The following is a 144179-nucleotide window of genomic DNA, read 5'->3' as shown; positions in this document are numbered from 1 at the left end:
AGGTTCTGCGATGTTGCAGGGACTGCACAGCCTTTCCGCTACAGGAAGCGAAGTCAATGGCAAGGCTTTTCTAAGGTTTTGATCAGTAACCATGGCTAAATAGTTGGTGTACAATTTAGGGCCAGATAGCATTGCATTTTGTTTTGTGCTTGTTTCCCAATAGCTGATGTATCTTTTTTGACTGTGCTTTAATTTGGTTTATTCTGATTGATTGGATGTTCTGGTCCTGAGGCTTCAGTGTTTTAGTAGAACAGGTTTGTGAACTCTGCATTGGGACCAGCTGGATGAGGGGACTCTTTTCTTTGCTCAGCTCTTGGCATTGCAGGGCTTGGTAATGATATGCATGTATTTTTTTAATATGAATGGATATTGGCCTAATTCTGCCTTGCACGCATTGTTTGTAGTTTTCCTCTGGGCATGTAGGACAATCTTACAGAACTCTGCATGCAGGGTTTCGATAGGGTGTTTGTCCCATTGGCTGAAATGTCATCTCCATCCACTCTCTCACACACAAATTACTTCACCACCTCTCATCTTCCTTTCATCCCAACCCCTCCAAGCCACTGGTTTAGTGGCAATCAATGCAGTGTACATTGACCTTTCAAAAAGTAAACAGTCTGCATAATTTCTGAGCCAAATACCCTGAGCCAAAATGTCTGAGGCAGAGATGGCACATCTATCACTCGTGTTTAATTGCTAAATTGTAATTATTTCGCCACTATGGCCTATTTTTTGCCTTACCTCCCTAATCTTTATTTATACTACATTTGCACACACTGTATATAGACTTTTCTATTGTGTAATTGACGGTATGTTTGTTTATCCCATGTGTAACTCTGTGTTGTTTGTGTCGCACTGCATTGCTCTATCTTGGCCAGGTCGCAGTTGTAAATGAGAACGTGTTCTCAACTGGCTTACCTGGTCAAATAACAGTGAAAAAAAAAGGGATTGAGATGGCGAGAGGGAGTGGGAGAGAGGCAGCTGTGGGTGGTGTATAATGAGGTCTTTTGTAGAGCGCAACAGACAGTACAGTATGTTTAATCTAAACTAAGCACAAGTTCAGTACTGGTCTAGCATTCTAACACTCAGGTGGAGATAAATAGATCCTACAAGAGATAAGACGACCCCACAATCATTACAGACACCATAGTTCCATAAACTAGCTGTAAATTGGAGGGCTGTGGAAAATAGTAGCCATGCAGATTATATGAATTGATAATTTTGTATCTCCGGTATGGTGTGGCTCTACAATGCACTTAAGCCCAAGCACCTGATACGAGTGGCTCTTATCACAGTTCTCTGTGCTGCTTCAACAGAACACTTCAGAGTTCCATACCAATTGGCCCATCTAGAGATAACAGCTGGAGTATGCAAACAGCTGACACAGGTATTTAACACATCATAATGGCCTCAGAGGGAGACCGAAAATGAGAGAGAGAAACACAACATTGGACACTTTATGGAACACAAAGCCTTCACTATTTCATCCTGGAATATGCAAGGCCTGAGGTCATCTGCCTTTGGCCTAAAGAGCAGGAACCTGGACTTCAAAGAAATCAGAAATACAGGCAATGTCATCCTACAAGAAACCTGGTATAGAGGAGACGGACCCACTGGTTGCACTCCAGGTTACAGAGAGCTGGTACTCCCATCCACCAAACTACCAGGTGTGAAACAGGGAAGGGACACAGGGGTATGATAATGTAGTATAGAGCAGACCTAACTCACTCTATTAAATTAGTCAAAACAGGAACAATTGGCTGGAAATTAAAAAGGAAATAATCTCAACAGAGAACAATGTACTGCTTTTAACTACCTATATCCCCCCCACTAAACAGAGAGTACACAGTGGCCCTAAATACCTGACCACTGTGACTGACCCAAACTTAAGGAAAGCTTTGACTATGTACAGACTCAGTGAGAATAGACTTGCAATTGAGAAAGGCCGCTGTAGGCAGACCTGGCTCTCAAGAGAAGACTGCCATCTGCACACTGCCCACAAAATGAGGTGGAAACTGAGCTGCACTTCCTAACCTCCTGCCAAATGTATGGCCATTTTAGAGACACATATTTCCCTCAGATTACACAGATCCACAAACAATTTGAAAACAGAAGAGGAAGTTAGAGGAGACCACCTGCTCCTTTGTATGCCCCGGTTTTCTTGTGTTGAAGGAGAGGCGGACCAAAACGCAGCATGGTTATTACTCATGGTTCTTTAATAAAGAAACTACACATGAATAGACTAACAAAACCAAGAATTGTGAAAAACCAAAACAGCCCTATCTAGTGCAAACACAGAGACAGGAACAATCATCCACAAACCCCAACACCAAATCGGCTACCTATATATGGTTCCCAATCAGAGACAATGACTAACACCTGCCTCTGATTGAGAACCATATCAGGCCAAACACAGAAACAGACAAACTAGACACACAACATAGAATGCCCACTCAGATCACACCCTGACCAAACAAAACAGAAACATACAAAGCAAATTATGGTCAGGGTGTGACACAGTGACTCTGAGTTGCATTAGCAGCGCACATGCCCCGCCCACCTGAGGATCTGTCTTTTTCACTTTTTCAGCCATCTATTTCCTTTGTTTGAGGGGTGAAAAATCCACTTGTCACTTAAATCTTGCTGAATTGATTGCTTTAATTTTACTCCGGCGAGTCTTCAATACTCTTGCTTATACCTAAAAAACACCAATTTTTACCGTTAATTAACTTTACCGTTAATGTTTGTAATGACCTGCCAAACACACGGCGGTAATGTCTGAAATAGACTCAATGGAATACATTATATTTTCATTGTATCTATAAGAACACAAAAAAAATCTGGGATTTAGTACACTGTCGACACTTACATCACAAGAAAGAGTTTTGGAATTGAAAAAAACCTTCATGAACAATCGGATTATAGTGACATTATCTCACAAGCAACGTAAAGTATGTTTAGACAGGTTTAAACTTGAGCCAAGCGTGATGATTTTTTTATCTGAGGGTATCCTGCTATTGACACAACAGAAAGAGAAAACTAGTAATTAATGAGGCAGTCTAGACAGCGCAGGTGAGTGCAGGTAGGGTAGACTGTGCATGTGTTTGTTGGTTGCAGCCCTGTTAAGTTAATTTATTCATATACACAAATACACCCAGTGTATTATGCAAATTAGCCACATCTCATTTTCTTTTTTTAAGACAAAATAAATATAATGACCTTATACAATAAGAAAATGTATATATGAGTGTATTCTAAGGGGGAAAAAATGTGGAAATTTACCAAAAAAATGAATTTCTGAATTCCCACAAAAATCTCTGAATTGCATTCATTATTTGTCCGTGCCAGTAAAATGTTTTTTGTACTATATTTCAGTCAATATTTGATGGACTATTTTTTTTTAAATAATAAAAGTTAGGAGTATATTTATCCATTGTCCAACTGTTGCATTTTTTAGAATTGTTTTTATAACCTTGTAACAACTTCAATAAGCGTTGCAAGGTTTCAGCGGGCTCACACACACACACACACACACACACACACACACACACACACACACACACACACACACACACACACACACACACACACACACACACACACACGCACACACAGAGGTGCAAGCCAGGTGGCTCATACAGGGCTGGGTTCTCTACTTCAGGGGACACCTCACATACCACAAAATATGTTGACTAAAAGGCAAAATATCTACTAATATCTACTAGGCTACCCAAGTGGCAAAGCTCTTTTGTTTGTCCTGTGTTGTTAGATGATAATGACTCCAACATTCATGACTTAAACAGAATATAAGGGTTCCACTGATCATAATAAAAGCTGAGAAAAGCTATGGAATAACACCTGTCCAAATCCAATTAAACAGTTAAGGATATACACTAAGTGTAAAAAACATTAGGAACACCTGCTCTTTCCATGACATAGACTGACCAGGTGAATTCAGGTGAAAGCTATGATCCCTTATTGACATCACATGTGTATATAAAGGTGAGGAGGCAGGTTAAAGAAGGATTTTTAAGCCTTGAGACAATTGAGACATGGATTGTGTACGTGTGCCATTCAGAGCAGTGGATTTAGGTATAGGCGACATGGGCAGCCGCCCAGGGTGGCATCTTGCTGGGAGAGGCATGGGGCGCCCTCACCCCAAAAAATTGGAATGGTGACATTTGCGCGATTGGTTTTCTATCGCTCATTTGCACTCATTTGCATGACACCCTGTGGGACTAGTTTGTAAGCTAGGCAGGCTACTACCTGGGAAGGTCTCCCACTCAGAAGTACGAGATGGGGAGGGGTGCGGGGGTAGGTTGACCTCAGGTTTCCACACAAAGCCCGAGTTAGGGGGAGTGGTGCATTCAAATAGCGCACCTCTAACTTTGTACAGTACTAATGCAATTAGTCAAATCAATCACACTACGAAACGCTACCATATAACCACAAATCATTCAGAATAGGATATCCAGCCAACTTCAAATGTAAAAACATTGGTCACATACACATATGGTTAGCAGATGTTATTATGAGTTCTAGCGTAATGCTTGTGCTTCTAGTTCCGACAGTCCAGCAATATCTGGCAAGTAATCTAACAATTCCACAACAACTACCTAATACACACAATCCTAGTAAAGGAATGGAATAAGAATATATACATATAAACATATGTATGAGTAATAACCGAGCGGCATAAGCAAGATGCAATAGATGGTATAAAATACAGTATTTAGTATTCAATACAGTATTTATCCCCCTTGGTGTTTTTCCTATTTTGTTGCATTACAACCTTATATTTATATGGACTTTAATTTGGATTTCATGTAATGGACATATACAAAATAGTCAAAATAAGTGAAATACAAAAATAAGTGAAATAAAAAAATTACTTGTTTCAAAAAATTTAAAAAATGTCAAACAGAAAAGTTATTAGTACATATGTATTCACCCCATTTGCTATGAAGCCCCTAAATAAGATCTGGTGCAACCAATTACCTTCAGAAGTCACATAATTAGTTAAATAATATCCACCTGTGTGTAATCTACTTGTCACGTGAATTCAGTATATCTCAGTATACACCTGTTCTGAAAGGCCCCAGAGTCTGTAACACCACGAAGCAAGGGGCACCACCAAGCAAGCGGCAAACAGGTCAGGGACAAACAGGTCAGGGACAAAGTTGTGGAGAAGTACACATCAGGGTTGGGTTATAAAAAAATATCAGAAACTTTGAAAATACCACAGAGTACCATTAAATCCATTATTAAAAAATGGAAAGAATATGGCACCACAACAAACCTGCCAAGAGAGGGCTGCCCACCAAAACTCACGGACCAGGCGAGGAGGGCATTAATCAGAGAGGCAACAAAGTGACCAAAGATAACACTGAAGGAACTGCAAAGCTCCAAAGAGCTGCAAAAGCTCCAAAGCGGAGATTGGAGTATCTGTCCATTGGACCACTTTAAGCCGTACACTCCACTTAGCTGGGTTTTACGGAAGAGTGGCAGAAAAAGCAATTGCATGAAGAAAGAAATTAGCAAACACGATTGTTGTTTGCCAAAAGCCATGTGGGAAACTCCCCAAAGAAATGGAAGAAGGTACTCTGGTCAGGTGAGACTAAAATTGAGCTATTTGGCCATCAAGGAAAACACTATGTCTGGCGCGTACCCAACACCGGGACTGGGAAACTGGTCAGAATTGAAGGAATGATCGATGGCGCTAAATACAGGGAAATTCTTGAGGGAAATATTTTGTCTTCCAGAGATTTGAGACTGGGACCAAGGTTCACCTTCCAGGAGGACAATGGCCCTAAGCATACTGCTAAAGCAACACTCGAGTAGTTTAAGGGGAAACATTTACATGTATTGGAATGGCCTACTCAAATCCCAGACCTCAATCCAATTGAGAATCTCTGGTATGACAAAGATTACTGTACACCAGCAGAACCTATCCAACTTGAAGGAGCTAGAGCAATTTTGCCTTGAAGAACGGGCAAAAAAAAAAGCTTTTAGAGACATACCCCAAGAGAGTTGCAGCTGTAATTGATGCAAAAGCTGTATCTACAAAGTATTGATTTTGGGGGGTTGAATAGTTATGCATGCTCAAGTTTTCAGTTTTGTTGTCTTCTTTTTTTGTTTGTTTTACAATAAAACAATATTTCAATCGTTAATGTGGTAGGCATGTTGTGTAAATCAAATAATACAACCCCCCCCGCCCAATACTTTCACAAGCAACTGTATGGGATGAGTAATGCAAGATATGTAGACATTGCGCAACTTGAGAAAGCTGTGGGAAGCATTGGAGTCAACATGGGCCAGCATCCCTGTAGTACGCTTTCAACGCCTTGTAGTCCACGCCCCAACGAATTGAGGCTGTTCTGAGGGCAAAAGGGGGTGCAAATCAATATTAGGAAGGTGTTCCTAATGTTTTTTACACTCAATGTATAATACTACTTGTTCTTTGGACCACTTTACAGCCATGTTACGTCCCAATAATCTCTCTTTTCTCCCAAAGTGTGCTCTTTTTTACTTCCCTTAATTGTTTGAAAGGAAATGACTAGTATATGTACCCTCCCCCCAGCACAAGCCTACAACAATCCAATGTTTTTAGATGGTGAAATAGAGTAGCGAACTAATTCACACTAAAGAAGGAAGGGGATACTGCATTATTGGGACACAACACAATGATTCAGTAACGGGAGCTAGACCAACCTGTAAAAACATGATGAGTATGCATTTGGTGTCCTCCTTACATTCTCCACAGACAGGCCTTTTAAGAGGTGGGCTATGTTTCAAAGACCACAGTCCAGATATTCACTTCTAATTGAGCCTGACACGTGGCTCATATATCCTCCACATCTCCCTTCCTTCCCTCCTGAGTGGTACAAGCATTTGTTAACTCTGTGGCCACCCAGTGGTGCATAGCACAGTGTGGACATGAGACACACAGAGGTTCAGGACCTATGATGGAACATCTTATATTGGTGCTTTTCTATTTATACATTTCTGTGTTCTCTGTTTGTGCTTTTCTATAAACAAATTTCTGTGTTCATGCAAGTGAATGATTGAACAAATCCTCACTATCAGTGTCTGCAATTTGACATTACACCCAGAACCTTGTTCAGAGAAAGGGATATCTCAGTTTCAAGGTCTCGGCTTAGAGACCCATTATTGGTTGGTCACAAGAACGAAGCATACATTAATGATTCATTAATTATGAATAAGCTAAATCATGCAAACATAACTTGTCTGCAGTATATATGAGAACTAAACAGGACTGCCCCATTAGAGCTCCTGACAGACATTCACTATGGTGCATCAAATTTGTTTGAACCTCTTCAGCACGCTGACAATAAACAATTATTCATTTAAGATTGAGTGTCCTCTGTATGAATTTCCACAATAATTTGGCTCCATTCAACCCCTCCCATCTATCTCTTAACACCATCCATTTTTTTCAACTGTGCTGTGATGCTTCACAAAACTACTGAACCTTTATATTCTCATAGTTTCTACAGATTGTAAATTAAAGAAAAACATTTTTACTAAAATAATTATTATATTATTTATCGATTGACTATGACTTTTCAAATCACACAGGATTGCTATCTGCACCATTAGTTCTAGGTAAATGTTGCAATTCTTCAGCCATTCCTGGACCTGTGACCAAAAATGAGCTACTTACGGACAGTACCAAAATAAATTATATAATGACTCTACCTCCTTGCAGCAGAGCTGGGAAGATTGTATCCACATATATTTAAATATATATAAATGTATATATATATAAAACATTCTATTGGTTGCAAGAATTTTGTATAATAATTGAAATGGAAAACTTTGAAGTTTTGAATCTGGCGTGTAAATTCATACACCATGTGCCATGGAATCTGTACATAGAAAATCTCTTCCCAACTCTTTTGCAATTTATATGGCATAGCTGTCAATTCTTTGGTCCTTAAATTAAACTGGTATATATTTTTTTATCACAATTTTCTTTAACCATTTTTGGTCTTTTATGCAGGATAGACAGACAAGTTCCTTACTTTTTCCCTCTTCCACTTCCCTCTTCCATTTTGGTGGTAATCCTGCAATTAGTTGGGTGTAATTTTCGGTAGAGCAGACATTTCCATATGTCTGTGTTAGCTGCATATGTGATATAACTCCACTAGTCTTATTTATGATACCATTTTCATAGATTATACCTTTCTTTCAAAAATGTTACCTAATTTTTTTTTTTTATCAGTATATTAGTATATTTGAGTTTAACCACAATATTATTGTATTATATGTTCTGTCATTTCAGGTGGATTAAACTGAAATTGCAACGCAACCTTCTAAGGCTTGTTTAAAAAAAAATACGATATTTTGGAGATTATTTTGTTTTCAAAAACCCAAAAGTGAGCAATTGTAATCTAAATAAAGGGAGAAAAGCCATTTGTGAACATGGGGTGAGACATTCTCACTAATTTACTAGAGAACCATTTCAGATTTAAGTATAACTTTTGTATGACTGATGCCTTTAGTGAGAGGTCTAATGCTTTAATCTTTAATATTTTCTGCCCTCCGAAATCATATTCATTCTGTGTCTGTGTCTGCGGGTATGCAGAGGAGGAGGCGTCAATTGGTATTGGTATGTTATGCGGATCACATTTACCATCCTCCTCCCTTATCTCTTCAATTAATATCCCATAGGCCTCTACTTTATAGACAAGGTATGTGAATGAAAAACATTATCAAAACAGTTTTTTTCATTCACATTCATCACAAAAACCAAGGTATGAATACTGTTGTATGCGTGTTTTGTTAATCATCTGGATAATTCAAATGTTTTGGATTCACAGACTTCACCCTCCCTACACTTCTGATGAATATAACAGGAAACCTGTTTGATCACCATGCACTGCAAAATCATTCTGCCTATGGATACGGAGAACATCAACAGGCCAGAGGATATATACATTGGACTTGGGGCTCTGCTGGGAGTTTAAAATCATAATAAACACTGACAACTAAAATATTGGGTTATTGTTATTATTGTTATTGAAAACAAACACTCACTTAATAGGGCTGACTGACCTCTGACCTCTGTTCTGACTTCCTGGTGAGGCCTGATCACCCTCACTAGCAAGACTGGAGATATTGGGAGAAATTTAAAGGGGCTATGTAGACTCTAATAATTAGAAGAAGTTTATAATTTATCAATAATGCCATGTGTGATCCGGACCATGAGAAGGACAGAGAGAAAGCACTGCCCCTGAATGAAGGATACAATTCTTTCCTTATGGTGTTATCAAGCATCGTAATTCTAATTTGATTTGTTATTCTAATTTATTTATTTTTGATTTAAAAGGCAGTGTTGTTTTTTGGATGCATGAATCACAATTTTATTTTAATTTAACCTTTTTTTAACTAGGCAAGTCAGTTAACCTTTCGGAACCCCTCGACAACATTCCACTGAAAAGGCAGCGAGCGAAATTCCCAAATATTTTTTTGAAATATGTAACCTTCACACATTAACAAGTCCAAAACAGAAAATGAAAGATAAACATCTTGTTAATCTACCCATCATGTCCAATTTAAAAAATGCTTTACAGCGAAAGCACAACATATGATTATGTTAGGTCATAGCCAAGTCAAAAAAACACACAGCCATTTTTCCAGACAAAGATAGAAGTCACAAAAAGCAGAAATATAGATAATATTAATCACTAAGCTTTGATGATCTTCATCAGATGACACTCATAGGACATAATGTTACACAATCCATGTATGTTTTGTTCCATAATGTGCATATTTATTTCCAAGAATCTCAGTTTACATTGGCACGTTACGTGCAGTAATGTTGTGATTCCAAAACATCCGGTGATTTTGCAGAAATACTCATAATAAACATTGATAAAAGATACAACTGTTATTCACAGAATTAAAGATAGACTTCTCCTTAATGCAACCGCTGTGTCAGATTTCAATTTTTTTTAAGGAAATAGCATAATCTGAGAACGGCACTCAGAGCCAAATCCAGCCAGAGAAATATCCGTCATTTTGGAGTCAACATAAGTTAGAAATAACACCATAAATATTCACTTACCTTTGATTATCTTCATCAGAAGGCACTCCCAGGAATCCCAGTTCGACAATAAATGACTGATTTGTTCCATAAAGTTCCATAAAGTCCATCATTTATGTCCAAATAGCCACTTGTTGTTTGCGTGTTCAGCCCAGTAATCCATCTTCATGAGGCGCAGGCACTTCGTCCAGACAAAAACTCGAAAAGTTCCGTTACAGTCCTTTAGAAACATGTCAAACGATGTATGGAATCAATCTTTAGGATGTTTTTAACATAAACATCAATAATGTTCCAACCGGAGAATTCCTATGTCTGAAGAAAAGCACTGGAACAAGAGGCAACTCTGTCGGGAACGCACGTCACAAGCCTGAGACACTCTGCCAGACCACTGACTCAAACAGGTCTCATGAGCCCCTCCTTTATAGTAGCATTCTCATTCAAGTTTCTAAAGACGGTTGACATCTAGTGGAAGCCGTAGGAAGTGCAACTTCATACATATCCCACTATGTATTCGGTAGGCCAAGCTTTGAAAACCTACAAACCTCAGTTAACCCACTTCCTGGTTGGATATTTCTCAGGTTTTCGCCTGCCATATGAGTTCTGTTATACTCACAGACATCATTCAGAAACAGTTTTAGAAACTTCAGAGTGTTTTCTATCCAATATTAATAATAATATGTATTATTAGCATCTGGGACAGAGTAGGAGGCAGTTCATATGCTATTCATCCAAAAGTGAAAATGTTGCCCCCTATCCCATTTTTTATTTTCATTGATGGCCAAGGAACAGGGGTTTAACTGCCTTGTTCAGGGGCAGAATGACAGATTTTTACCTTGTCAGCTCGGGGATTCGATCCAATCCAAGTCAAATGCCCTGACCACTAGGCTACCTGCTGCACGATGTGAGTCATGTGTCCTAAGGGGGAATTACCAGTCCCCTGGGGCCCTTTGGTAAATACAAAAATGTATTTTCTTCATATGCCCGCCTGTAAAAGGAAAAAATATATATTGATAATGGTTGACAGTTACTCCAAATGGATTGATGTTTTCCCCACATCAATTAATATACAGTATGTGTATTGCTGTTGTTTTTTACCCTCTTCATTTTTATCTTGCTTCAATAACAAATTTCACCACATTGGGTATGCTGGATGGTCAGGATTTCTCCCTAAGAATTAGCCCTCTAACTTCCTGACCTGTAACTCTGCAGTGAGATCGCCAAGATGATAGGGAAGTATAAGCCAATTTGCAGAAAAAATGGTTTCAACTGTGTGTTGTTATTCTCTTTGACATTTGCTTTAGAAATCTGTATTAAGAATGTGGGTAGTCGTAATAATTTGTTAGGATTTCCTGAATCAGAAATGCCCTAAACTAAACTGCTGTTCTGGTCTGTCCTCGCTCGACGTTATGGCGAAGGTGACCACAGATGGTGTCTAGATGCATGGAAGGGATTAATTAACCAAGAACAGTGTGAACCTCAACATCCCTGTCACGCCCTGGTCAAAGTATTTTGTGTTTATTTTTATGTATTTGGTCAGGCCAGGGTGTGGCATGGGGTTTTTGTAATTGTGGTGTGTTTGTCTTGGGGTTTTGGTGGTGGTATTGGGATTGTAGCTTAATGGGTTGTCTAGCAAGGTCTATGGCTGTCTGGAGTGGTTCTCAATCAGAGGCAGGTGCTTATCGTTGTCTCTGATTGGGAACCATATTTAGGCAGCCATATTCTTTGAGTTTGTCGTGGGTGATTGTCCTTAGTGTCCTATGTGTACTCGTTGTTAGTTTGCACCAGATAGGCTGTTTCGGTTTCGTTTATTGTTTTTTTTGTAAGTTCGTGTTTCTTTGGTATATTAAACATGGATCGCAATCGACACGCTGCAGTTTGGTCCGACTCTCTTTCATCACCACTAGAAAACCGTTACAGAATCACCCACCACCAACGGACCAAGCGGCGTGTCAACAGGCAGGAGCAGCCGAAAAAGGAGATGCTCACCAAGGATTTCTGGTCATGGGAGGAGATCTTCGACGGGAGAGGACCCTGGGCTAAACCAGGGGAGTGTAGCCGCCCAAAGGAGCAACAGGAGAAGAGGCAACAGAGGCAGCAGCAGCAGGAGCAGCAGCAGCTACAGTGGGAGAGGTTGCACCACCTGGAGTTATGGACATGGGAGGAGGAATTGGACGGTAAAGGACCCTGGAATGAGCCTGGAGATTATTGTCGCCCCAAAGCCGAGCTGGAGGCAGCAAAAGCAGAGAGGCGGCATTATGAGGAGCTAGCACGGCAGAGCGGATGGAAGCCCGAGAGTCAGCCCCAAAAATTTCTTGGGGGGCTTACAGGGAGTATGGCTATGCCAGGTAGGAGACCTGCGCAAACTCCCTGTGCTTACCGGGGGCTGGAGAGACCGGGCAGGCACCGTGTTATGCTGTGGAGCGCACGGTGTCTCCAGTGCGGGTGCACAGCCCGGTTCGGTATATTCCAGCTCCGCGTATCGGCCGGGCTAGATTGAGCGTCGAGCCAAATGCCATGAAGCCGGCTCTACGCATCTGGTCCCCAGTGCGTCTCCTTGGGCCGGCTTACATGGTACCAGCCTTGCGCTCGGTGTCTCCGGTTCGCCTGCATAGCCCAGTGCAGGCTATTCCACCTCGCCGCACTGGCAGGGCAACCGGGAGCATTCAACCAGGTAAGGTTGGGCAGGCTCGGTGCTCAAGAGCCCCAGTGCGCCTGCACGGTCCGGTCTATCCAGTACCACCTCCACACCCCAGCCCTCCGGTAGCAGCTCCCCGCACCAGGCTTCCTGTGCGTGTCCTCGATCCAGTACCACCAGTTCCAGCACCACGCACCAGGCCTTCAGTGTGCCTCGCCTGTTCAGCGCAGCCAGCGCTTTTCTCCTCTCCTGCGCTGCTGGAGTCTCCCGCCTGTTTAGCGCAGCCAGAGCCTTCCTCCTCTACAGCGCTGCCTGAGCCTCCCGCCTGTTTAGCGCAGCCAGAGCCTTTCTCCTCTCCTGCGCTGCCGGAGTCTCCCGCCTGTTTAGCGCAGCCAGAGCCTTCCTCCGACACAGCGCTGCAGGAGTCTCCCGCCTGTTCAGCGCAGCCAGAGCTGCCAGTCTGCATGAAGCAGCCAGAGCTGTCAGTCTGCATGGAGCAGTCAGAGCTGTCAGTCTGCATGGAGCAGCCAGAGCTGTCAGTCTGCATGAAGCAGCCAGTCTACATGGAGCAGCCAGAGCTGTCAGTCTACATGAAGCAGCCCGAGCTGCCAGTCTGCATGAAGCAGCCAGTCTACATGGAGCAGCCAGAGCTGTCAGTCCGCATGGAGCAGCCAGAGCTGTCAGTCCGCATGGAGCAGCCAGAGCTGTCAGTCTGCATGGAGCAGCCAGAGCTGTCAGTCCGCATGGAGCAGCCAGAGCTGTCAGTCTACATGAAGCAGCCCGAGCTGCCAGTCTGCATGAAGCAGCCAGTCTACATAGAGCAGCCAGAGCTGCCAGTCTGCATGAAGCAGCCAGAGCTGTCAGTCTGCATGGAGCAGTCAGAGCTGTCAGTCTGCATGGAGGAGCCAGAGCTGTCAGTCTACAGGAAGCAGCCCGAGCTGCCAGTCTGCATGAAGCAGTCAGTCTACATGGAGCAGCCAGAGCTGTCAGTCCGCATGGAGCAGCCAGAGCTGTCAGTCTACATGAAGCAGCCCGAGCTGCCAGTCTGCATGAAGCAGCCAGTCTACATGGAGCAGCCAGAGCTGTCAGTCTGCATGAAGCAGCCAGAGCTGTCAGTCTGCATGGAGCAGCCAGTCTGCATGGAGCAGCCAGTCTGCACGGAGCTGTCAGTCTGCACGGAGCTGTCAGTCTGCACGGAGCTGTCAGTCTGTAAGGAGCTGCCAGTCTGCAAGGAGCTGCCAGTCAGCACGGAGCCGCCAGAGCGGTCAGTCTGTAAGAAGCCGCCAGAGCTGTCAGCCTATATGGAGCAGCTAGTGCCGCCAGTCTGCCCAGCGCCGCCAGTGCCCCCAGTCTGCCCAGCATCGCCAGTCTGCCCAGCATCGCCATCAGTCTGCCCAGCATCGCCAGTCTGCCCAGCATCGCCAGTCTGCCCAGCATCGCCAGTCTGCCCAGCATCGCCAGTCTGCCCAGCACCGCCAGTCTGCCCAGCGTCGTCAGTCTGCCCAGCGTCGTCAGTCTGCCCAGCACCGCCAGTCTGCCCAGCACCGCCAGTCTGCCCAGCGTCGCCAGTCTGCCCGGCGCCGCCAGTCTGCCCGGGCGCCGCCAGTCTGCCCGGCGCCGCCGGTCTGCCCAGCATCGCCAGTCTGCCAGACTCTTCCAGATCTGCCAGTCAGCCAGACTCTTCCAGATCTGCCAGTCAGCCAGACTCTTCCAGATCTGCCAGTCAACCAGACTCTTCCAGATCTGCCAGTCAACCAGACTCTTCCAGATCTGCCAGTCAACCAGACTCTTCCAGATCTGCCAGTCAACCAGACTCTTCCAGATCTGCCAGTCAACCAGACTCTTCCAGATCTGCCAGTCAACCAGACTCTTCCAGATCTGCCAGTCAGCCAGGATCTGCCAGTCAGCCAGGATCTGCTGAAACCACCAGCCAGCCAGGAGCTGGTAGAGATATCTACCTGCCTGAGCTTCCTCTCACTCCTGAGCTTCCTCTCACTCCTGAGCTTCCTCTCACTCCTGAGCTTCCTCTCACTCCTGAGCTTCCTCTCACTCCTGAGCTTCCTCTCACTCCTGAGCTTCCTCTCACTCCTGAGCTTTCTCTCACTCCTGAGCTTTCTCTCACTCCTGAGCTTTCTCTCACTCCCGAGCTTCCCCTCAGTCCCGAGCTGCCTCGGTCCCGAGCTGTCCTTCAGTCCCGATCTGTTCCTCAGTCCAGTGGGGTTCTGGGTGAGGACTACTAGGCCATGGTCGGCGGCGAGGGTGGACTATCCAGGGACGAAGGGAGAGGGGACTAAGACATTAAAGGAGTGGGGTCCACGTCCCCGCGCCGGAGCCGCCACCATGGACAGACGCCCACCCGGACCCTCCCTATTGTTTTGAGGTGCGTTCGGGAGTCCGCACCTTAGGGGGGGGGTTCTGTCACGCCCTGGTCAAAGTATTTTGTGTTTATTTTTATGTATTTGGTCAGGCCAGGGTGTGGCATGGGGTTTTTGTAATTGTGGTGTGTTTGTCTTGGGGTTTTGGTGGTGGTATTGGGATTGTAGCTTAATGGGTTGTCTAGCAAGGTCTATGGCTGTCTGGAGTGGTTCTCAATCAGAGGCAGGTGCTTATCGTTGTCTCTGATTGGGAACCATATTTAGGCAGCCATATTCTTTGAGTTTGTCGTGGGTGATTGTCCTTAGTGTCCTATGTGTACTCGTTGTTAGTTTGCACCAGATAGGCTGTTTCGGTTTCGTTTATTGTTTTTTTTGTAAGTTCGTGTTTCTTTGGTATATTAAACATGGATCGCAATCGACACGCTGCAGTTTGGTCCGACTCTCTTTCATCACCACTAGAAAACCGTTACAATCCCCTCTAACTCCCCTAAGTAATGGTGACAATGGCATTCAGCATAGTTCTTCACCACTTTTAACGTGAGACCTGAGTCCGAGCCAGCAACCTGTACACAGCATCCAGTCGAAGCTATCAACTGCCTTTTCTCTCATGCCTTTTCTCTCAGGAGTGCGACATGATTCCACATGGAGTGAGCATGGAGAGAGATCCAATCCAAGCTTCTCTCATGCTGCTGGTGTACTGGTAGGACATAATGGACTGTAAAGGACACTGGAGGCTCAGGTGAGAGACAATGTCAAGAGCGATCCACTTTGAACATGTGCCATTGGGAGGACCAACTGAAACCCTATCTGAAGAAGAACAGGGAGGGAGTGGTCAACCGTGCGTGTAATTGATTTAGGCTTATCCAAAATTGTTTATTTGGGGTATCAGGTTGATTGTGGAGGTCTGCACACTCCACAATTTATAGTAATTTAGATTAAGTATGCATTGAGATATCAATCTGTCATTACCACAAGTGATGAAAATAGTTAACGCTAGATATATAAAATGAAAATACTGTATGTCAATTTAAATGTACATTCTGCCAGTGTCGGTGTGTGCTAAGTTGAGGGTCTTAAATTAAAGTGGTAGAAACCAACGTGAAGCACTAAGGACTGTCATTCATTCGTCGCCCCAGACCCCCGGACTGTTGCCATGCCAAGCGACACCTGGTTAGGTCCCCGGCACAATGGCATCATGGTAGTCTAATTTAAGGTGGGAGCTTTGACAGGGGTCAGAGCACCCCACGGAACACAGAACACTAGATGTGTATGTGTGTGTGTGTCTGGATAGAGATTAAATGAGACTGAACTTCAGGATGTAATTCAAGAACTCAGCAGTCTAACTAATGAGAATGAAAGAACATTTTATTAATATTTATTTTATTTTATGACATGTAATAAAGTTATTAGTCACTAGAATAACAAGGAGAAAAAGTATTCCCAGAACTGAACATGTTACTGTATCAGGTGTCCCGGGCCTTTATATTTCCATAAGTGGGCCGCGAGGAGAGCTTGAAATAACCAAGTTGATGTATGATTGTATTTTCATTGGAACAAAAGCTATCTCCTGGAAGACGCACATGTGCACACACACACACACACACACACACACACACACACACTGAAGCGTAAGTATGCTATGATTAATTTAATTGTCATCATCCACCCATATAGCAAAATTTAGGAGTGATCTGCTCGCTCTGGGACTTTTCCTGTGGTCCTATTAGCACAGACAACGTAATCCCCACTGCAATCATACAATGCTGTAAGTATGCATTAAAAACAACACCCCCGGAGTCTGAAAAGACACACTGGCTGATCGAGCTTTAGCCTAAAAGAAAAACACACCAACACACTCTAGTATTGTATTGTATAATGTCGTTACGCACACAAACAAACACACTTGCACACACACACTAGTAATGTATAATGTCATATGCACTAATGTGACATTTCCCTCTCTATTCTAGCTCTCTAAATATACCTGTAAATAGCTAAGGCACAATAACTGACTGCAGAGAGCCGGTTAATGAATTAAATTAGTCAAGGCTTGGCGATTAAGAGAGGTGAAAATAACCATTGTCACATAAGAGATAGCAGGGCTGTCTATCTACAGGCTAGAATCAACTAACTCTATCAGTCAGCCAGTCAGGGTAGAGCAGGGCAGAGCTGTGTGTGGCTCTCTCTACCCATCACCCCAGCCAGGCCCAGCACAGTCAGTCAGACAGAGAGAGAGAGAGGAAGGAGCATGAGGTGCGTGTGAGGATAAAGGTTTGAGAATATCTATGTGTGTGGTAGTTATTGTGTTGGCTGTGAATGTGGATCTGGACAAAGCATCTTCACCATGTCTTCTCAACATGAACAATGAAAAGTGGGGAAACAAAAAGGCATGGATTCCTAATTGTCTTTATAGCACTTAAAACCTGTTAGAGATAGGGGGCAGTATTTCCCCTTTGGATGAATTGCGTGCCCATAGTGAACAGCATCAAAATCTGTCCTAAATTGCTAATATATGCATATTATTATTAATATTGGATAGAAAACACTCTGAAGTTTCTAAAACCGTTTAAATTATGTCTGTGAGTATAACAGAACTCACAGGGCAGGCAATCTTCCAAACTAGTTTTGAAATCCTGAAAGTTGGGGCAACTTTGACGTCATCACCCCCTCCCTTCCCAACAAGTTATGGATCTGGAAACACTTCCTATGTCTTCCACTAGATGTCCTCATTCAGTAGAAAGTGTAATGGAGCATTTGCTGTGAACTTTGACCTAATGGGAAGGAAAGTAGTAAGTGTCGCAAAAGATTTCCATGTGCTTGAAGGTGCTTCGGCTGTTTCCATCTGCCCTAGATGAACATGAATGGCCCGGTTGGAATGCTATTCGATCTGTATGATCATAACATCCTGAAGATTGATTCTGCACTTAGTTTGACCAGTTTCGTCGACCTGTAATATGTAATTTGGAAGTTTTGATGCAAAGGTATCCTGGACCAGAAGTCATTTTTTGGGCATTTGAGCTGAAAGTGGTAGCAAATGCTGCTACTTGGACACTAGAATTGAACATTATGAAACAAAACGATTTATTGTTGAACTAGGACTCCTTGCACTACATTCTGATGGAAGATCATCAAAGGTAAGGGAATATGTATGTTGTAATTTTGTATTTCTTTTGACTCCAACATAGCGGAGAAATATTGTTACGTCTGAGCGCCGTCTCAGATTATTGCAATGTGCGGCTATTTCCGTAACGTTAAAAAAAATGTGACACAGTGGTTGCATTAAGAACCAGTGTATATTTTTAATTATATGTAGAACATGTATCTTTAGTCAAAGTTTATGATGAGTATTTCTGTTATCTGGCGTAGCTTTCTATAATTCCTCCGGACATTTTGGAGAATTTTCTGAACATGGCGTCAATGTAAACCGAGATTTATGGATATAAAATGCATATTATCGAACAAAACATAAATGTACTGTGTAACATGCCATATGACTGTCATCTGATTAAGATTTTCAAGAGGTTAGTGAATGATTTTTTTTTTATCCTGCCTTTGTCAATTTATATTTTGCTGGACAAAATGGCTACGTTTTTTCTTTGTTTTGGTGGTGGTCTAACATAAATATATGCTGTGTTTTCACTGTAAAACATTTTAAAAATCTGACACGCTGGGTAGATGAACAAGGTGTTAATCTTTCAATTGAGGTATTGGACTTGTTAATGTGTGGAGGTTAAATATTTCTATGAATATTTTTGCATTCCCTGCACCACCGTTTCAGCTGAACGGGGGGGGGGTGGAGTTCCCGTAGGGGAACCCCTCGCCTCAACAGGTTCACTTAACCTATTTTAGTTTGTTAAAGCTAAACTTAAGAGCACTATGTTCAAATGATGACAGCAGGATCACAGTGTTCAATTAGTAATCCCAGACCTAGGGCAGCAACATGGATTATTTTGGTAATTATTTTGGTAATTTCTGGGGATGGTTCTCTTCAGACAGACAACTCTCCAAACAAATTACAACTGCCTGTAGCCCAGGCCCAGAGGCAAGGATATGCATATTCTTGGTATCATTTGAAAGGACACACTCTGAATTTTGTGGAAATGCGAATTGAATGAAGGAGAATATAACACAATAGATCTGGTAGAAGAAAATATAAGGAAATAAACATAAGTTTTCTGTTTTTTATTGTTGCTGCATCATCTTTCAAATGACCAAGAACAGCCAAACATACAGATAGGATGCTGGGGATGATTTGAATGAAGAACACAAGATGGCAACAATAGCTGAGCAAGTTTTGGACAGATAACTTCAAAAATGAGTGAGCTACATGACATTGAGCAAGAAGTCACCCAGGTGTCCCACACAAATGTACCCAAGTGGCCGAATTGGTACAGTGATACATTTGGAAGGAAAGAACTATAAACAAAATACATAAATGCTATTCTAACACCCCCCCCCGCCAAAAAAATATATATATACAAAAATATATATTAAAAATTAAATAATAATAATAAAACAAACAATTAACAAGGGTAACTATTTACATATTTTCTATTTACAATATTGTGAAGACCCTCAGTCCTCTACACAATATTGTGCTGCTGGTGCCATGGCCCATAGCAGTCTCTTTCTGCTGTAAAGCAAAGGCTTACTGAACAGGTGGTGCAGGTGATGGGGCATTTCCTGTGACAAAGGGCACAACAACGTCACCCTACTGTGCACTTTTTGCCCTGAGGCACATTCATGCCTGCAGAGATGAATCTGGGCAGGTGAACACCACTGGTTGGAGCAGAAGGGACAGAAGGTGCTGCAGTGGACTTGCTGTAGCTAGCAAGCTCCTGGATGAGCAGCTCCCTGAAGGCTAGCTGTGAGATGGGGGGCTGTCCACAGCTCTTGGCCATTTCCTTCTGGAGGATGAAGGAATTCACCACAGCAATGTCAATGAAATGCTAGAAAAATGTATTGTACCATTTCATGGTCTTGTGGAGAACATTGTTGTATCCTATCAGCGCATCTGACAGGTCCACACCTCCCATGCTCTTGTTGTAGTCCTTCACAGCAGCTGGAATGGGGAAATTTGTGGTCCATGCCCCGGCACCGTCCTTCACACGCCTGATGACATGATCTCCACTGAAGGACTTGTGGATACTGGAGCACATGACCACCTCTCTGGTATCCATCCGCATCACAAAGAGCAGGCCATCTTCACGGATCCATCGCATGGTACCCCGCTCAGCCCGCTTAGGCATGTCGTTCACCGTTGTCTTTGCCCACACATCCCGCTTCCTCAGCTCTGTTACCAGGGTAGGGCTTGTGTAGAAGTTGTCCACAAACAGTTTGTAGCCCTTCCCCAGCAGTTGAAAATCCAATAACTCCATAACGGAATCATAACTCAGTCCATTACCGGTAGCAAAACTGTTTTTCCCCTCATAAACAAAAAAATGGCAAGTGTAGGCACAAACAGAATCAGCCAAAACAAACAGTTTGTGTCCCCATTTAGTTGGTTTATTGCGCATGTATTGTTTGAGGCTGATTCTGGACTTTGAGGCTACCATCCTCTCATCGATGGACAGGTTCTGGGCGGGCTGAAAATAGGTCTTGCAGGCCTCAACGATGTTGGAGTAGAGAGGTTTGATTTTGCACAGCCTATCAAACCTTGGTGTGCCTCTCTTCTTGTCATTCTCCCCATCAACGTCTGGGTCACTGATGTGAAGCGCCCGTGAGATAGTCAGAAACCTTTTACAAGACATGGCAGTCATGGGGACAGGCAGTTGATAGAGAGCTGACGTTTTCCAGTAGTCCCTTAGAGTTTTCAACTTCACCAGCCCCATGTAAATGACCATTGAAAAGTAGCAGAAAAGGTCTGACATGGAAATGGTCTTCCATGCCTCTATCTTTCCTGCCTGCTTCTTAGCCACGTACTTATTGGTGTTCAACACCAGGGAATCAACAATTGACGAGGTGAAAAACAGTTGAAAAAGTTGAAGGGGGCTGTACTTTGCAGTCATGTCTAGTTGAGGTCCTGGCTGCCTTTTGGGTCTAAAAACTGGTGGATTTGGTTGCACATCATCTTCTAACACAGAGTGCCAACGACCCTCTGGCCCTCTGTCTGCAGGTTGCTCTCTTCCCCACCTCCGCCTCTTTGTCACTGACTTCACATCTCTAGATGGCCAGGTAGGTGTGGAGCCGGAGACAGCCGGGGTCCGGCTGGATGAACCAGCTTCAGAGGGAGATGGACACCTAGACATTGGCGGCTCATAATCAGAATCACTGCCACTGACTTCACATCTCTAGATGGCCAGGTAGGTGTGGAGCCGGAGACAGCGGGGGTCCGGCTGGATGAACCAGCTTCAGAGGGAGATGGACACCTAGACATTGGCGGCTCATAATCAGAATCACTGCCACTGTGAAAGATTTTAAAAAATCAGTAACAATACTTTCACGTATGAGCCCTGTATCAACACGTAAAATAAACAGATAAATATAGAGTACAGGGAACATAATCACTATGGTGAAGTGGTCAAGGGCTGTTCCATTCCATGTTTATGTAAAATAAATGTTAAAAATATATCACACACACACAGTATAGCCAATGTGCACTTTACACGTTTCATTACAGATTATATTTTTATATTATTGCAAATAAAATAAGAAAATCTTTTTAAAAATCTCAAATTAATAATATTTGATATTATTAATTTCAAACAATGACATTAGCATTTGGGTTAAATCTGTATACCTAGACTTTGTTTTAGCTTTTCCTGATTTAGTCGCCATATTTTAAATATATAAACTTGTTGAAAATGCTATTGAATATTTACTGCTATGCGTAACACACGTGGCTCCGTCAAGTAAGATTTGCAATGGCGAATGAACCTCTTTTACGCAAGAGTTTATGACAAAGGCTGGTCTTCAAACGTATAACCATTACATATTGCCGTTTACCTCAGCACATTGGCGATCTTCCAAGCTAGATTTCAAGATGATCAGTGGTCATTGGTCCAAAATACAGTCAATCAACGATAGACCAGTCCTACCATTGGTGCGCAATGATATCATTGATTGGTGTCTTCAAATCGGTTTGTTTCGGTCACTACGTCCCGGGAAAAGAACCATCAAATATGGTTGTGTTAGTAACAACCAGAGGATTGCAATGAAACCAACCATGACTGGATAAACTTTTGTTTAGTGTGTGTAATTACCACGAATCATCCAAAGTTGAATGAGACGGAAATCACGACGCAAGCGGTTTACAAATGTTTTGTGTTAGGCTATAAAAATGGATTTTATCAAACAAAACGAACATTCACTGTGTAGTTAGGATACTTGGTATTGCCACCAGACGAAGATCTTCAATGGTAAGCAATTTATTTTATTGTTATTTCTGACTTTCATGACGCTAATGCTTGGTTGGAAAATGCTAGTAATACTTGTGTGTGCGTGGCGCCGTCCTCAGAAAATAGCATGTTTGCTTTCGCAGTAATGGCTTTTTGAAATCTGACACAGCGGCAGGATTAATAAGACGTTCATCTTTTAAATTATTTAAGATACATGTATTTACAAGAATGTTTACTATAACAAATGGTGTATTTAGAATGTTAGCTCTCTGCAGTTTCACCGGATGTTGGCCTGGTGGGACGTTAGCGTCTCACCTACCCTAGAGAGGTTAAGGATTAGCCCCTTTTTTTCAATTTTCGCCTAAAATGACATACCCAAATCTAACTGCCTGTAGCTCTGGCCCTGATGCAAGGATATAAATATTATTGGTACCATTTCAAAGGAAACACTTTGAAGTTTATGGAAATGTGAAAGGAATATAGTAGAATATAACACAATAGATCTGGTAAAAGATAAAACAAAGGACCTTTCATTTGTAATTTTTTTGTACCATCATCTTTGAAATGCAAGAGAAAGGCCATAATGTATTATTCCAGCCCAGTTGCAATTTAGATTATGGTCACTAGATGGCATCACTGTATGTGCAAAGTTTTAGACTGATCCAGTGAACCATTGTATTTCTATTCAAAATGTTGTATCAAGACTGCCCAAATGTGCCTAAATTGTTTATTAATAACTTTTCATGTTCAAAATTGTGCACTCTTCTCAAACAATAGCATTGTATTAGTTCACTGTAATAGCTACTGTAAATTGGACAGTACAGTTAAGATTAACAAGAATTTAAGCTTTCTGCTACCAGATATGTCTATGTCCTGGGAAATGTTCTTGTTACTTACAACATCATGTTAATCGCATTAGCCTACGTTAGCTCAACCGTCTCGTGGAAGGGACACCGATCCCAAATAAGTTTTAAGAAGCAGGATGTCCCAACTCTGCCCTTTCCTCTATGCCAAACTGACATTGTATACGTACAGACGTGTTAAACTGGAACATTGGTACATTGTGGGGGGGAAACCTGTCTGTTCAATAGACTGTTCAATCTGATATGATCCAGTTGAAAAACTATAGGGACCAGACGATGGATGTTTCAGTTACATATCCAATGGGAGCGACCTTTTCAATGAGACGTCTGAGTAAACAATAAGAATAGAACAAAACAAACAATTGACTGAGAGTAGGCCTACTGTAAGTGTCGGGAGAGAGTTAGGCCAAGATAATAAATGACTGCCTCTGAACATGAGCCACAGTTCAAAAACCTTTGGGTTGGACAGTAATAACTCATGTGGTTTGGGCTCCCCTAACACACACAGTATCTCTCTCGCTCTCCACCTCTCTTTTACTCTCTCACTCCCTCAGGTTACAGATGACCCTTCAAATGTGTTACTGACAGACTGCAACATGGGAGTTCAGATGTTAAAACAGCCCATGAATCAGCTACATTACCAGGTAATGTATTGCTTCAGGTTTAAGTTACAGTGGTTAACCTTTACCATAGGCCCCTTTTACAGGGTGAGAAAAGTCCTTTCCACACACACATACACACCTGTTTAACATCTCTGCCATGTGTGTTCAAAGGCTCCTAATACTGCACAGGGACCATATACCTCTGGAGAGTGGATCAAGTACATTTCTGTGGTTAAGCTAACTTTCCCTTAACTGTAAACACACTTCAAGGTCCTATTTGTTCACAGTTAGTCTTTAGAGTCCAATACGTTTTACTTTTTTGTCCTAGGGTCAAATGTTATTGAATATTTTGAAGCCAATCACGTGTCACTCTACTGATAAAAATCCTCAACCTAGTAATAACCAGTCTCCATCCTCTATCCTTTGTCTCTATCCCGTTCCCTCCTTTCTCTCTGTATTGAGCTGTTGATGGGCCAGAACCATAGACAGACAAAGATTACTTGTATTGATAGTCCCATCAGCTGACCACTCCTGAGCCCTGCTCCTTACTCAAAAGTCCTCAGTGCTGATGAGGAGATTAATCAATCAATACAACCCCATACTAGTCATACATTGGCCAATCAGCACCACAGGCAGGAAAGAGGAAATGTAGCATAGTGCACTATGGGGCCAGCGGAGGCCAGGAGGGCCCATCCCCCAGTCTGTCTCCTCTCTACAGAAGGCCTCTCAGCGTCTCCACTCCTGTAGGCCTGGCCTCTCATGGCTGATTGCATCAGGGTTGTTATCAGTGGACTACTCATCTCCTCACCACCCACCCGCTGAGAGGGAGATGGCCACTGCCTCTCCTCTTATCTACTCTCCTCTCTCTTCGCCCCTTCTCTCCTTGCCTCCTCTAATCTCATCTCTGCCTAGTCCAAACAAATGTAATTTGGAGTTGCAGTTGGGACTGATAAAAACTGGACAAAGGGGTCATTTGATATTGTCCTCCTGCCCACCCCATGTCCCTCCCCCCTCCTCCGGAGAAGAAGGCTGATGTTTTACGTGTCTCCAACCGATTGTGTTTTTTGTTTGTTAATTTGCAACTTATTTTTTTTAACTCATTTTGTACATAAGGTTAGTGCTACCATGTCTTATGACCAAAAATAACTTGTGCACATCAGGACTGCGATTACTCACCACGGACTGGCAGAATCCTGTTTTTGCTTTAACCTGTTTGGGCTAGGGGGCAGCATTTTTACTTTTGGATGAAAAGCATGCCCAGAGTAAACTACCTCCTACTCAGTCCCAGATGCTAATATATGCATATTATTAGTAGTGTTGAATAGAAAACAATTTGAAGTTTCTAAAACTGTTTAAATTATGTCTGTGAGTATAACAGAACCCATATGGCAGGCAAAAACCTGAGAAAAAATCCAAACAGGAAGTGGGAAATCTGAGGTTTGTAGTTTTTCAACTCAGCTCCTATTGAAGACACAGTGGGATATTGGTTATGTTGCACTTCCTAAGGCTTCCATTAGATGTCTTTAGAACGTTGTTTGATGCTTCTACTATGAAGGAGGGCTGAATGAGAGGGGAATGAGTCAGAGGTATGCCAGCAGTCACCAGCTCAGTCAAGCGCATTCACATGAGAGGTAGCTCCCGTTCCATTGCTTTTCTACAGACAATGGAATTCTCCGGTTGGAACATTATTGAACATTTATGATAAAAACATTCTAAAGATTGATTCTATACATCCTTTGATAGCTTTCTACAACCAGTAATACAACTTTTTGGAATTTTCGTCTGACCTTTCCGCTGGAAGTTGTACGCACGTTTCGATTTGTTTACCAAACGCCCTAACAAAAGGAGGTATATGGACATAAATTATGAACTTTATCAAACAAATCAAACATGTATTGTGGAACTGGGATTCCTGGGAGTGCATTCTGATGAAGATCATCAAAGGTAAGTGACTATTTGTAATTCTATTTCTGACTAATGTTGACTGCGCATGGCGGATATTTCTTTTGGCGGGTTTGGGCTCTGAGCTCCGTTCTCAGATTATTGCATGGTATGCTTTTTCCGTAAAGTTGTTTTTTAAATCTGACAGAGCGGTTGCATTAAGGAGAAGTTTATCTAAAGTTCCATGCATAACAGTTGTATTTTCATCAACATTTATAATGAGTATTTCTGTAAATTGATGTGGCTCTCTGCAAAATCGCCGCATGTTTTGGAACTACTGAACATAACATGCCAATGTAAAATGAGATGTTTGGATATAAATATGCACTTTATCGAACAAAACATACCTGTATTGTGTAACATGAAGTCCTATGAGTGTCATCTGATGAAGATCATCAAAGGTTAGTGATTAATTTTATCTCTATTTGTGCTTTTTGTTACTCCTCTCTTTGGCTGGAAAAAAGCTGGGGTTTTCTGTGACTTGGTGGTGACCTAACATAATCGTTTGTGAAGCTTTCGCTGTAAAGCATTTTTGAAATCAGACACTGTGGCAGGATTAATGAGAATTTTATCTTTAAAATGGTGCCTAATACTTGTATGTTTGAGAAATTTGATTCATGAGATTTCTGTTGATTTGTATTTGGCGCTCTGCAATTTCATTGGCTGTTGGCGAGGGGTTCCCAGACAGGTTAAGTAGTGTGACGAGCCCGACGCGAATGATATACTGTTTTCTCGGGAACATGCCCAGATCCTCGTGATTTGCGTGAAGAGGAGGCGGAGACAAAGGGGCCAGAGGGCGGCTGCCTTCTGACAATTGGTAGGCGATCAAATAAACCTACACTTCCTTCCATTCTGCTAGCAAACGTGCAATCTTTGAGGAATAAAATAGATAACCTACACGGAAGATTAAACTACCAACGGGAAATTCAAAACTGTAATATCTTATGCTTCATGGAGTCGTGGCTGATCGGCGACACTATCAACATACTGGTTGTGGCTGGTTATACGCTGTACCGGCAAGATAGAACAGCGGCGTCTGGTAAGACAAGGGGCGGCGGACTATGTATTTTTGTAAAAAACAGCTGGTGCACGAAATCTAAGGAAGTTTTGAGCTATTGCTCGCCTGAGGTAGAGTATCTCATGATAAGCTGCAGACCACACTATCTACCTAGCGAATTTTCATCTGTAGGCTGGCACTAAGACAGCATTGAATGAGCTGTATTCTGCCTAAAGCAAACAAGAAAACGCTCACCCAAAGGTGGCGCTCCTAGTAGCCAGGGACTTTAATGCAGGGAAACTTTTTCCCCTCTGTGCAACCAGAGGGGAAAAAAACTCTGAACCACCTTTACTCCACACACAGAGACGCATACAAAGCTCTCCTTCGCCCTCCATTTGGCGAAGCTGACAATAATTCTGTCCTCCTGTTTCCTGCTTACAAGCAAAAACTAAAGCAGGAAGCACCAGTGACTAGATCAATAAAAAAGTGTTCAGATGAAGCAGATGCTAAGCTACTGGAATATGTTCCGAGATTCCTAAGATGGCATTGAGGAGTACACCACATCAGTCATTGGCTTCATCAATAAGTGCATCAATGGCGTGATCCCAACAGTGATCGTACGTAAATACCCCACCAGAAGCCATGGATTACAGTCAACATCCGCACTGAGCAAAAGGCTAGAGCTGACGCTTTTAAGAAGTGGGACTCTAACCCATAACTTTTAAGAAATCCTGCTATGCCCACTGACGAACCATCAAACAGGCAAAGCATAAATATAGGACTAAGGTCGAATCGTACGGCACCGGCTCTTCCGCTCGTCGGATGTGGCAAGGCTTGCAAACCATTACAGACTACAAAGGGAAGCACAGCCTAGAGCTGACCTGTGACACAAGCTTACCAGACGAGCTAAACTACTTCTATGCTTGCTTCGAGGCAAATTACACTGAAACATGCATGAGAGCACCAGCTGTTCTGGAAGGCTGTGTGATCACGCTCTCAACAGCCGATGTGAGTAAGACCTTTAAACAGGTCAACATTCACAAGGCCGCAGGGCCAGACGGATTACCAGGACGTGTACTGCGAGCATGTGCTGACCAACTGGCAAGAGTCTTCACTGACATTTTCAACCTCTCCCTGTCCTAGTCAGTAATACCAACAGGTTTAATGCAGACCACCATAGGGTCTGTGTCCAAGAACACTAAGGTAACCTGCCTAAATTATTACCTACTCTTAGCACTCACGTCTTTAGCCATGAAGTGCTTTGAAAGGCTGGTCATGGCTCACATCAACATCATTATCCCAGAAACATTAGACACACTCCAATTTGCATACCGCCCCAGCAGATCCACAGATGATGCAATCTATATTGCACTCCACACTGCCCTTTCCCACCGGGACAAAAGGAACACCCACGTGAGAATGCTATTCATTGACTACAGCTCGGCGTTCAACACCATTGTGCCCTCAAAGCTCATTACTAAGCTAAGGACCCTGGGACAAAACACCTCCCTCTTCAACTGGACTTCCTGACGGGCCTCCCCCAGGTGGTAAGGGTAGGAAACAACACAACCGCCACGCTGATCCTCAACATAAGGGCCCCTCAGGACAATGACATCTTCCTCTATGTGATCAAGACAAAGGAGATGATTGTGGACTACAGGAAAAAGAGGACCGAGAACGCCCCATTCTCATCGACGGGGCTGCAGTGGAGCAGGTTGACAGCTTCAAGTTCCTTGGTGTCCACATCACCAACAAACTAATATGGTTCAAGCACACCAAGACAGTCATGAAGGGTGCATAACAAAACCTATTCCCATAAGGCCCTCAGATCCTCAAAATGTTCTACAGCTGCACCATCAAGAGCTTCCTGGCCGGTTGCATCACTGCCTGGTATGGCAACTGCTCGGCCTCCGACTGCAAGGCACTACAGAGGGTAGTGAGAACGGCCCAGTACATCACTGGGGCCAGGCTTCCTGCGATCCAAGACCTCTATACCAGGCAGTAATTAGAGGAAGGCCCTAAAAATTGTCAACGACTCCAGCCACCCTAGTCATAGACTGTTCTCTCTGCTACCGCATGGCAAGCTGTACTGGAGCGCCAAGTCTAGGTCCAAGAGGCTTCTAAACAGCTTCTACCCCCAAGACAAAAGACTCCGGAATATCTAATCAAATGGCTACCCAGACTATTTGCATTGCTTCCCTCTCCCCGTCTTTTACACCGCTGCTACTCTCTGTTGTTACCTAAAAACACACATGCTGAGTCTGGAAAGACACACACACACACTCCAGCTGAGCGAGTCTTAGAAGACACACACACACAGTGCTAACAGGTGTTGGTGTCTGCGGGAGGAGGGGACAAGTAAAAGGAGCAGTGATTCACATGATAGTCAGTCTGCTGTCTGACCCAAAACAAATCCACGGTTAAGTTTAAGCATGAATTCCGAATGTTAAAGGTAAGTGTTAAGGTTTGGTATGGTAAAAACAAAATAATAAAAAACGACTGCATAGCACTGGTATTGAACACACAACCCTCGGAACTTGAGCTCACGACATCCCCATTCACAACACTGTAGCAATATCCAAGCTTACTTGATGGTAATAGTGCTCACCGTTCATCTCCCGAAGTTCTGCTTACCTGGACGGACGTAAAATTTCACAGTGGATCTTGAGCTCCCTGGCTAGTGTGTGTGTGTGTGTGTGTGTGTGTGTGTGTGTGTGTGTGTGTGTGTGTGTGTGTGTGTGTGTGTGTGTGTGTGTGTGTGTGTGTGTGTGTGTGTGTGTGTGTGTACCCGCCCGCATGTGTGAGAAAGAGAGAGATTGGAGAGTGGGAGAGGAGGCTTAATTCAATAAAACCAGCTCCAAAATTAAAGGTGTTGAATTATTCAGTGAGAGGTGCCCCTCTCTGGGCCGTCTCTTAATGATAAGATCATGGGTCCTGTGCCACAAGAGGGCCTGTCCGTATGGAGCGCTGCCAGCACAGAGCAGTCCAGGAGACACATGCCTGGCTTTAATAAAAAGACTCAGTCAGCACTACAACAATAAACACACAAAGACTTAACAGACACTCATAAACGCACACACCTTCCAGTACTGCATGATTAATGAAAGGAGTTAGAGATGGCGACTGGGGGGGTCTCACCTCTGTCTACTCCCCTGGCGCTCGAGCTCATAATAAGCAGAGTGAGTGAGTGAGTGAGTGAGTGAGTGAGTGAGTGAGTGAGTGAGTGAGTGAGTGAGTGAGTGAGTGAGTGAGTGAGTGAGTGAGTGAGTGAGTGAGTCCCGTGTGTGTGTATAAAGGGGATGACTCTTTCTCATCGGTCTTCAAGTAAACTTGAGGTATCAGCATATCCACTGATTACAGGTTAGGAGCATGGCAAGCATGATGGATGGTGTCTCATTGTTTAGATAATGTACTAGCTGTAACCAATGTATTACAGTATCTCATACCAACACATAATAGATCATTTAAATATTTACTATATTTACTAAATTACTTTTCCACTTATGAAATGTCAACAAATCTTAGCAACCTATTGAACCTAACAAATTGTGTATTAAAAAAGAGAGACCACAATGCATACCTGTCACACAGTCATGAATAATGTTGTTTAAAAATCACATCAGAGCAAAAAAAATGGATCTGATCGTCCAGAAAGAAGGCACATATGGAGGATCGGGTTTGTATCAGGATTAAGATCCACATATGGACGTGGTATAGATTGGAAGTTAAAAGAGCAGATTCCAGGTGTTTTTTGTTGTTGCTGTTTACACATTAGAGAAAATATCAGATATTAGATATGCCAATAATTGGCAAAATATCTGAATTGAGCTACCTGTGTAAACTAGGTTTGGACGATGTCAACCTTTTCTGGAGTGGCCAGTGAAGAGTGAAGATCTGAATCACATCCAAATCTTATGGCGTGAGTTGAAAACAGCAGTTGTTGGCGGTCACCCCTCAAACATTTAAGAATAAATAGATAATTTTGCTGCTGAAAAGTGTGCCAAATAGTTAGTACAAAGGTGCAGCAAACTCATTGATGGTTACAAGAAGCATTTGTCTGTAGTTATCTTTGCCAAAGGCTGTGCAACCAAATACTAGCTCTGGGGTGCCAAAGATTTTGTCCATGCCATTTGTCTTAGTTTTATGAATGAAAATTGTAAACTCCACAAGGTGTGGAGATCAAACGTATTTTTTAATTTCAACTTATTTTAGAAGAAATAGGAAATTATTTTAGAAAAGAGCAAGGGTGCCAAAATATTTGGCCGCAACTGTATAACATAGGCTAGTTATTGAAATAGGCTATAGCAAATCGGAATAGGCAGATTACTTGGAATGCCACTCGTGTGCTGCACTGTCGTGCGCTGCCCGACTCCGTTTACTGCGCAGCACCAGGCAAGTTCAAATAGGCTGATCCATCGTCACATCACAATGTCGTCACCATCGACGATGGCTGTCAATCAACGTCAATAGATGATACTATCGTAATATAGCCCAACCCTAGCGTAAACACAGACTTTGTGTGACTTATAACACCAGCTGACTGGCTGACTGCTGAGACCTGATAGAGAACATGGAGAGTCTGGGTCAGTCTGAACACGAGACAATCTACCATTCATCTTTACTCATCTACGAAGCCATAGCTTACACACGCACACGCACACGCACACACACACACACACACACACACACACACACAAAAACACTTCAAAACTAGAAGTATATAGTGATACTGCCCACAACATTCCACCAACATCCTCCCCACATAGGCCTAACTGCACCCTAGCCAAATAACCCAGATCTGATATCCATCCTACACTAGATAAATTACATGACAGTACTATAAGGCAGGAAGAACCCTTTCCCTCCCAGTAACCCAAAGTGAATTTCATTAGATTGCTCAATCTGCTATGTGTACAGAGGAAAACATTGGACCATGCAGAACTGTGGCTCAGTCTGCCTGGGGTGGGATGGTAATTACTGTTAATTGGTTTAACATGGGAGGAAGAGGTTGAGGAGGGAGGGAGCACATACAGCAGCACAGATACTCTCTCTCTCTCTTCTCTCTTCTCCCTCTTATTCTTCTCTTCCCTCTCTTCCACGGTTTGATCTGATAGAGGATTATCACAGCTCTCTATCTGTGTTCTCACTGCGGAGTGGGAGAGGCATGCAGATTGGCTGTGTGTCCTAGTAAACACACACACACACACACTCCAGCGACGGGGGGGAGTTACTCATCCAGATAACAATGCAGGACTGAGAGGACCCAGGCCATTTATGCACATTTGATGCGTAATGAGCTTCTTATCAGTGCGTGGGCAGAGAAATGAGGTGTAATGTATACCCCATTCAGCACTGTGCTGCTAATGCCCGGACCCTGAACTCATCTACCGGACTCATCTAATCTCATACCCAATACAACATACACTGCCCATAGACAGAGAGCGAGAGAGAAAGAGACAAAGAGAGAAAATAAGAGAGAGAGTTAAAAGGGAGAGAGGAGAAAGAAAACATAAAGTGGCATTTCACACCCCGATGGAGAGGAGGATAGATTCAGGAAGTTATCAACACAGAGGTCAGAGAAGACCTGACATTATTACCACTGTTTGGCTGGTGCACACACACACACAAACACATAGACATACACACAAACACACGCACACACACTTTTCTGATGCCTGTGAGAATAGCAATGCTGAGTAGAAGCACTTACGGGGCAGATCATAAAGACGTGTCCTATTTGACTTTATGACTACAGTCCTTCACTATGAGCAACCTCCTGTAAAATCTACCCTCACTAAAGCACCCTCCAATAAACCCTCCATTCTGTAGCAAGACAAAGACTGAGTACCACAATATAGCACACTACGTTTAACCAAGGCCCATAGAGCTCTGGTGAAAAGTAGTAGTGCACTATAGGTAATATAGGGTGACATTTGGAACGAAGCCAAAGGGGCAAAGCTCAACCACTCTGGGTATAAAATGTCTGCTTTCTCCTCTGTTGATTAGGATTTGGCCATTCATGTTACACGCAAGAGAAAAAAGCGTAAAAAGCCAATCCTTTCATTTAGGCGTTGAGGGGCGGTGAAGAGTGTTTGACGCTGCAGCCTGGAAGATGAAATCACAGCCATAAACCAACGCAGTAAATATCCTCACTTGTCAGTGGCCACTGCAGCCAGCCGGGTAGTATTATCATAGTGGGAACAGTGATGAATACTAGAGAGAGAAATGTTTTGCTACACTGGCTGAGTAACTGGAGACTACCAGAACACAGACACACAAATGCTCTCACACACACACACATACTGTACACACACGCACACCCCTTCCACTTCCACAAGAGCCAGAGATGGTGACATAGAGGGTTATGAACCCCTCTGGGTTGTGGTCAGTTAGAGAGCAGCTAGAATAAAGACAGGGACTGAGACTACAGTACAGTATACTTGTTATAGTAGGATGTTATTATTGTAAAAGAGAAAGTTCAATATTATGTTAGAGACATTGCATCACCATCAGACCTGCAGGGTTCACAGGCATTAATGGGTGTTTAAGAGAGAGAGGGGAGAGGGAGAAAGAGAGGTGGAGGTGGAGAAAAAGAGTGGTAGAGAGAAGGAGAAGGAGAGAGAGAGAGGAGAGAGAGAGAGAGAGAGAGAGAGAGAGAGAGAGAGAGAGAGAGAGAGGGGAAATAGAAAATATGGAGACACAGACAAACTAAGGTTACCAAAACATTTCTGCAGCATTAATGGTCCCCAAGAACACACTGGCCTCAATCATTCTTAAATGGAAGAAGTTTGGAAACACCAAGACTCTTCCTAGAGCTGGCTGCCTGACCAAACTGAGCAATCGGGGGACAAGGGCCTCACTCAAGGAGGTGACCAAGAACCAGATTGTCACTCTGAAAGAGCTCCAGGGTTCCTCTGTGGAGATGGGAGAACCTTCCAGAAGGACAACCATCTCTGCAGCACTCCACTAATCAGGCCTTTATTGTACAGTGGCCAGACGGAAGCCACTCCTCAGTAAAAGGCACATGAAAGCCCGCTTGGAGTTTGTCAAAAGACAATGAAACAAGATTATTTGGCCTGAATGCCAAGCATCACGTCTGGAGGAAACCTGGCCACATCTCTACGGTGAAGCATGGTGGTGACAGCATCATGTTGTGGGGATTTTTTTAGCTGCAGGGACTGGGAGACTAGTCAGGATCAAGGGAAAGATAAACGGAGCAAAGTACAGAGAGATCTTGATGAAAACCTGCTCCAGAGGGCACAGGACCTCAGACTGGGGCAAATGTTCACCTTCCAATAAAACAATGACCCTAAGCACACAGTCAAGACAACTCAATAGAGGCTTTGGGACAAGCCTCTGAATGTCCTTGTGTGGCCCAGCCAGAGCCCGGACTTGACCCCGATCAAACATCTCTGGAAGGACCTGAAAATAGTTGTGGAGCGACACTCATCATCCAAACTGACAGAACTTGAGAGGATCTGCAGAGAAGAATAGGAGAAACTTACCAAATACAAGCTTATAGCGTCACACCCAAGAAGACACAAGGCTGTAATCGCTGCCAAAGGTGCTTCAACAAAGTACTGCATAAAGGGTCTGAATATTTATGTAAATGTGATTTTTGTATTTTATTTGTACAACTTTCTGAGAACCTGTTTTTGCATTGTCATTATAGGGTATTGTGTGGAGATTGATAAGGAAAAATATTTAATACATTTTAGAATAAGGCTTTAACGTAACGAAATATGGAAAAAGTCAAGGAGTCTGAATACTTTCCGAATGCATTGTATATTGGATCACCATTAATGGTTTAGCATTAAATGCAGAGGGTGAATGGGCAAGGTGAAATATTTAAGTACCTTTGAACAGGGTATGGTAGTGGGTGCCATGCACACAGGTTTGTGTCAACAACTAGAACACTGCTGGGTTTTTCACACTCAACAGTTTCCCATGTGTATAAATAATGGTCCATCACCATTTGACACAACTGCCAACTTGACACAACTGTGGGAAGCATTGGAGTCAACATTGGCCAGCATCCCTGTGGAACACTTTCGACACCTCGTAGAGTCCATTCCCCGACAAATCGAGGCTGTGTTGATGGCAAAGGGGTACTTCTTTATTAGTGCTGCGATTCTATTGCGATTCTTGCGATTCTATATGTATTGCGATTTGATACTGCGTTTTTATTAAGATTTGAAGTTTCCAAACATATTGCTCACTACATGTCTACTGCAGAGAGACGAGAGGGCATGAGAAAATTTGTTGTCATGGGAAAAAAGTTCTGAAAACATGTTGGCTCACTATTTAAAAAGGACATGGAGAACAAGCCAGAGTTTGGAAGAAAAATACAGAAGTTTTGGCGCAAATCGATACTTGGAGTCAAAGTATCGATCTGTGTGCTTTTGTGCTTGTTTGCGTGTGTGTGTGTGCGTGTGTGTGTGTGTGTGTGTGGTGATGTACACTATATACTCTGCTCTCTACTCCACTATACCCATCAGTATATTGGATGGACATTGGAACCAGATGGATCCACACATGCCAATGTACACAAGTGCATTAACATGATACACGATTGGGGGCAGGCATGTTAATATGAACAGACCACCACATTCACACACACACACACACTCTCTCAAAAACACCCCAGCATACAGGTAGGCATAACGCCCATCTGAGTTTGGTGTGTGTATGTTTGATCAGCGAGAGTTTGGTTTGGTGTTTGGATGAGTCATTGCCACGGCCTCTTACATTTTCACACATCAATAGTAACACCACAGTGCCCCCTTCTGCTGCTGTAGAGTATAATCTTTGTAGGACAGTGTGGGGTCCGAAATGATTGACACCCTTGATAAAGATGAACAAAAATGACTGTATAAAATAAATAATTAAAATACTGAACTATATTGTATGCTACATTTTTGGGGGAAATTATACAATTTTATACTAATGCAATTTGCTCAGAGAAATGCATTTTGTTTAAAGAGTAATACTATTTGATTTGAAAACATTTTTTCTAAAATGATTGACACCCCTGTTTTCAATACCTTTCAATACCTCTCTTTGCGAGGATAACAACACTGAGCTTTATTATAAAATGTTTTAAGAGTTGGAGAACACATTGGGAGGGATCTTACACCATTCCTCCATATAGAATCCTTCCAGATATCCTTTGTCTGCGATTATGGACTTCCCTCTTCAATTCAAACCACATATTTTCAATGGGTTTCAAGTCCAGAGACTGGGATGGCCATTGCAAAATGTTGATTTTGTGGCCAAAAAAACATTACGTTTTGGATTTTATGTGTGCTTGTGTTTAGTTATTGTCTTGTTGGAAGATCCACTTGTGGCCACGTTTCAGCCTTCTGGTAGAGGCAACCAGGTTTTTGGCTAAAATGGCTAAATGGTTCAAAATTGGTCAAATGTACTGGGTAAAGTCCATGATGCCATTGACCTTAACAAGGGTCCCAGCACCAGAGGAAGCAAAACAGCCCCATAACAACAAAGATCCACCACCATATTTTACAGTAGTTATGGGGTTCTTTTCTGCTCATGTACTCTCATTTCGATGCCAAACTCACCACTGGTGTGCGTGGCCAAAGAGCTCTATTTTCATGTCATCCAACAAATGTAAACACCTGGACTGGAACCGGTTCTTTGGTTAGATGAGATGAATATAGAGCTCTTTGGCCACGCACACCAGTGGTGAGTTTGGCATCGAAATGAGAATACATGAGCGTACATCATACATCATTGCACATGATACATCATTGCAGGGCTATAACTTAGGGTTAGAACCGACGTGAGCAACTATAAGCTTTCTCCTGGCTAGTAGCCATGAACAGACAGACAGGCAGAAAGGGATTGAGAGAGAGACGCCACAAACCAACATGTAAGATAGTGAAAAGTGCCTCTCCAAAGCTCATGTAGTTCATTGCATGTGCTAATTTCATGCAGGAGGCAGCCATGATGATACTTTATTTTTGATAATAGTATAGAGGGGAGATTGATTCATTTCAGTTCGACCTTTCATGACTACTTATTTTTAATTAAAACAGCTTTTAAAGTTGCACTATGCGGAAATTGCTCTGACATTTCCTGGTTGCTAAAAATATAATAGTTTGCCAAGTTTCTGTTTATGTGACAAAACAAGGAGGTATAGTGTAGAGAGTCATTGTACATCCGTTGCTAACATGCTGTGAAATATATTTACCATAAATAATATTTTTTTCTCCAGCTGTTTGAAGCTGGTGCACAAAACCGAAAGTGAAAGAAGCAAAAAGAAAACTTAAGAACAGGAAGCATAGAAATAGCATACATAGAACAGATCTACCGCCTCTTAGACTTTCTTTCAATCAGAATTTTATAAATATAACACACATTTCTATGTGAATTTGGTCAGGTCTCCCAGAAAGTTAAATATTGCGGCTTTAACTGTGTATGTTGCTGGTTATTATTACAGTATAATATTACATTAAGTTTCAAACCATACAATATGTAGAGCAGCAGTAGTAACAACCTGACATAGGGAAAGTGGGAAAATACTAGTAAATGAATCATACAATAGCATAGAAAGAGCACAAAATTGTTGTTTAGTTGAATATATCCACATTAACAGTCAAATTGGTATTCAGTACAGTATGAATGGCCATGGCCCTAAGACTGATTGTGCTGTACCAGAGTAAAGCCATCTGCATGCTTTCCAGTCAACAGTTTTTGTGATGTTTTTGTTTGTTTTGGTCATTGGCAAGCATTTTTTCGGGAGTTTGTGCAAACACGTTTTTTTTCCTGGGGACTTTAGTGGCCGAAGTCTACACCTCCTCATCTGTGATTGGTCAACGGTAGGGATTCTCCAATAAAGTGTTTGTTGTCATTCTATGACAGTTTTTAGTTTTTATGCACATTTTTAACGTGAGAAATATTGCACCAAACATCTTAGTTATTTATAAAATTGCATGACTAAGACCTCCTCTGCAAAAATGTCAGATATCTTGATTAATCTTGATTGATGACTATTTTGAGGAAGCGTTACTGTATGTTGTTTTGTACGGTGTCTCAAGAGGGACAAACAGTAATATTGCTGATTTTTTTGGGATGTTCACTTCGACTAGCCACATTCTGCTAGGAGCAAACCTAGCCTATTCACGTAGACGCCTTAAGTGCCCCTCTGCAAGACCCCTCTTAGCCTTGTAAATTAGGTTTGTCTTTATCCTTTTCTCAAAAGTCAGTAGAACATGAACATTTAAAACCTTTCTTTTATATTATCCTGAGGCATGCACCCAGACCCCCCAGTAGCATCAATGTAGGCATAATTTGGCTAAGTAAATGTAGTCATGAAACGTGTTAACTAAATCAGTGTAATTGATGTAGGCTACATTTCCAGTCTAATCATTTTTGATCTGTTGTAATATGTCAACTGAACATTCAGTTTCTGTTTTCCTATTTTTCTTAGTAGTTCCTAATAGGTTGTTACTTAATTTATCTTATATGAATATGAATATAAACAGCCAAGCTTGGCACTCCTCTCTGTGCTAACACAACTTCCCCACCGCACCGCCCAGTGCTGTTCCGGGGGTTTAATGCATGTAACTTCACAAGCGTTAAATAAGGCTGGGAGGGGAGAGGGCGTCATAGCTCACAGACAGGAGCCATGTTTCTTCACAGAGACACACACATGTTCTCAAAGACACACAGCCTGCTCAGTCACACACACACACACACATTCCCAGACCCTCGCCAGCAGAGGCCGCCTGACTGTTTAGCGCTGTGGGCGGCATCACTTGCTCAGAAGGGCGAGAGGCTTTGTTATTCAAATCAACCCTTAGCGCCAGAGATAGGAAAAAGACGCATCAAAAATGGCTGTGCTTACAACGCAAACCTCTGTTTGTCTTTCGCTCTGCTCTGTTATTCCTATATTCCAACACTGCACCTGTCTCTCTCAATTTTCTCTCTCTTGCATACTCTCTCTGTGAAATCCAAACACAAACTAATTACTGAACATAAAAGCAGTGCAAAACACAGCGACACAGACTGTTAGGTTTGATCTAAAGGAAGTGTGATATTGTGACAGAGGAGAGCAAACAAGTGAGCGAGAACTGAAATGGGGAAAACAAAGGAATTACTAACACTGGCTGTGCCATAGATTTAAATTTAAAAAAATATAAAATAAATATTCAATATACATATAATCATGAAATGGTACGAAATTGTAAAATGTTACTCTGACATACTCATTCTAGAGGACACAGAGAACACACAGACGCACTCCATGGAGTATACAGAGAGGAAGTAAGAGACATCACCAGAGGATGTGAGGGGTGAAGTTAACGCATCTGTGTCAAGGCAACATCACCATCCCTCCAGAGAGGGGTAATGTCACAAATGATTCCCTGGTTCTGGGCCTCGCTTGTGGGTCACTGCCCTGCCAAATGCCCCTAGGGTCTAGAGGTGGACTGGCACCACTATGAAACATGATCCAGCTGGTACAGTACAAAGAGAGTGGGATGGGGGAAAGAGGAGGAGGAGGAGAGGGCAGCTGTGTGTTTTCCTTCCTTCCTGACATGCTAGCTAGCTACAGTATCTTCCTCCCCCTTGTATAGTGGTTAAGGAGTTAAGGATTGCTCAGTCTATTACCTGCTCAAAGTCAGAGGAAAGATGATGGCTGTCTAAAGTGTGGTACCACTAACTCAAGCATTCTCTACCACTGTAAAGTAGCTAGTGTTGAACAGAGAAGGGCCTGCTGTGATGTGCTGTGCTGTGCTGTACGTGTGTGATGGCTCTGGTACTGTGGCTGGAGGCATTTTGGGACTCCCAGACCTAATAAAGGGGATGGAATAAAGGATAGATGTGTCTGTCTCTCTGTATGAGGGTACACAGGAGAGAGAGAGACACACACACAAAGGGATAGGGAGAGAGAGAGAGAGAGAGAGAGACAGACAGACAGACGGACGGACGGACGGACGGACAGAGATGTATCCCCCCGTGTCAGCTCAAAAGCTCTTAGATCAAATGACGGGACTGTAAGAAGTGAGCTGTCTCTAAATCTTCCTCATAAGCCTTACAGCACCCTTCATGCTGTGTGGCAGTATAAAAAGAGAGAAGAGACTATGGGGAAATTGGGCCATTATGGCTGCATATGCAACTGTGTGTGATTACTGTGCAGCAAAGCCACCACACATGAACTGTGTGTCATTACAACAATAAGCTCATTTAGACATAAACCCCCAGAAGGATGTACAGTCACAACAACATTCCCTCTGTAACAGTGGGGGTAATTAAACATCGAACCTCAAACAATAACACAATGACAACACATACTCTCCCTGTGGGAGCTGGAGTAGACAATTCATGTGAATTACCATTCACAATAGGGATTTCAATATACAGAGTGCCCTGATGCAATGTTGTACTCACTTTCTGGTACATTTCAAGTTGGAAGTTTACATACACTTAGGTTGGAGTCATTAAAACTCGTTTTTCAACCACACCACCAATTTCATGTTAACAAACTATAGTTTTGGCAAGTGGGTTAGGGCATCTACTTTGTGCATGACACAAGTAATTTTTCCAACCATTGTTTACAGACAGATTATTTCACTTATAATTCACTGTATCACAATCCCAGTGGGTCAGAAGTTAACACACACTAAGTTGACTGTGCCTTTAAACAGTTTGGAAAATCCCAGAAAAGTATGTCAATTGGAGGCGTACCTGTGGATATATGTCATGACCTACCTTCAAACTCAGTGTCTCTTTGCTTGACATCATGGGACAATCAAAATAAATCAGCCAAGACCTCAGAAAAAATTGTAGACCTACACAAGTCTAGTTCATCCTTGGGAGCAATTTCCAAATGCCTGAAGGTACCATGTTCATCTGTACAAACAATAGTACGCAAGTATAAAAACCATGGGACTACGCAGCCATCATACTGCTCAGGAAGGACACGTTCTGTCTACTAGAGAAATATTGATAATAGATCTTGTTAGATCATAAGCTCTTAATAGCAGTAATATCAATTGAATGTAAATTGGAATATCTATTTTAATGTTCAGATTTGAATATTCAAGTGTTTGCCAAGAGGATATGCTCTTATGTATGGCACTTCTGTTCAACAATGTTATATTATACCCTGATGAAGAAAGAATGACAAATTAATTAATTATTTTAATTTTATTGATCATTATTAAAGTAGGTGACAACACAAACTGGATATTGTTACTTGACACCATATTTATTTCTAACATTTGACGAGACAATTTTATTTTAGTTATTTCTCTAACTTCTCCCCCCTCTCTATCCTTTATCGTACATCACTGGTATCATGATGGAGAAATATGTCCCCCTGAGGGAGAAAGATGAGCACATTGATGCCTCTAACCTGGACAGTCTCCAAAGAATCACCACATTAAACTTGAAAGTGTCAATGGAGCTGAGTCTTTTTTTGTCTTATTTCTTGTTTGTTTCACAAGAAAAAATATTTTGCATCTTCGTAGTGGTAGGCATGTTGTGTAAATCAAATGATACAAGCCCCCCCAAAAAATCTATTTTAACAAAATAGAAAAAAATGCCAAGGGGGGAATACTTTCGCAAGCCACTGTTTGAAAATAATGAAGTAAAAACAAAGTGGCTATAGATCCTTCATTTTAAATCCCCCATGTGTATGTGGCAATCACAGACTACACCTTTTAATAGAGAATAATACTCTATTTTCCATTGAGCAAAACAAACATTTCAACAGCAGCTTGGTTGACCTGTATGTGCCCACTCCGTACACTGCTTGGCCATGGATAAGCAGTCTGGCAAGAACATAATCTTCTACTGCAGACACATCTCAACATCAACTGTTCAGAGTAGACTGTGTGAATCAGGCCTTCATGTTGAATTTCTGCAAAGAAACCACTACTAATAAACCACTACTAAAGGACACCAATAAGAAGAAGAATTTCCCACCATAAAGCATGGAGGAGGAGGTGTTATGCTGTGGGGGTGCTTTGCTGGTGACACTGTCTGTGATACATTTAGAATGCAAGGCACACTTAACCAGCATGGCTACCACAGCATTCTGCAGCGATACGCCATCCCATCTGGTTTGGGTTTAGTGGGACTGTCATTTTTCCAACACACGTCCATGTTGTGTAAGGGCTATTTTACCATTTGAGAAAATGCCAAGAGTGTGCAAAGCTGTCATCAAGGCAAAGGGTGGCTATTTGAAGAATCTCAAATATAAAATATATTTTGATTTGTTTAACACTTTTTTTAAAGTTGTGTAAAAATGTGTTAATTTCCACAGATTACAAAACATGTGTATTATCAACATCAAATCAAATTGTATTTGTCACATGCGCTGAATACAACAGGTTACAGTGAAATGCTTACTTACAAGCCCTTAACCAAAAATGCAGTTTTAAGAAAATAGAGTAAAAAAAAAGAAAGTAATACAATAAAATAACAATAATGAGGCTATATACAGGTGGTACCAGTACTAAGTCAGTGTGTGGGGGTACAGGTTTCTCAAGGTAATTTGTACATGTAGGTTGGGGATAGGTGACTATGCATAGATAATAAACAGAGACTAGAAGCAGTGTCAAAACATAGGGGGGGATGTCAATGCAAATTGTACAGGTGGCCATTTAATTGTTCAGCGGTCTTATGGCTTAGGGATAGAAGCTGTTAAGGAGCACTTTGGACCTAGACTTGGTGCTTCGGTACCACTTGCCGTGCGGTAGCAGATTAACCAGTCTGACTTCGGTGACTGGAGTCTTTGACCATTTTTAGGGGCTTCCTCTGAAACCGCCTAGTATATAGGTCCTGGATGGCAGGAAGATTGGCCCCAGGAATGTACTAGGCTGTATGCTCTACCCTCTGTAGCGTCTTACAGTTGGGAGGCCGAGCAGTTGCCATACCAGGCAGTGATGCAACCAGTGCTCTTGATGGTGCAGCTGTAAAACTTTTTGATGATCTGGTGACCCAGATCTAGCTAGCTAAAATTGTCTCTTTCCTAAATTAGTAATTGATGGAGATAGGGATTTGGACTTAATTCTCCTGTACTGGCCAATGACTATAACAGCGATTCTGATCCAACCATTAATTCATAGATTGTTGTGCCCTGGGCTTAGAGGATGGAAGTTCAGTATGTACATTACTGAATAACATAATGTTGCCCAAATAAAATTTTATTTGTCAGATACACATGGTTAGCATATGTTAATGCGAGTGTAGCGAAATGCTTGTGCTTCTAGTTCCGACCATGCAGTAATATTTAACAAGTAATCTAACAATTTCACAACTACCGTATACACACACAAGTGGAAAGGAATGAATAAGAATATGTACACAAAAATATATGGATGGCCGAACAGCATAGGCAAGATGCCGTGGATGGTATAGAGTACAGTACATACATATGAGATGAGTAATGTAGGGTATGTAAACATTATATAAAGTGGCATTGTTTAAAGCGGCTAGTGATACATTTACTACATCCAATTTTTAATTATTACATCCAATTTTGAATTATTAAAGTGGTTAAGATGAGTCAGTATGTTGGCAGCAGCCACTCAAAGTTTGTGAGTGTTTTTGGTGACAATCCAAATTTCTTCAGCTTCCTGAGGTTGAAGAGGCACTGCTGCGCCTTCTTCACCACACTGTCTGTGTGGGTGGACCATTTCAGTTTGTCCGTGATGTGTATGCATAGGAACTTAAAACTTTCCACCTTCTCCACTACTGCCCCTTCGATGTGGATAGGGGGCTGCTCCCTCTGCTGTTTCCTGAAGTCCACGATCATCTCTTTTGATTTGTTGACATTGAGTGTGAGGTTATTTTCCTGACACCACACTCCGAGGGCCCTCACCTCCTCCCTGTAGGCCGTCTCGTTGTTGTTGGTAATCAAGCCTACCACTGTAGTGTCGTCTGCAAACTTGATGATTTAGTTGGAGGCGTGCGTGGCCACGCAGTCATGGGTGAACAGGAAGCACAGGAGAGGGCTGAGAACGCACCCTTGTGGGGCCGCAGTATTAAGGATCAGCGGGGTGGAGATGTTGTTCCCTACCCTCACCACCTGGGAGCGGCCTGTCAGGAAGTCCAGGACCCAGTTTCACAGGACGGGGTCGAGACCCAGGGTCTCGAGCTTAATGACAAGTTCGGAGGGTACTATGGTGTTAAATACTGAGCTGTAGACAATGCACCGCATTCTTACATAGGTATTCCTCTTGTCCAGATGGGAAAGGGCAGTGTGCAGTGTGATTGCGATTGCGTCGTCTGTGGACCTATTGGGACGGTAAGCAAATTGGAGTGGGTCTAGGGTGTCAGGTAGGGTGGAGGTGATATGGTCCTTGACATGAAGACAGATGTGAGTGCTACGGGGCGATAGTCATTTAGCTCAGTTACCTTAGCTTTCTTGGGAACAGGAACAATGGTGGCCCTCTTGAAGAACATGAGAACAGCAGACTGGGATAAGGATTGATTGAATATGTCCGAAAAACACACCAGCCAACTGGTCTGCGCATGCTCTGAGGACGTGGCTAGGGATGCCGTATTGTCCTCAAAGCGAGCAAAGAAGTTGTTTAGTTTGTCTGGGAGCAAGACATCGTGGTCCGCGACGTGGCTGGTTTTCTTTTTGTAGTCCGTGATTGACTGTAGACCCTGCCACATACCTCTCGTGTCTGAGCCGTTGAATTGCGACTCTACTTTGTCTCTATACTGACGCACAGCTTGTTTGATTGCCTTGCGGAGGGAATACCTACACTGTTTGTATTCGGTCATGTTTCTGGGCGCCTTGCCCTGATTAAAAGCAGTGGTTTGCGCTTTCAGTTTTGCGTGAATGCTGCCATCAATCCACGGTTTCTGGTTGGGGAAGGTTTTAATAGTCACTGTGGGTACAACATCACCAATGCACTTGCTAATAAACTCCCTCACCGAATCAGCATATTCATCAATGTTATTGATGAAGCGTGGAATCCGATTGGTCGGACCAGCGTTGAACAGACCTGAGCACGGGCGTTTCCTGTTTTAGTTTCTGTCTATAGGCTGGGAGCAACAAAACTGAGTCGTGGAATTGAAGTTAGGCTAGCTAGCAAGTATTTTAGCCCAGTAGCCTAGGACAACAAAAAATAAAAGCGTGCACTTTATGATAGAGTGATAGTCCGTTTCATCAACATGAAAGAAAGGAGGGTGGGATTGGCGTTTCTCTACAAGTAGGGTGAGTCAACAGGTTTTCTACTTGCACGAACGCAAAAGCACAAGCGTACAAACAGAAATCAGAACCATGGACAGCCACATCATATTTAGCTTATGTTGATTGTACTAAATTGTTTTTGGTATCTTTTAGTTGTCACTGTATTAGACTAGGCAGAGGTGATTTGTTGATGTTGAAGTTGAAATGGTGCTGGAATAGTTGAGGCAGCCCCTGTTTTCTTTGTGACTTGTGGTAAATGTGGTTCTAAATCAATAGTTGTTTAGTGGTCTAAAAATGTCAGAAAAAATGTATTTGTCTGTTACATGCAACTGGCTTCCCAGTGATTTTACCCACGCACCGCTACTGCAGCACACGGGGCATGCATACCGGCTAGGCATATATCATATTAGATCTAATATATTAACTTAGTTTAAGACCCAGGCTGAGGCTGTGGCAAGGCTCTTCTCATGAAGCAATTTGAGAGGCAATTTGAAGCACCAACCTTGGAGCGACTTTGAGGCAGAGGGAGGGGAGGAATTACACAGAGAAGGTTTCAGAGAACCATTGAAGTGGAAGATGAGACAGAGAGAGTGCTTCATGGTGTATGGCCACTTGAGACCTACCAGTAACTTAAAGGCCTAATTGGCATGCAAAAATGGTTGCTCGCTGGTTGCTTTACACATGTGTAAAAGGTCAGGTGTAGTAAAGAATAGTGACATTTGACATTGGATGTTTCTAGATTCAAGGATTAGCAAACCAAATTCAGAAAATTCCCTGAAAAAATCATATTGTTTAAGAGAGAAACTATCTTTGAATATTGGACATTGGACTGGAAGACTAAGAAAAGCCAATGGCGCCCTCCTCAGAAAAGGTATAATAACTATAATCAACCATGTCAGATTAGAACATGCAAAAATCTGATGGATATGCTTGCACAAAGCCTAAAACATCTCTGACTTCAGCAAATACAATCCCAAGGTATGCGTGACAGAGACAACTATTCCATCAGAAATTTAAATTAAAACACCTCAGTCATGCATTCAGGGCCACAAGATGAGAATCCAGCCTCTCCTCTGTGTCAGTAAATCAATGGGCCTGCGGTGTGTATCAGTCCAATATCTGTCCCATATGCCCATAGTAGGAGACGGGGCCTGTTATCTTAGCGGGTCCTGGAAAGCCCTGGGGCCCTCGGGAGTGGGGGGTAATGGAGGAGGGGAGGTAACGGGGAGCCCCATCCCAGCAGGGGGCCTGGCTATGTCGCCTCTGTTTAGGTCCCCCTGGGCAGTGCCTGACCTAAATCAGCCTCTCGGTGTTGCAGGGCTGGCCCAGGGAGTCCACGCTGGCAGTTATTAGGGCCGTTTGGCAAAATGTTTAGACACTAGAGATAGACTAGCCCTGACAGCTGTCAACAAAGACAAACATCCTAGCATGACACAGAGAGAGAGCAGTGGGGGAGTGTGTACAGGGAAGTGTGTGGGGATGGGGCTATGCGTGTGTGTGTGTGTGTGTGTGTGTGTGTGTGTGTGTGTGTGTGTGTGTGTGCGCATGTAAATGTATGGGTGTGTGTTTTAATCAGTAGTGTCAAATTCCAGGTCTGGTTTAAAGCACTAGTTATACAGGCACGTTGTCAGGAATCATTTGGTGAAATGGCAAAGTCGAAGCAAGCTGTCATGCTAGGCACATCATAAACACCTATGTGCCCAAATCTACTGAGTGCCCCTTGAAAGGAAAGCCCAGTAACTTGGCCTGATTTTAAAACCATGGTCATAAAACAACCAACTCTCCTGGCAGAACAGTGTATTTTAGCTGAAAGAAGAATGGATATCACATAGTCCCTCAGAGGGGAAGTTTTGTCCATGTCTGAAGACAGTTAGTGTATTCTAAATAGATGTGTGTGTGTGTGTACAAATCAAACTAACAGCCTAAGTATGACACCCATGAGTTTACCAGTCAATTTGCCAGGGTTAGAGGTTCCAAGCCTGTTCTATTCATTATATTTCTATCTGTGCTGCTGTAGGGAGGGGAGAGTTGCCAAGGCAACCGAAGAAATGTTTACTTGTTTCAGCAAGGAGCAACAAAGTTTAACCACTTAAGAGTCCGTGTTACCACAAAAAGAGACTCAACCACAAGAATGCCCAGCTGTCCCGTCTTCAATCAGCTGTTCAGTATTCATCCATAACTTTTGGTTACTGTTTCACGGTAATAGTGTAATCCTTAGCAGACACACACACTCTCCCTCAGTCTCCCAGTGCTCCATATTCTTCTTCCTCAGGCTTCTATTCATCCCTCTTTCTGTCTCAGGATCTGTCAATCCCAGATTGATTTTCCCCCCCGGATAAAGAGGAGCTTTTGCATGATGGTGGACAAGACAGTTGAATCAACTAACCATGTTTAATTGTTACCCGATTAAATTAATCATGTAACAATAAACTCATTAGGAATTTGGGGCACCACGAGAGTGGGTGTTTAAAGAGTTACCAACTCCCGAATTAAACTTTACCTATCACATCCACAAAATAGTCAATGTATAAATCTTAACCTCGTATCATATCATCACTCCCAACATTCGTAACCTCCTGCATCTGCAAAAACCCCAGCCTTACTTCAGTACTACATTCAGTACTACACAAATTGATTTAATTATTGATTTACTAGCTAACTAAATGATAACACAGGATAAACATACACACTTAATACATTAGGAAAAGGTCCCTAGCGGACTGACACAACATATGGCTGCTTCTTACACAATGGGGAGAAAGAGATACTTATCATTGATACATTTTAGGAACTACTTTCACAGTAATCACATACTTTGCACATGAACGACCAACCGTTTTGAAAAACAAATCATTAAAATATTTACCTTAAAAATGCCTTTGTTCGCTGTGGATCTCTGTTGGAAATAGCCCTCCTTAGGAAGGGTGTTCGACTTTTCAGCGGCACGCTTGTAAGGCCCTGATTGTCCAAAAGTTGTTTCTCTGTTGTTCTCCTCTCATTTGCTCCTGAAGCTTCTTGGAAGATAGGCTAGCCAGTCGTGTCGATGGTTCCAGTGGGGTGATGAGAGTAGCGTACTACAGTGATTTGACAGAGCAGTAGAATGATCCCACTTAATAAATTCACTTTCGAAGAGATTTTACTTTGGGCAGCTAATCAGCCGTACATTATTGATTGACATTATTCTCTCAACCTCGTGTTGAGATTCAGAGTTCAAACCACATTAGAAGTGAGCTGCAGCTCCCCATCTTTCCTGGTCTAAATGTTAATTTCTTTACCAATCCTTTCATGCACTCTGGTTGAAAGGGCCGGTTCCATCAGGCTGACACTCTCTCTGACCTCACTCGGGGCGTGGCTACTTACTGTTCAAAGTTTATAGGAGACAATGATCTCTTATGGCTCCTAAAATCCATTCATATTTTAACAAAAAAACGTTAATCATTTTTCATAAATCATCCACAATGTAAAGGATGGGGACTTCTTACATGTAGTGTACAGTTGAAGTCGGAGGTTTGCATACACTTAGGTTGGAGTCATTAAAACTCGTTTTTCTACCACTCAACACATTTCTTGATAACAAACTATAGTTTTGGCAAGTCGGTTAGGACATCTACTTTGTGCATGACACAAGTCATTATTCCAACAATTGTTTACAGACAGATTATTTCACTTAAAATTCACTGAATCACAATTCCAGTGGGTCAGAAGTTTACATACCTAAGTTGACTGTGCCTTTAAACAGCTTGGAAACGTTCATAAAATTATGTCATGGCTTTAGAAGCTTCCGATAAGCTAATTGACATAATTTGAGTCAATTGGAGGTGTACCTGTGGATGTATTTCAAGGCCTACCTTCACACTCAGTGCCTCTTTGCTTGACATCTTAGGAAAATCAAAATACATCAGCCAAGACCTCATAAAAAATTGTAGACCTACACAAGTCTGGTTCATCCTTGGGAACAATTTCCAAACGCCTGAAGATACCACGTTCATCTGTACAAACAATAGTACGCAAGTATAAACACCATGTGACCACGCAGCCGTCAAACCGCTCAGGAAGGAGACGCGTTCTGTCTTCTAGAGATTAACGTACTTTGGTGTGAAAAGTTCAAATCAATCCCAGAACAGCAGCAAAGGACCTTGTGAAGATGCTGGAGGAAACAGATACAAAAGTATCTATATCCACAGTAAAACGAGTCCTATATCAACATAACCTGAAAGGCCGCTCAGCTAGGAAGAAGCCACTGCTCCAAAACCTCCATAAAAAAGCTAGAACTCTGGTCTGATGAAACAAAAATAGAACTGTTTGGCCATAATTACCTTGTTATGTTTGGAGGAAAAAGGGGGAGGTTTTACAAGCCAAAGAACACCATCCCAACCGGAAAGCACGGGATGGCAGCACCATGTTCTGGGGGTGCTTTGCTGCAGGAGGGACTGGTGCACTTCACAAAATAGATGGCAGCATGAGGGAGCAAAATTATGTGAATATATTAAAGCAACATCTCAAGACATCAGTCAGGAAGTTAAAGCTTGGTCGCAAATGGGTCTTCCAAATGGACAATGACCCCAAGCATACTTCCAAAGTTGTGGCAAAATGGCTTAAGGACAAAGTCAAGGTATTGGAGTGGCCATCACAAACCCTGACCTCAATTCTATAGAACGTTTGTGGGCAGAACTGAAAAAGTGTGTGCGAGCAAAGAGGCCTACAAACCTGACTCAGTTACACCATCTCTGTCAGAAGGAACGGGCCAAAATTCTTATTGTGGGAAGCTTGTGGAAGGCTACCCAAAATGTTTGACCCAAGTGAAACAATTTAAAGGCAATGCTACCAAATACTAATGGAGTGTATGTAAACTTCTGACCCACTGAGAATGGGATGAAAGAAATAAAAGCTTAAATAAATAATTCTCTCTACTATTATTCTGACATTTCAAATTCTTAAAATAAAGTGGTGATCCTAACAGACCTAAAACTGGGAATTTTCACAAGGATCAAATGTCAGGAATTGTGAAAGCTAAGTTTAAATGTAATTTGGCTAAGGTGTGTGTAAACTTCTGACTTCAACTGTATGTGTCATGACAGTGTTATAACCATTTTATGACAGGTTGTCAGCTATTATGACATATGACCGTGTCATAACATGTTATGACGCTAGGTGTCAAATAAAGTGTTACCCAAAATGTTTAAGCTCCTGTAAATATTTCACCTCTCCTGCAGTATGCAGTATTCAGTGAGCTCCAAAAGTATTGGGACAGTGAAACTGTTGTTGTTGTTTTGGCTCTGTACTCCTTCACTTTGGATGAACAACAGAGAGGTATGGCAAAATGACAATATACTGTACATCATTTACCATTGATTTATATTGGGCACACAATTATCTGAAACGCAACCAAAACAAACAGCAAATGCATCCAACAAATGTTCAGAGTCACAAGCTTGATGTAGTTACTACTCTAACACACACTGTAATTTCATTTGTGTGCTTACTTGCTTATGGGATGTCATGCAATAGCTCTCTGTTGTTCTCAGACCAGTGTATCGGCAGATGTTATCCACACATGTTTCATGTGGTCTCCCAGGTCTTGTCTCATTATACGTTTTTATTTAATTTAACTAGGCAAGTCAGTTAAGAACAAATTCTTATTTACAATGACGGCCTACCATGGCCAAACCAGGACGACGCTGGGCCAATTGTGTGCCGCCCTATGGGACTCCCAATCAAAGCCGGACGTGATAGGGCCTGGATTCGATCCAGGAAATATAGTGATGCCTCTTGCACTGACATGCAGTGCCTTAGACTGCTGCACCACTCTGGAGCCCATTAGAAGGTACCACTCTGGAGCCCATTAGAAGGTACCCAAAGTATGACTGCTTGTGCCTTGCTCAGGACGGTTGAAACAGTGACCAGCAAATCTCAGCCTCCTGGCCCTATATGTATCAAGCATCTCACAGTAGGAGTGCTCAACTAGGATCAGTTTAGTCTTTTAGATCATAATGAATAGGATTTAATGGACAGGAGTTACCTGATCCTAGCATTCCTTCTCCAATATGCTTGAGACATTACACCCGTTGATCTTCTCACTGATCCTGGGCAGAGTTTTGTACAGCTCCTGGTTGGTATAAGATGTTGTAACCAGTGGACCCTGGTCTTGTCTCATGCATGAACAAACAGGCAGTCAACATCATTGGAATACAAGAATGCAGCATTGTAAGTTACATAACAACGTGTAACTCCATAATTATTCATAACAATGGGTCCTCTTGCACCCCACCTAGAGGTAGGCTTTTGTAATGAAAATAGACATTCCATTCATCCCCTAAGTTTCTCATCACACTGACACTAGCCTCTGCCACAACATGAGCGAGGCCTGGAAGCAGAGGCTACACTAACACATACACAATCCTTTAAAATATTTCCCAAAATCCCTCAGTGTTTTTATTTATTTATTTGACAAGCAGCAGGACCATGTTTGTCACCTCAATTTGTTTGTTCTTTACATTTGAAAGTAGATACAATTATCAGTATACCGGTTTTATTACAATATTGTTTTCTAACTTCGATACATAAAAAAAGAAAACTGTAAATGTGAGAAAAGAAAGCATGGTTTTCCACGTCTAGTCTCCAACATTTCCGTCAATGTCACAGCTCACTCGCTCTTTTTCCATTCTTCTTTGTTTTCGGTTAAGTCAACAAAAAATTATTATCAGCTTTGCACACGGATAGCTATAGGCATTTTCATTGACGCAACGGTGCGTGGCACTGGTGATGTAAACAGCATAAAATCAGAAGGGGGGGGGGTCAGAAGGTGTTGTGTTTCGGTGGCTGTCTGGGTTGACTTGTTTTGTTTGTTTCCAAGATGGAGGCACATAGTCCTGCTTCATCCCTCCCTCCCTACGGGAGCATGTGAGACAGCAACAGCCCAAAAAATTATGAAGAAGAATGGTCTCTGTCGTTCTTTGCTTAACCTGCGGTTGGTTGGGGTAGGGGGCCTTATACTCCATTATTCCTCCATTATGCCACATAGCTGTACTCGTCTGCAGAGCTCTGGCTCCGCTCAATGTACTGCTTGTCAATGAGCACCTCAATGCACTTCTTGATCATGCTGATACTGGGGTTAAATCTGGCTTTGGACTGGTTGATGACCTGAGGGAAGAAATGGACAGACAGAAAGAGAGAAATTAACTGCCCGTGTTACTCTGTTGTTGGTAGAATTGTGAATAATGATGATTAAGAGGTATAAATATCATACCCCCCCAAAAAATGCTAACCTCCCGTTATTGGTAATGGTGAGAAGTTAGCATGTCTTGGGGGTATGATCTTTGTGCCACTGTAACTTTCTCACAAATCCGTAATCATGGTAGCATCCACATTACTGTATAAGTGTCCAGAAACATTTTATATTTATATTTACAAAAAGTGACTTTATATTTATTAAGGATCCCCATTAGCTGATATCAAAGCAGGAGCTACTCGTCCTGGGGTCCAGCTACATTTAGGAAAGTACATACAATAGAGAAAAAAAAAAGTGTTATTACATGACATTTCATAACGCTTTTCACAACACACTGTGTGCCCTCAGGCCACTAATCGACTACCACATACACTACATGACCAAAGGTATGTGGACACCTGCTCATCGAACATCTCACTGCAAAATAATGGGCATTAATATGGAGTTGGTCTCCCCTTTGCTGCTATAACAGCCTCCACTCTTCTAGGAAGGCTTTCCACTAGATGTTGAAATATTGCTGCGGGAACTTTCTTCCATTCAGCCACAAGAGATCTTAGGCTTGTGTGAGGCTGCTAAGCCATGGAAACCTATTTCATGAAGCTCCCGACGAACAGTTGACATTGACGTTGCATCCTGGGGCAGTTTGAAACGCGGTAGTGAGTGTTGCAACCAAGGACAGACGATTTTTACGGGATTCAGGACTCGCCGGTCCAGTTTTGTGAGCTTGTGTGGCCTACCACGTAGCGGGTGAGCTGTTGTTGCTCCTAGACGTTTCCACTTCACAATAACAGCACTTACAGTTGACCAGGGAAGCTCTAGCAGGGCAGAAATTTGTTTAACTGACTTGTTGGAAAGGTGGCATCCTATGACGGTGACACTTTGAAAGTCACTGAACTCTTCTGTAAGGCCATTCTACTGACAATGATTGTCTATGGTGATTGCATGTCTGTGTGCTCGATTCTATACTCCTATCAGCAACGGATGTGGCTGAAATAGCCGACTCCACTAACTTGAAGGGGTGTCCACATACTTTTGTATATACAGTGTATCTACAATACAAAATCCATGTGTACGTGCATGTGTATGTGCCTGTGTGTGTGTCTTTTCACCGTCCCCCCTGTTCTATGAGGTGAATATTTATCTATTTAAAAAAAAAAATCTGATTATACTGCTTGCACCTGAGGTGGAATAGAGTTCCTTGTAGCCATGGCTCTATGCAGTACTGTGTGCCTCCCATAGTCTGTTCTGGACTTGGGGATTGTGAAGAGACCTCTGGTGGCATGTCTTGTGAGATATGCATGGGTGTCTGAGCTGTGTGCTAGTAGTTTAAACAGACAGCGTGTTGCATTCAGCATGTCAACACTTTATTACAAAAACAAGTAGTGATGAAGTCAATCTCTCCTCTACTTTGAGCCATATTCATGTTAGCTCTCTGTGTACATTTAAGGGTCAGCCATGCTGCCCTGTTCTGAGCCAATTGCAATTTTCGTAAGTCCCTCTTTGTGGCACCTGACCACATAACTGGACAGTAGTCTATGTGTGAAAAAACTAGGGCATGTAGGACCTGCCTTGTTGATAGTGTTGTTAAGGCAGCAGAGCTGTGCTTTATTATCTCCCCATCTTAGCTACTGTTGCGTCAACATGTTTTGACCATGACAATTTACAATTCAGGGTTACTCCAAGCAGTTTAGTCACCACAACTTGCTCAATTTCCACATTATTCATTAGAAGATTTTGTTAAGGTTTAGGGTTTAGTGAATGATTTGTCAAAAAATACAATGCTTTTAGTTTTTGAAATATTTAGGACTAACCTATTTCTTGTCACCCATTCTGAAACTGCAGCTCTTTGTTAACTGTTGCAATGATTTCACTTGCTGTAGTAGCTGACGTGTATAGTGTTGAGTCATCCACATACATAGATACACTGGCTTTACTTAAAGAATGTCATTAGTAAAGATTGCAAAAAGTAAAGGGGCCTTGACAGCTGCCCTGTGGAATGCCTGATTCTACCTGGATTATGTTGGAGAGGCTTCCATTAAAGAACACCCTCTGTGTTCTGTTAGACAGGAAGCTCTCCTCATTTCTATTGGGCACAACATAATCCGAAACACAACCAAAACAAAACAAACTGCAAATACATCCAACAAGTTTGTACAGTCACAAGCTTGATGTAGCTATTGTGTGTTAGGAATATGGGACCAAACACTACACTTTTGACTACTTTAATACACATAAGTGAATTTGTCCAAATACTTATGACACCTTCAAAATGGGGGGACTAGATATATAGTGCTTTAATTTCTAAACGATAAAACAGATATGAACGAAAATACTCTTAAATACAAGGTGACATTCTGTACTGTCACCTCATATGAAACATTTGATCTCAAATCCAAAATGTTGGAGTATATGTAGGGGAGTGTATGTGGTGGGGAGGGTTCGTCACTAATCCAGTCCTAATTTTCTGCATTGACAGAAATAACAAATATTGAACCATTAAAGTACAGAGTGGGAAAATAAAATAGTGGTTGGAGGTGTGTTGTGTTGTTGGGGAGACAGGATATATGTGAGTGAGTGAGATAGATGATGACAGCAGAAAGAAAGGTGCTGCAGCCTTCTCCTAGTCCCCAGGCATGTTCGAAGATCATTCCAGGGGGGAGACACTCATTCCTGACAACACTGTTCTGTCCTGGCCTCAGAGATCTCACCATCAAGGAAGGAATTTACCTCCCTGACACAACACACCAGAACATCAACACAGGAGGAAGAGAGCCTGAACCAGGGAGGATGTAGTCCGACTGGTCAGGTGATAGCTCTGTCCTCAGGAAAACCCTTGGATCTGAACAGTAACTTGCCTGTACCATTCACACACATTGCTTCAACCTGTAGCCTTGATATCTCTCCCTCTCAGCAGCATGTATATGTACAGTACAGACCTGGGGTGAAATAGTTAGCTATTTCTACATGGGTTTGTGGAATATGACAGGAGTTGAACTCACCTCCTGTATGAGGGCGTTGTGTCTGAGCACTTTGCGTGCCTTCATGATTCTCACTATAGCAGCTTGTAAATACATTTTGCGGTCCTCGTCCACTGCACTCCTCGTCTGCTCCATCTCCTGCAAGGTCGAAGAAACACACACACGTTTAAACAGATGCAGGCACTTTCAGAGAATAGGTGTTTGCATTGTTGGATGGATACAGTCTGAGCTCTCAGTGTAGTAGGGTAATGTACCTGTGGTGTGTCTTTCTGCATTGACGTTGTGATCTTGAACTTTGTTCTTTTACTGGTGAAACTCATATTTAGTGAAAATGTGGACTCAGTGTCGATTTCCTCCTGAAGACAAGAAAATAGTTACATATATAGTATCCACCACGAGAAATAATAAAAATGCCAAGATGAGCTACTTTTAAATCCATCTAACCACTAAAGAAGACACTGCTGACTCTGGGTCTCCGGGTGATTCTGTGGCTGCTGATATCTGACCCCTGACCTTTTGAGAGTCGTGGTTAAGCATCTTGACGTCCAGCAGAGACTTGATGGTCTTCTGAAGCTCCTTCTCGTTCATCTGGGTGGAGTCTTGGAGCTCCTTGTAGCCCACCTGTTTGGATATGATACAGACCTTGTTCAGTGCTTAGGGCACAGTTATTGAACTAGTTCAGTGCTTAGGGCACAGTTATTGAACTAGTTCAGTGCTTAGGGCACAGTTATTGAACTAGTTCAGTGCTTAGGGCACAGTTATTGAACTAGTTCAGTGCTTAGGGCACAGTTATTGAACAAGTTCAGTGCTTAGGGCACAGTTATTAAACTAGTTCAGTGCTTAGGGCACAGTTATTAAACTAGTTCAGTGCTTAGGGCACAGTTATTAAACTAGTTCAGTGCTTAGGGCACAGTTATTGAACTAGTTCAGTGCTTAGGGCACAGTTATTGAACTAGTTCAGTGCTTAGGGCACAGTTATTGAACTAGTTCAGTGCTTAGGGCACAGTTATTGAACTAGTTAGTGCTTAGGGCACAGTTATTGAACTAGTTCAGTGCTTAGGGCACAGTTATTGAACTAGTTCAGTGCTTAGGGCACAGTTATTGAACTAGTTCAGTGCTTAGGGCACTAGGCACAGTTATTGAACTAGTTCAGTGCTTACAGTTATTAGTTAGGGCACAGATATTGAAACAAGTTCAGTGCCTAGGGCACGGTTATTGAGGTAGTTCAGTGCTTAGGGCACAGTTATTAAACTAGTTCAGTGCTTAGGGCACAGTTATTGAACTAGTTCAGTGCTTAGGGCACAGTTATTGAACTAGTTCAGTGCTTAGGGCACAGTTATTAAACTAGTTCAGTGCTTAGGGCAGTTATTGAACAAGTTCAGTGCCTAGGGCACAGTTATTGAACTAGTTCAGTGCTTAGGGCAGTTATTGAACTAGTTCAGTGCTTAGGGCACAGTTATTGAACTAGTTCAGTGCTTAGGGCAGTTATTGAACTAGTTCAGTGCTTAGGGCACGGTTATTGAGGTAGTTCAGTGCTTAGGGCACAGTTATTAAACTAGTTCAGTGCTTAGGGCACAGTTATTGAACTAGTTCAGTGCTTAGGGCACAGTTATTAAACTAGTTCAGTGCTTAGGGCACAGTTATTGAACTAGTTCAGTGCTTAGGGCACAGTTATTAAACTAGTTCAGTGCTTAGGGCAGTTATTGAACAAGTTCAGTGCCTAGGGCACGGTTATTGAGGTAGTTCAGTGCTTAGGGCACAGTTATTAAACTAGTTCAGTGCTTAGGGCACAGTTATTGAACTAGTTCAGTGCTTAGGGCACAGTTATTGAACTAGTTCAGTGCTTAGGGCACAGTTATTGAACTAGTTCAGTGCTTAGGGCACAGTTATTAAACTAGTTCAGTGCTTAGGGCACAGTTATTGAACTAGTTCAGTGCTTAGGGCACAGTTATTGAACTAGTTCAGTGCTTAGGGCACAGTTATTAAACTAGTTCAGTGCTTAGGGCACAGTTATTAAACTAGTTCAGTGCTTAGGGCACAGTTATTAAACTAGTTCAGTGCTTAGGGCACAGTTATTGAACTAGTTCAGTGCTTAGGGCACAGTTATTAAACTAGTTCAGTGCTTAGGGCACAGTTATTGAACTAGTTCAGTGCTTAGGGCACAGTTATTGAACTAGTTCAGTGCTTAGGGCACAGATATTGAACTAGTTCAGTGCTTAGGGCACAGTTATTGAACTAGTTCAGTGCTTAGGGCACAGTTATTGAACTAGTTCAGTGCTTAGGGCACAGTTATTGAACTAGTTCAGTGCTTAGGGCACAGATATTGAGCTAGTTCAGTGCTTAGGGCAGTTATTGAACAAGTTCAGTGCCTAGGGCACGGTTATTGAGGTAGTTCAGTGCTTAGGGCACAGTTATTGAACTAGTTCAGTGCTAAGGGCACAGTAATTGAAGTGCTTAGGGCACAGTTAACACAGTCCCTTTCCACCTGTTAGGATATTGGGGTAGTTAGTGCTTAAGGTACAGTTAAGTCAGTCCATTTCCACTAAACATGTTGGTTTCGTAACACACCGTCTCACTGTTGTTGAAGGCCAGCAGCACCGCCATCTGGTAGGTGGTCACCATGGCAACATAGGGCTTGGAGAGATAGTTCATCTTCACCTCACCTAAAGAGAGAATGGAGCCAATCATCATCATCACCACAGCACCAATGCTGTACCACCATCTTATTCGCCACACCACCTATTGATAACAGGTTTGTATTTGTATATAAAAAACACTGCTCTCAAGTGTAAGCAAAACCAAAGAGAAATCAGACTAAAGTAATCCCCAATCCTAATGTGTTCACTGGGTATTCTTGTAAACGCACACAGGGATTTAGTTCCAATGCGTTAACTGCAGTGTCAGTGTCAGGATTGCACCTGAAGTATGTATGCTGTTGTAAACTTTGGGGGAGTTATCACAGGGAGTTTGAGGGAGCTACCCCACGCTGTGGGATTTCATGGATTGTGCAGTAGTAGTGCCAGGTGCAGCTCAGTGTTAGTTAGAATCAGAGCCTCTCCACTAACATGTAATAGTGTCACTATGATTTGGGATAAAACACTTCAGAGCATACAGACATAATCCATTTTAGACGATTTAATAATCATCCCGTTACTTCTGTCGAGCTATAGATGTGATTTCAGCGAGTAGCAAGTGGGCCTTCATATAGTAGCAGTTTCAGTGAAAAACAAAGTACTGCTGCTGACAAAATAATTCCACATAATTTGCACTGGGTTTTCTATACTTACGATCACCTGCCGTGTGTGTGTGTGCGAGCACGCATACATACCTGTGCAGAGATAGTGCAGCCAAGTCAACTTCCTCCCACTGAAGTGCTGATTATAGAACAACTCAAACTGTGGAGAAAAACATAATCATGTTAGAATTACATAAGATTAAGATATGCAGTTTTGTTGAATAGCTATGTGAAATCTTGGGGCAATCACAGAAATAAGGTTTTATTTCTATGGGCATGCCCTCTCCAAACAACCACATCTAAGTCTCCTGAACCACTACTCACCATCTGTACACTCTTCTCCAGCTCCTGTGGGATGGCAAAGGTGGAGGAAGAGATGTGTGTGAGGGGCCAGGCTCCTGCCTGCAACGAGACAACACACACGGTGAGACATCTCCACCACCATTGTCATTGAGGTTCTCACAGCAAACCTGTCTGAAGGTGCCTAACCTTCAAACTATCTACAAAACCACACAAAATTACCCAATTACCCGATTTCACTCCAGTGTCAACAACCTTTATTATGGGAAAACAATACATTGGATACTTCTTTGATGGGTGACGTTTTCTCTTACGCTATCAACCTGCACATAAAGTAATGTCTATCTATTAATATGGCTGAGCTATCAACCTGCTTAACCTGCACATAAAGTAATGTATATCTATTAATATTCCTGAGCTATCAACCTGCTTAACCTGCACATAAAGTAACGTCTATCTATTAACATGGGTGAGCTATCAAACTGCATAACCTGCACATAAAGTAATGTATATCTATTAATATGGCTGAGCTATCAACCTGCTTAACCTGCACATAAAGTAATGTCTATCTATTAATATGGCTGAGCTATCAACCTGCATAACCTGCACATAAAGTAACGTCTATCTATTAATATGGCTGAGCTATCAACCTGCATAACCTGCACATAAAGTAATGTCTATCTATTAATATGGCTGAGCTATCAACCTGCATAACCTGCACATAAAGTAATGTCTAGGTATTAACATGGGTGAGCTATCAACCTGCATAACCTGCACATAAAGTAACGTCTATCTATTAATATGGCTGAGCTATCAACCTGCATAACCTGCACATAAAGTAAGGTATATCTATTAATATAGGTGACGACTGCACATTTGCACATGATTGCTCCTATTTTATGACTAACTGATATCTTTGCTGTCCATCATATATACATACTACCATTCAAAAGTTTGGGGTCACTTAGAAATGTCCTTGTTTCTGAAAGAAAAGTACATTTGTTGTCCATTAAAATAACATCAAATTGATCAGAAATACAGTGTAGACATTGTTGATGTTGTAAATGACTATTGTAGTTGGAAACGGCTGATATTTAATGGAATATCTACAGAGGCCCGTTATCAGCAACCATCACTCCTGTGTTCCAATGGCACGCTGTGCTAGCTAATCCAAGTTTATTATTTTAAAAAGCTAATTGAACATTTGAAAACCCTTTTGCTATTATGTTAGCACAGCTGAAAACTGCCTCACAAGTCCTCAACTGGCAGCTTCATTAAATAGTACCCACTAAAAACCAGTCTCAATGTCAACAGTGAAGAGGTGACTCCAGGATGCTGGCCTTCTAGGCAGTTGCAAAGAAAAAGCCATATCTCAGACTGGCCAATAAAAATAAAAGATTAAGATGTGGAACACAGACACTGGACAGAGGAACTCTGCCTAGAAGGCCAGAATCCCAGAGTCGCCTCTTCACTGTTGATGTCGAGACGGGTAATATTTAATGAAGTTACCAGTTGAGGACTTCTGAGTTTTGAGGCGTCTGTTTCTCAAACTAGACACCCTAATGTACTTGTCCTCTTGCTCAGTTGTGCACCAGGGTCTCCCACTCCTCTTTCTATTCTGGTTAGAGACAGTTGTTTGGTGAAGGGAGTAGTACACAGGGTTGTAGGAGATCTTCAGTTTCTTGGCAATTTCTCGCATGGAACAGCCTTCATTTCTCAGAACAAGAATAGACTGACGAGTATCAGAAGAAAGGTCTTTGTTTCTGGCCATTTTGAGCCTGTAATCGAACCCACAGATGCTGATGTTCCAGATACTCAACTAGTCTAAAGAAGGACAGTTTTATTGCTTCTATAACCAGCACTACAGTTGCATTTGGGTTTTCTAATGATCAATTATCCTTTTAAAATAATAAACTTGGATTAGCTAACACAACGTGTCATTGGAACACAGGAGTGATGGTTGCTGATAATGGGCCTCTGTATGCCTATGTAGATATTCCATTAAAAATCAGCCGTTTCCAGCTACAATAGTCATTTAAAACTTTAACATTGTCTACACTGTATTTCTGATCAATTTGATGTTATTTTAATGGACAAAAAATGTATATGTCTATGTCATGTTGTATGGTTGTTATTGTTTTAATGCTGTTTCTTACCCTAACTGCACTATACACATTTGAAGACAATAAATATATGAATTGATGTGAGACTTCTAAACTCCTCTCACCTGTAATACATAGATCTGGAAGCTGATTCCCAGGTCAACCGGTGATTCCTGGGTCTTGATGAAGTTGTTGAATTTGTTATTCAGGTCTGCGCTGACGCTCATGTCTGTGTACATTCTGTGGAGCTTGCTCGTGAACTCGTAGCCGCATGCTTGCTGTAGTGGGGGAGAGAATGTGTGTGTGTGTATGTATGTATGTATGAATGAAAGACATGCACCAGTACAAACACTATAATAAACAAGTCCATCATTACGGCCAAATATCACACATGACAGACGCATTAGAGTACAGTGGAGTCACACAGCTAGAAGACATTTAGAAGCACATGCTGTAGGGCTTCGTTTGAAAGTTATGTGGAATACTAGATTAAAGGGAAAGACTGACAGTTTAGAGTGATGCTCAATTATGGAATTAATAAATGGCATTGATAGCGTCTTATCCAGAGGGTGTACCTGCACATCACGCTGCCTCATGCTACAGAAACAAGAGATATGCTCCTGCCATATGGGCCATTCTGGTTTAGAAAATGCTTACTTTAGGCATAAGAGACCTTGAAATTGCACCTGCTAAAGTTGAAAGGAGTCTTACTTCACCTTTAGTTTGTTGATCATGGCTTCCTCTGAGTCCATGGACAAGGACAGCCCATGTATTAACCTCTTTGCTAACATTCTTGCATAAAACTGTACAAAAGAGAAAGAAGCGACAGAGTGGGAGACAGAGTGAAAGAGAGAGAGGGGGCAAGAGAGTGAGTCATCAACATGGTTAAGAAGAAAACATAAGACATCAATTCAACATCTCAGTCTCCAAAAACTTTTTTTAAATTTTTAGATAATGCTCTTTAGCGAATTCCAAATTCAGTCTGGAAGGAATAAAAAAGCAGCCATACTAGCTGTCAATATCGCTGGTCATTTGAGATAATGAGAGTAATAACGCTAATGCCGGTCAATCGGCTACCTTTTGAAAAACGTCCTTGTCGTCTATGTACTTGAACACGGTGATGAAGCTAGTCAGCTTGTCCTCCACCTCATTCTCTGTCATTCCCTTTGCAGACTTCTTCAGCAGATTGTCACAATACTTAGCGAGCTACATGGGTAAAGGGAAAAACAACACAAGGTCAGACATAACCATGGTCCTCAAAACAAATGTTGAAAAAACACACAGAAAGTAGTAGAGATCTAGACGAACTGCTGTGTACAGGGTTTTTACTTAGTTTATCACTGTGGCCTTATCTGATACCCTCACACATTTCCTAACCTCAGGTGTCATGAATGAGTCTCACACTCACCAGTTCAGGTGCTTTGCAGATGGATTTGGGCTCCCTGTAGTTAACCACTGAAGTCAAAGCCTGGGGAGGATCAAACAAACCAGTAATTTCCCCTCCCATCAGTTTCAGTACATCCACAGCTTAAGACATCAACTAATAAATACAGTTAAAAGTTATGTTTTGATTTATGAAAATCCTTAGGAACAATCTTGTGAGAAACAATATGGAGCCACATTCCATAGTGAACACAAACACCACTCACTGGCGCCACCTACTGGCTTGACCTGTCCCTAGTGTCCACATTCTGATTTCCCCTCTAAGCCTGCCAGCCAGGGAGTCACAACATTAATACCTTATCAAGTGCGCTCATGAAGTGCTGATCCCCATTCAGGACTGTGTTAATGAGCTGAACAAATTTACTGTGAACCTCTAACACGGACTCCACAAACAGGGTTGGCATCTGAGGAGGTAACAACACAACAGGAGAATTAGTAGTGAGTTGTGAATATTATCTTTGTGATAATGGTAATCTGATAATGCATAGGCCTACTGATAATACATACTAATAATGCACAGCGACAATGTAGTGTTTGAAGTCCAAAAACAATACATTTTGACAAAAGGATTAGCAGGGTGCTGCTGTACATTTACAATGATAAAAATCAGATAACGTACAATGACAACGTATAGTGATACACAAAGATGTGACGTACATTTTCCTGAGAGAGGTTACTGGTGGCCCGGAGGCCCTCGTCGTGGATATGGATCTGGAGCTCCTGGATCATGTGGGGTAAGCCGCTGGACACGGCTCTCAGCAGGGTGTACATGTTAGCCATGTCTGTAGGGGGTAGCAAGAGGGAGAAAGAGGGGAGAGGAGAGCGAGACCAGAAGGAAGGCAGAGACAGACGGCGCCAGGGGAGAGTCAGTCATAGAGACAGGGTTCGTACAGACAGACCAATCCGAGGACTTTCAAGTACATTTTCAAGCACTAATATTTATTTTCAAGGACCATCCATTTGTAATACTTCCTAACATATAGGTGTTTTATTCATCACTACCTCAGTCATACCCAATAACACGTCTTTCAATACTTAATTACTACATAATTGAGTGGTACGTCAGTAGTGATGACGTTGTAATTTGAGAAGTGATGAGCAGTTTTGGGACGTGCCTACTGGTGAACACATTTTCTATTCGCATTACTACACAATTCCAGCTCAATGACCGTATTGTATTACTATAGGGAATTTGGGAATCTACTACTTAATAGCTACTAAATAGTGTAGTAACTATGCAATTGTGTTAATTTTATGTAATATTGTTTAATTGATATCACAATATGCCTAACTCTTTCTTGAACTACACTGTTGGTTAAGGGCTTGGAAGCAAGCATTTCATGGTAAGGTCTACCTACACATGTTGTATATGTGACAAATGAACTTTGACTTGGTTTTAAAAACTGTAGCCACAATAATCTTTGAAGTCACAACAACCTGTTTCTGGTGAATTCAAATTCATAAATGGTACTATGGATCAGTCAGTGAGATCAACATGATTGTGTAAAACAAACTCAATGACAATAAAACAACCTTTAATTTTAGGTTACAGACCAAAATGTTTCATGTTGAACCATTTTCAACAACAATCTCAAAAATGTCCATGTCAATAAAGTTAATTTAATATGAGAGAGAGAGAGAGATGGATTTAGATGCATTATTGAAATGGTATATAACAGATGGCAGTCTGAACAATATATCAGAGAGATGAGAATACGGAATGTGTTTAGCTAATAGTGATAATGGTTGAAATAAAGACTTTGAAAGCAAATGGTAGATGAAGGTGAGAAAACTAGCTACCTTTTGTCTAATTAAGCAATAAGGCTTGAGGAGGTCTGGTATATGGCCGATATATCACTGCTAAGGGCTGTTCGGCACGACATATCGCGGCCCTTAGCCATATATCACAAACCATCGAGGCGCCTTATTGCTATTATAAACTGGTTACCAATGTAATTAGAGCAGTAAAAAATACATGCTTTGTCATACCCGTGGTATACGGTCTGATATACAATGGCTTTTGGGCCAATCAGCATTCATGGCTCAAACCACCCAGTTAATAATAAAAAACACATCTATGGGCATAGCACACATGTAACATAGTGTGTACACCACAAAGATCAACATCACAGCTCACCTGATACATCATTCAGAGTGGTAGACAGGACCTTTGTCTCTCTGAAAACATTCCATTTAATTTCAACAACAATCTAAAACATTTCCATGTCAATAAAGTTAATTGAATTACACTGAACAACAAAAAAATGCAGCAATTTCAAAGATTTTACTGAGGTTCAGTTCATATAAGGAAATCAGTAAATTAATGAATGAGGCTCTAATCTATGGATATCACATGACTGGGAATACAGATATGCATATGTTGGTCACAGATACCTTTAAAAAAAACGTTAGGGGTGTGGATTAGAAAATCAGTCATTATCTGGTGTGACCACCATTTGCCTCATGCAGTACAGCACATCTCCTTCGCGTAGAGTTGATCAGGCTGTTGATTGTGGCCTGTGGAATGTTGTCCCACTCCTCTTCAACGGCTTCAAGTTGCTGGATATTGGCGGGAACTGGAACACGCAGTCGTACACGTCCAGAGCATCCCATACATCCTCAATGTCTGGCGAGTATGCAGGCCATGGAGGAAGTGGGACATTTTCAGCTTACGGGAAGTGTGTACCGATCCTTGCGACATAGGGCCGTGCATTATCATGCTGAAACATAAGGTGATGGCGGCGGACGAATGGCACGACAATGGGCCTCAGGATCTCGTCAAGGTATCTCTGTACATTGAAATTGCCATTGATAAAATGCAATTGTGTTCGTTGTCTGTAGCTTATGCCTGCCTATACCATAACCCCACCACCACCACGGGACACTCTGTTCACAACGTTGACATCAGAAAACTGCTCGCCCACACAACCTCATACATGTGGTCTGAGGTTGTGAGGCCGGTTAGACGTACTGCCAAATTCTCTAAAACGACGGAGATGGCTTAAGGTAGAGAAATTAATGTTACATTCTCTGGCAACAGCTCTGGTGGGCATTCCTGCAGTCAGCATGCCAAATGCAAGCTCCCTCAAAACTTGAGACATCTGTGGCATTATCTTGTGTGATAAAACTGCACATTTTAGCGGCCTTTTATTGCCTCCAGCACAAGGTACACCTGTGTAATGATCATGCTGTTTAATCAGCTTCTTGATATGCCACACCTGTCAGGTCGATGGATTATCTTAGCAAAGGAGAAATGCTCACTCACAGGGATGTAAACAAATTTGTGCACAACATTTGAGAGAAATAATTTTTTGTGCGTATGGAAATGTTCTTGAATCTTTTATTTCATCTCATGAAACATGGGACCAACACTTTACATTGCGTTTATATTTTTGTTCAGTGTATATTGAAGAGAGTGAGTGAGTGAGTTAGTGTGAGTGATATGCTCACAACAGTCCAAGCTCAGCCTTTTTATCTTCTATTGATCTATTGATGCTGTTGAACGTGATACTGCATTCTCTGGACATTGAGGAGGTCTGCTTCTGCAAGAGTTCCATGTCCTTTTCCAGGAATCTGTTTTTATTTGAGGTCCTCATTGTCTACCAATTGTATTTTCTCTGCCCTCCTGTGGTCATGCTGTGCATCCAGGTAGTCTTGATATTTCTGCCTTGCAGACTTGCAGGAGGATATCCTTGGTGCGTTATGTTGACTTTCTTCAGTCCTACTGCATTCTCTACAGCATCATACACCGGTCTCTGTGCTGTGTAGGGTTGCTCCTTTTTGTTTACAACAGTGAGAGCGGAGTTGACTGAATACCCCCTGTCTAACAAGGCCTGTCAGTGGGAGAGCAGAAGGACAATTTGAGTTGCTTGCCACAGGTCTCTGTAGTTCTCCTTACCCTTCAGACGCTCTAAAAAGGTGCTCAGAGCAGTCCTTGGCGGATCCTACTCACTAAACGGAGTGATGTTTCAAAACTTCCTGCGATATGAAGCACTCCAACTGCCACTGGGCATGCTTCAATTTAATTACGTAAGCTTGAGAAGACTTTTGAATTTGCACTCACAAGCTGCAGGATTCCTTGCCATCGGTTGTGGGTCAAGACAAACAGCCTGTCTCACAAAACTGGAGTGATGGGGTTTTGAGCATCAACTTCCTCAAGGAGGTACTTCTTTTTGTCACTCTGAAACTCAGAAATCCTCCTCTCACTCACTTTGCTAGCCGCTTTTTTTTTTAGCACCTTACATGTTGAAAACCCAATGTCATCTTTGGAAGGGTCCCCACAGCATCTTCCTCTGTCACAGTGTATTTTGAGAGTTTCAGGGGGGTTGTAAATGTGTCTGTCACCTCTTTTCAGGACTCTGCTCATGACATTAGTCAATAGGTCTTCCCAGTCTGCTGCCAGGAATGGGAATGTATGTACCCTTGAATGCGTTTGGCTACAAATATGAAAAGAATATGTTTTGCTGGGTGAAGTTTGCCTGCTATTGCTTCCTTTACAGTTGTGAATGTAATGCATGTCGGTGTTCTGTAGGATTTTATTAGGTTTGGCAAACCCTCTAAGGCTTTAGTTACAACCTCTGTTTTTTTTGTACCTATAGGTGTCCACAAAACTTTTTAGGGAAAACTGAGGAGCCTGTGGTTGTCACAAAATCATCTCGTCTTGCAGGGACGTCGTGCGTCAGTCTATAGAAAGCACTTAAAGTGCCCTCTATGTCCTTATCTATGGAGCCAAATACATTCTGAAACGCATTGTGGATACTGTGCAAGGAACATGTTCCAATGTCAATTAGCTCTCGGTTTGTGGCTTCTGCAAGGACATCAGAAGTGAATTCTCTGTAAAAACTTAACATTTGGTCCATCCATCGACATTTGTAGGAGGCGAGACATGTTAGGTTTATCTGTCAACTCTGTAGTGAGAGAGACAGTCCTTAGCTGTACCATGTCCCATGAATGATGAGTCCAGGTAGCGTGTGGTAACCTTGTTGGTTGTGGGGTCTAAAAACCTTACGTGGACATCAATTTGCTTGAGCTGCAGTTGTTTGTCAAAAAGCAGCACATAACCATTATTCTTCTGCAACTTGTCCAGGAGATGGTGTCAAAAGTAAGGTGTAAGACCATGATTGATCATGTAGGCTATCTTCTTCTCCCAACAGACATATATATGACTTGGCTATAGCATTGTCTGGAAAAACATCAAGGGGAAATTGTTGCATTTTCCTCTGCACTTTGGCAGGATAAAACAGTTAGAGTTTAATAGCAGTGACAGGAGAAAACTGAGGCCTCACATGGTGTACAAGTTTAATAAATGTCAACAACTTCAGAGGAATTCCAGACTAACTCGTCATTAGCAGCGGATAAGATCCACAAAGGTGGGAATTACCCCAAAGCATCCGTAAATTGCTCTGACCCTGGAGCTAGCAAGTGAAGGCTCCCCTGAGCCGTCCCGAGTACAGTTTGCAAGACCAATACATCCCGACTACAGTTTTCCACAGGAGGCATGGCTGGAGTGGAGGGTGTTCAAAGAATTAAAGAAGCTACTCACCACCCGTCTTGGGCTATCCACTCGATTAGCGGTGACCTCCAACTTGATACAGACGTACTGAAACTTCGGCATTCGAGCCATCTTGTCCCAAATGCAGGACGGTGAGGAACCCGTACTAGTGTATGGGAGCTGGAGGCAGTCCTCCAGAGCAAAACTATTGTACCACACAGAGGGAGCTACTAGCAGCAGTGGAGTTCATTACACACTTCCGTCAATACCTGCTCGGAAGACCCTTCATTGTGCGCACCGACCACAGCAGCCTTCAGTGGCTCATAAGGATGAAGGAACCAGAAGGTCAACTGGCGAGGTAGCTCGAGAAGCTTGGGGAGTATAACTTCAAGGTCATTTTTCGTCCAGGACGGTCTTGGCATGCCCGTGATTGAGTGGCAAGCCAGCCACCAGGTCGATGGGCTCTGTTACTTCTCTTCCAAGGAGCTCGGAACATATTAATTTCCAGGCATCCAGAGCGCGAAACACGTGAGGGGGGAATTATGTAGGTAGTCTGCCTGAAAATTCATTTTCAAGACCAATACATTTTTCAAATATTTTTCATGTTAACACTTTATTTTCTGTTCTCCTCTCATTTTAATTCAAGTAATTTTCAAGTAAAAAACTTTGGAATACAAGATATTTTTTTGAGTGTCAAATTCAAGTACTTCAAGCACCTTGCGCGAACCTGTGGAGATCTTTAGTCAGGCACAGATGGAGGTTCTCTGTTCAGTTTGAAATCTGATAGCTACAGTGCATTCAGACCCCTTGACTTTTTCCACATTTTGTTACCTTACAGCCTTATTCTAAAATGTATTACATTGGGTTTTTTCCCCTCAAATCTACACACAATACCCCATAATGACAAAGAATAAACAGGTTTTGGGATTTTTTTTGCACATTTATAAAAATAAATCTAAAAAAATACATGAAATATCACATATAAGTATTCAGACCCTTTAGTCAGTAAATTGTTGAAGCACCTTTGGCAGCGATCACAGCCTCGAGTAATCTTGGGTAGGACGCTACAAGCACACCTGAATTTGGGGAGTTTCTTCCATTCTTTGCAGATCTTGTCAAGCTCTGTTGGGTTGGATGGGGAGTGTCGCTGCACAGCTATTTTCAGGTCTTTCAAGAGACGTTTGATCGGGTTCAAGTCCGGGCTCTGGCTGGACCACTCAAGGACAGTCAGAGACTTGTTCCAAAGCCTCTCCTACGTTGTCTTGGCTGCGTGCTTAGGATGGTTGTCTTGTTGGAAGGGGAACCTTAGCCCCAGTCTGAGGTGCTGAGCGCACTGGAGCAGATTTTCATAATTGATCTCTCTGTACTTTGCTCTATTCATCTTTCCCTCGATCCTGACTAGACTTCCAGTCCCTGCCTCTGAAAAACAGCCCCACAGCATGATGCTGCCACCATCACGCTGCACCGTAGGGATGGTGCCAGGTTTCCTCCAGTCTTTCATCAGACAAGAGAATCTTGTTTCTTATGGTCTGAGAGTCTTTTAGGTGCCTTTTGGCAAACTCCAAGCAAGCTGTCATGTGCCTTTTACTCAGGAGTGGCCTCAGTCTGGCCACTCCACCATAAAGGCCTGTGCTGCAGAGAAGGTTGTTCTTCTGGAAGGTTCTCCCATCTCAACAGAGGAACTCTGGAGCTCTCTCAGACTGACCTTTGGGTTCTTGGTCACCTCCCTGACCAAGGCCCTTCTCCACCGATTACTCATAAACATGATGCACCTGAGCTGAATTTCGAGGCTCATAGCAAAGGGTCTGAATACCATTATTTTTTTTAAATACATTTGCAAAAATGTCTAAAAACCTGTTTTCGCTTTGTCATTAAGCGGTATTGTGTGTAGACTGATGAGGAAAAACACATATTTCAACAATTTTAGAATAAGACGTAACAAAATGTGTAAAAAGTCAATGGGTCTGAATACTTTCCAAATGCACCGTATATCCAATGGCCAGTAACATATGGGAGTCAGTCAATGAACCATATGGGATTCAGCCAGCTCAAGTTATGTTTTATTTAACCTTTATTTAACTAGGCAACTAGTCAGTTAAGAACAAATTCTTATTTACAATGACGGCTTACCCCAGCCAAACCCTCCCCTAACCCGGATGACGTTGGACTAGTAACCGGAAGGTTGCAAGTTCAAACCCCTGAGCTAACAAGGTACAAATCTGTCGTTCTGCCCCTGAACAGGCAGTTAACCCACTGTTCCTAGGCCGTCATTGAAAATAAGAATTTGTTCTTAACTGACTTGCCTAGTTAAATAAAGGTAAAATACATTTTAAAAATTTAAAAATTAAAAAATGACATTGGGCCAATTGTGCGCAACCCTATGGGACTCCCGATCACAGCCAGTTGAGATACAGCCCGGGATCAAACCCAGGTCTGTAGAGACGCCTCAGGCACGATGCAGTGCCTTAAACGGCTGCGCCACTCAGGATCCCACTCCACTCAGGATCTCAAATACAGCCTGCTTGATCGCCAATGTAAGGATGACCTGCGCTTAATTAAGACTGGCTCTAAGCCAGCCCCTGGCACCCTGACCATCTATCTTACTGATTGACCATCTAAATACAGAATTACCATCTAACTAGAGTAACAGACGTTCTAAGCCAGCCCCTGTATCTATTAGTAACAAACAAACTGACCGTCACTCCTGTAACCAGACTGACCGTCTCTCTTCTCCTGGCGGATGATATTCTGACACTCCCCGTGGAGAAACTGCAGGTGGTCTGCCACCATCCTCTGCTGGCATTCATGGATGACTTTGGCGTATGAGCTGGGGTGCAGGTACTTCCGACATCGCACCTCCTCATCTTTCAACCTTCCTAAAACCTAAGTGGAGCCAGGGAAGAAAGAGAACACATTGGATTCATTGATTTGTTTAATATGGTTAATTGTGCTCATTTCAAAGTCGCTAAATGGCCCAACCCCAATAGGGCTGAAAGCCAATAACCCACTACAATCTACCCTGCAGCACTCTCTACTTAATGCAATGATAGGGAGGTGAACAGAAAGCACCAGGGTTGGGGTCAATTCCATTTCAATTCCAGTCATTTCAGGAGGTACACTGAAATTCCAATTCCCTTCAATGCCTTTCAATGAGGAGAATGTGGAATTGAAATTTGGTTTACTTTCTGAATTGAATGAATTTGACCGCAAACCTGGAAAGATCTATACTGGGATAAGTGACTGTGTGGGGGGAAAAATACCACATCATAAAATCAGCGCTAATGCCGCCAGCAAGCATATCCCATATACAGAGATTTCAGTCACCACCACACAGCACAACAACAGATGGACAGATGCTCCTATACACTCTCGACTGGCCACCATGCCTTTTGAAGCCAGTGTTGTGGTTATCCTTGTTAAATGGCGATCACATTAATCTTATCATTGTCAATGATTTACAGGTCCACTTGTGAACAGAGTCTGAGTCCCAAATGGAACCCTACTCCCTATATAGTGCACGACTTTTGACCAGACTACAGCCCATAAGTAGTGTACAATATAGGAAATAGGGTGCCATTGTAACGGATGTGAAACGGCTAGCTTAGTTAGCGGTGCGCGCTAAATAGCGTTTCAATCGGTGACGTCACTTGCTCTGAGACCTTGAAGTAGTGGTTCCCCCTGCTCTGCAACTGCCGCGGCTTTTTGTGGTGCGATGGGTAACGATGCTTCGTGGGGGACTGTTGTTGATGTGTGCAGAGGGTCCCTGGTTCACGCCCGGGTATGGGCGAGGGGACGGTCTAAAGTTATACTGTTACACCATCGCAGATGCACCTGAAGGCAGCCATGATGTGAGCTAGCTAATGTAGGGGACTGTCTGTTACCTTTCTGCGCTACAGTCAGTCAGACAGAAATACACAGACTCAACTCTTAGGTCAGCACATCCACAAGACCGCCCACACCATCTCAACACTGTCTGGTGTAAGGGCAGGGGTGGAGGGCTTCCACTCGGGCCCCGCAACTAAGGAGCCTTACGATGGATGATTTAACCCCTTCATTGGAATTAAAACACATTTTCATAAACACACACACCTGACGGTGCCACAGCTGGTAGCGAGTCTCCTCGGAGAGTCACTGAGGCCTCCAAAAGTATAACACCAACAACACGATAAATGCACAGCAACAATACTCGAAACCAATTAGCAGCCATGGCAAATCACATGAACTAAATCAATATTTTCTAAAAGCCTCAACGGATTGCCTCGAGCATCTTTCTGATGTAACATATGCATTCCTTAGGGTCACAACAGACTGCTCTAAGGCCCTTGGATTATATGCACAAAAAGTCAAAGAAATAACATTAGGAGGGTTGAAACAGGAGTAATTTGATTTCTAAATGACCAGGGTGTAGCTTATTATGCTCAGCCCACAGAGAGCAGCAGGTAACAAGGGAGGGGAGTGAACAGCAATACATGTCCTGTCCAGCAGCCATCTTACCTTTTCCATAAAGGCTACTGTGAGCAGTTAGACCATAGAGATCCTGTATTTTATATAGCTGTATGGACCTCTATGAGTTGGGCTACCTACAGCCATCTTACCTTTTCCATATACTGTGAGCAGTTGGACTCTTGCAGTAAATTGGAAGCTTCCTGTTTGTAATACTCTCCCGTTTTCGTCAGAAATGGCCCTTCAAAGATTTCCTGATAAAACTGAAACACAATAAAAGAGTGTGAGCTGCATAGCGAGTTTAGAGAACACACAGAGTGCACAAACTGTACACCCATGCATAGGCATGGACATGGCTACAGTAGACCAGGGGTCACCAACCAGTCGATCATGATCTACTGGTCAATCTCCAAACATTTCAATAAAAAAAAAACACAGAAAAAGCCTTGTGCTCCTACTTTCTCAATTTGTCTTGCGCTGTTGGCGGTTGCATGCGGGTAGGCAAAGTGTTCCCATTTTGAAAGATTTAATGTGTTAGGTACAAACTCCGCCTACCCGGATGGCACGGAGAGCCTATCAAGTGCACCTATAGGCCTACCGCTGGCCAATCGGATAGTTTAGATTATCGTGTCTCCCTGCAGCTTCCTCAAGTTCACAGCAAAGTTGATTTTGTGAGATTTCAAAAGGTTTAAAACCATGACTAGAGAAAGACTGTCAACGAATACAGCAAAGAGATGCTGTTTTTACGAGTGAGTTTATGTTCAAGTTTTTATTCAACACGTTGATAAGCCATGAAATGCGCTTTTCCTTTCTTCCATTCACTACAACGAGAACTGCAGCTAATAGAGGAACATGAATTTGTGCATGAGGCAATGAGACTCCAGTTTTGCCATCAGCTGAAACTAGTGGTCTCCTTTTTGGTCAGTCTCAGCGGAGGGAGGGAGAGCGGAGAAACGGTGAGAGACTGCTCTCCACATCCCTCCACTGAGACTGACCATCAGATGCAGACACCATCATCCCAGTAAAAACAAAACATGTATTTCAATGTATGCTCCCTCAGCTGTGCCTCACAAGCAATACAACAATTGATCAATTCATTACCGGCGAGATCAAAAACCTCAAGTTTTTTTTTTTTTTTTTTTTTTTTTTACAATTGTCTGAGAAGAACATTGCCTGGGCAATTCAAGCATAGCCAACATGCGGTGATAATGTATTGGACCTATAGCCTAGGCTACTACACAAACCATAAAACACATCCTCTGACCAGTTATCTCCACTCAAGCCATGAACTGAGTCTCTCCATCGTCAGAGAATGTCACTTTCATGGATACCATTTAACATCTGTGTCCAGTATGAAAGAAGTTAAAGGTAGTTTTGTGAGCTAACGTTAACTAGCATGGAATGTTGTGCCACTCCTCTTTACTGGCTGTGCGAAGTTGCTGGAAATCAGCGGGAACTGGAACACACTGCTATATACGTTGATCCAGAGCATCTCAAACGTGCTCAATGGGTGACATGTCTGGCGAGTATGCAGGCAATGGAAGAACTGAGACGTTTTCAGCTTCCAGGAATTGTGTCCAGCTCCTTCTTAAAATGGGACCATGCATTATAATGCTGAAACATGAGGTGATGGCGGCAGATGAATGGCACGACAATGGGCCTCAGAATCTCGTCACGATATCTCTGTGCATTGAAATTGACATTGATTAAATGCAATTGTGGTCGTTGTCCGTAGCTTATACATGCCCATACCATAAACCAACTGACACCATGGGGCACTCTGTTCACAACGTTGACATCAGAAAACCGCTCGCCCACACAGCGTCATACACGACTGCCCGGTACAGTTGAAACCAGAATTAATCTGTGAAGTGCATATCTCTCCAGCGGCAATCGAAGGTCAGCATTCCCCAAATTAATTCGGTTAGGACGCCAAACTGAAGTCAGGTCAAGACGCTGGTGAGGACCACGAGCACGCAGATTAGCTTCCCTGAGACGGTTTCTGAGTTTGTAGCGTAATTCTAAGATTGTGCAAACCCAGTTTCATCAGCTGTCCGGGTGGCTGGTCTCAGACGATCCCTCAGATGAAGTCGGATGTGGAGGTCCTGGGCTGGTGTGACTACACACCGTCTGCGGTTTTGAGGCCGGCTTGATGTACTGCCAAATTCTCTAAAACGACGTTGGAGGCGGTTTATGGTAGAGAAAGGAATATTAAATCCTATGGCAATCATTCTGGTGGACATTCCTGCTGTCAGCATGTTAATTGCACGCTCCCTCAAAACTTCAGACATCCATGGCATTGTGTTGTGTGACAAAACTGCACATTTGACAGTGGCCTTTTATTGTCCCCAGCACAAGGTGCACCTGTGTAATGGTCATGCTGCTTAATCAGCTTCTTGACATCCCACTAACAGCGATGTAAACCCATTTCTGCAAAAACTTTTAGAAAATACACTTTTTGTGCTTATGGATGTCTGGGATCTTTTATTTCAGCTCATGAAACATGGGACCAAAACTTTACTTGTTGTGTTTATATTTTTTTAGTGTACATTACCATTGAAGTTATTGCATCACAATACCAGGCAGCCATTGCGAGAGCACCCAGGAGTTTACTAGCCTGGTTTCCATCTCTATTCAGCTATTACATTCCACTCATCACTCCTGTCATTTGCCAAAGAAATAGGCCTTTCGGCAATCTTCAAATATGAACATTCTATCATTAATGAGCTCGAGATCAGAGGATTTGATCCTGATTCGATAACCCTCACAGGCTATCATCCAATCACAATGTTTATGCAAATTAGACTGATCAGAAATCAACTTAATACATTTGATTGGAAAAATTAGGCATTCTGGAGCAATACATTTCATTGTAAACAAACATTGGGTGCGGAGGATTCACGTTTATTGTTTTTTGAACACCAGCCAACGTGATCACATCACACCAGAGAAGCTTTCGCCATTCAAACTTCCCCGTCAGTTCATTATAAACACTGTAGCCTATTTTATATATAGACAAAAACAAATAATATAGACAAAAACAAATAACAATTAAATATATATATTAATGATTATTTTCCCCATTAAAAACACTCTTACATATCTGCCTAGGTTGGAACTGTTGCTGTTAAAATACAATAAATCATCTTCATTCTGAACTGGAATAAACTGATTTATCACATCACACAGATGTAGACTAGAAAACACACACACACACAGTCCTAATGAGAGCATGTCTATATTCTGGGCTCTGTTTTTGACAGTGCAACACTGAGGTCATGAACAGCCTTGAAACTGTTCAATACTTGTTTTTTAAGTATGTCAAAGTTGAGAACCCTGACTCGCATAGTTATGTGGTGCCAAATTGGACCAGAACATCTACTGCTTTCTCAGTCAGGCAGGAGACCGCTTCCTGCTGTAGATGAGCAACCCAGAACTGTGTGAGTGTGTTTGCCTCAAAAAGCATCTTGCTTCAATCAGGCTATACCAGTTCAGTTCAAACGTATTATACCAGTTCAACAAAACATATTATTGTATTTTAACAGTTCCAACCTAGACTTGTTTTCAACAATCATTTCTACAGTAAGATGTACAGTAGGCCTGGTCATTTTTCATCTTCATCTGTACTGTTGCTAGGGTTGCACTATCAGTAGCTAGCTTGCTTTGGCGAATGTTAGCTATTAGCTGTGTACAAGGCCAGGGGATTGTTTGAAAGAGATACTGACATTTACTACTATGAGAGTTAGTTAGTACTCCCTTATTTCCGCTTATCATCAACTGTTATAAAATGACAACAATGCCTTGCTAGCTGACTAACTCACTGTCGAAGCACTGTTTCCTGAAGCATTCTGCCCTGTTCTGAAAGAACTCCCTGGGTTTACCATCATGCTGTGGATGTTTGGTCAGGACGTGTCGTTTTATTAATTTGTTTGTTATGAGAGACTCATTACTTCCCTGTACAAAACACATTGTGGGCGCTCCTCGTTATAAGTTTATATGAAAGAGAGAGAAACTCATCGCTGTATATGCGTTTCATGACAATTGAGCTCAGTCAGAACTTGTGGCTAGCATGAGTCCATTTCATGACAGCGGTGAGTGATGGCGAGTGGGAATAACAAGACAGTGGCTTGAATGACAGCGCTGCATTGTGTGTGTTGCGGAGCGATCTTCAAGAAAACTGCAGAAAAAAAGATCAGGGAAACCGCAAAGCAAACTAAGCAGAGACGGCTGCTAAGCAGAGACGGCTACTAAGCAGAGAGAGCGCAGATGCACTTGGTCATATCAATTCCAGTAATTAATTCAAAAATAATAAATGTACTCTGACATGTCGTGACCCACTTTGGGTAGCGACCCATACTTTAAGAAAGGCTGTATTAAAGTAACGATGGACTGTAATTTCTCTTTGCTTATTTGAGCTGTTCTTTCCATAATATGGACTTGATCTTTTACCAAATAGGGCATTCTTCTGTATACCACACCGACCTTGTCACAACACAACTGATTGGCTAAAACGCATTAAGAAGGAAAGAAATTCCACAAACTTTTAAGAAGGCACATTGAAATGTTAATTGAAATCCATTCCAGGTGACTACCTCATGAAGCTGGTTGATATAATGCTAAGTGTGTGCCAAGCTGTCATCAAGGCAAAGAGTGGCTACTTTGAAGAATCTCAAATATAAAATGATTTTGAATAGTCTAACACTTTTTTTGCTTACTACATGATTCCATGTGTTATTGTTATTTCATAGTTTTGATGTCTTCACCATTATTCTACAGTGTAGACAATAATAAAAATAAAGAAAAACCCTTGAATGAGTAGGTGTGTCCAACATTTTTAACTGTTACTATATATATATATATATATATATATATATATATATATATATATATATATATATATATATATATATATATATATATATACACACACACACACACACACACACACACACACACACACACAGGGGCAAAAAAGTATTTAGTCAGTCACCAATTGTGCAAGTTCTCCCACTTAAAAAGATGAGAGGCCTGTAATTTTCATCATAGGTACACTTCAACTATGACAGACAAAATGAGAAAAAAAATCCTGAAAATCACATTGTAGGATTTTTTATGAAAAAATTTGCAAATTATGGTGGAAAATAAGTATTTGGTCAATAACAAAAGTTTCTCAATACTTTGTTATATACCCTTTGTTGGCAATGACAGAGGTCAAACCTTTTCTGTAAGTCTTCACAAGGTTTTCACACACTGTTGCTGGTATTTTGGCCCATTCCTCCATGCAGATCTCCTCTAGAGCAGTGATGTTTTGGGGCTGTTGCTGCGCAACAGGGACTTTCAACTGCCTCCAAAGATTTTCTATGGGGTTGAGATCTGGAGACTGGCTAGGCCACTCCAGGACCTTGAAATGCTTCTTACGAAGCCACTCCTTCGTTGCCCGGTCGGTGTGTCCTTGCTGATGGAAGGAGGTTTTTCACTCAAAATCTCACGATACATGGCACCATTCATTCTTTCCTTTACACGGATAAGTCATCCTGGTCCCTTTGCAGAAAAACAGCCCCAAAGCATGATGTTTCCACCCCCATGCTTCACAGTAGGTATGGTGTTCTTTGGATGCAACTCAGCATTCTTTGTCCTTCAAACACAACGAGTTGAGTTTTTACCAAAAAGTTATATTTTGGTTTCATCTGACCATATGACATTCTCCCAATCTTCTTTTGGATCATCCAAATGCTCTCTAGCAAACTTCAGACGGGCCTGGACATGTACTGGCTTAAGCAGGGGGACACGTCTGGCACTGTAGGGTTTGAGTCCCTGGCGGCATAGTGTGTTACTGATGGTAGGCTTTGTTACTTTGGTCCCAGCTCTCTGCAGGTCATTCACTAGGTCCCCCCGTGTGGTTCTGGGATTTTTGCTCACCGTTCTTGTGATCATTTTTACCCCACGGGGTGAGATCTTGCGTGGAGCCCCAGATCGAGGGAGATTATCAGTGGTCTTGTATGTCTTCCATTTCCTAATAATTGCTCCCACAGTTGATTTCTTCAAACCAAGCTGCTTACCTATTGCAGATTCAGTCTTCCCAGCCTGGTGCAGGTCTACAATTTTGTTTCTTGTCTTCTTTGACAGCTCTTTGGTCTTGGCCATAGTGGAGTTTGGAGTGTGACTGTTTGAGGTTGTGGACAGGTGTCTTTTATACTGATAACAAGTTCAAACAGGTGCCATTAATACAGGTAACGAGTGGAGGACAGAGGAGCCTCTTAAAGAAAAAAATCGTGCTTGTTTGTAGGTGACCAAATACTTATTTTCCACCATAATTTGCAAATAAATTCATTAAAAATCCTACAATGTGATTTTCCGGATTTTTTTGTCTGGTACAAGCAACTTGTCTGTCATAGTTGAAGTGTACCTATGATGAAAATTACAGGCCTCTCATCTTTTTAAGTGGGAGAACTTGCACAATTGGTGGCTGACTAAATACTTTTTTGCACCACTGTATATACATACATATATTAGGCCTGGCTTGCAGTCGGCGTTCCAATTCATCCCAAAGGTTTTCGACGGGGTTGAGGTCAAAAACACCTGCTCTTTTAATGACAGACTGACCAGGTGAAAGCTAAGATCCCTTATTGATGTCACTTGTTAAATCCAAATCAATCACTGTAGATGAAGGGCAGAATATAGGATAAAGAAGGATATTTAAACCTTGAGGCAATTGAGAATGTGTGCCCTTCAGAGGGTGAATGGGCAGGACAAAATATTTAAGTGCCTTTGAACGGAGTATGATAGTTGGTGCCAGGTGCAACGGTATGTGTGCTGCAGCGTTTTTCACGCTCAACAGTTTGGATTTAAATAATGCAGCTCAAGCTTTATTTTTTCATCTGTCAGGAAGAATTACAACAAGTACTGCAGAGATGGCAAAATAGCCTCAGGGACTGTTCTTAACCACTGCCTTTTCATACGCTTTTCAGCACCTGTGGCCTCACCCAGGTGGGTGCTACATGTTCTGCAATGGAGGGCCAGTACCTACAGAGGAGCGGGTCCTATGGAGGAACTGACCGTCGGGGAAGCAGATGTGGTGCATTGGTGAAGCGACGTCTTTTTTTTCTCTCTCTGCTTTACCATCAACGCACCCTCTGCAGAAGTTACCAATCTTAACTCCCAGCCTTTCATCTGAAGCCAAATGGAGACATTCAACCTCCATCTCTACCATCTCAATTTAAAAGGTGCTGTTTGTTTTGCTTCCTATGCACTTTTAGATTATTTTCTGAAAAAGTTAAATAAATTATTATTATTAGATTCCAACAGAGCACAGCTGCTTACCTTCAGAGGAAACTTTTTCTTGTACTGTTCAACATGAACAAAGGAGTTGATAACCCCATGGATTACTTTCTGATTTGGGTCTTCGCCACACCGGTCACTGGAAGAGAAGAACACAAGCTCTATTAGTGATACTATTTCTGTTGAGCATTAACCTGTGCCTAGCTAGAGAATGTAAATAACAGAGTAAAAGGTGACTTGTGGTTTTAAATGACATATCAAAGCAGCCTAACAGTAACCCTGAACTGTATTAGCCTGCTATAACACAGTAATAGGTACTGTCAGAACAGAGCGAATGTTCATCCTTTACCTTCACAGAAACAAACCCAGAGATCAAGTCATTATGACAATCACAAGCCGCTAAATAGGAGCACTGGACATTTTAGACCTACAGTGCATTCAGTCCTGAGCGCTCTGGAGCAGGTTTTCATCAAGGATTTCTCTGTACTTTGCTCCATTCATCTTTTCCTTAAGCCTGACGAGTCTCCCAGTCCCTGCCGCTGAAAAACAACCCCACAGCATGATGATGCCACCACCATGCTTCACTGTAGGGATAGTGCCAGGTTTCCTCCAGGTGTGACTCTTCGCAATCAGGCTAGGTCTGAGAGTCTTTAGGCAAAGTCCAAGCAGGCTGTCATGTGCCTTTAACTAAGGAGTGGCTTCCGTCTGAACACTCTACCACAAAGGCCTGATTGGCAGGGATGGTTATCCTTCTGAAAGGTTCTCCCATCTCCACAGAGGAACTCTAGAGCTCGGGTTCTTGGTCACCTCCCTGACAAAGGCCCTTCTCCGATTGCTCCGTTTGGCCGGGCGGCCAGCTCTAGGAAGAGGCTTGGTGGTTCTAAACTTCTTCCATTTAAGAATGATGTAGGGCACTGTTTTCTTAGGGACCTTGAATGCTGCAGACATTTATTTGTACCCTTCCCCAGATCTGTGCCTCGACACAATCCTGTCTCGGAGCATTCTAAAAAAAACAGTTTTGGCTTTGTCATTATGGGGTACAGATTGATGCGGGATTTTAAAAAAAAATATATTTAGAATACGGCTGCAACTATGATTGCAAAATTCCAGAAACTTTCAATAAATTCCTTTGTTTTTCCAGATATCCTGGTTAGAGGAATCCAGATTTTCTGCTCATTCGTACCTGATTCCGGGAATCCTCCAACCAGGGATTTCGGGAAAAGCAGGGAATTAATTGAAAGTTCCCGGAATTTTGCAAACCTAGCTGCAAACGTAACAAAATGTGGAAAAATTCAAGGGCTCTGCATACTTATCGAATGCATTGTACTTCAAGCATTTCTCCTTCCAGCCTAGCCCAGCTGAATCCTACTGTACATAAACCATGAACCATGAATATAAACCATGAACCAACTTTTTGATTTCGTTCAGCAGCATCCGGATCAGGACAGCTTGCAGTGGCTCGATCATCAGCTTCCTCCACATGTCAAGTGCTAGCTGAAATGACAAAGTGGGGAGAATTGTATGAGCACATTGTCATGACTCTCCTGTGAGGATCCAAAGGATCAGGTTACAGTGTATCAGCTCTACAGAACTATCTCTCTCCCGCAGAGAGAGGAGGGATGGATGTGGGGATTTTATGACACCTCACACCCATCCAATTGTAAGGCAGCAGATGATTTATTTCTTCTCTAGCACGGACGATTGGAATTTCTTTGTGTGCCTTATGAAGAATTTACAGCCCAAAACTAGAACATTAAACCATGGACACGGGGACACTATATTTCATCCTCCAAATGCTGGTAATAATGAGAGGTGGAATATGGAAAACGTATATATCTATTTTGTGATGTCATTAAAAGTTAAATGAAAATGTTATGGCAAACACTAAGTTGAAGCGTTTTCATAATGTGTATATGATGTTTACATTCTTTAAGTTGTGTAGAAAATATCCAGATTAAAGAGAATGTTTTTGTGATGATTAGACAGTGATTGAAGATGTCTATCAATATCATAGTATATTGTGATACTTTGTCTCGTAACTACAGTGGTTGCTCCTTTAAAAGATGTGTCACCTTCTGGGTTTCTGTTAGTATGGAACGGACAATATGACGCTGTACAACGTGACGTCGGCAGTACAGTACTGGGCTATTTAGCTAAAAAAATCCCTGTGTTGTGCGGGCAGAGCACACGGGAGACCGGGGTTCAATTCCCCGACGGTGAGGAAGGAGTAGGCGGTCCTTGTAAATAAACATTTGTTCTTAACTGACTTGCCTAGTTAAATTCAATCTGGAGTGCCTGGATCATAAATTTAGAGCATTTGTAAATTCAGACCGCACACTGGACGCTCGGGCCAAGGAGTAGGGTTGATTTGAGCTTTCTGGCCTTACAACGGCAGTCAAGCACCTAAGCTAACGTTGGGTAGCTTGCTAGCTACTTCCAGACACAAATGAGACCACTCTGATCATTTTACTAGCCCTAGCAGAGCTGGTTAGGCAGTTTTAGTGTTAACCTGAGAGTTGGTGACTAACTGTGCTGCTGGAAACAATTTTTGTCTTTTTGTGGAGAGCAAAACTTTTTTATTTTCAATCAAAAATAATTGTTTTGAAAGCAACTTTTTTACTTTTAATAAAAAAAGATTTTCTGATTTAATTTTGCTATCAACCACCTTCCATTTTGGCCATTTTTTGAGTGTCAGTTTGGCTACAACCAATACTGTTCAACCTTACTTTCCAACACAAAGGAAGTCATAGCGGACACCTACGAAGGACTGTGTGATGATGGCATCTCAGGTAAGCAGCACTGGGCGTTCTTCTTGTCACGCCCTGGCCTTAGTTATCTTTGTTTTCTTTATTATTTTGGTTAGGTCAGGTTGTGACATGGGGGATTTATGTATTTTGTCTTGTCTAGGGGTTTTTGAAGATTTATGGGGTTGTTCTAGGTGTTTATGTAAGTCTATGGTTGCCTGGATTGGTTCTCAATCAGAGGCAGGTGTTTATCGTTGTCTCTGATTGGGAACCATATTTAGGCAGCCATATTCTTTGGGTATTTTGTGGGTGATTGTTTCCTGTGTCTGTGCCACACGGGACTGTTTCGTTGCCAGTTCACTTTGTTATTTTGTATACGTGTTCATGTTCAGTTTTTCACATTTAAAACCATGGACACATACCACGCTGCATATTGGTCCGATCCTTGTTTCACCTCTTCAGAGGAAGAGGAGGAAATCTGCCGAGACACTGTCCAACTTCTACATAGCTAGTAGTTAGCACCTACGATTCAGTGTCGGTCATTTGCTTCATAGTCGATATATAATCATATTTCATGACAGTGTAACGGTTAGCTTTTTTTACAGAAGGATGAAAGAACACAATATGTCTGTCAGGGAATGCTATTCTGATATGTCAGATGAAGAGTTAGACCAGAAAGTCAGGGACATTAACTTCTTTGGGGTAGGGGGCAGTATTGGGAATTTTGGATGGAAAATGTGCCCAAATTAAGCTGCTTGCTACTCAGCCGTAAAAGCAAGAATATGCATATAATTAGTAGATTTGGATAGAAAACACTCTGAATGATGTCTGTGAGTATAACAGAACTCATATGGCAGGCAGAAACCTGAGAAAGAAATCCAACCAAGAAGTGGGAAATCTGAGGTTTGTAGTTTTTCAACTCAGCCCCTATTGAAGATACAGTGGGATATTAGTTATGTTTATCTTCCTAAGGCTTCCACTAGATGTCAACAGTATTTAGAAACTGTTTTGAGGATTCTACTCTAAAGGAGGGGCTCATAAGAGCTCTTTGAGTGAGTGGTCTGGCGCGCTCACGTGAAAGGTAGCTACGTTCCACTTCATTTGTACAGACAAAGGAATTGTCCTGTTGGAACATTATTGAAGATATATGTTAAAAACACCCTAAAGATGGATTCTAAACATTGTTTGACAAGTTGCTACGGACTGTAACAGAACTTTTTTAAACTTTTCGTCTGAAACTAGTGAACGCGCTTGGTGAGTTTAGATTGTGTACTGAACGCGCCAACAAAAGGAGCTATTTTGACATAAATGATGGACATTATCGAACAGAACAAGCATTTATTGTGGACCAGGGATTCATGGGAGTGCATTCTGATGAAGACAACACTATCTATATTTTTTGTAGATGTCTATTTACCACCACAAACTGATACTTGCACTACGACCGCACTCAACGAGCTGAATAAGGCCATAAGCAAATAAGAAGTGGACGGGGACTTTAATGCAGTTAAACTTACATCTCTACCAGCATGTTACATGTGCAAAATGCCTCCAGCTGTCCATCACTACTGTAAATAAAAACACAGCATCTTGTTTACATTCTTTATTGGAACCACAATGTCACAAATAAGTTGTATCTACCTTTCCAATTACTTTTAGAGTTTGGGATTTACAAATGTGCGCTTTTCATGTCATTTTTAGTAAGTAATATGCTCCAGTCCAGTTACAGCTTGTTCTGATCAAGTAGAAACAAAAAAATAAGTGTATTTTGGGGGATAAGTGTATTTTTGGGGTGTGTGTGTGTGCAGGACAGAGGAATAGCAATTCTTACACTTTTGTTCAGGAGGAATGGAAAATTGCATGTCAATTCATAAACCATGTGCCATCGCAAAATCTCTTACAAACTATTTTGCAATCTATATGGCTCTTCGCCAATAATTACATTTAGAGGATTGGAGGATTCTAAATTGTTTGTTTAAAAAAAAGAACGATATTTTGCAGATGATTACGTTTTCAAGGACATCCCGGCTGGCCAATTCCTCCCCTAACCAGGACGACACTGGGCCAATTGTGCGTCGCCTCATGGGTCTCCTGGTCGCAGCCAGCACGGGTATTGAACCAGCATCTGTAGCAACAATGCAGTGTCTTAGACTGCTGCGCCAATCGGGAGGCCCCATCCAAAGTTTTTAACGCGGCTCAATTGATTTGCACAAAGTGTCAAAATAAAGAGAGGTGCTGGCAAGAGTCTATTGTTCTGCTAATAGCCCATAATGTTTTGACATGCGCAAGAGATGGTGGTAATCCAGTTCAGGATAACCAAAACATTTCTTTATTAAAGACGATCAGAAGGAATGTTGGTACTTATTTATTTAGAGGCTATATGACTGCACCATCAACATGATTATTTAGCAGACATCACTTGCTTATATTCAGTCAACACATATATTTTAAGAATATCATGGAATATAATTGAACATTTTAATTTATCTTAGTAAGTAATACTGATGAGTAGTAACAAAAAAAAGTGCCTTTTTCCAGGTGTGCACATGCAGTACAGAGGAATAGCAATTCTTACACTATTGTCATAAATTCAATCACCTTCTTCATACTCATCATTCAGTTAATTGAAATTCAATTTTGAAGTCGTGCATAATTATCAGTTTCTATTTGGTTTATGTAGCCCATTCATTGTCAGGTAGAGACACCGTAGCGCCTTGGGACCCAAAAGCATGATCAGTGCTCTAACTCCCCCTTGCGCTGGTCTGGAGCAATGAAGCAGTGAAGCAGGGTACCGTACTAAACCACAAATTACCTCTAAATCCCACAGCATAATCTCAAAACTTTTAGTTGAGCAACCACTGTACACTGTTCTCTCTGCTAGTGCACGGCAAGCGGTACCAGAGCACCAAGTCTAGGTCCAAAAGGCTTCTTAACAGCTTCTAGCCCCAAGCCATAAGACTCCTGAACAGCTGATAAAATTGCATTGTCCCACTACTGCTACTCTGTTTATTATCCATGCATAGTCACTTTACATCTACCTACACGCACATATTACCTCAATTACCTCCACTAACCGGTGCCCCCGCACATTGACTCTGTACCGGTACCCCCTATATATAGGCTCGCTACTGTCATTTTAATGTTGGGCTTTAATATATTTTTTACATTTATATATTTTTTACTTGAGTTTATTTGAGTAAATACTTTAACACTTATATTTCTTAAAATTGCATTGTTGGTTAAGGGCTGTTGTATTCGGCGCATGTGACAAATACAATTTGATTTGAAACTGATATATTGTGACATTTGTGCTGGATAACTGAGATTGTAAGTAATGAGATATGATTGGAGACTTACCTCTCCTATCTCCATAAGTGGTTCGTTCATGTCAACCCCTCCATAGCCATACTGCAAGTCTGCCTCTGTCAGTTTGTTCTTCTTGATGAACTGTGTGTTGAGGTACCTATATTAGAGAGAAGGGAGAGAAAGAGCATTACACAACATAATATTAAAATAACAACAGGTCTGTTATTAATCTAGAGTTGTCCCAAAGTATTGGTAAGACTAGCTAGCTATGGGCAACCCATAACACAATACAGATTCACTAGTGTGTGAATGGCCAAGATCCCAGGGCCAATCAGACCACAGAGAGAGAACGCAGACAGATACAGTCAGGCAGACAGACACGCTAGCTCTGAAGGCTGTCATCAGACTGATCTGACCCGGGCTCTATCTACATTCTACATGACAAGTTGTTTTCACAGCTGTGCTGTCTATTTGGCATTAGCAGGACAGACAGTGATGAGAAGAGATATGAACTCAAGTTCATATATACAAAATCCTGGGACGACAACATGCTAAATGACTCTTAAAAAATGGTTGAAAGGAGCTTCTTGTAAGAAATGCTGATATCCAAAGCTGTCACTGTGGTGTGAGTTAATTTCCCAAAACATCTGCCAATGTGACATATGAAATATCTGTAAATATCTAAAAGCGGCAGTGTTCTTTACACATGGTGGCAATCTCAGACTATATCAGAAATTAGAATTGGCTGAGGGATAAGCGCCAGCTACCCAATAGCAGTACATTTGGATCGGTTTGGGGTCCCGCGGACCGATCCCCTCATATATTAAACATTTGAACCGGGACCGATGCGTATCGGTGAATCGTTACATCCCTCTAAAACACCTCAACTTTTGACTACTGATGCATCCTCCAGTGTCGAACTGCATGTAACTGTGTTGACAGTCATTGATCTACAAGTCATTTTGTCTCTTCAAACTGCCCGCTGTGCCCAGCTTCACGAGTTAGGCAGCTTGTTCCTGATCTTGCACATCTGTGCGGCACATTCAGCATTCAAATGCTAAAATGGCTTGCGTGATATTACACTGTATTAGTTGAGTGGCAACCTAAGTAATTTGCATATATGCGCTATTGAAAATGTTGTTTTACTGGAACAAAAGTAAGCTATTGGAGACAACTCTCCTCTGGCTATACTTGCTCAAAGGGGCTTGCAATAGATTTTAATTTGTTTGTTCTGGTTCACCATCAGCAATAGTTTTGGTAGTTTTGCTTTAAACAATCAGTGTATTTGGTCTTTTTTTTATATATATAGGGTAAAGTTGATAATTTCATATGGAGGACAGCAATAACTTTTGTGAGGCGCACTGCATGGCCAAAACAAGAGGAAAAGAAAAGACACTCAGGAAAAACTTAAAACCATTTGATTTTGAGATGGGGGTAAAATCCAAAATTGTGCTATGTATTCATTGGTTATGTCATAGTTAGATTGTAAATTATAAATATTGAAACAATACTAGCTCAAATACAATCTGCAAAAATGACAAGTGGGTGATAGTGATTTCAGAACCAAAGTGGGGGGACAATACAATAAACAAAGGCTAGTTTGCCCCCCATCGCCCCAATCTGATAGTCGTGTGGTAGATGCCTCTCTCTTATGGCTAAGCTCAGGTGCCGACAAAGTGCGCGCACGGACGCACACACAAGTCAGCTCAGACAGATCCAGCTCGGAGAGGCCCAGCTCATGAGCTATATCAGCAGCAGACTTTTAGTTAGAATGGAAAATTCATGTTTATGCAAAAAAAATTTTAGCGCATCAAATCTCTCTCTAATCAAACCAAATTAATTCAAACTAAAACGTATCGTTCCTGTATCATATCGAAGAACATATACGTATCGAATCACCGAGACAGAAAAAGATGCACATCCCTAACATTACCTGTACAAGCAATCCATGTAATCTGCTCCCTTGCTGTACTCCTCCCAGTATCTGTGGTACATCACTAAAACCTTCTCCTCAGACTCCAGAACTTTCTGAAATTACAGATTAGAGAACCAATATCAGTTTATTACCTTGGCACTTCAATGACAAGCAGACAACAAATACAACTATTAGGCTACCGAAGCTGAGCAATGGAAATTAGTCAATTGTGTGAAAATGGCATTATGAACTAACATTCAGTAGATAACAGATCTAATATATTTTCCCCAAATGATGAAACGTATTTACCTTGTACAACTGTCTGACATGGTTCTCCAAGAATACCTTGGTCTCTGTGTACAATCTTTCACCCAAAGGCTCTGGGTATGCAACACACAAGGCATAGATGTCACTGATTTTAGAGTAAAGGAGTCCAACACATTCATCTGTAACACTGAGGAAAAAAATCATGCAGACAATTTATTTTCTACTGGAAAATCATTAAGTGAACTTGAGAATTTCCTAAAGTTAAACCTTAAAGGGATACTTTGGGATATGTACTTCCACAGAGTCAGATTAACTTGTGGATACCATGTTTAGGTCTCTGTGTCCAGTATGAAGGAACTTGGAGGACATTTTGCAAGCCGATGCTAACTAATGTTAGTGCAATGGCTGGAAGTCTATGGGTATGTGCTAGCAGATACCCATAGACCTCCGGCCATTGCGCTAATACTAGTTAGCATTGGTTTGCAAAACTACCTCTAACATTCTTTATACAGGACACCAACCACGTTTCCAACCACAATTTAATGCAAGTAACCATATCACCAACCTTATCGTATAAAAAAAGTAACGACAGCTGTGATGGAAACAGGAAGTTTTGGTGTAATTTGTTCATCCGACATGGTGTGATCTTTTTGTGACGGGAAATTAATTATGCAGGAAATGGCAGTGGAAACGCCTTTATGCACAAATATTGATATAATAACCACCATATTAAAGCAAATTTGGAGTCTTGCGATGATATGGTTTGTGGTCCTCCTCCTACAACTCTGGAAACCATGCAGTTTATTAGGCTACGAATTAAATAAATTATGGTGAACTTCACAGGGTAGTGAAAGTGCACGGTGATCTTGCTCCTTCTATCCAATAAATACAGAGGGTCTCATTCTGGTGACATGATTGATTATTGACTGCAGTTTGACAAATACTCTCGCTCTTATCCATAATAATCTAATGTAGACTAGAGACCCCGAACAGCCTACCGGCACTGTATCTGTGAGCTGTTGGTTAGAGTGCAGGTGCCAAGACCAGAGTAGGTACATTTGCTATTTAAGGCAAATGTTTGTGACAAAACTATCGGCTGAGTTTAAAATGTGATGGAAACACATTGAACTTTAGATTTTTATTTGGTATATGAAAACGTAACCGAACAATACATTTTTGTGTGCACTACATCATCATGCAATGATTTTTGTCCGCAACAAGTCCATTTGGTGGAAACATACCACTGGTGGGAAAATGCACATATTTTATTTATGGGGATTCTAGAACATTCACATTAAAAATCTGTCAGCAATTGGATGGAAACCTAGTTAAAGACATAAAAATGGTATCCACAAGTTCATCTGACTCTGGGGAAGATGAAGTAGATAAATGGCCTCATTGCCCAAAACCTGAAGTATCCCTTTAATGGCTTGACTATGTAAGCACAGATCCGTGGCATTTTAGCCTACTAAATCAATGGCAAACTAAACCACAAAACACAGAAAGTTCAGAAACTCATAAAAACTATTTTTCTAAAGAGCTGAAACAAGGTAGGATACGAAAATCTGTCGTTCCATGTGGCCCTCTCCACATAATCAAGCATCACCACAGCCTTGATTGTCGTCAGTAGCTTGTTCCATGTTTCATCAAAGTCCACCACCCGCGGCTTCAAGGACATCGTACGGCTTCTTCTTCAGGCTGATGTAAAGAGGTAAAAACAGCATGGTTATTGGTGTAATTGGACAGTACTGGAATATTGGAGCAAAGTGCTTAGAATTATAAATGCAAATTATTCATGTATGGATGTTGAATCAAGTAACTGTTAATACACTATGCCAAATGTAATCAATCCAACTACAATTAGGAAAGATCTTTCCTCTTCAGGTTTGATAAACTGTTACATAATGTCTCAATAATTAAACAATACTTGGGCATACAGATTATTTAAAAGACAGATTATTAAAACAAATCATCATAATTTACTGATCTGCCTGTAGCATAACTCTAACTCTGATTATAAATTCGCAATTACAATCTCAAACACGATGTTGTGATAACAAGGTTATAACTTATTCATTTGTCAATTGACAGTTTCAGATGGGTTCATAACCTAACTAAAAGACATCTCAAAATGTAAAAATGTGCAGGGGATGATAAATACTACTGTATCTGCTACTCAATATAGTGAAAGCACAAGTTATCACGATCATGTGAGATTGAACGTTACCCCTAAATACAATTACACCTCAACATACAAACAATCCTGTTAATAGCTAGCTAGAAGGTTATAAAATGGAATGTTCCACCCTTGTTCACGGGCGGTTGCTAGCAACCTAACGTAGCTTAAGTTAGTTGACAGTGTAAACAATCCAATCGCAAAAATATTAGTCATGCTACGCAAATCAAATATAGGTGGTTAGCGATTTGCTAACAATATGCAGTCATTCGTTGCATTAACGTTAAGTTGAACTGTCACAGGTAACAGGGTGAGTCTAATGCCAACGTTAGATATCCTGCAAGATTTATACAAGAAGGCCTGGCTAGCTGTCTAGCTACTGTAGCTAGTTAGCAGCTATCAATTTCATTCGTCATTCAAACAAGCAAGCTAAAGTTAGATAGCTTGTCAGTTTTGGAGAATATTGCAGCATGCTGCAAACATATTTACCTTACTCACTGAAGTCACGAACAGTCATATTTTTCTCGAACAATGTTACACATTTACTAACTAACCATGCTAGGATGAGGAAGAAGCAACAACATAGCTAGGTAATAGTAGTAGCTAGCTTTGAGATCCAGTTAGCTAGAGCTAGGCACTTAATTCTAGCTAGTAGCGACCGATTTGGGATAGCTAGGTAAACACGTTTACAACGTCAAATGGAGATTTTCTGTATATACATACCTCTAATAAATATATATACGTGTTATTAAAAAGTCAAGTTTCTCCGCTGTCACAAGCTTGATCTCTCACTTACAGCACTTCCATTTCCATACCTTATGGAATATACCATTGTATCAGCTGTAGGTGTACTGTAATGGAGTCGTTAAGGATGTAGTAGTCATGAGCATTCAGTATACTCATATTCGACAAATTAAATTTGGACCGTGCACAATTAAAATATTAATAACCAACAAAAGTCACAATTACAGACGGCGTCGATTCAAAGACTTATCAGAACAACATTGTAAAGTAAGACCCCTATTTTGTAATGGTGTCGGCGAAAACTACGGGTACCCGTTTGGGAGCTGTGGTAGAGCAAAGAGTCCTTTATGAAAACTAGAACGTAAACGTTTCCTTCATCCATATAAATACAAACTGATGTATAAATACTAAGAGATATGCAGTATTATTCGTGTGATTGGAACGGTTAAGAAACAGTGTACTTAAAAAGTAGTGTATCATTCAAGTGGACTTGATTATTGACTGTTACACTGTCAATTTATTACAGTGCTATTAATATTACAGTACCAGTCAAAAGTTTGGACACCTAGTCATTTAAAGGTTTTTCTTTTTATTTACTATTTTCGAAATTGTAGAATAATAGTGAAGACACCAAATCGATGAAATAGCACATATGGAATCATGTAGTAAGCCATTTGAATGCACAGAGATACCGTGACAAGATCCTGAGGCCCATTGTAGTGCCGTTAATCCTCCGCCATCACCTCATGTTTCACCATGATAATGCACAGCCCCATGTCACAAGAATCTGTACACAATTCCTGGAAGCAGAAAACATACCAGTTCTTCCATGGCCTGCATACCCACCAGACATGTCACCCATTGAGCATGGTTGAGATGCTCTGGATTTATGTGTACGACAGCCCGCCAATATCCAGCAACATTGCAGAGCTATTGAAGAGGAGTGGGACAACATTCCACAGGCCACAATCAGGCAAAGGAGATGTGTCGTACTGCATGAGGCAGTCACACCAAATACTGACTGTTTTTTTATGCGCTTAAATACTGTGATATGCAACCTGGAATAAAAATGTAAGAGGACCAGTGCTATATACAGTGGGGAGAACAAGTATTTGATACGCTGACGATTCTGCAGGTTTTCCTACTTACAAAGCATGTAGAGGTCTGTAATTTTTATCATAGGTACACTTCAACTGTGAAAGACGGAATCTAAAACAAAAATCCAGAAAATCACATTGCATGATTTTTAAGTAATTAATTTGCATTTTATTGCATGACAAAAGTATTTGATACATCAGAAAAGCAGAACTTAATATTTGGTACAGAAACCTTTGTTTGCAATTACAGATATCATACGTTTCCTGTAATTCTTGACCAGGTTTGCACACACTGCAGCAGGGATTTTGGCCCACTCCTCCATACAGACCTTCTCCAGATCCTTCAGGTTTCGGGGCTGTCGCTGGGCAATACGGACTTTCAGCTCCCTCCAAAGATTTTCTATTGGGTTCAGGTCTGGAGACCAGTACCTTGAGATGCTTCTTACGGAGCCACTCCTTAGTTGCCTTGTCTGTGTGTTTCGGGTCGATGTCATGCTGGAAGACCCAGCCAAGACCCATCTTCAATGTTCTTACTGAAGGAAGGAGGTTGTTGACCAAGATCTCACAATACATGGCCCCATCCATCCTCCCCTCAATGCGGTGCAGTCGTCCTGTCCCCTTTGCAGAAAAGCATCCCCAAATAATGATGTTTCCACCTCCATGCTTCACAGTTGGGATGGTGTTCTTGGGGTTGTACTCATCCTTCTTCTTCCTCCAAACACGGCGAGTGGAGTTTAGACCAAAAAGCTCTATTTTTGCCTGATCAGACCACATGACCTTCTCCCATTCCTCCTCTGGATCATCCAGATGGTCATTGACAAACTTCAGATGGGCCTGGACATGCACTGTCTTGAGCAGGGGGACCTTGCGTGCGCTGCAGGATTTTAATCCATGACGGCGTAGTGTGTTACTAATGGTTTTCTTTCAGACTGTGGTCCCAGCTCTCTTCAGGTCATTGACTAGGTCCTGCCATGTAGTTCTGGGCTGATCCCTCACCTTCCTCATGATCATTGATGCCCCACGAGGTGAGATCTTTCATGGAGCCCCAGAACGAGGGTGATTGACCGTCATCTTGAACTTCTTCCATTTTCTAATAATTGCACCAACAGTTGTTACCTTCTCACCAAGCTGCTTGCCTATTGTCCTGTAGCGCATCCCAGCCTTGTGCAGGTGTACAATTTAATCCCTGATGTCCTTACACAGCTCTCTGGTCTTGGCCATTGTGGAGAGGTTGGAGTCTGTTTGATTGAGTGTGTGGACAGGTGTCTTTTATACAGGTAACAAGTTCAAACAGGTGCAGTTAATACAGGTAATGAGTGGAGGACAGGAGGACTTCTTAAAGAAAAACTAACTGGTCTGTGAGAGCCGGAATTCTTACTGGTTGGTAGGTGAAATACTTATGTCGTGCAATAAAATGCAAATGAATTACTTAAAAATCATGCAATGTGATTTTCTGGATTTTTGTTTTAGATTCCGTCTCTCACAGTTGAAGTGTACCTATGATAAAAATTACAGACCTCTACATGCTTTGTAAGTAGGAAAACCTGCAAAATCGTCAGTGTATCAAATACTTGTTCTCCCCACTGTAGGGAAATGCACATCTCACATCTGTGCCTTTTGCAAGCTACATTTGGCTACATTGTATTTTTTTTCCTCTTCAAAGCATACTGGTGAGCAACAATACAATTTCACTTCTCCAAGACAACCATGAACTCTTCAAGTTCAGTTCTAAGCCCCAGAGATATTTGAAGGATGATTGAATTTACATTTAACTAGGCAAGTCAGTTAAGAACAAATTCTTATTTTACAATGACGGCCTACCGGGGAACAGTGGGTAAACTGCCTTGTTCAGGGGTAGAACGACAGATTTTTACCTTGTCAGCTCGGGGATTTGATCCAGCAACCTTTCCAACGATCTAACCACTAGGTTACCTGCCGCCCCACAATAGCCTATGCAATGGTGTTGGCGACTAGGTTTCGCACATCCAGCCAGTTTGTTCCTGAGCTTGTAGCTAGCTAGCTGGCAGGCTAAACAGAATTAGCCTATTATCAAATAGCCTATAGCTGCACAATTCAGAGTCGTACACGATGTAGACTACACAACACATTTAACACATGGTTAGCGGGATAATTAATTAATTTACAATGTAATAATTTTGATCTGATTACAGTGGTAAAATTACCAATGTCTATGTTAATAGACCTACCTACTCCAAAATATATTAATCGTACCGTAATGCCAAACCAGTGTGTCTTGTTTGCAACGAAACTGTCTCTGTTTGCAAATAATTCCATCTGAGATGTCATTATGAATCTAAGCATGGCACTTTCAGATGTAGATTTTACATTTTAGACATGAGGCCCAAGTCTGACGCAAAAAGGAGATAGGCCTATTTAAGCAGTGCACGGTGGCAGTGTTGGAGGAAATAGATTTTAAGCATTGGCGATTTCAGCATGTAAATCTTGGTGGGGCAAAAAATAAAACATGTGGAATGCATGCCAGCAAAGCAACTACACAACACTAAACAATACATTCACTGTACTATAACAGTGACAAACGGTGCCACAAACTGTTAGGGCCTACATAAAGCTGTCCCAACAGCGGAGTCCCAACAGCAGTCCCAATACCGCTGCTACACCTGGCTTTCAGCGGAGCCTTGTCTGGCAGAGAAACAATTCATTCAGCCTAATTTACTGCCTTATAAAAAAAACATAGCTGTTATGGCTGACTTGCTTAAACAAACGTGGTTTCTACTGACAATTGAGATGTACAAACTATGGCATAAGGGGATGTCAAGCAGATAAGAGGCAATCCGTAATTTTGATTAAAGACATTAATGAGCGAGCGACGACGGACGTAGTCAATGTAACTATTTGTTCAGCACTTTTGAAATGTACAGTGACAGACCATGGGCCGTTCTTACAGTTTACTACTATCAGTAGCGCTGTCAAAGCTATACACAAAAAGTTTGCAAACAAGCACAAACGGCCACGAACGATCCGTTTACAGTACCCCAATGGTGAAAATAGACCACATTGTTAGGGTGTGGCACATGGGCTACTAACAGTTTACTACACAACATACACTTAGTATTACTTTCTTATTTACAGTATACATAGCTCTCTGGCATCCTACATAATTCATGCAGCAGCATAAGACATTTTTGGATTCACCTTGTTGTGATGTGCTTGAACAGGAAAGTTGCGCAGTGGTCTTTGTGGGCAAATTTTGTCATAAAAAATTCTGAGTTGAATGACTGTTCAAAATGTATTATTGCTTGCAGTTAGCCACTGTCACCGATTCCTTGCAAACCACTCATTGTTGAATTTGCAATCTCCAAATTGTTGTGCAATGTTTATATCCAATGGCCGATGAGCACCGATACATTTTATCGATATTTTCTCTTCATTTTACCTTTATTTAACCAGGCAAGTCAGTTAAGAACAAATTCTTATTTTCACCAGGGTCAGCATATCTAGGCTCCAAGTTAACTCTGATAGCAGTCTTGACTTCCCTTACTGCGGGTTCATCTTCATCAGATGTCACCATTGATTTCAGGACCATTGTTTTCATAGGCAGGACCATGGAAACTGATGGAATGCTCTCAGTGCATATCAGTGTTGTGACTGTTTTGGGAGTTTTGCACACTTGATAACTTCCTCTGCTAGTCTCATGTAATTTTCAGACAAAGTCACGATATCTTTGACATTCTTCCTCACAGCTTGATCTCAGTGTAGAATACACCACAACTTTCAGCTCAAGGTATCTCTCTCTCTCTCTCTCTCTCTCTCTCTCTCTCTCTCTGCCAATAAAGGGCTTTATTGGCATGGGAAACGTTTGTTAACATTGCCAAAGCAAGTGAGGTAGATAATATCCAAAAGTGAAATAAACAATCAAAATGAACAGTAAACATTACACATACAGACATTTCAAAACAATAAAGACATTACAAATGTTATATATATATATATATATATATATATATATATATATATATACAGTGTTGTAACAATGTACAAATGGTTAAAGTACACAAGGGAAAATAAATAAGCTTAAATATGGGTTGTATTTACAATGGTGTTTGTTCTTCACTGGTTGCCCTTTTCTTGTGGCAACAGGTCACAAATCTTGCTGCTGTGATGGCACACTGTGGAATTTCACCCAGTAGATATGGGAGTTTATCAAAATTGGATTTGTTTTCGAAATCCTTGTGGATCTGTGTAATCTGAGGGAAATATGTCTCTCTAATATGGTCATACATTGGGCAGGAGGTTAGGAAGTGCAGCTCAGTTTCCACCTCATTTTGTGTGCAGTGTGCACATAGGCAGACCTGGCTTTCAAGAGAAGACAGACTATGGCGGCCTTTCTCAATAGCAAGGCTATGCTCACTGAGTCTGTACATAGGTGATGGCTTTTTCTGTAGGTGATGGCTTTGTTATGGAAGGTTTGGTGATCGCTTCCTTTTAGGTGGTTGTAGAATTTAATGGCTCTTTCTGGATTTGGATAATTAGTGGGTATCGGCCTTATTCTGCTCTGCATGCATTATTTGGTGTTCTACGTTGTACACGGAGGATCTTTTTGCAGAATTCTGCATGCAGAGTCTCAATTTGGTGTTTGTCCCATTTTGTGAAGTCTTGGTTGATGAGTGGACTCCAGACCTCACAACCATAAAGTGTAATGGGCTCTATGACTGATTCAAGTATTGTTAGCCAGATCCTAATTGGTATGTTGAATTTTATGTTCCTTTTGATGCCATAGAATGCCCTTCTTGCCTTGTCTCTCAGATCGTTCACAGCTTTGTGGAAGTTATCTGTGGCGCTGAAGTTTAGGCCAAGGTATGTATAGTTTTTTGTGTGCTCTATGGCAATGGTGTCTAGATGGAATTTGTATTCGTGGTCCTGGCGACTGGCCCTTTTGTGGAACACCATTACTTTGGTCTTACTGAGATTTACTGTCAGGGCCCAGGTCAGGCAGTATCTGTGCAGAATATCTAGGTGCTGCTGGTTGGTGACAGAAGCACCAGATCATCAGCAAACAGTAGACATTTGACTTCAGATTCTAGTAGGGTGTGGCCGGGTGCTGCAGACTTTTCTAGTGCCTGTGCCAATTCGTTGATATATATGTTGAAGAGGGTGGAGCTTAAGCTGCATCCCTGTCTCACCGGACGGCCCGTTGGGAAGAAATGTGTGTGTTTTTTTGCCAACTTTAACCGCATACTTGTTGTTTGTGTACATGGATTTTATAATGTCGTATGTTTTACCCCCAACACCACTTTCCATCAATTTGTATAGCAGACTCTCATGCCAAATTGAGTCAAAAATTGCCAAAGGCTTTTTTGAAATCAACAAAGCATGAGAAGACTTTGCCTTTGTTTTGGTTTGTTTGGTTGTTAATTAGGGTGTGCAGGGTGAATACATGGTCTGTTGTATGGTCATTTGGTAAAAAGCCAATTTGACATTTGCTCAGTACATTGTTTTCATTGTGGAAATGTACGAGTTTCCTGTTAATGATAACGCAGAGGATTTTCCCAAGGTTACTGTTGACGTATATCCCACGGTAGTTATTGGGGTCAAATTTGTCTCCACTTTCGTGGATTGGGGTGATCAGTCCTTGGTTCCAAATATTGGAGAAGATGCCCGAGCTAAGGATGATGGTAAAGAGTTTTAGTATAGCCAATTGGAATTTGTTGTATGTATATTTGATCATTTCATTAGGGATACCATCAACACCACATGCCTTTTTGGGTTGGAGGGTTTTTATTTTGTCCTGTAGCTCATTCAAGGTAATTGGAGAATTCAGTGGGTTCTGGTAGTCTTTAATAGTTTATTCTAAGATTTGTATTTGATCAAGTATATGTTTTTGCTCTTTATTCTTTGTTATAGAGCCAAAAAAATTGGAGAAGTGGTTTACCCATTGTAGTATCTGGGATCTACATCTGTTTATATTAGTTACTGTGCTGTTACTAAGTAGTAATGCATTACGGCAGTGTTACGTTACTACACCTAATAGGAAATGCACATGCGCACTGGAATGCCGCGAACTGTAGAGCACGAGAGGTTTTGACTAAACGAAAACCTAACTGTACTCCCGTCTCCTGCCTGGTCATTTCTCCACAACACAAATATTACAGTGGCGACGAGGATGGGATAACTACATAAACGGACATTGCTTGAAGGGAAGAATGTTGCGTGAGTAATGAAACTCAAAATAATTATGTAATTCGTCAGTTATTTTTTATTTTCTTTCGCCAGTAGAGAAGGCTAAGCACTGCTAGCACTGCTAGTACAGTATTCAGGAGCTGCCAAGTAGCAAGACTATTGGAGTCCAGAATAGCGACACTGCCCTCTGGTGGTTAAATAAAATAAACTGTCATTGAACCCATTGAAATTAGGCGATCTCAGTGGAGAAATATTGTCAAGGGGGAAAAAAGGAAGAAGGGACGTAACACGGTGTATACGTTAATACAAATGAGTGCAGTGAATGAAGTAATTGCAGAAACTTCTGAAGTGAAGAAGTAGATGAATATTCAGAAAATTAAGGAATATAAGGAAACTGAACAATTAACTGTGAAAATGGCAACCATTGGTCGAGCACCAGAGTTTGAGGCTACAAAAGAGGATTTTGATTCCTATTTGGAGCGTTTTGAGCGTTGGCTGGCTGCAAATGAAATCAAAGATGGAAAGAAAGCAGACGTATTTCTCAGTGTTTTGGGTCCAACTGAGTATGGATCGCTGAAAGGTCTCATTGAACCAATGAAAGCAGTGGAGTTGAACTATGCAGAACTGACTGAAACTCTTTCAAGGTATTTCAAGCCTAAGCCAATTCTCATTGCAGAACGTTTCAGATTTTACCAACGTCACCAGAGTCAAGGGGAAACCGTGGCTGACTACATCCTTGCTTTGAAAAGGCTGGCAAGTACATGTGAGTTTGCACGATTTCTTGATGATGCTCTCCGAGACAAGTTTGTATGTGGTCTCACAGGTGAAGCATATCACAGAAGGCTCCTGTCAGAGAAGGACCTGACCTTTAAGAAAGCCTGTGATATAGCACTTGGACTCGAGCTTGCCCACAGGGATACTATTGAGCTATCGGGACATGCAGAACATCAGAAAGGTGTTCACAAGGTCAGTGATGCACGTGGTGAAAAAAGCTCACAAAAGTCACACTTTTTTCAGTCCCGTCCTCAAGGTTACACAAGAACAAAGCAGCCCACATCTCAAAGGTCTAAGCCAAGTTGCTACAGATGTGGGGGAGATAATCATCAGAACAGTGAATGTCGATTCCAAAAGGAAAAGTGCCACAATTGTGGAAAGGTTGGACATTTACAGAGAGTGTGTAAAGCCTGGAAACGCACAGCAAGAGCGCACAAAGTGTCAGACGCAGCACAAGACGAGGAAGGTACAACTGAAACAGTAGTGGTTCACAGTGTACACGGCTCAACAACTAAAAGATGGAATCTATCTCAACATGGAGTTAGCGGGAAAACCAGTAAAATTGCAGCTGGACACCGGAGCGTCTGTATCCCTGGTTCCAGAGAGACTCTACAAAGAAAAACTGAAAGAGTGCCCTCTTCAGCCTGCGTCCATCCGCCTTTCTTCATACACTGGTGACACTATTCCTGTGTTAGGGCAGATCCAGGTACCAGTCCGGTATGAGGGGAAGGAGTGGACGCTACCACTTGTCATTGTTAAAGGAGAAAAATCAGCCTTGCTAGGCAGAAACTGGCTACAAAAGATCAAGTTGAACTGGGGAGAAATCTTCAGTCTGAGAAATGACAAACCAGTGAGTCAGGCTACACTCACTAACATGCTGGAGAAGCACAAATAACTTTTCAAAGATGGCTACGGTGAAATACAAGACTTCACAGCAAAAGTCAGAGTGTAAGAAGGAACCAAGCCTATCTTTCACAAACCACGTCCAGTTCCCTATGCTCTTAAGGAAGCAGTAGAGAAGGAACTGGACCGCCTACAGAAGAATAACATAATCACGAAAGTAGCGAGGAGCGACTGGGCCGCTCCGATTGTTGTAGTCCCAAAGAAAGACAAGACCGCCAGAATGTGCGGTGACTACAAGGTCACAGTAAATCACTGCATACTACCAGAGGAATATCCACTACCAAATGCTGAAGATCTGTTTGCCACTCTAGCTGGTGGGAAGGTTTTCAGTAAGCTGGACCTGGCATTCGCTTATCAGCAACTGAAGCTGGATCCGGAGTCAGAACAGTATCTGACCATCAATACACACAAGGGGCTATTCAGATTCAATCGCTTGGCCTATGGAATCTCGACAGCTCCAGCGATATTCCAACAAACAATGGATCAGATCTTGGACGGTATAGACCATGTTGTGTGCTTCATGGACGACATCCTCGTGTCAGCACCAACCATTGGAGAGCACCTTGTAGTGCTGGACAAAGTGATGTCAAGACTGGAGAAATACGGAGTGAGAATGAAACGCAGCAAGTGTGAGTTCCTCCAGGACTCAGTGGAGTATCTCGGATACAAGATTGATGCACAAGGCCTGCACCCAACCAACAGCAAGGTGGAAGCAATCGTAAACGCTCCAGCACCCACAAATATCTCAGAGCTGAGGTCATTTTTGGGGCTCCTGAACTATTACGGAAAGTTTGTGGCAAACTTGTCCACATTGTTGCATCCGCTTCACCAACTGCTGCAGGCCGATACAAAGTGGAATTGGTCCCCACAATGCGAAGAAGCATTCAAGACTTGCAAACAGCGTCTGCTAAAGAGCAAGTGGCTTGCCCACTATAACACAGAGATGAAGCTGAGACTTGCGTGTGATGCGTCTCCATACGGAGTAGGAGCCGTCATCTCACATGTTCTACCGTCAGGTGAAGAACACCCTATTGCATTTGCATCACGGACTCTGTCACCAAGTGAGAAAAATTATGCTCAAATTGAGAAGGAAGCCCTGAGCATAATATTCGGAGTGAAGAAGTTTCACAAATACCTCTACGGAAGGAAGTTCCAACTGCTGACAGATCACAAGCCTCTGTTGGCCATCCTTGGACCAAAATCAGCTATACCAACCCTTGCTGCACTTCGAATGCAACGTTGGGCTCTGATATTGTTAGCCTACGACTACGAGATTGAGTACAGACGATCCAGTGATCACGCAAATGCCGATGCACTATCAAGACTACCATGCAATAGTGACTCCGACAGTGAAGATGATAGAGCAGTCTTCCAGATCTCTCTCATTGATGAACTGCCCATATCTGCTTCTGACATAGCAGAGGAAACAAGGAATGACCCAGTGCTTTCCAAAGTCTTGGACTTAACATTAGGCGGTTGGCCAACCTTCGTCAATGACGATAACCTTCGTCCATTCATCGACAAGAAAGACCAGTTGTCCACTGATCAAGGGTGTGTTCTGTGGGGATCACAAATTCCAGAGGAGACTGCTATCTGACCTGCATGAGGGACATCCAGGGATCACTCGAATGAAAGCACTCGCTCGCAGTTATCTGTGGTGGCCTGGACTGGATCAGGACATTCAACAGCATGTAGGCTACTGCTCACCTTGTGAAGCTGTTCGCAACAAGCCTGCTGCTGCACCTCTTCATCCATGGTCCTAGGCTGCTACACCTTGGGAACGCATCCATGTGGATTACGCCGAAATTGACAAGCAACATTTCCTTGTTGTGGTCGATGTCCATTCGAAGTGGATGGAAGCATTCCCTACTCAACTGACCACAGCTGAGAAGACCATCAATCTTCTCAGACACCTGTTTGCATCCTTTGGACTAGTCAAGGAGCTCGTATCGGACAATGCCTCCCCGTTCACATCAAACGATTTTGAAATGTTTCTCAAGAACAACGGAGTAAGGCACATCCTGTCACCACCTTACCATCCGGCATCAAACGGAGCAGCGTAGAGAGCCGTGCAAACCTTTAAGAAGGCCTGGACTAGACTCGAGGTTCAGTCTGTGCCCATCCACCAAAGGCTTCCCCGGTTCCTGTTTACTTACCGTAACACCCCACACACAGTAACGGAATGTACACCAGCTGAACTGTTTCTGAAACGCCAACCACGTACCCGCCTGACATTGTTGAAACCAGACTTGTCAAGCACTGTGATAAAGCACCAGCTACAGCAGAAGAAAGCTCATGACAGACACTCAAAGACTGTCAGAGAATTCAAAGAGGAAGAGAGGGTGATGGTACGTTATTTCAGACACCCCAAGCGCCTGTGGAACTCAGGTGTGATCTTGCAACGCAGAGGACCTTTGACTTACCAAGTCCAAATTGGTCATCGCCAGGTCAACGTTCATGTGGATCATCTGCTACGGTCCAACGCCCCAGCAGAGACATGCCGAGAGAACAAGAACAATAACGACCCCCAGGACTATTCTCCTGACTGTGGACGTACGGGAGAGACAGAGCCTGACCTTCCACCCGAACCTGGCCCACCACAGGAAGCCCAGGAGGAGCGGAGATATCCTATTCGACAGCGAAGGGCACCTCAAAAGCTTGACCTGTGAGTTGAGCTGGTTAAGGAGGTAACGGACAGTAAAACAAACACTTTAATATGTCCTAGATAAAAGGAAAGAAAAAGGACATTACCTGGGTTAGTTATTAGGACACAAACTCCATCTTCGGGGCAGAATAATCCCCTGGATTTGTGCTGGGCTCTGAAAAGTCTGCTTCAACCCAGTAGTTGAAAAATGTTTAAGAATGCATTGTTCAGATATTGCATTAGTAGTTACCTAACATATTTACCTTGTTCTCTGGGAGTTAAACACTATGGGGGAGGAGTGTAGTATCTGGGATCTACATCTGTTTATATTAGTTACTGTGCTGTTACTAAGCAGTAATGCATTACGGCAGTGTTACGTTACTACACCTAATAGGAAATGCACATGCGCACTGGAATGCCGCGAACTGTAGAGCACGAGGGTTTTGACTAAACGAAAAACTAACTGTACTCCCGGCTCCTGCCTGGTCATTTCTCCACAACACAAATATTACACCCATGCATCTCGATTTTGGATAGATAATTCTTTGTGTTGTTGTTTGTTTAGTGTTTTCCAATTTTCCCAGAAGTGGTTAGAGTCTATGGATTCTTCAATTACATTGAGCTGATTTCTGACTGTTCTTTCTTTTTCCGTAGTGTATTTCTGTATTGTTTTAGTGATACACCATAGTGAAGGCGTAGACTCAGGTTTTCCGGGTCTCTATGTTTTTGGTTGGACAGGTTTCTCAATTTCTTTCTTATTTTTTTTGCATTCTTCACCAAACCATTTGTCAATGTTGTCCATTTTCTTCAGTTTTCTATTTGAGATTTTTAGATTTGATAGGGAAGCTGAGAGGTCAAATATACTGTTAAGATTTTCTGGTGCCAAGTTTACACCTTCACTATTACAGTGGAACGTTTTACCCAGGCAATTGTCTAAAAGGGATTGAATTTGTTGTTGCCTAATTGTTTTTTGGTAGGTTTCCAAACTGCATTCCTTCCATCTGTAGCATTTCTTAATGTTGCTCAGTTCCTTTGGCTTTAATGCATCATGATTGAGTATCGCTCTGTTCAAGTAGACTATGATTTTGCTGTGGTCTGATAGGGGTTTCAGTGGGCTGACTGTGAACGCTCTGAGAGACTCTGGGTTGAGGTCAGTGATAAAGTAGTCTACAGTACTACTGCCAAGAGATGAGTTATAGGTGTACCTACTATAGGAGTCCCCTCAACGCCTACCATTGACTATGTACATACACAGTGTGCGACAGAGCTGCAGGAGTTGTGACCTGTTTTTGCTGGTTATGTTGTCATAGTTGTGCCTAGGGGGACATATGGGGGAGGGAATGCTGTCCTGTGCAGGCAGGTGTTTGTCCCCCTGTTTGCTGAGGGTGTCAGGTTCTTGTCCGGTTCTGGCATTTAGGTCGCCACAGACTAGTACATGTCCCTGGGCCTGGAAATGATTGATTGCGCCCTCCAGGATGGAGAAGCTGTCATTGTTAAAGTATGGGGATTCTAGTGGGGGGGATATAGGTAGCACACAAGAGGACATTTTTCTCTGTTAAGATCATTTCCTTTTGAATTTCTAGCCAAATGTAAAATGTTCCTGTTTTGATTAATTTAATGGAGTGAGTTGGGTCTGCTCTATACCAAATTAGCATACCCCCTGAGTCCCTTCCCTGTTTCACACCTGGTAGTTTGGTGGATGGGACTACCAGCTCTCTGTAACCTAGAGGGTAACCAGTGGGTCCGTCTCGTCTATACCAGGTTTCTTGTAGGATGACATTGCCTGTATTTCTGATTTCTTTGGTGAAGTCCAGGTTCCTGCTCTTTAGGCCAAAGGCAGATGACCTCAGGCCTTGGATATTCCAGGATGATATAGTGAAGGCTTTGTGTTCCATAAAGTGTCCAATGTTGTTGGTCGTGTGGTTTGGCCTCAGGCCAGTGAGTGTGAGCAGAGCCTGCTGAGCATCTGGTACATGCCATTGGCTTGGGCTAGTGTAAGAGTGGGGGTTGGGCCTGTTTGCCCACTCACTACCTGGGCGTATGTGTGACTTCCATGTTGAGGCCCCATTTGCGGGGGTGGGGTGCATGGGGTGGGCAGGAAGGGCATAGGTCTGATCTGAGGGGGCCTAAATGGGGTGTGGGGATGGTTGACGTGGGGGGGTGTTGATTGGTTGGGGTGGGGGTGTGGATGTGGTTGGGGGTGATGTGGTCTTGATGTAAGTCCTCTTGGGGTGGGTCCTCTATGTGTAGGTCCATGGGGAGTCCCGCAGGTCTGCGAGGGTGTCTCGCTGGTCTGGGCGGGGTGCCTATTGATCTGTTGCTCCTGTGTGAAGTGTTGAGGACACATTTGAGAGCAATGTCCTTTAGAGTCCGGGCAAAGGTGGGCACTGCTTTCTTGTAGAGGTGGACCTGGTCATAGAGTGTTCAAGTCCAGGGTGGAGTGGTGGCCCAGGAAAACATTTGGTTTTGAGGCACAGTCACGGGAAATACTTGCGTTTACCCGCTGTATTGTGGCAGGGTGGAAGTCTTTTCGAGGTAGCAGGGTGGAGATAACCACTTGTGCATTGGGGAAAGTAGAAGAAGCTTTTTCAATCACTCCCTTCAGTGCTGTGGCCACCCTTTCCTGCTGTGCTCTCAGGTCATTTGTGCCTGTGTGGTTATATAATGAAGAGGTCTGGCCTGACCCGCTCGGAGTGGGGGTATCTTTCTCAAGGGAGAGCTTCTCCTGCTGGGCTAATTTTTTGATGAGGTGAAAGTCCAACTGAAACTGTTTGGGGTTGCCCTGTACGATTACTGTTCTAGACTTATAGAGATTTATATTAGCTGACTCAGAGTCCTCCTTGTCTAATATCCTGAGTTTCCACCACTCGCTAACAACCCTTTCTTAAAAAAGGGGTAGTATGCTAAGATAGCACTGTGCCATGCCAGGGGATGGTTTGTGTGGAAGATAAGGTTGCTGATGTTCCCATTTTTGTAATAGTCAGCAAAACGTGTCTCTTGATTTTCCATAAGGAGCTTTATTTTGTCATCTTTTCTTGCCTTATCATTCTTTACATACATAGGGTACTGTATTTTAATTACCTCTGAACAGCAGGAGGCAGCTTCTAAGGCCTCTCCATTTGGTTGGAGTAGACTGTTTGACTCTCCTGCCATTGTTGTACTAAAATACTTATTTTACACCATAATTTGCAAATAAATTCATAAAAAATCCTACAATGTGATTTTCTGGAATTTTTCTTCTCATTTTGTCTGTCATAGTTGAAGTGTAACTATGATGAAAATTACAGGCCTCTCATCTTTTTAAGTGGGAGAACTCGCACAATTGGTGGCTGACTAAATACTTTTTTGCCCTACTGTATCTCTGAATGTGTACATTTCTCAATTATGAGGTTTGTATCTAATTATTGTATAAAATAAATGAGTAAAGATGAAACTATTTGTGAAATGATGTAATGTGATGTTGAACCTTTATTGTGAGAGAATTGTATTCCCTTTAAAGTTTAACTAAACCATTGGCCCACCCCAGTGAGCACAGATATGATCTGGCATCATAGAACTGCATTTTCTATTGTTACAAATAAAATCCCCTCCTGAGGAAATCCACTTTAGACCACGCGTACTTCGGTGGACACAGAGGGCACAGGTTTGAGTTTAGACCAAGCAAATCCACAGCGTGAGCTGTGATTGCGAATAGTTATTGAATTCTTATCCATACCACATGGACCATTGGCTACACAGCTGGAAATGGCTAAACTCTGAGACTATCAATCCCTACAGAAGAGCAACTCTTAGATACTAGTTACGAGTCTGCAGCTAGAAATTATGTGAACTTGGGATGCGAAGACTGACAACCGCCGAAACTTCTATTCTATAAGAACATTTCTGAATGGTATTCTGAAGTATCCATTCTAACCACGAAAGACTTTGATCTTCAGGGAAGCAGAGAGAGAGAGACGCCGATGAACTGACTCTCTGCAGATGGACCAGATTCCAACAGAAATCAGGACGACACACTGGGCGTAAATATATATTGATTGCAATTATTCCCAAATGTGTTCATGTGCAAAGGATTAGCATTTCAGTTAATATAATTATCAACTGTGTAGTGATTCCTTTTGTCTTTCCCGCAGGTTCTCAGTCCACACCCTTTGTCAACCAATCTGTCATATTGGCTTAGCCCACTAGGGAACCTCCACACTCATTTCCTTGTAACCATATCTACTGTTTGTTTGTTTATACATTTCTGTGATTATTTAGTTAGTTAGTAAATAAATGAGTAATCCAATTGGTGTATGGATGATTCATAGTAATGGATGATTCATAGTAAAGGCTGGGTAAGGTAGCTATCTGTAGCTATCTGTTGTTAAAGCAACAGACCGCGTATCTGACAACTCACTCTCAAGTTGTTCTTTTGTTTTTTGTATAAGGCAGGTATTAATGTCTCGGCAAAATGTGTATGGAAAGAAATAGTGAAGCAAAAGAATTCAGCCAAGACCCCAGAATTTTTTTTGTAGACCTCCACAAGTCTGGTTCATTCTTGGGAGCAATTTCCAAATACCTGAATGTACAACGTTCATCTGTAAAAACAATAGTACGCAAGTACAAACACCGTGGGACCACCCAGCCGTCATACCGCTCAGGAAGGAGACGCTTTCTGTCTCCTAGAGATGAATGTACTTTTATTGCGAAAAGTGCAAATCAATCCCAGAACAACAGCAAAGGACCTTGTGAAGATGCTGTAGGAAACAGGTACAAAACTATCTATATCCACAGTAAAACAAGCCCTATATCGACATAACCTGAAAGGCCGCTCAGCAAGGAAGAAGCCACTGCTCCAAAACCGCCATAAAAAAGATAGACTACGGTTTGCAACTGCACATGGGGACAAAGATCGTACTTTTTGGAGAAATGTCCTCTGGTCTGATGAAACAAAAATAGAACTGTTTGGCCATAATTACCATCGTTATGTTTGGAGGAAAAAGGGGGAGGCTTGCAAGCCGAAGAGCACCATCCCAACCGTGAATCACGGGTGTGGCAGCATCATGTTGTGGGGCTGCTTTGCTGCAGGAGGGACTGGTGCACTTCACAAAATAGATGGCATCATGAGGGAGGAAAGTTATGTGGATATATATTGCAGCAACTTCTCAAGACATCAGTCAGGAAGTTAAAGCTTGGTCGCAAATGGGTCTTCCAAAGGGACAATGACCCCAAGCATACTTCCAAAGTTGTGGCTTAAGGACAACAAAGTCAGGGTATTGGAGTGGCCATCACAAAGCCCTGAACTCAACCCTATAGAAAATGTGTGGGCAGGTCTGAAAAAGCATGTGCGAGCAAGGAGGCCTTCAAACCTGACTCGGTTACACCAGCTCCGTCAGGAGGAATGGGCCAGAATTCACCCAACTTATTGTGGGTAGCTTGTGGAATGCTACCCTGAAACGTTTGACCCAAGTTAACCAATTTAAAGGCACTTCTACTAAATACTAATTGAGTGTATGTAAACTTCTGACCCACTGGGAATGTGATGAAAGAAATAAAAGAATATCAACAAAATGACTTGTTGATAGTGCTGCACTGTCAGAACTAAAAGCACAAGCATTTCGCTACACTCGCAATAACATCTGCTAACCATGTGTACTGTATGTGAACAATAAAATTTGATTTGATTTGTTATGTGTTGGTCCCATGTTTAATGATCTGAAATCAAATATCCCAGAAATGTTCCATATGCACAAAGAGCTTATTTGTCTCAAATGTTGCGCACAAATTTGCAGTGGTGTTAAGTATTTAAGTAAAAATACTTTTAATTTACTTACTTAATTTTTTGGGGGGGGGTGATCTGTACTTTACTTTAATATTTATATTTTTGGCAACTTTAACTTTTTCTTCACTACATTTCTAAAGACAATTATGTACTTTTTACTCTATACATTTTCCCGTACACCCAAAAGTACTTGTTACATTTTGAGAGGAAAATGGTCCAATTCACATACTTATCAAGAGATCATCCCTGGTCATCTCTACTGCCTCTGATCTGGCGGACTCACTAAACAATTTTTTTGTTTGTAAATCATGTCTGAGTGGTGGAGTGTCCCCATGGCTCTCTGTCCAATTTTTTACATGTAATTGTGCCTTCAGATTTGCTTAATGTAAGGAACTTTAAATTATTTATACTTTTACTTTTGATACTTTAGTACATTTTAGCAAATCCATTTACTTTTGATACTTAAGTATATTTAAAACATTTACTCAAGTTGTATTGTACTGGGTGACTTTCACTTCTACTTGAGTCATTTTATATCAAGGTATCTTGGGAAGGCAGGTGGCGCCCCCTAACTTTGCCATATACACAGGGTACCAGTACCAAGTCGATGTGGAGGGGTATGTCGTAGTTGAGGAAGATACAGTATGTACATATAACTAGGAATAAAGTAACAGATAAACTGCTGCTACTGTTTATTTGGTGATGAAACAAAAAGGGTCAATGCAGACAGTCCGGGTAGCTATTTGGTTAACTATTTAACTAACTATTTAGCAGTCTTATTGCTTGGGGGTAGAAGCTGTTTAGGGTCCGATTGCTTCCAGACTTGGTGCATTGGTACCGCTTGCCGTGCGGTAGCAGAGAGAACAATCTATGACTTGGGTGGCTGGAGTATGACAATTTTAGGGCCTTCCTCTGACACCGCCTGGTATAGTGGTCCTGGATCGCAGAGAGGTCCGCCCCAGTGATGTACTGGGCTGTACGAACTACCCTCTTTAGCGCCTTGCGGTCAGATGCCAAGCAGTTGCCAAACCAAGTGGTGATTCAGCTAGTAAAGATACTCTCACTGGTGCAGCTGTATAACTATTTGAGCATCTGAGGACCCATGCCAAATATTTTCAGCCTCCTGAGGGGGAAGGGGGTTGTCGTACCCTCTTTATAACTGTGTCGGTGTGTGTGGACCATGATAGATCTTTAGTGATGTGGACACCGAGGAACTTGAAGCTCTCGACACGCTCCACTACAGCCCCATTAATGTGAATGGGGACATGCTTGGCCCTCCCGTCCATTTCCTGTAGTCCATGATCAGCTCCTTTGTCTTGCTGACGTTGAGGGAGAGGTTAAGGGAAATCGACCAGTTATATAGACACATAGATTTAGGTGGGATCTAATTTGGCTATGGGGATAATCTTTGTGTAAGGGGATAGCTCTTGATTTGCCATTGTCTCCTCTTATGGTCCCTTTGAAGGTGACAGCAAAGTTAGCTCCTTCCCCCTGGATTTTCTAATAGCACTGTAATGTGAGTGAACTGAGCTGAGCGCCATAGGGCAATAAGTTCAACTCCCCTCTGGTGAGATGCTTTGTGTCATATGATCTGGTCTTCATCTAGGGTACATGTTGCAGATAACTGATTTATGTGACAGACATTCAATTCCTTTAGTCTTCATATACTTATTGCTGAATTTTGCGAAATATGATGCACAACTATATATATCTTTTTTTTGTATTAGCAAGAAACAGATTCAATTCCCACTCTTTTATTGGTGTCCTGATATGCTGGGTTAGGTGAAATGTGCCTTTCAATGCAATAAGAAAAGACTGTGAAGTGACTACTGCAGATTATATCAGTTCACTACAAATTACTACTTATTACTGTGTTATAACTACTTCATTGTACAGCCACATTCTTTCTACAATTTATTTCTAATATTTTTGTTTTATTTTCAAATCACACCAATTTGATATCTAAAACGACTCTTAATATTTTATTTATGATGGTAAATAAAGTTTATATGAATGTTTGTAATGATTTATTTCAACAAAGTTCATATTGATAAGGGGAAATCTAAATAAATCATCAACATTTGTTTGCAACTCCATTAAACTCAAATCCACAAAAAGTGTGCAATTTGTCAACAGTACTGCTCATTAAGTGAGTCTATGGTTCTGCTTCACTCAATGAACATGTCCAGTTATATGAAGCCCTGTGTTCCTCCTTGTCGTGTGGGGGACTACGGTGTTGCATGGGAACAGTTGAGAGGCAGGATGTTGTACAGAGCATTTTCCCACTGCAGGGTCATTGTTGTCATACTGACATGTCATCTTTGTCACACACAACAGTTCTGCCTCTGCTGACACCTGTCCTTTAGTTACAGAGGTACTGTATGGACAAACTGTTTAATTGAACTGACGGACCACTTGTCAAGTTTAAATGGCTTAATTGAATCAGAGAGGGTACTTTGAAGACATGGGTGTGGACGGTGGTAGAGTCAGGAGTGGGAGAAGCCTGTCATATAGTATTTTTCCAAAGGACCATCTTCCTAAACCCTAAAACAACTTTAACCCCAGGCCCAACTGTTACAGTTTCTGTGACCGTTATATCCCCTGTAGTGTAATTCTTAAATCTGACAGAAGGCAGATTCGCTGAGTTCTTTATTTCTCAACATCTGTGTTATTAAATGGCCTATTGGGAATATAAGCACAAAACCAGTATAGGGGTCATGAACCCTTCCATTTACCTGAGTAGATCACAGAGCCTTAAAAGGGCAATCAGCAGTTGTACATCCATTTTTGGACTTAATAAATTAATGACATGTACCCATTGATTCTTGAGCTTAATTAATCTGTTGTAACCACATCCTAACCTAAAATATAAGCTTGTTTAACTCCAACAAAATACATGTAAACAAACATGGTTAAAACTATAATGTTGATATCATGGATGGCCAGTCCTTGCATCCATCCATCTATGAATTTGAGAGTGGTTACATTTCTCCAGCCCCATCCCTCAGTTTTTTACCTAAACAGGGGGGTATGCTTTGTTATTATTTCAATTGCTGATTGCCCCTGTCAGGCCATGCTTTATCAAATTGATGTAGTCATACACTCATAAGACTGTGGAGTACTGCATTCAAAATCCGAATACTATACACAGCTGTGGGGTCTATGTATTATGTTGTCAATTCTGTAGTTTTCAGTGTAAATGTAAGGGATATCCAATCAAGTATTGAGTATTCAACAAAGCTGGGGTATAGTCACAGATAATTGTGTTTGGATATTAATCCAGTGCTTTATTACATTTGTGTCTCTTTACTCTTGTGATTTTCTCAATTCACAACATGTTGATTGAGGTTGGTGACATATAGGACAATTATAGCAAAGAGACCGTAAGTGGCTTTAGATAAAAGCATCTTTTAAATGGGATATATTATTATTATATTAGAATGTTTAAAAGCGGACAACAGGTGTTTGGTCTCCGGTTAGACCACTAGGAAACTAGCAAAGAGCGAGCAGATGACTATCAGCATCACTTAAACTGTGATAGGGTATATTACTGCTGAACATATTGATTTAAAGAGAGATAGGGTCTGTCTGTGTTCATTCCACCAATTGGACCCTCAACTCACTGGCCGTTATAGACCACTACTTTTGACCAGTGCCGCACAGGCCCTGGTCAAAAGTAGTGTACTATATATGGAATAGGGTGCCATTAGGGAAAAAACCCATATCCACAGACTAAATCTGGAGTTGGGGTACTCACAGATCCAGAATTCCAAGGCTGAAAGGGTATAAATATGATTATTGCATCTGTTCAGAACTTTATTATTTTCAAATCACTATTGAGACCCTCTCGGTGGTGTGGTTGGGTTCCAGAGTGACACATGCTTCCCTTATGGCTTCATTTGTGCTCAGAGGCAGCAGAGCATAGCCCCTGTCTGAGGGGATACAGAAAGCATTTTGATACCCAGATACGCAAACACTGAAGACATTTTTATGTAGCCTACTTTTGGCTCTAAATGGTAATATGCTTTAAACAATATTGAAGCAAGGTAACTCCTTCTCAAATTGCACATGTTGACCTACAACTAGAGTTACATTCAATACAACGTTTATTTACATTACCTTGTGGTTGTTTTGCTGTGTTTATGTTGCGATGCAAAGTCAATTATGTAAGAAACAGTGTATTTAACCCTCCCATTATCATGTCCAAGAATAATGAATGATTTAAGCAGCAAATTGGTGGAGTTTAGATTGCGTGGTATTGTGTTTGTGTTGGAGCCAGGTCTTTGTCATGTGAAGGAGCTTTCACATTCAGCAGACACACTAATCTAATAACGACGCGAACAACAACACAGAGTTACACATGGAATAAACAAGTGTACAGTCAATAACACAATAGAAAAAAAGAAAGTCTATATGCAGTGTGTGCAAATGGTGTGAGGAGGTAAAGCAATAAATAGGCCATAGTAGTGAAGTAATTACAATTTAGCAGATTAACACTGGAGTGATAAATGAGCAGATGATGCAAGTAGAGATCCTGGTGTGCAAAAGAGCAGAAAACTAACTGTGTCGGGTCACAGATCTGGGGAAGGGTACCAACACATTCCGCAGCTTTGAAGGTCCCCAAGAACACAGTGGCCTCCATCATTCTTAAATAGAAGAAGTTTGAACCACCAATACTCTCCCTAGAGCTGGCCTCCTGGCCAAACTGAGCAATGGGGGAGAAGGGCCTTGGTCAGGGAGGTGACCAAGAACCTGATGGGTACTCTAACAAAGCTCCAGAGTTCCTCTGTGAAGATGGGAGAACCTTCCAGAAGGACAACCATCTCTGCAGCACTCTACCAATCAGGCTTTTATGGTAGACTGGTCAGACGGAAGCCACTAGTGAGTAAAAGGAACATGACAGCCCGCTTGGAGTTTGCCAAAAGGCCCCTAAAGTCTCTCAGACCATGAGAAACAAGATTCTCTGGTCTGATGAAACCAAGATTGAACTCTTTGGCCTGAATGCCAAGCATTACGTCTGGAGGAAACCTGGATGTTTTTCAGTGGCAGGGACTGGGAGACTAGTCAAGATCGAGGGAAAGATGATCGGAGCAAAGTACAGAGAGATCCTAGATGAAAACCTGCTTTAGAGTGCTCAGGACCTCAGACTGGGCGAAGGTTTACCTTCCAACAGGACAATGACACTAAGCACACAGCGAAGTCAGCCCAGTAGTGGCTTCGGGACAAGCCTCTGAATGTCCTTGAGTGGCCCAGCCAGAGCCCGGTCTTGAACCCGATCAAACATCTCTGGAGCGACCTGAAAATAGCTGTGCAGCGACGCTCCCTATGCAACCTGACAGAGATTGAGAGGATCTTCAGAGAAGAATGGGAGAAACTCCCCAAATACAGTTGTGCCAATCTTGTATCGTTATACACAAGAAGACTAGAGGCTGTAATCACTGCCAAAGTTTCTTCAACAAAATACTGAGTAAAGGGTCTGAATAGTTATATAAATGTGGTAGTGTTTGATGTCACATGATCTGTAATGAATCCAATAATTCAACTCATGAATTATGGACAAACATGTTTTGATTCAACTCATAGGCCTATTATATTGAATGTAGTCTACCTATTCTGTGTGTGTTAATGTGTGTAAAATTGCCTCAGCTGAGAGAGTACAGTGGCTTGCGAAAGTATTCACCCCCTTAGCATTTTTCCTATTTTGCTGCCTTATACAACCTGGAATTAAAATGGATTTTTGGGGGGCTTGTATCAAAATATGTTTTCTTGTGAAACAAACAAGAAATAAGACAACAAAACTGAAAACTTGAGCGTGCATAACTATCCCCCCCAAGGTCAATAACTTCTAGAGCCAGAAATTACAGCTGCAAGACTCTTGGTGTTTGTCTCTATAAGCTTGGCACATCTAACCACAGGAATTTTTGCCCATTCTTCAAGTCATACCACAGATTCTCAATTGGATTGAGGTCTGGTCTTTGACTAGGCCATTCCAAGACATTTAAATGTTTCCCCTTAAACCACTTGAGTGTTGCTTTAGCAGTATGCTTAGGCTCATTGTCCTGCTGGAAGGTGAACCTCCATCCCAGTCACCAAATCACTAGAAAACTGAAAAAGGTTTTCCTCAATAATTTCCCAGCATTTAGCACCATCCATCATTCCTTCAATTCTGACCAGCTTCTCAGTCCCTGCCGGTATTCTCGGGGTGATGATAGGTGTTGGGTTTGCTCCAGACATAGCGTTTTCCTTGATGGCCAAAAAGCTACATTTTAGTCTCATCTGACCACAGTACCTTCTTCCATATGTTTTAGGAGTCTCCCGCATGCCTTTTGGAGAACTGTTAAGGGATTTTTTTAATCAATAATGACCAATTATGTATACATTTCAATCAGGATGTCACACCCTGACCATAGTTTACTTTGTATGTTTCTATGTTTTGGTTGGTCAGCGTGTGATCTGAGTGGGCATTCTATGTTGGATGTCTTGTTTGTCTATTTCTATGTCTGGCCTGATATGGTTCTCAATCAGAGGCAGGTGTTAGTCATTGTCTCTGATTGGGAACCATATTTAGGTAGCCTGGGTTTCACTGTGTGTTTGTGGGTGATTGTTCCTGTCTCTGTGTTTGCACCAGATAGGACTGTTTAGGTTTTCACTTTTCTTGTTTTGTTTAGTTATTTCATGTATAGTGTCTTTAGAAATGAAAGAACATGAATAACCACCACGCTGCATTTTGGTCCGCTTCTCCTTCACAACAGGAAAACCGTTACACAGGACTGACTAATCAGAATACTATTATGTTACTGTATAGATGTATGAATTTTATTTTAATCCTAGTACTGAATATAATGTGTGTAATTATAATCAAGAATTAGAACAATGACTGTCTGTTCCTTGGTAGAAACGAATTAACTTATCGTCAGACTGGCTAAAATGCTTATCTACACAGGGAGACTTTGGCTTGGTCATAAATTATCTATACTGGTGGGGGTCGATGTAGGAAGGCTTGAGAACTATACTGCCATTGTACTGGAGTGGAGGAGGGACGGGACAGTTTGAAACCTAATGACCTCATTTTCAGTTTATAACCTGTTGTAAATTGTATCATGTTCAGTACTATCGAGAATAAATGCTAGTGCTTGATTTTGAGACTGGTCTCCGCCCATTTTATGCAAATAAGTTTCTTACAAATCCTTAGAAATGGGCTGAGTGTATTAATTGAATTGGGTAATAAGCATATAGGAATTTAATTCCTCTAACATGAACACCAAACGTATTTGGTATTTTTTTTCTTTCAGCAATGGCTTTTTTTCTGTCCACTCATCCATAAAGCCCAGCTCTGTGGAGTGTATGGCATAAAGTGATCCTGTGAACAGATACTCCAATCTTCGCTTTGGAGCTTTGCAGCTCCTTCAGGGTTATCTTTGGTCTCTATGTTGCCTCTCTGATTAATGCCCTCTTTGCCTGGTCTGAGAGTTTTGGTGGCTGGCGCTCTCTTGGCAGGTTTGTTGTGGTGCTATAGTCTTTCCATTTTTTAATAATGGATTTAATGGTGCTCCGTGGGATGTTCTAAGTTTTGTATATATTTTTTTTAACCCAACCCTGATCTGTACTTCTCCACAACTTTGTCCCTGACCTGTTTGGAGAGCTCCTTGGTCTTCATGGTGCCGCTTGCTTGGTGGTGCCCCTTGCTAAGTGGTGTTGCAGACTCTGGGACCTTTCAGAACAGGTGTATCATGAGATCATGTGACAGATCATGTGACACTTAGATTGCACACAGGTGGACTTTATTTAACAAATTATGTGACTTCTGAAGGTAATTGGTTGCACCAGATCTTATTTAGGGGCTTCATAGCAATGGGTGTGACTACATATGCACGCACCACTTTTCTGTGTTTGTATGATTTTTTGAAACATGTTATTTTTTACATTTCACTTCACCAATTTGGACTATTTTGTGTATGTCCATTACATGAAATCCAAATAAAAATCCATTTAAGTTACAGGTTGTAATGCAACAAAATATGCCAAGGGGGATGAATACTTTTGCAAGGCACTGTGGAACTGGCATTCCTGGGAGTGCATTCTGATGAAGATCATCAAAGTTAAGTGAATATTTATAACACCGCCTGCCCTGCCGGATGCTGGGCCCGCGGTTTGTGGGGCCATTCAAAGTCCTGAGGAGAGTGAACAAGGATTGTTACAGTTTACAGCTTCCACAAGATTACCTTATTAGCACCTCGTTTCATGTGTCTCTCCTCAGGCCGGTGGTGGCTGGTCCACTCCAGGAGTCTGAGGTGCGGGAGGTTCCTCTGGACATCGAGGGGGACGGTGTATACAGTCCGATCCATTCTGGACTCGAGGCGTTGGGCGAGGGGCCTTCAGTACCTCGTGGAGTGGGAGGGGTACGGTCCAGAGGAGAGATGCTGGGGAGGACATGTTGGACCCTTCGATGCTGCGGGAGTTCCACAGTCTCCATCCGGATCGCCCTGCGCCTTGCCCTCCGGGTCGTCCCCGAGGCCAGTGTCGGCGCACTGCTGGAGCTGCGCATCAAGGGGGGTACTGTCACAACTTCCGCCGGAGTCGGTCCCTCTCCTTGTTTGGCGGTTGACATCACCAGCCTTTTAGCCATCGCCGTCACCAGGCTGCAGGTTAATTTTGAGTACCACAGCTAAAGTTGTAAAAATAGAATCCCAGTAATTCTGTAGTTTAGAGCATTGAATGAATGAGGTCAAATGGTGAGACATGACATCTATCACACTCATAATTTACATTTGAATATTTGTCAGACAATTTGGATTTGCAAACATGCACCCTATGTCAAACCTTAAATTGTATGAGACCAAGATGAGCACAAGATGTAGTAGAGCGTACTCTATCAATCGCCTCATCCCACCACTCCGGTGTAAATTTAACACCCATTTTCCATTCCCAACCAGATTTAATTTTGTTGGTGTAGATCACCCTGTCGTCTCAGATTTTGAAATTATGCTTTACAGCGAAAACAATACAAGCGTTTGTGTGAGTTTATCGATATTACAACAAAACATTATGTACACCTAGCGGCAGGTAACTTGGTCACGAAAATCAGAAAAGCAATCAAATGAATCGTTTACCTTTGATGAGCTTCGGATGTTTTCACTCACGAGATTCCCAGTTAGACAGCAAATGTTCCTTTTGTTCCATAAAGATATTTTTTACATCCAAATACATCCGTTAGTTTGATGCGTTATGCCTAGGAATTCACCGGAAATAGCGGTCATGACAACGCAGACAAAAATTCCAAATGATATTCATAATATCGACAGAAAAATGGCAAATGTTTTTTATAAACCAGCCTCAAGGTGTTTTTCAAATATCTATTCGATAATATATCAACCAGGACAGTTATTTTTTCACTAGGACCCGGGAGGAAAAATGGCTACCTCTCTGTTTTGCGCAAAAATCACACTGAGAGCCAACACCAGACAACTTACGCAATGTGGACGTTTACGCTCATTCTTCAAAATAAATGCCTGAATCTATGTCTAAAGGCTGTAGACACCTTAGGGAAGCCACAGAAAAAGGAATCTGGTTGATATCCCTTTCAATGGGCAATAGGGATGCATAGAAAGACAGAGGTTTCAAAATAAGAGTCACTTCCTGATTGGATTTTTCTCAGGATTTCGCCTGCAATATCAGTTCTGTTATACTCACAGACAATATTTTTACAGTTTTGGAAACCTTAGAGTGTTTTCTATCCTAAGCTGTCAATAATATGCATATTCTAGTATTTGGTCCTGAGAAATGGGCAGTTTACTTTGGGAACGTTATTTTTCCAAAAATAAAAATAGTGCCCCGTAGCTTCAAGAGGTTATTAAGAAAAGAGAACTCTCCCCGGGGCTCCCGCCAGCTTCTCCGGGATCAGTCGCGTTACCGCACTGGACGCCTCGCGGCGCCCATCTCCGCCACTCCGGATTCGGGGATCTGAACCCGACTCCCTTTCGATCGGCCGGGGGCGACGGAGGCCATCGCCCCTCCCTTCCGAACGGCGTTCGCCCATCTCTTAGGACCGACTGACCCATGTTCAACTGCTGTTCACATGGAACCCTTCTCCACTTCGGCCTTCAAAGTTCTCGTTTGAATATTTGCTACTTGCCAGGTAGGCAAGTTATAGACTTGTTTATACTGTATTATTGACTGACAAGTTCTCATTTACAATTGCGACCTGGCCAAGATAAAGCAAAGCAGTTCGACACATACAACGACACAGAGTTACACATGGAGTAAAACAAACATACAGTCAATAATACAGTATAAACAAGTCTATATAAGATGTGAGCAAATGAGGTGAGATAAGTGTCGTGGAAATTTCCTCTATTTACCAAATCATGGGAGCAAACCACACACACAAGTCAGAGTTAGTTATAAAAGTCCATCTTTAATTATATAAGCTCTATAGCATTTTGACTTTCAACAGTTCAGTATCTCTAATGAAAAGTTGAGAGTCCCCACACAATGGCAAAATGGGATCCTTTATAGCAAAGATCACACATAGTCAGACAGTATAGACATAATTCATCGTTCAGCTTTGTCTCCTTTTCCAAACCCCAGAACCAAAAACCAATCCTCCATATCAACAGGCATATATCAAAATGTCATTTAGATACAACCCACTCTAAATACAAAATCCTGGACAAACTCACGGAGAGGAGAATGAGGCTATGGGTTAAGATAGAAACAACATTAGAGGGAGCATAGAATGATTCCAGACACTGCCACCCTCCTTTCCCCACTGGGAAAGGTAGGGAGTAAAAGATATGTTTACACATGATGACACTTTGACCTCTCCCCTCTCAGCGGCCCATGCAACTTAGTCTTGACATAGAACAGGAAACTGCAACCAGTATTATACAAAATACCATTCTGATGAGAAGTAACTTACACACATTAGATAAATATAAAACATCTTACATATGTTACCAACAAATTCTGAATCTTCCCTAACATAAGGGAGGTAAAGGCAAAAAAAGCCATGGTGGCAAAGTAAATACAATATAGCAAGTAAAACACTGGAATGGTAGATTTGCAATGGAAGAATGTGCAAAGTAGAAATAAAAATAATGGGGTGCAAAGGAGCAAAATAAATAAATACATTAAATACAGTAGGGAAAGAGGTAGTTGTTTGGGCTAAATTATAGGTGGGCTATGTACAGGTGCAGTAATCTGTGAGCTGCTCTGACAGTTGGTGCTTAAAGCTAGTGAGGGAGATAAGTGTTTCCAGGTTCAGAGATTTTTGTAGTTCGTTCCAGTCATTGGCAGCAGAGAACTGGAAGGAGAGGCGGCCAAAGAAATAATTGGTTTTGGGGGTGACTAGAGAGATATACCTGCTGGAGCGTGTGCTACAGGTGGGAGATGCTATGGTGACCAGCGAGCTGAGATAAGGGGGGACTTTACCTAGCAGGGTCTTGTAGATGACATGGAGCCAGTGGGTATGGCGACGAGTATGAAGCGAGGGCCAGCCAACGAGAGCATACAGGTCGCAATGGTGGGTAGTATATGGGGCTTTGGTGACAAAACAGATTGTACTGTGATAGACTGCATTCAATTTGTTGAGTAAGGTATTGGAGGCTATTTTGTAAATGACATCGCCAAAGTCGAGGATTGGTAGGATGGTCAGTTTTACAAGGGTATGTTTGGCAGCTTGAGTGAAGGATGCTGTTTTGCAAAATAGGAAGCCAATTCTAGATGTTTGATATGGGTCTGGAAGGAGAGTTTACAGTCTAACCAGACACCTAAGTATTTGTAGTTGTCCACGTATTCTAAGTCAGAGACATCCAGAGTAGTGATGTTGGACAGGCGGGCAGGTGCAGGTAGCGATCGGTTGAAGAGCATGCATTTAGTTTTACTTGTATTTAAGAGCAATTGGAGGCCACGGAAGGAGTGTTGTATGGCATTGAAGCTTGCCTGGAGGGTTGTTAACACAGTGTCCAAAGAAGGGCCAGAAGTATACAGAATGGTGTCGTCTGTGTAGAGGTGGATCAGAGACTCCCCAGCAGCAAGAGCGACCTCATTGATGTATAATGAGAAGAGAGTCGGTCCAAGAATTGAACCCTGTGGCACCCCCATAGAGACTGCCAGAGGTCCGGACAGCAGACCCTCCGATTTGACACACTGAACTCTATCAAAGAAGTAGTTGGTGAACCAGGCGAGGCAATCATTTGAGAAACCAAGGCTGTCGAGTCTGCCGATGAGGATGTGGTGATTGGCAGAGTCAAAAGCCTTGGCCAGATCAATGAATACGGCTGCACAGTAATGTTTCTTATCAATGGCGGTTAAGATATCGTTTAGGACCTTGAGCATGGCTGAGGTGCACCCATGACCAGCTCTGAAACCAGATTGCATAGCAGAGAAGGTATGGTGAGATTCGAAATCTGTTAATCTGGTAATCTGTTTGTTGACTTGGCTTTCGAAGACCTTAGAAAGGCATGATAGGATAGATATAGGTCTGTAGCAGTTTGGGTCAAGAGTGTCCCCCCCTTTGAAGAGGGGGATGACCGCAGCTGCTTTCCAATCTTTGGGAATCTCAGACGACACGAAAGAGAGGTTGAACAGGTTAGTAATAGGGGTGGCAACAATTTCGGCAGATAATTTTAGAAAGAAAGGGTCCAGATTGTCTAGCCCGGCTGATTTGTAGGGGTCCAGATTTTGCAGCACTTTCAGAACATCAGTTGAACGGATTTGGGAGAAGGAGAAATGGGGAAGGCCTGGGCGAGTTGCTGTGGGGGGTGCACTGCTGTTGACCGGGGTAGGAGTAGCCAGGTGTAAAGCATGGCCAGCCGTAGAAAAATGCTTATTGAAATTCTTAATTATGGTGGATTTATCAGTGGTGACAGTGTTTCCTATCTTCATGGCAGTGGGCAGCTGGGAGGAGGTGTTCTTATTCTCCATGGACTTTACAGTGTCCCAGAACTTTTTTGAGTTAGTGTTGCAGGAAGCAAATTTCTGCTTGAAAAAGCTAGCCTTGGCTTTTCTAACTGCCTGTGTATAATGGTTTCTAGCTTCCCCGAACAGCTGCATATCACGGGGGCTGTTCGATGCTAATGCAGAACGCCATAGGATGTTTTTGTGTTGGTTAACTGGCTTACCTGGTTAAATAAAGGTGAAATTTAAAAAAATAAGAAACATTTTTTTCTTTCTCAGAAAGAGGGTATAGCTCAGTGATAGAGCACATGCTTTGCATGTATGAGGTCCTGGTTGCAATCCCCAGCTTCTCCATGTTTTTTTTGCAAAGACCCAACTTCTACTTTCCAGAATGTTGAAATTCTAAGCAGGAAACAGAGATGTGCTAAATCATTTGTTCTTGTAATCTGAAGAACATGTGTTCAATCCCTGTTAGTACATTTATAGAACAGAAGTGGCATGGTTGCCAACTTTTATGGCATCATTTTCAAAAACGGAAGTTCATGTTTTCGATCCCTGTCCGTACTTAGATAAGGCCTCAACAAGGCCCCAGTTAATGGTTGAAAATAACTAATTTCAGTGCCAATGAGTTACACTGAGTGTATAAAACATGAAGAACACCTGCTCTTTCCATGACATATGCTGACGAATAATTTTAAAGGAAACTTCCTTAATTTTGTTAACAAGTAGGTATGTGTGTGGCAACATCCAAACTTTTTCCAACAGATATTATCAATAAATCCATTCCAATAAGGCATGACATAAGGTATAGATACAACATCCTGCTGAAACAAGGATCGTATCGCTCTGTTGTTGAATGGACCAAAAGAGAAACAAATCTTTCCTACTGATGAGTCAACAGGGTCAACAGAAGGTAGGCTCTGAGGGTCAGGTCTTGACATGTTCCTGAATAACATAGCAACACCTGAGGGAATGGCATCTAAAACAATTGCAAAATCTTTAGGTGTTACAGGGACCTTGTAAAGTGATAAGAATTCTTTATAACTGAGTAAAAGACCCTCTGCATTTACCAGTTGGCTCACCAATAGGACATTATTTCTGAACCAATATTCTAAAAACAGAGAGGTATTTTTATACAATATATCCCGATTATTCCATATATAATATCTGTGTGGAGAAAAATTGTGTTTATAAATTAAGGACCACGACAAGAAAACCTGCCGATGAAAAGCAGAAAGTTTCACTGGAACTTTGTCAATATTATAATTGCAAAACAACATGAAGTTAAGGCCACCAAAAGTAGAGAAGACATGATGAGGAATAAAATTCCAGATAGAAGTGGGTCTTCTTAGGAATTGTTTTATCCAATTGATCTTGAAAGTATTATTTAAAGTAGTAAAATCCAGAAAATTCAGTCCACCATTCTCATAAGTGTTCATTACAACAGTTTTCCTAATGTAATGGGTACGGTTTCTCCAAAGAAAGTTGAAAAGCATCTGGTCTATCTCCTTGCTTATTTTACGGTCAAGATATAAAGATAGAGCACCATATGTTAGTCTAGAGATACCTTCAGCCTTGGTTATTAGGACTCTACCTTTTAAAGATAAGTCCCTCTGTAGCCATTGATTTAGTTTCTTCTGGGTTTTTTTAATAAGAGGGTTAAAATTTAGTAAGCCTCTAGACTTCTGATCCTTTGTAATGGTTATGCCTAAATATGTAAGTTCTTCTTTTACTGGAATACCATAATATGAAGGTGTCACACAATCTTTGACAGCCATGAGTTCACATTTCTTAATGTTAAGATATAGACCAGACGCTTTGGAAAAGGATTGTATCACATTGATCGATATGTGAATTTGGTTAGCGTCTTTCAGAAAAAGTGTAGTATCGTCAGCCAGCTGGCTTATAATAATTTCTTTACCAGCTATGGAAATACCTTGTACAGGACTATTATTTAAAGAATTTGCAAGAAGTTGGGTGATTAATAAACGTCATGCTCTTATCAACTGAGCTACGAAGGAGCACGTCGACGTCACTAGAATGATGACAAGCAATTTTAAGGGATTCTAAAGGGAATCAGAATTCCAAACTAATTTCTATGGCAACACAGTTGTCAATTTTGTAAACAATCATTTTCGAACGTGTGTTGCCAAGAGACATCTAACCGACGTTCTATGGAACGTTTTCTGTGCGAAAACAACAACTTTGCTGCTGACAACAAACTTGTTTGATTTTTGAGACCTGAGAACAATCGACTGGAAAATGCCTGGGTGCTTTTCAAGACTGGCAGAGAGAGTGTGTGGACGTCGGCGGCCTACTGCGTCGACAGGTTGTTCAAATTCATTTGTGGCTTGTTTTTCTTGTCTTTTTCTGTTTTGCAGGGTTCGTGATCGTCGACAGGTGGACAGCGACAGCGACTTCGAAGAGGGTATGTGGAGTTTACAACTCTTATTTTACTACATTTAACAATGTCATTATAATTTGCGAAATGTTGTGTATTTCTATCATTCAGACTTGGCAAAAATGCTTGTGCTAGAGATGTTGTAGCTTGCTAGCTAACATTAACTTTAGTAACTGTTGCTAAGCAATCAACTTTTGCTACCTAGCTAGCTAATATTAGCAATCTTGCTATTTTTTTTATGTCCTAACAATAGTTTATTTTATATTCCAATGTTCCTCATTTTAGAAACAACTGTCCTGGATGAGGTCCAGTTGGATGTGCCATTGGATGATGTGCCAGATGTTCCACAGCTGCCAGTCCTCCTTGATGACCAGAATGCTGCTATCATCCTTGAGGATGTGCCAGATGTGCAGACTATCCTTGAGGTACAATTTTCTGAAAGTTTGGGGTTTTATGTTTGAAAAATATCCCAGATATTCAAGTTGTGTCTCTTTAACATGAAACAAATCTCTTGTCTGCTTTCTGCTTTAGGAGGCCACTGGCAATTGGCAGTTGATTCCGATTAGGTTCAGCCCCCAGTACTGTGGGCCTGTTGTGATCAGGGTAAGAGACACACACACACACAGTCACATCACTGTTACAATGTTTACTGTTTCCAACATGAATGTATTGTAATGTGCAGAACAATGCCGGTCCGGTGGTTAAAGCTTGGAGAACTTTCCAGTTCATCAGCCCCATCATCACCTACATGCGTGGGGGATCCCAGGTATGTGTCTTTGTAACAACCTAATCATAATCTATATTGTCAGTCATTTGATCTTGATGGAAATGTGTCACAGCAATTGCCGAAGTGGTTTTGTTGATGTTGTCTTGTTGTTTATCTCAACAGCAGGTGGTGGTGAGGATGCACCACGTGAGTAGGGTGAGAGGCCTGGAGACTCAACTGGTGTGGGCCATCTCCAAGGAGACAGCCAGGCTTAGTCCAGAGGGCATCCCCTACTGTGCCACCAAAGTGCAGTCCATCACTTGGATCCAGGTAAGACGTAAATACTACTGAAACAGTAGTAGATTAGGCTTTTCTTCACTTATTCCATTTGGCCTTAATATGTATTCTCTCTTTGTCAGCGTGTGGCTGGCAGGGTGACCCACTATGCGTCTCACCTCCGCCACGAGACGTCTGTGGACGTGACGCTTGGCTGCTACCAGGTAAATAAACGATTTCCTATGTATATAGACTAGACATTACTGGGCATTTTTGCATTCGATTTGGTGTGTTTTCTAATAACGTGTGTGTGTGTGGTAAACCGGTGTGTTGTGTGTGTTTTGAGCAGCAGACTGATGTCTCAGTGGTGTACGCCACTCTCCACATGGGGCTGGACGGGCTTCTCTCCTCTTCAGCGTGGTCGGAGGCTGCCTCCTTCTCTACTCCCACCACTCAGCAGTTCACTGACCCAGAGCCTGAGGGCCACAACTGCTATGAGGTCAGACGTTACACACACATACTATTGACTAGGAGCATTAAGATCCTTCCATTGACCGATTGTTTGTTATGTCATTGCACTGGTCACTGATTTTGAATGCTTGTTTTGTTGTCGTAGGGCTGGGAGGAGGACCTGCTGCCTGAGGAGAGGGAGGTTCCTCTGCTAAAGTGAGTTCCTCTAAATGTCTGTGTAGTCTGAGCTTGTCAAATGCTGAAGGATAGTGGTCATAATGCTGTTATCCCCCATTGACTCTAATGGTTGACATGCTCCATTCCCTCCCTTTCACAGCCTCTACCTTACCACCAAGAGAGTGGAGGACATCGCCCTGAGGCTCGACTCCTTGCGCCAGGCCTTCACTGTGAGTGGACCCACTGTTCTTTTTGTCTCTGTGACTTCTTGTTCTGTCTCCAAGAGGAAGATGTCTCACCCTAACTCTTCCCTCTTCCCTAGACCCTGCTTGGTTCCACCCTGAGCAGGAAACATCTGTTTGTGGCGGGAAAGGTCCTCCTGGGCGGCCTTGTTCAGGCCAACCACATGGTAACTCACTAACTCATTCTCTTTCAAGGGAAAGAGAGCGTCCCTGAGGGGAAATGTGTTCTGTTCACTAAGATGCTCTTTTCTTTGTCATAGGACGAGGCCAAATTCATCCGTACCTATAATGACTTTGTGGACTACCTGAGTGACCCCTCGCGGAATGACATTGAAGGGAGCTGGCTGAGGCTGAGTTCATTAACTCTTTCAAGTCTCACTGAGCAACATGCATGTCTTTTATACATCACAGTAGCTGTCTCATGAAATCATTCTATTTTTCAAAAGTCCATCATGTGAACATGATAGATGTTCTTGAGCTGGTGCTGTTTGGGATGATGACAGCTCAGAAGTCCCTGATGGTGGTAAGTAGCATCTCACTGGTACATGTTTTGATATCTCTCTATTAGCAGTTTCTTAAATTCCTCTTCTCTTCTCTCATCTTTTCTCCTCCTTTGTTTCCTTTAGCACCCTGGTGGGGTTTCTGGAGCGTCTGTACGCTCTCCTGTACTCCTCCCTGCCCACTGCTGCCAACATGGAGCCAGAGGCTGACAGATACCTGCTGCTGCTCAATGTACAAGTCAAGAGGTTACTTCCTGTTTACTTCCATATTCTTAGTGTACTTCCTTTTGGCTTCCTTATTCATGGTTAACCGGGTTTCAATGCCATTTTAGGGGGAGTATTTCTAATTGTCTCTTTCTTCTTGATAAGCTCAGAGCCATTTTCTATGTGTTGTGTGGTGTTCTCTTCAGGGCGGACTGATGGCTCTGCTAGATGACATGTTTGGCCAGCAGCTGGCCTGGTACTTTAACCCAGAGTCTCTGGTCACTGAGCTCTCCAGCCTCCTGGAGTACCACTTGGAGAACCTCATGGCCAGCATGTAGTCCTACTGCAGGGACCATACTCCTTTCTCCTTCTCTCTCTCTTTTGAAGGAATTGAGGACTTGAAGTGCTTTGTTGAACCCTGATTAGTTAACACCCATTAATTTAATGTATGCTCTTGTTTTCTCTCCCCACAGGATTATTGTGACACTTTGCCACCCAACAGGGATCTAGACACCAATGCACTACATTACTTTGCACTGAATTTGACATTTTAAAATAAAATAAGTTGTAGTTCAAAAACATTTTTTGTTTCCGTCTTTTCATCTATTTGATTTTATGACCATTTCCTCTTCCTGGAGGTATAATGCTAATATTAGATTATTACATGAACAATGATGCTTTATTATCTGCATATGGAAATAAAAACAACATTTAGTTGATTTACAGATACTACAGGCCCACACTTTATATGGTTTTGTACTGTGGTTTGTGATACTGTACTATTTAAAAACATTTTGGACTACATACACTGAGTACACAAAACATAAGGAACGTCTTCCTAATATTGAGTTGCACACCCGTTTTCTCTCAGAACAGTCTCAATTCGTCTGGGCATGGACTCTTCAAGCTGCCCTAAGTGTTCCACACGGATGCTGGCCCATGTTGTGTCAAGTAGGCTGGACGTCCTTTGGGTGGTGGACCATTCTTGATACACATGGGAAACGGTTGAGCTTGAAAAAAACAGCAGTGTTGCAGATCTTGACACACTTAACCCGGTGCGCCTGGCACCTACTACCATACCCTGTTCAAAGGCAATTAACTCAGTTGTCTTGCCGAATCACCCTCTGAATGACACACAATCCATGTCTCAATTCTCTCAAGGATTTAAGGATATAACCCTACCCACTTTGCCAAAGCACAGCCCCACACCACTAGAGGGATATTTTCAACCACCAACTTACCATCCTGAGACAAGGCCGAGTATAGCCCACAAAGATCTCCGCCACGGCACAACCCAAAAGGGCGCGCCAACCCAGACAGGAAGATCACGTCAGTGACTCAACCTACTCAAGTGACGCACCCCTCCTAAGGACGGCATGGAAGAGCACCAGTAAGAAAATTGATATACAACATCCCCACTAAAAATGTTTAAATGCTCAGGAATTTCTACAAAATATGCACAAATTTATATATAACATGGCTACAAACTATGAAACGAGCTCACGAATTGTAAAACGTCCACGTACTGTAATATACATCCACAATACTTTTAGTTTTGGATGTTATGATGATATTCCCTGGAGGTCGGGACCATTCGGTAATCTGGCCCTGATCATCAAGTTAAACCACAGGTATTGTTGTTACACATCCTCACACTGTCTTGGAGGATAAAACTGAGACTATAGCCAGCTTCCATTTTACCTAATTTTATTGTCCAAAGAATGTTCTCATAGTCCAGAAGTATTGGATGAAAATCCACAATGTTGGTGCCTTACAGGAGCACTGACCAATCTGCCTCCAAAAGAGGACTGCTGGTTTTGAGGATGGTGTGGAGGTCAGTGGTTGATGATCTGAGCACCCCCTGAGATGGTGAGTATGGTTTCAGTAGACCACTATTGAGCTGGTAGATCAGATAGGAGCTTCGAGGAAAGGTAATTTCGTTCTTTGAATGTGGTTCATATGGCCTTATAGTGGATTCAGGACTTGGACAAGGAGTCAATGCAGTTTAAAGATACATTTACATGGGGGTTTGGATGATAGTGTCAAATTTCTTAGAATTAACTAAAATATTGGAGTTTGGGGACTGGAGGGGATAATAGTCAAGTTGGGAAATGTGCAAATATTTAGATACAAATTTATAGTCAAGTTGGGGATTATTCAGATATTCCTGTTGAAAAAGAGAAAAGACAAAGATATAATCTTACAGTATATTAAATTCATCCCATTGGGCCAAAACTGGTTGAATAAACGTTGTTTCCACCTCATTTCAACAACAAAAAAATCTATGTGATGACGGTGAATCAACGAAGAAAACACAATTGGATTTTTTTCACAAATTTAAATCAAAACTAGACATTGATCTGATGTCTGTGCCCAGTGGGATTGGATTTCTGTAATCATATCAGCTCATTTGTCACACTTCTTCTAATCATCCAGAGAGAATGTACCTTTTTTTGAGCTTAACCTTTGAGATGACCTCCCTCAAGGATTCTCTCTTTCCTCGGAGCGAATTTGTCCCACATTTTAGGAAAGTCGCCATTGGTGGCCATGTTGCTCAAGATATTGCGACCATGATGCCTGTGGACAAAGATATTAATATCATCTTAAACGTGCAACATATCAAATCATTTCTGCTGTCTGTGATTAAAAACAGTACTCAATTGATGGCAACCTGAGCAAAAAAATCAGACATACATTAGGTAGAATTTGCAAGAGGGATCATCTCAACAATATAACAACTGGGGTTTAACCGTTCGTTATTATGAAAATCTGAGCGAATCTGCACAGCACTTGGCTCAGACCATTGTGATTGTTACGGTTTTCTTCTGGGGAAAGAGAGGCGGACCAAAATGCAGCTTGGTAATTTTGATACATGTTTAATTAACGAATAAACACGAACAATACAAAAACAAGAAACGTACCGCGAAAACCTAAACAGCCTATTTTTTTTATTTTTATAAAAAATCATTTATTATCTTCAATACTATTCATTCTTTACAACTCATAATTTTCATACATACTCAAATAATGGTATTTTAATTTAACTAATTTAACTAAACAACCAAACAAAACCTCAGGGGAGCATCTTCCCTCCCCGTCACCCTACAAACTACCTTTCCCTATCTCCCCGTCTGTCACGTTCTGACCTTTATTTCCTTTGTTTTGTATTTATTTAGTATGGTCAGGGCGTGAGTTGGGTGGGCAGTCTATGTTTGTTTTTCTATAATTTGGGTATTTCTATGTTTCGGCCTAGTATGGTTCTCAATCAGAGGCAGGTGTCATTAGTTGTCTCTGATTGAGAATCATACTTAGGTAGCCTGGGTTTCACTGTGTGTTTGTGGGTGTTTGTTCCTGTCTCTGCACCAGATAGGACTGTTTAGGGTTTCACACGTTCCATGTTTATTGTTTTGTAGTGTTCATGTGTACATTTACATATTAAAAGAACCATGGACACTTACCACGCCGCATATTGGTCCTCCGATCCTTCTCGCCTCTCCTCTTCAGATGAAGAGGAGGAAATCCTTGACACCGTCCCTAATCTATCCCCTTGCAAATCTAAATGACACCCAGCCCTAAACCCCCCTTCCACCTCTCCCGAGCAGCGTGCTGCCCCCACTTCCTCTCCTCCCTCTTCATCCTCCCCCTCAAATCTCCTTCCACCCTCCTCACTATCCCTTCCACCCCCCAATCTCTCCCTGTCTTCACCATGTTCTGCCTGGCTTCCCACAGCCCCTGTTTAAAGAGAGAAGCCAGAGCAGAAACCTGTCCCTATCCATCCCTCTCGCTCTCCCTACACCTCTCTCTAACCTGGCCCACGTCAATACAAACCTAACAACACCCGTGCCCTAGCCCATACTACTCCGGCAAAAGCACAGTCCCAAAAGACATGGCGCACAGTCTCCTCCCTGCCACAAGAGGATCTTGGACAGGTGGGGGATTGCACCAAACTATACCGGTACATGATGGAACGTACCGGCAAGCACTTATGGAGGCTCAACCAATTCAGGTCCTTGAGCCTGTTGTCCAGACCCCGCGCCTGCACTCCCTCCCAGACCACTTCCGAGATGCCCACTACAGGCGCCAGACTCCCTGCCTTTCTGACCTCCTCGTACAGGTGCCTGTGATCTAAACCTACTCGGGCAACTTCAACCTCAGGGTGCGCACGCAGCCACTTGGCCGCATGACCAAAGTGCCACGGCAGCTGTTCCACCCGAGGACCCGTGTTAGACCACACCATTATGCTTCTCGCCTGATACGAGAAGAACACCCGCAGGAGGTAACCGGACGGGTGTATCACTGGATGAGCAAGCTCCGTTAACAAGAAATAAACAAAAATTGTGTCCAGCTTGAGGGGGAAATGTGGTACCCCCTACCTCCCCCCCGATGGGACAGATCATGCATGCCCTGGCGACCCACTCGCACCTGCCACTCCACATGAACTGAAACACAAGCCTCACTAGAGGCCTCCTCAGACAAGCCGGCAATGGGTAGATGTACGCCAAATACAAAAGAGACGGCAACACATCCACCTTTAGGACCAGGACTTTGCCCATAAAAGACAAATACCTAGCCTTCCACATTGCTAGCTTCCCCTGTACCACTGCGATACGCATGTTCCAGTTTAGTGTCGCTGAGCCGGAGGTCTCAAAATGGACCCCGAGAATCCTCAGGGCCCCCTCACAGAGAGATAACCCCCCAGGCACATCCGTTCTACCACGCCATCTTCCGAAAAACTTGACGGAAGACTTTGCATGGTTCAGAACCGCTCCCGACGCTCGGGTGAAATCCCCAAAGATGGCAAGGGACCTTGTCAGGCACGAGTCCTTGCACAGTAGCAAGGAAGTGTCGTCGGCGTACTGCGTCATCTTAACACGCAACCCACCACTTCCAGGGATCAACAAGCCTTCCACCCCTGTGTCTGCCCTAATGGCAGCCCCCAGAGGCTCCATGTACAGAACGAAGAGGAGAGCCGAGAGTGGGCACCCCTGCCTGACCCCAGACGAGAGGTCAAAAATGTCACCCAAGTGACTATTTACACTAACTCAGCACCCCGCTCCGACATATAATGTACGAATCCATCCTATGAACTTCTCCCCAAATCCTAATCGACCTAACACTCTGAATAAAAAGGATCTATTCACGCGATCAAAGGCTTTCATCTGATCTAGTGCTGCTACCATTGAAGGCAGTCCTCTATCTTCAACCCAAGCGATGGAGTCCCTGATTAACTGTAGGTTCCATCTAATAGAGCGGCCCTCTACCCCGCACGTCTGATCCTCATGGACGACGTAGGGAAGGGCTGTGCGCAACCGGTCTGCTAAAACCTTTGCAAGTAGCTTGTAATCTACACACAGCATGGTCAACGGCCGCCAGTTGCCAAGGTCTGTTACTTCCCCTTCTTATATAAAAGTGACTGCACACCAACAGCCATTGATCCCCCGGGACCCCCGTCTCAAGGATGGCCTTCAAGACTTCGAGGACCACTGGTCCAAGTATACCCCAAAACTTGAGATAAAACTCAGCCGGCAGCCCATCCATCCCAGGCACCTTCCCTTTTCCCATCCTCCTAAGAGCGCTCTCAACCTCTTCTAGTGAGATCTGGGCCTCCATCACTTCTCTAATGTCCTCCGGCAACCGCCTGGACAAGTGTTCTAAAAACACATTTCCCTGCTCTACATCTATTTCCCTTTCCTTAAAACCTGTTGAGGATCTTGAGTCCCAATTGGGAACCAGCCCTCCCACCGTCAGCTGGAATGTGGCGCATGGAACGCAAAAAATATTCTTAAAAATATTTAACCTCCACACATTAACAAGTCCAATAGCTCAAATGAAAGATAAACAACTTGCTTATCTAGCCAGCAAGTCAGATTTCTAAAATGTTTTACGGCGAAAACATAGCACATATTTATGTCAAACCACCACCGAAGACACACCGAAGACCAAGCTAATTTCCATAGCCAAATTCCACAAAATATGCAATCACCAAACGCAGGATTAAAATTAAAATAATTTCACTAACCTTTTGAAATCTTCATCAGATGACAGTAATATAACATGTTACACAGTACATTTATGTTTTTTTCAATAATATGCTATATATATCCATAAATCTGTTTACAATGACGGCATGTTCAAAAAAATGCTACTCAAATGTCCGGAGAAATGACGATAGCTCCAGCATATGCCGTCAGCTAACATAGAATACACAACATAAACTTAGACTAAATATGCATGTTCTACATATGTATAGAAAGATACACTTCTTCTAAGTGCAATCGCTGTGTTACTTTAATTTTTAACGTTACAGATTTCGTTCACTAGGCTATAATATGAGTCGGTGCTCAGGAATTAGCATTTTGGCTCCTCTACTTCGGAGTCCACAGAAACCCATAATAAACACAAATATTCCCTTACCTTTGCTGTTCTTCCATCAGTAGACCTGGAAGGGTTTATACTTACCAAAAACAGCTTTAGTTTGGAAGTCTGTGTCTTTCGGTGATCAAACATGACACATTTCGGTTGAAATGCAGCCAAAAAGTCAAGTGGGTGCTCACCAAAACGTCGAAATTACATATTATATGTCGACTAAACTTGTCAAACTATGTTCAGAACACAGCATTAGCATGTTATCTAGCTTCACAGCAATTCTCAGGACGAAGAGAAACACACGAGTCGTTTAATCAATCTTGGAACAAAGACAGAGCGCGCATGAGAGTAGCCTGTTTTCTCACATGACCGAAAGTTTTCGGCCCGCCAAAACCCTCGTGTGCACGCGATTCTCACAATGAGAAGCCCCATTGAAAGCAGACATCGCGCTGAAGAGATAGAAACTGTTCCCAGGACTGTAAGTGCTTGGGAAGGGTGGGGGCGATGACGTCAAAGTTGGGCCAACTTTTATGATGACAAGAGAGAGTTTGGGAGAATGAGTGCCCTGAGAGTTCTGCTTTACATAGAGACATACATAGAGACATACATAGAGACATAATTTAAACGGTTTTAGAAGCTTTAGAGTGTTTTCTATTCAATAATAATTTTTATATGCATGTATTAGCAATTTTTGACAGATTTTTTTTTCTGTTTACTACGGGCACCCAATCACCCCAAAGGGGGCAGTAATCAGCCCTATCTTTAACAGGTTTAAATAAACCTTGGAAATGATCAGTTGTCACCCTGACCATATCCTCTGGTTCTCTAACTATACTACCATTTTCTTCCCTAATGCCATGCATAACCTTCCTACTCTGTCTGGCCCTAACAGACTTAAAGAACATAGCAGAACAAGTCTCATTGTGTTCTAGAAAGCCACTATGCGCACGCTCCAGGAAAGCTCGAGCCTTCCGCTCCTGCAACTCCCTGAGCTGCGCCGGATTTCCCAGTCAAACGACCCGCCGAGGTTGCCTGCCTCGTACTCGAGTTCAATTAACCTTTGGATACGATCCACCTCCCTCCTCTCCTCCCTTTTTTTCCTCTTGCAATACCCTATTATAAAATCCTTAATCCTCACCTTAACTAATTCCCACCACTCTAACACCCCCTCGCACATGGACCGGAGGCCTTCAAGCCTCCAAAAGAAACCATAAAACCCGTCAACAAAAGCCTGCTCCTCCAGCACATCCCGATCTAACTTCCAGTACCCCCTACCAAAGAGGCAGACTGGCGACCCCACCTGCAGGAGCACCCCGTCGTGATCCGAAAAGAAAACAGGCAACAGACGCCCAGACAACTTACCCAAAGATCTGGGTACAAAAATATAGTCGAGCCTCCGCTCAACCCCCCTGGAGTTGCGCCATGTAGGACCGGCCATTTTCGGAGTAGTGTGCAGACCATCATCAACCAGACCATGGCAAGCCATTAGCCCGGTAATGGCGCCTGCACTGCTATCCCCCCTATTCCTAAATCTGTATTAAAATCCCCCCCTATCACTAATTTCCTATTTGTGACACACAGGGGCGTCAGACAGTCCACCATCTCCCTCCTGTCTGCCACCACCTGTGGCCCATACACCACCACTAATCTAAATTTACAATCCCTTATCGTGACATCCACCCCTATAACCCTCCCTGCATTACCACAAAAGAATCCTCCACTTTTACCTCCCTGTGCCCACACAAAATCCCTACCCCGATGAGTTCACCCCCAATACCCCAAACAGACTCCCCCTTGTCCCACTCCCTCTTAAACTTACTAACATCCCTCCATCCCCCAGGTGAACCTCCTGTAAAAAACAAAAATCAAACCCCACACCCTCCAAATAACTAAAAACCGCCCTCCTCTTAACAAAATCCCTTAAACCCCTTACATTTAAACTAACAAAAGTAAAATTAGACCCCATGAAAAAATAAAATTAAAACATGTAATACACTCAAATTCTAAACCCAGACAGAAAAAAAAAAAAAAACAGGAGACTCACCCGATGCTCCCCTGCTCCATATCTACCGGTGAGAACACCATCCGTACTCCCGACATCCCTCTCCCCCCTCTTCCTCCAGCTCACCAACCCAGGATGCAGGAATAGTGTTTGGCTCCGGGGTGCCCTGCAACCTGGGTCTACCCCCACACTCCTCCCCCTCCCCAGTGCTGCAGCTGGTTTGGAAAAAAAAAATCGGGGAGGCTGAGTCCCCAAACAAAAAACTCCCCACCTCCTCCTGTACCCAGTCCTGAGTCTTGTTAGGTGTGTCCCCACCCAACAGAAGTTGAGGGCCTGGGGAAACCAGCAGCAACCCAGAGGTTTCTCCCACCCCCATCACTCTCTTGGCCATCCCCTCCCTCTCACTGTCGGCCAATCGCACCCTCCTCTTCATTCTCTTCTTTGGTGATGGCGGCAGTGGAGAGATACCACCCTCCCCCCCCACCAGCTCCTCCACCATACCCCTCATCTCTTCCACCAGGGCACTTTCCCCCCAGTCCACTTGCTCTTCCACCGTCTCCTTCTCCAACACTCCTCCCTCGCTTTCTTCTCTCTCATGCTCCTCCACTTGGTTGCCTTCTTCCGCCGCTTTTCCTGGTTCTCCTACTCCCGTGCCTTCTTCTCTTCCATCCCCCGCTTCTTGCTCCTCCTCCTTCCTTGCGGCCTTCCCCTCTGGACCTGTACTCTGGTCATGAGGCGTGCTTCCTTCCCCTCCTCTTCTTCCCCCATCCCCGCTCCTGCTTCCCCCCAGCCGCAGACGCATATGACCTCTGACGAGCCGGGCACCCCCACCACAGGTGTGCTGACGAGCCACACCCGTGGCACGCCTTAGGCTTGTCACAATCCCTCGCCTCGTGTTCCTCAGATCCACAAAATCTGCATTTTCTTGTGCTGCACGAAGCGAATATGTGGCCGTAGGCCATACAGCGCCTGCAAAATGGGTGCTGACGTGCATAAAACAACGTCCCCCTGTCAGCCCCTAGGGAGAACATAGCAGGAGGATGGAGGTAGCCACCATGTCCCTTTGGGTCCTCCCATTCCAAAACCCAAGGGAGTCTTTGAGGTGCCTTGCTGAGGAGACGTTATCCATGTATCTCCCCAGAAAGGCCCTCACCTCTTCGTCCTTAACGAATGGGTTGTAAATGTTGACAGTTACAACCCTAAAGTTGTTCTTCGCCAGGCTTGTTATTTCATAGTGGCTCATCGGCCTCTCACCTCCCACTGCTCTTGCCCTTCTCAGGATATCATCGTGTTTCTCCTCTGTATATAGTGCCACGTCGTATGCTCCCTCCAACGAGTTGCCTTGGAAACAAAACACGTCCTTCACCGTCAGCTTTAGAATCCCCATCAATATTATCCTTCCAAAAGTTTCACGTCCGAAAGGCTCCAACTCCTTTTCCTTCCAAGCAAACCGAATCGTGTTGGCCAGCCCAATCCCAGGGAACGACCGTGTTGATGTATTTAGCACCATCTCCGCAAGGAGAATGGCGCTCGTTCTATTCTCTTCCAAAACAAGGAAAAAAGAAAAACCAAAGTGACTGAGCCTATCTTGTGACAACAAACACAGAGACAGGAACAATCACCCACGAAACACTCAAAGAATATGGCTGCCTAAATATGGTTCCCAATCAGAGACAACGATAAACACCTGCCTCTGATTGAGAACCACTTCAGGCAACCATAGACTTTTCTAGATAACCCTACTAACTCACAATCCCAATACCTACAAAAAACCCAAGACAAAACACACCACAAAATAAACCCATGTCACACCCTGGCCTGACCAAAATAATAAAGAAAACACAAAATACTAAGACCAGGCTGTGACAGCGATCAAGTAGGGTTGTCTTCGGCAAGATACGGTAGATGATATCGAGTACAGTATATACATATGAGATGAGTATGTAAACCAAGTGGCATAGTTAAAGTGGCTAGTGATACATGTATTACATAAGGATGCAGTCGATGATATAGAGTACAGTATCTACGTATGCATATGAGATGAACAATGTAGGGTAAGTAACATTATATAAGGTAGCATTGTTTAAAGTGGCTAGTGATATATTTACATCATTTCCCATCAATTCCCATGATTAAAGTGGCTGGAGTAGAGTCAGTGTCATTGACAGTGTGTTGGCAGTAGCCACTCAATGTTAGTGGTGGCTGTTTAACAGTCTGATGGCCTTGAGATAGAAGCTGTTTTTCAGTCTCTCGGTCCCAGCTTTGATGCACCTGTACTGACCTCGCCTTCTGGATGACAGCGGGGTGAACAGGCAGTGGCTCGGGTGGTTGATGTCCTTGATGATCTTTATGGCCTTCCTGTAGCATCGGGTGGTGTAGGTGTCCTGGAGGGCAGGTAGTTTGCCCCCGGTGATGCGTTGTGCAGACCTCACTACCCTCTGGAGAGCCTTACGGTTGAGGGCGGTGCAGTTGCCATACCAGGCGGTGATACAGCCCGCCAGGATGCTCTCGATTGTGCATCTGTAGAAGTTTGTGAGTGCTTTTGGTGACAAGCCGAATTTCTTCAGCCTCCTGAGGTTGAAGAGGCGCTGCTGCGCCTTCCTCACGATGCTGTCTGTGTGAGTGGACCAATTCAGTTTGTCTGTGATGTGTATGCCGAGGAACTTAAAACTTGCTACCCTCTCCACTACTGTTCCATCGATGTGGATGGGGGGGGTGTTCCCTCTGCTGTTTCCTGAAGTCCACAATCATCTCCTTAGTTTTGTTGACGTTGAGTGTGAGGTTATTTTCCTGACACCACACTCCGAGGGCCCTCACCTCCTCCCTGTAGGCCGTCTCGTCGTTGTTGGTAATCAAGCCTACCACTGTTGTGTCGTCCGCAAACTTGATGATTGAGTTGGAGGCGTGCATGGCCACGCAGTCGTGGGTGAACAGGGAGTACAGGAGAGGGCTCAGAACGCACCCTTGTGGGGCCCCAGTGTTGAGGATCAGCGGGGAGGAGATATTCGTGTTTTACGTTCGTTATTAAACATGGATCGCAATCTACATGCTGCATTTTGGTCCGACTCTCCTTCACACCTAGAAAACCGTAACATATACATATGCATATGAGATGAATAATGTAGGGTATGTAACATTATATTAGGTAGCATTGTTTAAAGTGGCTAGTGATATATTTTACATCATTCCCATCAATTCCCATTATTAAAGTGGCTGGAGTTGAGTCAGTGTCAGTGTGTTGGCAGCAGCCACTCAATGTTAGTGGTGGCTGTTTAACAGTCTGATGGCCTTGAGATAGAAGCTGTTTTTCAGTCTCTCGGTCCTAGCTTTGATGCACCTGTACTGACCTCGCCTTCTGGATGATAGCGGGGTGAACAGGCAGTGGCTCGGGTGGTTGTTGTCTTGATCTTTATGGCCTTCCTGTAACATCGGGTGGTGTAGGTGTCCTGGAGGGCAGGTAGTTTGCCCCCGGTGATGCGTTGTGCAGACCTCACTACCCTCTGGAGAGCCTTGCAGTTGTGGGCGGAGCAGTTGCCGTACCAGGCGGTGATGCAGCAGGATGCTCTCGATTGTGCATCTGTAGAAGTTTGTGAGTGCTTTTGGTGACAAACCAAATTTCTTCCAGCCTCCTGGTTGAAGGCGCTGCTGCGCCTTCTTCACGATACTGTCTGTGTGAGTGGACCAATTCCAGTTTGTCTGATGTGTATGCCGAGGAACGAACGCAACCCTCTCCACTACTGTTCCATCGATGTGGATAGGGGTGTTTCCTGAAGTCCACAATCATCTCCTTAGTTTTGTTGGCGTTGAGTGTGAGGTTATTTTCCTGACACACCACACTCCGAGGGCCTCACCTCCTCCCTGTTGGCCGTCTCGTCGTTGTTGGTAATCAAGCCTACCACTGTTGTGTCATAAACTTGATGATTGAGTTGGAGCGTGCGTGGCCACGCAGTCGTGGGTGAACAGGGAGTACAGGAGAGGGCTCAGAGCACACCCTTGTGGGGCCCCAGTGTTGAGGATCAGCGGGGTGGAGATGTTGCCTACCCTCACCACCTAGAGGGCGGCCCGTCAAGTCAGAATTTACCCAGTTGCACAGGGCGGGGTCGAGACCCGGGGTCACCGAGCTTGATGGCTCGAGCTTGGAGGTACTATGGTGTTGGAGAATGCCGAGCTGTAGTCGATGAACAACATTCTCACATAGGTATTCCTCTTGTCCAGATGGGTTAGGGCAGTGTGCAGTGTGGTTGAGATTGCAATCGTCTGTGGACCTATTTGGGCGGTAAGCAAATTGGAAGTGGGTCTAGAGGTGTCAGGTAGGGTGGAGGGTGATATGGTCCTTGACTAGTCTCTCAAAGCACTTCATGATGACGGAAATGAGTGCTACGGGGCGGTAGTCGTTTAGCTCAGTTACCTTAGCTTTCTTGGGAACAGGAACAATGGTGGCCCTCTTGAAGCATGTGGGAACAGCAGACTGGTATAGGGATTGATTGAATATGTCCGTAAACACACTGGCCAGCTGGTCTGCGCATGCTCTGAGGGTGCGGCTGGGGATGCCGTCTGGGCCTGCAGCCTTGCGAGGGTTAACACGTTTAAATGTCTTACTCACCTCGGCTGCAGTGAAGGAGAGTCCGCATGTTTTCGTTGCAGGCTGTGTCAGTGGCACTGTATTGTCCTCAAAGCGGGCAAAAAAGTTATTTAGTCTGCCTGGGAGCAAGGCATCCTGGTCTGTGACTGGGCCGGTATTCTTCTTGTAGTCCGTGATTGACTGTAGACCCTGCCACATACCTCTTGTGTCTGAGCCGTTGAATTGAGATTCTACTTTGTCTCTGTACTGATGCTTAGCTTGTTTGATAGCCTTGTGGAGGGAATAGCTGCACTGTTTGTATTCGGTCATGTTACCGGTCACCTTGCCCTGATTAAAAGCAGTGGTTCGCGCTTTCAGTTTCACGCGAATGCTGCCATCAATCCACGGTTTCTGGTTAGGGAATGTTTTAATCGTTGCTATGGGAACGACATCTTCAACGCACGTTCTAATGAACTCGCACACCGAATCAGCGTATTCGTCAATGTTGTTATCTGACGCAATACGAAACATCTCCCAGTCCACGTGATGGAAGCAGTCTTGGAGTGTGGAGTCAGCTTGGTCGGACCAGCGTTGAACAGACCTCAGCGTGGGAGCTTCTTTTTTTAGTTTCTGTCTGTAGGCAGGGATCAACAAAATGGAGTTGTGGTCAGCTTTTCCGAAAGGAGGGCGGGGCAGGGCCTTATATGCGTCGCGGAAGTTAGAGTAACAATGATCCAGGGTCTTTCCACCCCTGGTTGCGCAATCGATATGCTGATAAAATTTAGGGAGTCTTGTTTTCAGATTAGCCTTGTTAAAATCCCCAGCTGTGCTGGTATCCATGTCTCTCTGTGAGCTGTGCTGGTATCCATGTCTCTCTGTGAGCTGTGCTGGTATCCATGTCTCTCTGTGAGCTGTGCTGGTATCCATGTCTCTCTGTGAGCTGTGCTGGTATCCATGTCTCTCTGTGAGCTGTGCTGGTATCCATGTCTCTCTGTGAGCTGTGCTGGTATCCATGTCTCTCTGTGAGCTGTGCTGGTATCCATGTCTCTCTGTGAGCTGTGCTGGTATCCATGTCTCTCTGTGAGCTGTGCTGGTATCCATGTCTCTCTGTGAGCTGCATTTTATCCAATTTCTACACAAGGCAAAGAAGTTCTAGATTGCACCTTTAGCAAGCCAGTGGATTCATTTGTCCAGGCCTGTGGTAGAGGAGGAGTGAGGAGGGGGTGGATGAGGTGTAGTCCTATTACTGTGGTAGAGGAGGAGTGGATGAGGTGAAGTCCCATTACTGTGATAGAGGAGGGGTTGATGAGGTGTAGTCCCATTTCTGTGGTAGAGGAGGAGTGAGGAGGGGTTGATGAGGTGTAGTCCCATTACTGTGATAGAGGAGGGGTTGATGAGGTGTAGTCCCATTAGTGTGGTAGAGGAGGAGTGGATGAGGTGTAATCCCATTACTGTGGTAGAGGAGGGGTTGATGAGGTGTAGTCCCATTTCTGTGGTAGAGGAGGAGTGAGGAGGGGTTGATGAGGTGTAGTCCCATTACTGTGGTAGAGGGGGACTGATGAGGTGTAGTCCCATTACTGTGGTAGAGGAGTGGATGAGGTGTAGTCCCATTACTGTGGTAGAGGAGGAGTGGATGAGGTGTAGTCCCATTACTGTGGTAGAGGAGGAGTGGATGAGGTGTAGTCCCATTACTGTGGTAGAGGAGGTGTGTGTGTGTGTGTGTGTGTGTGTGTGTGTGTGTGTGTGTGTGTGTGTGTGTGTGTGTGTGTGTGTGTGTGTGTGTGTGTGTGTGTGTGTGTGTGTGTGTGTGTGTGTGTGTGTGTGTGTGTGTTTGTGTGTAAACATGTGGACTGTAAACTTGAGATAGTTACCAGTGGTGTCTAGCCTTCTCTGGACTCTATGAGCAGCTTAGGTGAGGTCACCTTTTGACATGTGATAAGACATGGACAGTGCCCTCCTGCCATTAGATAGGAGCATTCTACCACTCCTATTTCTCTCTCTTCCTCTCGCGCCATACAATAACATGCCTCTCTGTGAGCTGTGCTAGTATCATGTCTCTCTGTGAGCTGTGCTGGTATCCATGTCTCTCTGTGAGCTGTGCTGGTATCCATGTCTCTCTGTGAGCTGTGCTGGTATCCATGTCTCTCTGTGAGCTGTGCTGGTATCCATGTCTCTCTGTGAGCTGTGCTTTGGTATCCATGTCTCTGTGAGCTGTGCTGGTATCCATGTCTCTCTGTGAGCTGTGCTGGTATCCATGTCTCTCTGAGAGCTGTGCTAGTATCCATATCTCTCTGTGAGCTGTGCTGGTATCACATGTCTCTCTGTGAGCTGTGCTGGTATCCATGTCTCTCTGTGAGCTGTGCTAGTATCCATGTCTCTCTGTGAGCTGTGCTGGTATCCATGTCTCTCTGTAGTATCCAAATCAAATCAAATCAAATCAATCAAATCAAATCAAATTTTATTTGTCACATACACATGGTTAGCAGATGTTAATGCGAGTGTAGCGAAATGCTTGTGCTTCTAGTTCCGACAATGCAGTAATAACCAACAAGTAATCTAACTAACAATTCCAAAACTACTGTCTTGCCACACAGTGTAAGAAGGGGATAAAGAATATGTACATAAAGATATATGAATGAGTGATGGTACAGAGCAGCATAGGCAAGATACAGTAGATGGTATCGAGTACAGTATATATACATATGAGATGAGTATGTAAACAAAAGTGGCATAGTTAAAGTGGCTAGTGATACATGTATTACATAAGGATGCAGTAGATGATATAGAGTACAGTATATACTGTCACGCCCTGGTCTAAGTATTTTGTGTTTTCTTCATGTATTGGGTCAGGCCAGAGTGTGGCATGGGGTTTTGTATTGTGGTGTGTTTTGTTTTGGTATGTATTGGGATTGTAGCTAGTGGGTTATCTAGCAAAGTCTATGGCTGTCTGGAGTGGTTCTCAATCAGAGGCAGGTGTTTATCATTGTCTCTGATTGGGAACCATATTTAGCAGCCATATTCTTTTGAGTTTGTCGTGGGTGATTGTCCTTAGTGTCCTTGTTCCTGTCTATGTGTTAGGTTACACAAGTATAGGCTGTTCCGGTTTTCGTTCACGTTTATTGTTTTTGTAGTGTTTATTTATTGATTCGTGTTTTACGTTCGTTATTAAACATGGATCGCAATCTACACGCTGCATTTTGGTACGACTCTCCTTCACACCTAGAAATCGTAACAGAATCACCCACCACCAACGGACCAAGCAGCGTGTCAACAGGCAGGAGCAGCCCAAAGAGGAGATGGGAGGAAATCCAAACGGAGAAGGACCCTGGGCTCAGCCTGGAGAAAATCGCCGCCCCAAAGAAGAACTGGAGGCGGTGAAAGCAGAGAGGCGCCGGTATGAGGAAGCAGCACGGCGACTCGTAAGGAAGCCTGATAGTCAGCCCCAAAAATTTCTTGGGGGGGCTCAGGGAGAGTGTGGCAGAGTCAGAAGTCAGACCTGAGCCAACTCTCCCTGTTTATCATGAGGAGCCAAGGAGGAGACCAGAACCAGAGCCGGTGTTGGAGGTGAGCGAAACAGAGACTGTGAAGGAGTTAATGGGGAAATTGGAGGAGAGAGAAATGAGGGAGTTGCTGTGTTGGTGCTTTTTGCATGGAATTCGCCCGACGGAACGTGTCGGGGATTTGATGGCACCTGGGTTAGCGCTCCATACTCGTCCTGAGGTGCGTGTTAGTCGGCTGGTGAAGTTGGTGCCAGCCTCACGCACCAGGCTTCCTGTGCGTGTTCTCGGTTCAGTACCACCAGTACCAGCACCACGCATCAGGCCTACAGTGCGCCTCGCCTCTCCAGCGCTGCCGGAGCCTTTCTCCTCTCCTGCGCTGCCGGAGTCTCCCGTCTGTTCAGCGCTGCCGGAGCCTTTCTCCTCTACAGCGCTGCTGGAGTCTCCCGCCTGTTCAGCGCAGCCAGAGCCTTTCTCCTCTACAGCGCTGCTGGAGTCTCCCGCCTGTTCAGCGCAGCCAGAGCCTCTCTCCTCTCCTGCGCTGCCAGAGTCTCCCGCCTGTTCAGCGCAGCCAGAGCTGCCAGCCTGCATAGAGCAGCCAGAGCTGCCAGCCTGCATGGAGAAGCCAGAGCTGCCAGCCGACATGGAGCAGCCAGAGCTGCCAGCCGACATGGAGCAGCCAGAGCTGCCAGCCTGCATGGAGCAGCCAGAGCTGTCAGTCTGCATGGAGCAGCCAGAGCTGTCAATTTGCAAGGAGCTGCCAGTCTGCACAGAGCTGCCAGTCTGCAAGGAACTGCCAGTCTGCAAGGAGCTGTCAGTCTGCAAGGAGCTGCCAGTCTGAAAAGAGCTGTCAGTCTGTAAGGAGCTGCCAGTTTGCAAGGAGCTGCCAGTCTGCACGGAGCCGCCAGAGCTGCCAGTCTGTAAGAAGCCGCCAGAGCTGTCAGCCTACATGGAGCAGCCAGAGCCACCAGTCAGCATGGAGCAGCCAGATCTTTCAGTCTGCCAGGATCCGCCAGTCGGCCAGACTCTTCCAGATCTGCCAGTCAGCCAGACTCTTCCAGATCCGCCAGTCAGCCAGACTCTTCCAGATCTGCCAGTCAGCCAGACTCTTCCAGATCCGCCAGTCAGCCAGACTCTTCCAGATCCGCCAGTCAGCCAGACTCTTCCAGATCTGCCAGTCAGCCAGACTCTTCCAGATCTGCCAGTCAGCCAGACTCTTCCAGATCTGCCAGTCAGCCAGACTCTTCCAGATCTGCCAGTCAACCAGACTCTTCCAGATCCGCCAGTCAGCCGGGATCTGCCAGAACTGCCAGTCGGCCAGGATCCACCAGTCGGCCAGGAGCCGCCAGTCGGCCAGGATCCGCCAGATCCGCCAGTCAGCCAGGGGCGTCAGCCAGGATCTGCCAGTCAGCCAGGATCTGCTGAAACCACCAGCCAGCCAGGATCTGGTAGATCTACCTACCTGCCTGAGCTTCCTCTCACTCCTGCGCTTCCTCTCACTCCTGAGCTTCCTCTCACTCCTGAGCTTCCTCTCACTCCTGAGCTTCCTCTCACTCCTGAGCTTCCTCTCACTCTCGAGCTTCCTCTCACTCTCGAGCTTTCTCTCACTCCCGAGCTTCCCCTCAGTCCCGAGCTGTCCTTCAGTCCCGATCTGCTCCTCAGTCCAGTGGGTTTGTGGGTGAGGACTACTAGGCCATGGTCGGCGGCGAGGGTGGACTATCCAGGGACGCGAGGAGAGGGGACTAAGACATTGACTGAGTGGGTTCCACGTCCCCGCGCCGGAGCCGCCACCATGGACAGACGCCCACCCGGACCCTCCCTATTGTTTTGAGGTGCGTTCGGGAGTCCGCACCTTAGGTTGGGGGGGGTTCTGTCACGCCCTGGTCGAAGTATTTTGTGTTTATCTTCATGTATTGGGTCA

At 42.9% G+C, this 144179-nt stretch overlaps 2 protein-coding genes across 6 annotated transcripts; one reads left to right on the top strand and one right to left on the bottom strand.

Moving 5' to 3' along the window:
* Window positions 1-51418: 51418 nt before the first annotated feature.
* On the bottom strand, window positions 51419-90762 carry LOC112228057 (cullin-2). Of its 5 annotated transcripts, none has more exons than XM_024393201.2 (22): window positions 90621-90762; window positions 89281-89419; window positions 87764-87866; window positions 87473-87567; window positions 85591-85696; window positions 80901-80983; window positions 79532-79628; window positions 72364-72474; window positions 70465-70651; window positions 62935-63059; window positions 62574-62681; window positions 62243-62302; window positions 61912-62040; window positions 61551-61637; window positions 60960-61112; window positions 58757-58834; window positions 58526-58592; window positions 57766-57860; window positions 55642-55818; window positions 55452-55553; window positions 55219-55335; window positions 51419-52131 (listed from the first exon to the last, which is right to left on the bottom strand). In XM_024393201.2, exons 2-22 carry the CDS (start codon window positions 89397-89399, stop codon window positions 52000-52002), a joined length of 2331 nt encoding a protein of 776 aa, XP_024248969.1. In that variant the 5' UTR covers window positions 89400-89419; window positions 90621-90762; the 3' UTR covers window positions 51419-51999. The 5 variants fall into 5 exon arrangements, with proteins under 5 accessions (XP_024248969.1, XP_024248973.1, XP_024248972.1 ...); XM_024393205.2 differs by having other exon boundaries at window positions 55711-55818; XM_024393204.2 differs by having other exon boundaries at window positions 70489-70651.
* A 32015-nt stretch (window positions 90763-122777) lies between these two features.
* Window positions 122778-126170, top strand: LOC112243731. The gene is made up of 13 exons (XM_042308755.1): window positions 122778-123304; window positions 123563-123702; window positions 123809-123880; window positions 123960-124043; window positions 124167-124313; window positions 124403-124483; window positions 124609-124758; window positions 124876-124925; window positions 125047-125116; window positions 125209-125295; window positions 125389-125477; window positions 125755-125860; window positions 126039-126170. The coding sequence occupies exons 1-13, from the start codon at window positions 123139-123141 to the stop codon at window positions 126168-126170; spliced, it is 1374 nt and encodes a 457-aa protein (XP_042164689.1). The 5' UTR covers window positions 122778-123138.
* Window positions 126171-144179: the final 18009 nt, after the last annotated feature.

The sequence above is a fragment of the Oncorhynchus tshawytscha genome, linkage group LG29, assembly GCF_018296145.1.
Source record: "Oncorhynchus tshawytscha isolate Ot180627B linkage group LG29, Otsh_v2.0, whole genome shotgun sequence".
Classification (NCBI taxonomy): Eukaryota; Metazoa; Chordata; class Actinopteri; order Salmoniformes; family Salmonidae; genus Oncorhynchus; species Oncorhynchus tshawytscha.
The sequence above is the reverse complement of the archived record's forward strand: the minus strand, read 5'-3'. Positions and strand labels throughout refer to the sequence as shown.

Coding starts and splice junctions, on each gene's coding strand:
- LOC112228057 (XM_024393201.2), bottom strand. CDS start 89,399: ATGTCCTTGAAGCCGCGGGTGGTGGACTTTGATGAAACATGGAACAAG. Junction 87,867..89,280: donor ACATGGAACGACAGATTTTC/GTATCCTACCTT, acceptor CTCTAAAATCAG/TGACATCTATGCCTTGTGTG. Junction 70,652..72,363: donor GCTCACAGTATATGGAAAAG/GTAAGATGGCTG, acceptor GGCTCCACTTAG/GTTTTAGGAAGGTTGAAAGA.
- LOC112243731 (XM_042308755.1), top strand. CDS start 123,139: ATGCCTGGGTGCTTTTCAAGACTGGCAGAGAGAGTGTGTGGACGTCGG. Junction 124,044..124,166: donor ACATGCGTGGGGGATCCCAG/GTATGTGTCTTT, acceptor TTATCTCAACAG/CAGGTGGTGGTGAGGATGCA. Junction 124,484..124,608: donor TGACGCTTGGCTGCTACCAG/GTAAATAAACGA, acceptor TGTTTTGAGCAG/CAGACTGATGTCTCAGTGGT.